The following is a 144,179-nucleotide window of genomic DNA, read 5'->3' on the forward strand; positions in this document are numbered from 1 at the left end:
ATTACAACTGAAGCACTAGCAGGTAAGTGGAGTAAACTGCCTCTCTCCCCCTCTACTGATAAAATGTTGCTATTCAGTTGATGAGAAATCCAGTATTACTGAAACAAACCCAAGCAATCTCTGTATTTCATGCAACTGCTCAGTAATAGCTCCGTATTCATTGCACAAAGAAGCCTATAGGGCTGTACTTACAGTTCCATTCCACTAATGGTCCAACTTTCTTCTGATGCAAGAAGCAGAACAGAATCATAGGGTTGGAAGGGACTTCCAGGGTCATCTAGTACAACCCCCTGCACAGTGCAGGAAATTCACAACTACCCCCCCCCCACACACACACACACAGTGACCCTTGCTCCATGCCCAGGAGAGGGCAAAACACCATCAGGATCCCTAGCCAAAATGGCCTGGAGAAAATTGCTTTCTAGCCCCACAATGGCAATCAGCATTAACCCTGGGCAGGTAAGAAGAGGCTATGAGAACTAAGTACTGAACCCTTCCTGCCCTACCTGTCATGATCTGCCTAAGATACAATCCTTTGTTTGATAGGATACAACCCTTTGAATGATAGGATATAACCCTTCGTTTGGAAGAGACCCCTTGGGTGCCTTTTCCCTGCTTTACCTGGACATTGGAAGTGGGCTGGTGTTTGCACAGGGAGGAGATAACGGCTGCCAAATACTTCAAGGGAATGCAGTACTTGACATCACATCATAGCATCAGTCGGTATTTCTGAGGAAGTGGGATGTGAGGGAACCAGTGAAGCCCTGGCAATTGAAATTGCCTATGGAATTAAGGGAGCAGAAAGAGTTGCTGCCAAACACTGAGGTGGGCATGAATTATGCATCTCTTATTTAAAGAGAGGTCAGCCTCATCAATAATGGACGGGAGGCTTTCTACTCAGCTTTGCCTTCAGCACACATCTCCCAACACCAGCAAACTCATGAAATCTGCATGGGGCTTCCTAAAGGTGTTTAAGAGCTGGCAGAGATGGAAGCTGCAGAAACGGTAGGCAACCCAACCGAGCTGCAGCCATGCCCTGTCTCTGTTTACGCAGCGCTGAATGAGGGCAATATTAACATATACACACCTGAGGAGATGCTTCCTGGCACAAGCCCATATAGGCACGCATGCCTGTTATGCCTCTTGCTTTCAGTCTGCAGGATTAGCACTGCCTTTGTGTATAGTTGTGTACAGTGCTACCTGCTGCTTAACACTAAACTACTTGTGTGTTTATAATCCAGCACACTCTTCCAAGCCAAAAGAAGTAGCCAGGGTTATTCTTTTTTCCAGATTTAGGAGGCTGATGGGGGGGCAGGTTTGTGTTGTCCTAATCTTCAGCAGCAAAAACACATGAAGAAAAGGATAGTGGCTGATCCAGCAAAGCAAAGCATGAAGCCTTCCTCCAGCCTAAGGAGCTGCCCTCCAACTTACGGTTCTTCCTTCCATGGAGGTGCCACTTTGGCTAGAGGAAGGCTCCACAGGGTGGAGGAACTTCCTATGGAGGAAGGCTCCATAGGGTGAAGGAACAAGCGAGTTGCCAACTCTGGCTTGGGAAATTCCTGGAGATTTGGGTGCAGTGCTTGGGGAGGGTGGAGTTTAGGGAAGGAAGGAGCTCAGCAGGAATGTGATGCCATAGAGTTCACCTTCTGAAGCTGCCATTTTCTCCAGGGGAATGCATATTTGTTGCCTGGAGATGAGTAGTAATTTCAGAAGAACTCAACACCCCAACTTGAGTCTGATAACTCTAATGGTATGGCAACAGGGCTGGCCCGGCTGTGTGTGTGACCATACCTGAATCCTGGTGTGTGGTCCTGGCAATCCAACTGGAACCGGGGCTTTGAGCCAGAATCTGGGATAAACTAGCCCTAGGTTCTGAAGTGCAGCTAAAGAAGGCAGTGCTCTGTTGACCAGGCAAGGGCGAAAGGCCAGATAATTACACTAGGCCTGGCCAGCCCAGAGACCGTTACTTACTGCCTGCCAGTCAAGGGGGCAGATATTGCACACGCTTTCTTAGCTGTGCCTGAAGATGTCTCTGAGGCTTGAGCACCTATAGTTCTCAACATCTTGGTGAGATAAATGTTAGCCTGGTCCAAATCCCAGAACGCCTCATCCCCCAGGACCTCATTTCCATCCTCTTGAAGCAGCACAATTGCACAAGGAATTTAAAAAAAATACTTTCAATCAGGTTGAAAACAAATTTGCCTCATATATGACCGTATACTATATTATTCTGATTCAGAAAAACAAGAGTTTGGTGACTCCTTAAGGAATATCCTTTTTTAGCCTAAGTTCTGGTAGACTAGATCCCACTTCCTCAGATATGCAAGGTGGCAGATAAATATGATATAAAAGAGGAAATTGTTATAATTGGTGATCTGTTAGGAAGACTAGACAAAAACAGGCAAGTGTGAGGGTAGGCCAGAAGGTAGGGCAGAGCAGCTCAGTCAACATATAATCTGCTGACCCAAGTTAGTACACATGAAATTGAATAGTCAGTCATGAGCTTATAAGACTTGTGTTTGGCAGACCTCAGTGCCCTCCCACCATCTCAGACCATTTCCTTGTCTCAGGCTTCAGTGGTCTATGAGTCATCTCCCTGACTGTTTATATGAACTGCAATCATTATTGCAGAAAAGAATAAGCATAAGAGGCATTTGTAGTGTTAATGGGCATTTGTGGCCAATGCAGAATTACATGTGGACAGCAGATAAATTTAAAGCAAGAGCCTGGTGTGTGATGTTGCCCTCAGACTTACGTCTGATCAATCCTTGTACATTGCAAGGATGTACATCTAAAGCCACTTTCTGCCTATTTTTTTTTTAAGCTTTCAGAAGTGGTCTTCCACCTGTGGCATGAACATGACAAAATCATTTTAAACCTTCCTGCTTGTTTCTAAATGTTGGCTGCATTCAGACATCATGCTAAATTGAAATTAAATTCTGATTTGCTATATTGGGTATGAACAAAAGAGGTTGAATCTTGGCTTAGAATCCTGGCTTGTGAAGGGAAAACAAACTCCAGTTTACCCAGCAATTTGGACATCACGGGAAACTGGAGTTTGTTTGCTCACTCTGTGCTAGAAGGGAGGCAGGGGAGGGCATGCAGGCATGACAAACAAGCTGTGTTTGTGTCCTGTGCAGCAAATTGGAATTTAATTCCAGCTCAGTGTGATGCCTGAATGCAGCCACCGAATGAACCAGTGAATGAAACCAGTTTTGTGCTATTTATTTTGATGAGGGTGACAAAACTATATTAAGCAATTCATCAAAAACCTACTTTCTTTTTCTCTCCCTACCCTAGCACCTGGCATTTTTGCTCTGCTTCCAAGGATGTAAGACATCCAGAAAGGCTGGACACCAGTGTATCCCTGGATTGCAGCTCCTGCTCCATAATTCACATTAAAGGTGAGCCAAGGAAATTTTGTATTTCAATTTATAAACTGCCCATCCTCAGGGATTCTGGGCAGTGAACAACAGTTAAAATCAACAATAACAAGAAAACAATATCAGAGTTTTAAATCAGAGGAAGGCCCCCCGCAGGTGAAGAAACTACCATTGTTAGTGGAATAGATCCACATAATCCAACCCCTGATTTATTATGCATAGCTGCAGGGCTTTTTTTCAGCTGGAACGCAGGGGAACAGAGTTCCGGAACCTCTTGAAAATGGTCACATGGCTGGTGGCCCCGCCCCCTGATCTCCAGACAGAGGGGAGTTGAGATTGCCCGGCAATCTGGAGATCAGGGGGCGGGGCCACCAGCCATGTGACCATTTTCTCTGAGGGCAACCCACTGAGTTCCACCACCTCTTTTCCCAGAAAAAAAGCCCTGCATAGCTGGATATTAAGGGGTAGGATTAGGAAAGCAGATGAAAAGCAAGTGCATTCTGCTCCTCCCTGTTCAGTTGTCTGCCTGGAAACTGATCCATTAAACCACTCACTAAACATCGTACCCCATGAAAGAGGAAGCAGTAGGTGTGACAAAAACTTTGACTTGCCTATCGTTAATAACAAAACAGGCACAAGACTATTTTTTCTCCATGTCGCTAGTTCTGTACAATCCAGTCAAAGACAAGGTTTCTGCACAGAATCACAAACTCACAAGGGCGCGCGTACCATGTCATCCCCGGCTTATTCATTTCATTAATTAAAACAGGTAAATCCCACCTTTCACTACAGCGCCAAGGCGGCCTTCAAACATTAATAAGCACTACAGAGATATAATGGTCAAGACAATAAAATCAAATGAAGCTATGAGCAACTCAAATCAGAAGGAGTGACTGTGCATGATAAAACATCAGACTCTCAGGCAGGTATCAAATGCTCTTTGGAATAGAATTGCCTTTGCCTGTTTTCTGAAGGCCAATTAAAGAAGGAGCCAGGAAAACCTCCCTGGGGATGGTGTGCCTCCTTTCTGCCAGATAAAATGTAATTGTCCTCTAATCTGAATTCATCCTTCGAATATCAGCTCCTCCTCGGAGTCTCTAGAAGTTAAATCTTGGTGCAGCAGAATGGATGTGTCTTGTCTGTGGGCACATGCAGGTCCTGTGTGCTTATAAACATTAAGGCATTGTGTCATGTTCAGCTTGTCATTTCACATGTTACAGCAAGTGAGGTATATTTTCAACTAGCCACCAAGCCTATTGTGCGAAAAAATACAATGCGCTCTAGAAAACTGATTCAGCTGGCCCTCTCCCAGTGGCATGTGGGCGCTTTGCAGCGGCCTGGAGGCCAAAATGGGAAGGCACTGAGGGGAGGCGCGAGGAGGAGTGCTTAAGCCATCGATTCTGTGGGCCCCTTCTTGATGGCAAGCAGGTGCTTCACAACAGCCTTGAGGCTAGAGTCATCGGCAATGTGCCTGTGCAAGGATAAAAAGTGAGTTGTTGCCAATACGGTTTGCCTTTTATATAGTAGGATTGTTAATTACGTATCCTAAAGTTATTCTGATTTCCCAATTCTGTCTTTATAAAAAGAACCATCACCTTCTTGGCTTCTAAATCAAGGGGTGGGGAACACCATATCACACATCACATGGAGTACCGTATTTAGCGAAGATGGGGGTTCACAAGGGAATTCTTGGCTTAAGAATCAGAATTTTATGAGCAATTCCCTGTTTTTGCCTGTGAAATGTAAAAAAGCAATATGTTATCACAATTAACGGTTCTAAAATATCCTGATCAGTTGCAGTTTGTCAAATGGGAGGCTGTGCTTTGTATGTTTGCTGGCTGTTTGTATCCCCTACTCTGAGATTTAAAGCACGATCCTATACATTTCTACTCAAACTGAGTTCAATAAGACTTCTAGTACAATCCTATGCAGAGTTCCTCCAATCCACTGATGGAGCTTAGAGTGGCTTAATGTTGCATAGGATTCCACTGATACTTTTTAGTAAGGGGTTAGAATTGTAGCTTTATCTCCTAAAGTTTAGAGGAAGGGGCTGAAACCTGAAGGACGGCTGCTGTAAAACACACACTGCATTCACACTAACAAAAATCTTGAAAGATTCCTAGTGCCAGGTACTGTTCATTTTGTAACTGTAAAGCAGTACATAGTTCTGTTCTCTGCAACTTTGCCTTCTAACCAAGGACTTGCTTTAATCTACTGGCTTGTGTCACTGAAAACAACTCATACGCACAATTATCGTGTTGGCTGCAGGAGCATTTAAGGTAAAGAAAGGGAATCTGTTTTAAGGCTGAATCTGAAACTTTTAATTATGAAGCTCAGCTGTATATGTCTCTATATAAAAGAGAAGCAGAAGATTGATGGGTGAAATTAAATGGAGACATGCATAATTGGAAATCGGCTCAAGAATCTTACATGCAGCATATTGAAGGCATCCATCATGCGGCCAGCGAAGATTGTTAGAGGCATTTAGAAAAGAAAGCTGCTGCGAGTACTAGCAAAATAGGAGGTTGGAGACAGGGAAACTTGGAACGGTGCGGGGAGAGATGAAATCAGACATGAATGGGTGATGATGGCTCAGTTCTGGTTCTTCGAGTTTGCACAGTCTCTCTCAGTGTTGTGCTTTGCATTATATAAAATAAAAGGAAAATGAATTGGGGAATTACACTGTAGAACTGCTAGTCAAGCCTCTGTGGTCTGTACACACCAAAGGACAGAGCCAGTTGTCCAACCCAGTCACCCAAGCAACAGCTTGGGGGTGGCATGAGAAGGCTGCATCACAGGGGTTAAGCGCCTTGCTGACCACGAGCAGCACAAGAGGATATTGTGGGCTGGATCCAGCGCAAAATTTCTGCTTGTGCTACAGCTCTTGCACAAGCAGAACTGCAAGCAAAAGGCTGCGGTACCCACTTGCACAAAGTCAAACTTGTATCCTCACTTGTGTTTCTGCTTGTACCACCAGTTTCTGGGCACTACGGTATATAGAGAAGGAAGTGCTTGGTGTTGCATGAGATCTTGTGCAAGCAGAAGTCTCCGTTTCTGTTTGCACATTGCTGGGTCCAAGGCAATGGGTGTGCCTTGCTGAGGATAACAAAGTACCTTGAAACAACCCAACAAAAAAGTGTGGTATGTAACATTTTAGCACATGCAGTATATAGTTATTTTACATTCCACTAAGCAAAGTTTGAAATCTTCCCCCAGACTGAGGAGTCTTCCCTCAACTCACACAGCTCTTCTTCAACAGAGGAGCCCCTCAAGTTGAAGAAAGGTGCCGTAGGCTGAAGGAACTTCCTCCAGACTTTTAAGTAGGAGGTTGGCCATTTATTCTTAGGACCTTTTCAATAGCCAACTCGGTTTTGCCTCTTCATACACTGAAAAAGGAAGCTGTTACCAGTCCTGGCTCCTGGTTTTCAAATGTTTTTCATGTTCAACCTTTACATTTTCTTGGTTGGTTCTTGGTTGGTTTCTTGGTTGGTCTAATGAAAAAAGAGAGGACAGGCCCCTTTTGAGCAATGAAAAGGCTTTGTGGAGATTGCGGGACCTTCTTGGACAAAAGCCATATGAAACAGGTGCTACAGTTTGGAATAGATGCAGAGGAGTTAGCCGTGTTAGTCTGTGGTAGCAAAATCAAAAAGAGTCCAGTAGCACCTTTAAGACTAACCAATTTTATTGTAGCATAAGCTTTCGAGAATCAAGTTCTCTTCGTCAGATGCCTGATACAGATACTGGCCAAATACAGAAGAGCAGGAGAGAGAAGAGAGGCGGCAATTAGGGGGGGAGGGGGAGGGAGCAATCAAAACATTCCTTTGCTAGTATATGTAAACATCTCCTTTTGGTGTGTGTATCAGTTGGATTCAAAGGAGTTTGCCCTGTTAGTTTGTAGCAGCCAAACAGCTAGACCATCCAATTCCAATGTAGTATGGGCCTTCGACAACCACAGCTCTCCCTGCCAGATGCATCTGACAAAGAGATCTGTGGTTCCCGAAAGCCCACACCAGGTGCCACTGAGCTCCCCCAGACCCCACCTCTGTAAAGGAAATCTGTTACCTGTGGTAATGTGATAACCATTCATAGTCCCTATTCAGTCCCAGCTTGACAGAGTCAAATTTGCATATGAATTTCAGTTCAGCAGCCTCCCGTTGGATTTTGTTTTTGAAAGGTTTCTGTTGAACTACAGTGACCTTTAAGTCTTTGATGGAATGTCCTGGTAGATTGAAGTGTTCTCCCACTGGTTTCTGGACGTTTCCATTTCTAATGTCAGATTTGTGTCCATTTATTCTTTTGCGTAGAGGTTGGCTGGTTTGTCCAATGTACAAAGCAGAAGGACATTGTTGGCACATGAGGGCATATATCAGATTGGAGGATGAGCAGCTGTAAGAGCCAGAGACAGTGTAGTTGATGCCATTGGGTCCTGTAATTGTATTCCCTGGGTAGATATAGGGGCAGAGCTGGCATCTGGGTCTGTTGCAGGGCCTGGTACCTGTGCTGGTGATTCTGCTGGCCGATTCATGATTGCAAGTGAGAAGTCGTTTAAGATTGGGGGGCTGTCTGTAGGCAAGGAAAGGTCTTCCACCCAGGGCTTCTGAGAGAGAGGTATCATTTTCCAGGATGGGTTGTAGCTCACTGATGATACGTTGGATGGGTTTGAGCTGGGAGCTATAGGTGACAACCAGTGATGTTCTGTTGTTAGTTCCTTTAGGTTTGTCCTGGAGTAGGCTGTTTCTGGGTACTAGTCTGGCCCTGTTGATTTGTTTCTTCACTTCATTTGGTGGGTACTGTAGTCCCAAAAATGCTTGTTGTAAATCTCTTAAATGTGAGTCTCGGTCGAGAGCACTGGAGCAGATACGGTTGTAACGTAAGGCTTGGCTGTAGACAATAGACCGAGTGGTATGTTTAGGGTGGTAGCTGGAGGCATGTAGATATGAGTATCGGTCTATTGGTTTCCGGTATAAGGTGGTATTTATTCGTCCATTATGTAGTTGTACAGTGGTGTCCAGGAAGTGTACCTGTTGTGTAGAGTGGTCCAGGCTTAGGTTGATAGTAGGGTGAAAGTTATTGAAGTCTTGATGAAATCTCTCAAGAGCTTCTTTCCCATGGGTCCAAATGATGAAGATGTCATCCAGGAATCTTAAGTATAGTAGTGGTTCCAGTGGATGGGAGCTGAGGAAGCGTTGTTCCAAGTCCGCCATGAATATGTTAGCATATTGTGGTGCCATGCGTGTGCCCATGGGTGTGCTGTGGTTTTGTCCAGGATAATATTCCGTATGGCTTGTAGTCCATCCGCATGTGGGATATTGGTGTATAAAGCCTCCACATCCATGGTTGCTAGGATGGTGTCATCAGGTAGGTTGTCAATGGACTGTATTTTCCTGAGGAAGTCAGTGGTGTCCCGTAAATAGCTGGGTGTGCTGGTGGCATAGGGCCTGACGATAGAGTCCATGTATCCTGAGACTCCTACCGTGATAGTGTCTCTTCCTGAGACGATGGGGCATCCTGTGTTACCCGGTTTATGGATTTTGGGTAGTAGGTAGAATTTTCCTGGCCGTGGTTCCTGGGGTGTGTCTGTATGGATGCATTCTTGTATGTCCACGGGAAGAGTCTTCAATATTTTATTGAGTTCTCTTTTATATTGCTCCGTAGGATCAGCAGGTAGTATTTTATAGAATGTTGTGTTGGAGAGTTGTCTTTCTGCTTCCTGTATATAATTCTCTTTGTCCATGATGACCACTGCTCCGCCTTTGTCGGCTTCCTTGATTACGATGCCAGAATTGTTTTGGAGGCTGTTTATGGCATCTCTTTCTGCATGGCTGAGGTTCTGCTTTAGGTGTTGTTGTTTGTCAATTATTTCAGCCTGGGTGCGACGATGGAAGCATTCAATGTAAAAGTCCAATGAAGAGTTCCGGCCCTCAGGGGGTGTCCATGTGGAATTCTTTTTTCTGGAGTTTTGTAATGATGATTGTGTATTGCTGGGTTGGGAGGGTGATGGCTGCTGTGATGGTGTCTGTTCAGTGCTTCGTTCCTCATTTTGTTCAGCAGAGTAGTTGAAGAATTCTTTCAGTCTTAGGCGTCTGAAATAGGCCTCCAGGTCTCCACAAAGTTGTATGGTTTGTGTGGGTCTGGCTGGGAAAAAAGATAGTCCACGTGAGAGGACAGATTCCTCTGCCGGGGTCAGTTTATGACTGGAGAGATTGATGATGTTGCTGGGTGGATCCAAAGTGTTCTTGTTCTCTGTTGCATGCAGGATTTTTGAGAATTTCTTCTCCTTTTTTTCTGTAGTTCAGTAAATAGTGTACAATAAATAGTTCCTCTGGTTTTGGTAAACATCTGCCAGTTCCTGGTCTGTGCAGAGGGGTTGTTTTTAATGGAAGAGTCTAGTTCAGAGATCTCTTGTTTGATCCATTCTTGCTTGCTGTACATCAGTCCAATGAGGTGAATTAAGAGTTTTCTGGATAAGGTGTTACATAGTTTCTCACTGTAGTCTGTGTGGTAAGTGGATTTCAATGGGTTCTTCACACACAGTCCTTTGGGTAGAATGTCCAGTTTTTTGCATTTAGAAAGGAACATGATGTCTGTTTGTATTTGTGCCAGTTTCTTCATGAGGTTGATGGATTTCCTCTCCATTCGGCTGAATGCGGTGCTTTCCATGGTCATAGATGCAGAGGAGTTAGCCGTGTTAGTCTGTGGTAGCAAAATCAAAAAGAGTCCAGTAGCACCTTTAAGACTAACCAATTTTATTGTAGCATAAGCTTTCGAGAATCAAGTTCTCTTCGTCAGATGCCTGATACAGATACTGGCCAAATACAGAAGAGCAGGAGAGCTCTTCTGTATTTGGCCAGTATCTGTATCAGGCATCTGACGAAGAGAACTTGATTCTCGAAAGCTTATGCTACAATAAAATTGGTTAGTCTTAAAGGTGCTACTGGATTCTTTTTGATTTTACAGTTTGGAATGAAGAAGTAAGAAAGCTGGTAGGATCCAGCCCTTTATGTGTGCACTTAAAAGGACAGCTTTAAAGCAGTTTTTAATGGTCAACGACTGTAATAAAAATTAATTGATTGAATAGAAGGGTCTTAAAGAAATGCAGCGATGCACCTGCAAGGACGCCTACACTTCCCGTCAAACCTTGAGGCAAGGAAACCCAGGTTGAATTGAGGTAACTCGTCACGTCTGTTTCGGCTCTGAGTTCCACCACCTCTTTGCTCAGAAAAAAGCCCTGCATAACACATATTCATGTCAGTGTTTTCAAAGGTCCCAAAGTCAGCAGCATTCGCTTTCTTCCGACTAACCCAAAACTGTTCGAAGGTTATTCTTCACTGTATGAAAGTAATAACTCCAAGAAGCTGCTATTTAACTGGCACTCAGGAAAGTGCCTTAGAAGATGCTCCAAGGCAATCCCAACCACAACCTAACAAAGAATTCAACATGAAGCCCAGCAGTCTCAGGACGGAGTCTCGAGCAGCCTGATATCTGGGTAGGATTGCGGCTTCTGCATTTATCAGTACCAAGAGGCAAGTGTATTTAGATACTGTCAACCTGAGTCCTGGGTTTATTAAAGGGATTAGCAATTCTGGAAGATATCAGAATGCTTCTCAATCACCTGCTTCCAGTTTTGCAGATCTTTGGAGGAAACAGAAAGGGCACAGGTAAAATGGTTGCACAGAATGCTCTTATTGGCATATAATCTGAGACATGGGATATGATTGCAGCAAGATATCAAGGCCTGCTCATTTTAGTCTGTTTGCCGATATATATTTACATATACATAAACATACATATATATATATATGTAAATAATGATCCTTTGTAAATAATGATCCTTTGAAACAGTTGGGACAGGAAATAGTTTATCATCATTATGTGGCATGAATGCATCATCCTGCTTCTTTCCATAATTAATCCAGAAAACTGTTTTGAACACAACTGTCTTCTCTGCATCACTATTAACTGTTTTGCCCTCTGCTTCTGGTAATGAAACTCAGTATTTCATTGTTCAGATGTCTTTTGTTCCTGGTATATTTAAACATACACAATCATTTCCCTCGTAGTCTTGCCAGCTGTGGACTTTTCCCTGTTGTCTTTTATTTCTTTAATCATCTTCTACACTTCCCGGTGCCTAATTTACATCAATTGTTTTATAACCTTCTGTTTCTGTTCTCTCATTGTCTTCAGTATACTTACTATCTCAGCTGCTGTAACATAGCGGTTAAGTGGTTGGGTTGTGGACCAGCACTCTGCTGGTTTGAAATCCCACTACTGTCGTGAACTTCGCAGGTGGCCGTGGGGAAGACACTCTTTTCAGCCCAGCTCTCAGCTGTATTGTGAGCATAATAATAATACTGGCTTTGTTCACTGCTCTGAGTGGGGCACTAATCTGGTTAGAAGAGTGATATATAAAAGCAGTCGTCGTCATCATCATTAATATCTCCTAACAGAATGTTTCAGGTTTGCAGTCTACCACGTTTTATCTCCATCTCTTCTGATATTTGTCTGTTCCGTTTACCAGTTCTTTAAAACTCACACTCTGAAAATGGTCTTGCTGCCATTCTGAACATGTCCCATCTTTTTTACATGATCAGGTAAAAATATAGCATTTATAATTAATTGGAGGTCTGCTGGCGATAGTTAGTTTTGATTAAATGTCATTGCGAACATTGCCAGGGAGGTGAGGGGGGTGCTAATGAAAAATCAGCAAGAAGACCAGTGGCACAAATGTAAGATAATGTGGACTGGATTCAGAGTGAACAATGGAGGAGTCAGCTGTGTGACACTGCAGCACAAAAGGCCAACACTATTCTAAATCATAAAAAATTGTCTTGCATCTTATGACATCATTCTGCATGCACAAGATCAATGTTTTTCAAGGCATTGCTACACATACTGAAATGCTAGCGGTAAAGGAAGTGAGTACCAAAATAGGCCCTATTCTTCTAGAAGCATTTGCCATATTGGAAGAGGTTTAGAGCTCAATAGAAATGAGTCATGAAGAAAGGCTTGAAAGATCTACATACCTTTAGCCAAAAAGATGTACGGAATACAGAGACAGATTGGTCAAAAGATGATACAACCCCCTTGCTTGGATTTGGGGTAGGTTGCTGAACCGGTGAGGTATGCTTTTGGAGTAATGGGGATGCTAAGAAAGTATCTGATAAGCAGACAACTGGGCAGCATCAGCATTTTCCAGTTGAAATACCCTAGTTGGAATTTCTTATCAAGTATGCTTGTGGTCATACGTTCCTTCCAATCACGTGGGAAATCGTACGGTGTGGTTAACAAGGGTTTCCCCCCCCCTCTTTTTGGATCCTCAGAGGACGCACAGCCGCTACTTGACACATAGGAATGTGGAAGAAGGCCTACAAGGAAGTGCCAAGCGTATGCACTCATCCCCTGAGAAGACTGTCAGAGGACACAAAAACACAGCAGATACCAGGGAGGCCAGGGGGCTAAAAATTAGGCAGATTCTCTTCACCACAAGACATTGGTATCAAGGCATGTCCTTTGTTGTGACAGATCACTGGTGAGTTAGTACAACATAGTTGATCAAGTTGCTGTCTGTCTTTACTAACAATTGCATACAGACATGCACAAAGATGTGTTTGATTTGATTGTTGGTTTTATGTCTTTTTTGTGAGTTTTTAGCTTTGATTTAACTAATGAAGTGTTGTTGTTGTTGGTGGTGGTGGTTTTAATCATTTTAAAACGTGGCTTTATTATTTATTTTAATTTGTTAGCTGCGTTGGGGGAATATAAACTTTGTTAAAGGGAGAGGAAGGCTCAGCAGAATTGCCACCAGGGTTTGGAAGGAGGGAGACAGATCTCCTGTATATGTTCACATTTGCAGAATGGGCAGAAACATAAAGTAGGTGAGCTTTTTTTTAGACTGGAGGTTCAGTAAAAACTACACCAGATGAATTTTTGTTATCTTGTGCGCATGTTAAAGAACACTGTAAGCTTTCAGATGAAAAGAAAAATCCAGAGTAGTACAACTGCTAAAAAAATAATTAATACTGGCTGTGCCACAGGCTCTGCTCTCCTGGTGGAGTAAAATGTTGGCTTGATTTAAATATTGGAAATAAACTGGAATTGTGGCCATTGAGAGAAAGCAGCCAGGGGCACAAAATTCTGGAATTCCAGAACAAATAGGCCCCAAGTACCTCTCAGGCACAGTAGTAATACTCTTGCTAAAATCAAGTATCTTGATATGTTCTTTTGAAGGTGAAGGGGAGAACCTTTGTCTCAAGGCCTGCCGCAGCTCATGGCAGCTTGGGATTAGTTTGTTCATGACAGACATGAGCTGGTTATTTATCAGCTACAATTGCTCCCTCCTTCCCCTCACACATAGTGCTAAAACTGAAGGTATCACTCTTAAACTAACCTGTTAGTCATGATTTTCAAATGCAGGCATCTGTAATTCCAGTAACTAGGATGATTAATCACAGTTTAAACTCCAATAACCACATGAGGGCTAATTCACACGTTACACAGGTGTGATTCAGATTGGCATGCATGAAGTCTTCTCAGCTGTGTTTTCCTGACCTAAACCTACTGTACAGAGGGGCTACACATGTTTCCTCAACAGGACAAATAGTCTTGGGGTGCTATTTCAGTTCAGAAAAAAAGGCACAGGGAAGCCTTAAGCTCTCTTTACCTGTGTGCCACAGTTCCGGTCCAAGCTGGGGGCCCCCCATACAAGAGAATAAACTTCTAGACATGGGACTCCCAGAGGATGTCTTGTTGACACGACACATGGAAGACTTGAGGACTTTGTAATGTGTGAATGAATAAGTTCATTAAAGCACCTCCATTGGGACATTCACAACTAATGACTTCAGCCTGAATGTGCTGTGTGGAGCAGGAAGGAAGAAAGGCTCAGCTTTGAACCAGGTGAACACAAATAAATAAATAAATCATGAATACACTCTGATTTGTTTGTGCCTCATTGTCATGGCAGAACATTTTCAGCAGACCCAAAGACAAAGACTCAGTTCTTTGAGGCTGCTTTGCTGAAAATAGTCTCTGTATAACACTGAGTAACTCATTCAATTCGGATTTTTCAATTATGCCATTACTTCATGGCATTTGTTGTTTGGGTAGGGGGAATAAACCAGCACCCTGAAATCCCAAATGTTCATATTTTTATGGTCTGGCTGGATTTTAATAGCATGATAATGCTTTTTATACTGTTTGACGATTTTATCGTGTTTTATTTTGTCAGCCGATTCAAAAAACTAAAATGCCATGTCCATGTAGCGTTTTATTGAGTCTACAGTCTTTATGCCTAACTAAAGCAACCACGGTCAATGAGAATCCACAAGGAATTGGTTTCAGGCTTTTTACCTTTGAGCGAATGAAATATATTAAGAGCTTGTTACTTCACAGAAAACGAAGGGCTGTCAAATGCCAGTGACCAAATGCTCTGAAACTGTATGATTCCCCCTTGTTGTTTGTTTGGCCTGTGTCACGTGTATAAACCATTTCCTGCTTTGTTCCGGAAGGTAGGGAAATGCCCGGCCACTGGAAGTTCTCTGCAGCATGCTGAGGAGACGTAACCTGCTCACCACACTCCTGATTGTTTTGCCATGGGGCCTTCTCCTCACTTTGTGGCATCAATACCCAACTACCCGCTACCTCAGCCTTCTGAGAAGTAAGTGCAGAAAGCAGGCCTTGCGAAAAGCATCCACAGTCTCTTTCCAAGAGTGTTGTTGTTGGGAAGACGAAGTACAATAATACAAGATGAACGATGGCAATGATTGTGGTGGAATAATTACTGACTTCATTCTTATCCTAGTCTTTTCCAAGTTGCTCAGGATGACATATTATGGTCCTATTTTCTCTTTACAGCAACCTTGTGAGTTAGGTGAGGTTGAAAGAATAATTTGCTTAAGGACAATATATAAATGGAATAGATAGGTAAGGAATAGAATAAGATAAGGGTTGGAAAGCTGTTGGAAGTCTGAAAAAAGGGGGGAGGGAAAGGGGGGGAAATTGATATTTAGGTGCTTAACAAAAATGTTATTTGTAATATGTACTCACCTAATAAAAAACTTTTTTTAAAAAAAAGAATAATTTGCTTAAGGTAACTCAGGCAGGAATCCTAAAAACAGTTCCCAGGGACTTAGCCTATTGGGGCTTATTTCTGAGAATATTTCTTATTGTTATTCTGTGCTGTTACTCCACTGTTGCTCTAGCAGTGCAGTCCTATGCAGAATTACTCTGGTCTCAGACTGGAATACCTGTACATTGGACTGCACTATGAAAAACATAGAGGTCTGCCAGATTGCAACCAGAGTAACACTTTTTAGTTTTATCGTTTTCTCAGCATGGGGAGACATAACTGTCACCACAACCCTGTTTCTTGCAAGATCCCCTCCACTTCCCATACTCGGCACACACTGTTTAAAGCCTGTTGAGCTTTATGAAGAAAATAGGCAAGGAATGCTGAAGCAGTAATGTCTCTCCTGCTGTAGCAGGACAATTAAAAGTAACAAAAAACATTTTGTGAGGTTGCAACCTGACACCTGAAGTTCCAAAAACCATCAGTGATGCCTTTGCTTGGAATGCAAGCATTGTCTGCTCATAATGGCTCCCTCCAATCCAAAACAAGCATTACAACCCAACAGTTTTTCTCTGCCTCAGATTTTAATCTCAGGCAGAGAATGGCTCCTGCCTTCACCTCTAATTCCTCCCCTCTCTGACCTACTTGCCTGGTAGCTGCTGCTACCATCTGTGGGCCACTGTAGTAGTAGGTAGGTGAGTGGGGTCTTCCTGCCCTCCCCCGAGTCCTTTGCATCTCAGGAACCAGGAAGCCTGGGATGTGTAGCTCCGGAGGCATGAGACTTCAGAGCCCTGGAAGCCATGTTTTCCAGACATCCTGTCAGCTACAGTGCTAACAAAGCAGGGTGGCAGGAAAGGGGAGGCAAGGGGAGGGAGGCATAGAGTAATCTCCTCCCTGTCTCTGTACAGCAGCCAAAGCCCGGTGAGTGTGTTTGGTGATGGATGGGGATGCTGGAGACTTAGAGAGGAATGGGATAGTGAATCGGAAGCCCTGCAGGTTCTAGTTTGATTATATAATTCCATCTGCAATTACACTCCCAGTTTTAGCTCCCAGAATACCTACTGGGTGTCCAAAGTTCAGGATCAGGCTTTTAAAAAGAAAACGGTTTTCTGATTGTTCAGCCCAGTTGTTCAGTTTACTGGGCACAATTCTGAATTGGGCCCAGTGGAGTTTGCCTGTCACTTAAATAATTCCTTCCACAAACCCAGGCATATGGCTTTCTCTCCTTGACTTTGAAGAGAACACTCGGAACGCCCTCAACAAGGGAAATTGACATATCAAATACATTCATCCAAAGCTCTCTCATGAAGTTTGCATCTCAAATACATTCATCCAAAGCTCTCTCATGAAGTTTGCATCTCTTCTTAACAACAATATTCCTTGAGAAAGGATTATTGCAAGCATCTCTTCCATCAACCTTGGAATTCCCACAGTCTTAATTAACTCAGTCTTTCTCTGAGGCTTATTTAAAGCTGATCAAACTTTAAACAGCCATAGGGGGAGAGAATTAGATCACAAAGAGGAATGGGACGAAGTCTGGATGTAAACCGACAGGGTGATGGGTATCAAATTGTCTCATGGTGTAATGCTTTATTCTCTAATAGCTTTCTTCCTTTTGCCATAGAGGAAACAGATGAAAATGTGACTGCCAAATCACTCTTCAATAGTACATCCCTTGTGAGAGAAGAAGGGTCATCATGTGTTCGACAGCCAGCCATGGGGACAGTTGCCAAAATAATCCGGAGCTATGTGTACTCCAGGCCTCCCCCCTGGTCAGACACATTGCCTGCCATCTTTGTGATCACGCCCACCTACACCCGACCAGTGCAGAAGGCAGAGCTTACCCGGCTGGCCAACACTTTCCTCCATGTGCAGAACCTGCATTGGGTAGTGGTGGAGGACTCACCTCGAAGGACCAACCTAGTATCCAATCTGCTGGAGAAGGCGGCCATCAATTTTACTCATCTGAACGTTGAGACTCCAAAGAGTCTAAAAGTAGGCCTGTCCTGGATCCCGTCTCACACTCCAAGGGGCACATTGCAAAGGAATCTTGGACTGCATTGGCTGAGGGAAAACTTCCGCAACACACCACCACCAGAAGGTGTTGTATACTTTGCTGATGATGATAACACCTATAGCCTAGAGCTCTTTGAGGAGGTAAGAGAGACCTGGGCTCACAGTTGTTGCATCTTGTTGGTCTGTGATGTAGGAAAATTGGTGGATGCTTTAAAGGAGAGTCCGATCAGTTTATGGAGATTAGGTCCATCAGTGGCTGTTCATTATGAGGATGGATCCTCATGTTCAGAGGTAGTCGAATATCAGTTCCTGAGGGTGCACTAAAGGGCAGGATCCTTGGGCCTCTGTGCCTCTGATTTTGGTCCTTCCAGGCCATCTGGCTGGCTCTGGTTGGAAATAGGATGCTGGACTAGGGGACCTTTGTTTGATCCAACAGGGGTCTTCTTAAGGTCTTTGGTACACAGCTCATTATTGGAGTAGGCAAATAAAGATACCAATCATCTATATGACAAAGGAGATTTTAAATGAACATTTTATAATAAGATTCGAATCAAGTAGTAACCAACAAGATTTTCAGAATATAAGCTTTTGAGAGTCAAAGGACACGCTTCTCAAAAGCGTATACTCTGGAAATCTTGTTGATTTTTAAGATGCTACAGGACTCAAATCTTGCTGTTCTATTGTAGGCCAATGTGGTGACCCACCTGAAACTATTTTATAATAAAGAGAGAATTGATAATATTTAAAAGATAGCCGATTTTTAAAGTTTGAGAGTGATGATTGTAGTTAGATTAATGGTTCTTAAGCAGTGAGATGAACCTTCTAAGAGAAGCATGTGGGAATTTTGGATTGTCTCCCAGACCCCTGCCAATGAGGGCTTTTATTAGACCAGGGAAACAATACTACAGTTCAATAGATAGTGACAGGGAAAAGACAAGATCCTAAAAATAGTCTATATAGAAGAACAGCAGAAGGATTTGAAAATTTAGGAGAAAGTAGGAGAAGATCAGTCCATGCGATGGCCATTCTGGAGAATGCTAAAAACCAGGCTTGGGAAACTGATACCAAGGGGGCAGGTGGAGGAAGCTGAAGGGAGGCTTAGAGTGCACAGCCAAGGGACTAGAGATGCTTTATTTTCTTTCTAACAATTAGATGCGCTACACAAAGAAGGTCTCTGTATGGCCAGTTGCCTTTGTTGGTGGCCTCAGGTTTGAGTCCCCAAAAGTGAGCCCAGCAGGAAAAGTGGTCGGCTGGAAAACTGTCTTTGATCCTAACCGGCCTTTTGCCATTGACATGGCCGGTTTTGCCATCAGTATCAAATTAATCTTGGAGAAACCTCACGCCAGTTTCAAGCTGGATGGAGTGAAAGGAGGCTACCAAGAAACCAGTTTATTGAAGGATCTGGTGACCATGGATGGATTGGAGCCCAAAGCTGCCAACTGCACAAAGGTATTAGTAAAACCATATATTCTACTTCTAGCTACTCCTCTGCATTACCTATCTTGTGTGTTTTATATAGACAAATGCAAGGATATGATCGTCTGTCTCTGGAATCTTTGCATCCAAAATTGCATCTCATCTTGATACTTCAGCCCAGAGCAGTAGTTGATCGGCTGCTGACTGCAGTGGAATGTGCTAGTAAAAAGCCCTGAAATCATCTTTAAAGAAAGGGTACCAATAGACTTTCTCCCCTTATCTTCATTTTTGCGAATCTGACTTTTGGATTATGACAGCTGACAGAGACCCAAAAGTTCATCCATTGCAGCCCACAGGTTAAAAGCAGGACCAACTTTGTAACATTTTAGCAGCCTCTATAATCCAGACCAAAGTGTGAATCAAGTAGAGAATAGGCACTCTGGAAAAAAAATAGCTGCAGTGCAGATTGCTCTAAATGGCTCGAGCAAGCGAGCCAAGACACGTGCAACAGGGAAAAGAGAACCAAAAAAGGAGAGCAAGTAACCAAGGGGTTCAGCGAAGGGTACAACTTAATTTGATCTGTGTGGAAACTCATGGCCCCATTGATGGAACAAAATGAAACAGAAGTTAAAGACTAACACAACATTTGTTTTAGCATGAGATTTCATGAGTCAAAACTTACTATCTCATATGAAATTTATAAGGAAAATCACAGGAGGGGGAAGGAAAAGGAAGAGTTAGAGCAGAGAAACCTGTCATAAATCTTTCAGGCGTGATTCCTTCTGTAAGGTATTGGAACTGATTCGTTTGTGAGGTATACGTTGGTGTAGATAGTCTGGTAAGTAGATCTACGTCTATGGGGATCAGACAGGTGCTAAGTGTGAACAAAAGACGTCCACTGAGTCTTCTAAATTAAATTTAGAGATGGAAGGAAAAGAATCAGTAATCTTCTACTCAGCCAGTTATCTGTTCCTATGGCAGCCCCTGAGGGGCATTTCACTTTATTCAGAGGTGAACCAGTGTTTGCCTCTGGATGTGCAGTCAGTGGGGTGGTGCAGCCAATTACAGCTCTCTGTTGACTGTTCTTGTGTGATGCACACGTTTCAAACAACTATTTGTCATGGATGTTTTAAAACATTTGTCATATCTACACTTTGTATTTTTGGATACATGCTTTTTTTTTTTTTTTTAAAAGCATAAACCAAAACAATTCAGTGCCTGAAATGTCTTGGGGAATCAGAAAATGGGGGCGGGGAGGAAATCAAGTTCATATCAAGTATATCATAAGAATATGGTGGAAAACTGTGTATTATTAAGTGTTTACAGGCTGGAGGCCTGTGAAAGTCACAGAAAGGAGAGAGGAACAGTTTGGAAATCCTACCCTGCCTCCCAAAATATTCTCCTTGAGGATTCTGTACCCTCTTTGAAGCTTATCAGATTAATTTCTCCTCTCTCCTTTATCCTTTAACATTCCATGCCTCGTGGAGCATAGCTAGTTCTTTTTGGGTCTTTTTCTTTTGTTTTCAAAAGACTTATTTGTTTTTTTTAAACATGTACTTATTTTAAATATTAAATATATAAATACATATTTATATATTGCTTCTTTAATGTTTGCTTTAAAGTAAATAAATATTTTTCTTCATGCCCACCTCCATATCTGTGGAAATCTTCAGTTTGTCTTTTTATGTGTGGTCCAGTTTTGATGCTTTTATTATCATAGTGGGGGTCCAACCATTCTATTTCCAGAAAGAGTGATAAGGTTGTGGGGCCTGTGAGGAATTTTGGCAAGGGGGACCTGGAAATCTCCACCCCCAAAATCACCCCCTCCAGAATTCTCCATAAGTTACCAGAAGCTGGAGCAGCAAAAGTTCTCCTCCCTTCCCCCTTTTTCCCTTTCGTGCTCAGGTACACTCAATGTACCATCCTTTCTGGAGTATATGTCCTCAGGACATTTTAAAGTTTTTTCTCCTCCCTTTAGTTTAATTTTCAAAATCATACTTGCTTCTATACCTGGGAAGTCCATAAATATGTAGATCCTCCTGCTTTGTCTGTGAGTGGCCTGGTTTTTGCTACTTTCATTACCTGCACAGGGGCCAGCCACGCTACTATTCATGCAGAGATGATTGTTTAATGTTTTTCACAATGTTTTGTCGCATTTATGAAGTCATTTAAAAAGTAGAATCAAAAGGTGTATGGTTGTATAAACATGCCCTTCTGCTAAGGAGTCTCACGTTGCCATTGATCTGTGCGTATTTCAAAGGTCCTTTCACTCAGGCCCGTAATACATTTCACAGTCTCTACAGATTGCTGTCACGTACGTTTGCCGGTGCCTTCAGGCTCCACTATGTGATTCTAATACGGTACGGATTTCTTTTTGGTAGGTCTTGGTCTGGCATACAAGGACTGAAAGGCCAACCCTGGTTAATGAAGGCAAACGTGGATTCACAGACCCAAGAGTAGAAGTGTAGAGAATTCATCCTATGCTGTGAGTATATGTTTTGCTGATCTCTCTCGTACTCTTGTAAATAGCTGTAAAGGTAAAGGTAGTCCCCTGTGCAAGCACCGAGTCATTACTGACCCATGGGGGGATGTTGCATCACGACATTTTCTTGGCAGACTTTTTACAGGGTGGTTTGCCATTGCCTTCCCGAGTCATCTGCACTTTACCCCCAGGAAACTGGGTACTCATTTTACCTACTACACATTTCTTAAATTTGGGATGCAAACATTGAACCTTGGGGCAAGCTTTATTAAATGAATATAAACACATAAGTAGGGCATTGCAAGGTCAGCCCAAAGGCCAGTCTAATCCAATAGCATCCTGCTTCCACAGTGGACAGGTAGATGCTTCCAGGCAACCCAAATACAGAGCATGCAAGTGAAACAGCTCTCCTGTTTGTCCCCTAGCAACTAGTATTCAAAGACACACTGCCTCTGTCCATGGAAGATGCATTTAGCTGTCACTGTTAATTGCTGTTGGTAGACTTTCCAGTACTTTGTCTCTTCCTTTTTTTATAGCCATCTAAATGAGTGGTCACCTCTGTATCTTACAGCCATGAAATCTGTTAGTTAATTGTATATTGTATGAAGATTTTTCCCCTCTTTCCTGTGTCCTGAATTGATTCTCCATCAATTTCAAGGGCAACCCCGAGTTCTAATATTATGAGAGAGGAGAAAATTTCTATCCATTTTCTCACCAGGCGTAATTTTATAATCCAATTTTTATTTCTGTCATCAGTCATCTTTTTTCTAAACTAAAAGGCCTGAAACACTTTAGCTTTTACTCACAGAGTTTTGTTTTTTTAAAAAACCAGTTCATTATCTTTTTGGCCTGCTTGACTCATACATTTTGAACCTCTGAGCCTTGTTAGATTAAGCACTCTGTCTTGTCTCTCTGGTTCATTTGGATGCATTAACTCAGGCCAGGCCACATACAGTTTTCCTGTCCCTGGCCCAAGGATGTACATCAGCGCTGGTGCTGTCCTAAACAGAATTACACAGTTCTAAGTCTATTGAAATTAATGTACTGTAAGGCTGCAGCCCTAAGGACACTTTCCTGGGAGTAAGCCCCATTAAATAACACGGGACTTACTTCTGCACAGACCTGTTTAAGGACTGCTCCCTGATTGGCTTAATGGGTAATCCTGCACCAAGAATCTGCCTGTAATACTATATGAGTGACACCAACATGGCTTCTTGAATCTTATCTTCAGTAATGATAGGAGTGGTTCAGCTTAACCAACACTAGTGAATGAAGCACAGCAATAGCCCATGTACCAGTTTGCAGTTCCCATCTAAATGCTTCCAGTTGTATTGTGTTGTGTGTACAGAAACAGGCTAACAGAGAAACAGAGCTGCTGCAGCATAGTGGTTAAGTGGTTGGGTTACGAATCAGCACGGTGGTGGTCTTAATCCCTCTACTGGCATGACCTCAGTAGGTGGCCTTGGGTCAGCCATTCCTCTTACTCACAGCTCCTCGCCTGAATTGTGAGGACAATAACAACATTGAGTTTGTTCTCCGCTCTGAGCAAGGCGCCCATCTATCTATAAGAACAGTATACAAGCACAGTTGTTGTTGTTACTATCATTAACTGCCCCCTTTATTTGCATGAAAGAATGAAAATAGACTGGTACATTATTGAAAGTGAGGGTCAGATTAGACATGGTAAACACAAGGCTCCTGCTGAAAATGACAGCCACGTGTTTAGAGTCATTCCTTCTACAACATAAAGACCATCTGAAACCAAGGCATTCATTGTTTCCTGTGCCCACATTCCATTAGCTGCTGCTGATAGGGGAGTGGGGCAAAAACACACAACTCTATGAGATTAGGACATAACTAAATTCTGCTAGATGTTTTGGAGAGAGAAGATAAACTAAGTACATTATTTCCTATTTTTGGTAGCAGCTGCATGGTAAGATGTAGCATCTTGTTGGTTCCCAACTGAACTCAATTTCTTCACTTCATATGGTATGACACCCATTATATTAGCTACCCAATGTACCTGTATCAAGGGACAGTGGTGGGCTAGATGGCCATCGCTAGAATTCTACACATTTTCTTCTTTAGCCCGTGTTTCTTAAACTCTGTAAAATTGTGGTGTTCTAGTTTGTTTCCTGTAGACTGCCATATTTTCTTCATTTTAGGACTAAACTGCACGTGATGACAGCATTCACTGCTCAGGTTTGTTTTGGTTTTTTAAAGCTACAGTACAGACTTTGTTATCCAGCACTCACTGGGAATGCGGGTTTAATCAAATGTGCCAAAGAAATCCACAGTGACCAAACCTTTCCCCATTGGGAATGTCACAGTCACAGCCCCCTTGCTAGGGAATGTGTAAACCCTTGCCCTTCCCTCCAACCACAGAGCCATGGCTTCCAACAGCTGGAGGCAGGCTAATGAGGAAGGAGGCACCGAAGGATGATATCAGCAGGCAAGCCGAGCTGTCAGAAGCCAAGCAATGGCTAGAGGGATCAAGTTGACCAGCTGGAGGAGGAGGAATGGGGTATGCGTGTGCCTGAAGATGCAGGAGCATCTTATCCTGAGTTATTCATTTGTTCAATATCTAGTTGAAGTGACAGACAGTGTTGTGTGGTAGTTAGAGTATCAGTCCAGAACCTGGGAGACCCAGGTTTCCATCCCTGCTCTACCATGGAAGCATAGTGAGTGACTTTAGGCCAGTCACACAGCCTAATCTACCTCACAAGTTTGGTGTGAAGACAAAATGGGAGATAGGAGAACAACAAACTGCTTTGGGTCCAAGGTAGGGTCTGATGAAGTAAATATATAAATGAATAAGTGAATTTGATGGTTTCAGTATATATTTTTTGTTAAAGAGTTTCCGTCAAGAATGCTGAATCATCTCCATGTGAATTGCTGTGCAAAATACCCCAGGGTTCAGTACTGTCCCCAATGCTATTTAATATTTCTGTAAAACTACTGGATAAGCACATCCAGACTTTGGCATTGGGCATCATCAGTATACTGATGACACAGCTCTGTTTTTCACTAACTGAGCAGCCAGAAGTAGACATGGGCATGATCGGAATTACGGTCTGAAAATTGCCCCGATTTTGGCGTTTGCGCCATCGGGACCGGGCTGATCGGTTCCGTCCACGGCTCCCGGTTCAGCGGTCGGGTGGGGTACTGTATCGGGTCTCAATCGGATCAATCGGTTTACATTCGGGATTGCAGTCTGCAGACAGTCTGGTGCCAGCCATCTGTTCCCGAGGGAACGGAGCCCCGTGGAAATGGAGCCTGGGGAATGCCGGAGCTGTTTGCCCTCCTTCTGTCGCCCTGGAAACGCGAATGGAAGCCCAGCTTTCCTTGATCAGCAGGGCTTCCTTCCAACCACGGAGCAGCCAGAAAAGCGCGCGCCCGTCTTGTCCATTTGGGAGAAGAGAGGGGAGAGCGGGGGAAGGGGGTGTTCTTCTGTAGCCATGGGCACTCAAATCTCATCCCTGCAAAGCCTGAGAGGCAGCTCTTACGGCCAAACACAGCCCTCCTGCGTAGCAGACCCAGGCTTTATAAATAGCCATGTGCTGCGCAACAAAGTTTCACTTTCCGCTTGCGGGTGGAGTGGGACAGAAGCGAGCTCTCGCTTGCCACTTTTGGAGAGAGAAAGCGCGCGCGAGAGAGAGAGAGAGAGGGAGCTTTAGCTTTGGGCTACCAGAGCTATCTCCTCTGGTTCCAGGGCTGCCGCCTAGCTCTGGGGCCAAGCTCGGTGGGCACCTCGGCTGAGGGCTCAGGTCTGGGGGGGAGTGTTGCAGCTGGGGTTGGGCTCTATTCCTATTTTCTCTCTCTGCTTCCAGGGCTGCTGTCTAGCTCTGGGGCCACACAGTATTACACGCTCTAGTGCCTGGTCACTCTGGTCTGGGGGAGTGTTGGTGGTGGGGCGCCCTCCCGCGTCGGCCTTCCCGATTCCCGATTCTGTATCGGAAACGGGACTTGATCGGCAAGGTTCGGGTACCTGGGTTCGGCGCCGCCACAGAATCACGATCAGCTAAATCGGGATTATTTTTTGGATCATGCCCATGTCTAGCCAGAAGCATCCGTCTGTCCTGAATTGGTAGCCGGATATGGTGGTCAAGTGGATAAAGGAGAATAAGTTAAAATTGAATCCAGACAAAATGGAAGTGATGCTGGTATGGAATGAATATATTCTGTAAGGGGTTGCCTTCCTGGGGAAGGATGGTGTTCGGGTGTCTCTTTCTGATCTGGAGATCCTTTTGGACCCAGTCTTGCTGTTAGAAAAGTAGGTTGGTGGTGTTGCCCTTCTTGTGTTTCCTTGTAGATTGTTCTTCCTTCTAGACTCAACAAACTTGGCCACCCTGTCGTCAAACAACTTCCATGCTGGATTGCTGTAACACACTTTATGTGGGGCTGCCCTTAAAGACAAGTTGGAAGCTTCAACTGTTGCAGAATCTAGCTGGTGTTTGGCAGCATATTCTCAAACAGCCAGTTCTTGAACAGCTACATTGACTGCCACTGGGTTTCAGTTAAAGGTGGTTTGTACTTTAACATCCCTTCCCAGCCTGTGAGCCACATGCATGAAGGACAATCTCTTGCCATAGGAATCCACACCCCCTGCCTTATGAGTAGCTCCATCTCTTCTCCAGCTTTGCACAGTAACAGCAAGGGTGGAAGGAGCTACATAAAGCCGCTTCACTGCAGTCCATTTGCAAGTCTTGTAAGACTGTGCTGTTGTATGGCTGTTTAAAGGTGTTTATGTTTAATCATTGTTGACCTTCACAGTTCATTATGTCATGTGTGATTTTCTAAGGTTGTTGACCAATGCGCTTCTATAGTGCTTTTTAAACTTACTGTAATCTGCTGTGAACCGTGGAGATGTGGGGATGTGCTGTTTTTAGATTTTGAAATTATCCTATTATTAGTAATATTAGTAAGGGGGGAAGGGATGAATTCCTCACTGCATAAGCAATGATGCAGCCCTGTTGAAAAACAGCTACTTGCTCCTCATTGTGATGCCTTGCAATTTCAGAAACATTTTCATATTTTTAAACATCAGTTTCTTCCTGTGTGCTGCTCTTCGCTGGCCCTTGAGTGAGCGCCTCATCCTCCTGAGAACAAACAGGCTAGCTACCTGCTAGCTACAGGATAAATACAGGAAAGATATTTCCACACACCCTGTCCTTGATTACATTTTGAGAGAACAGAAACAAGGGAACAAGTGCCGTTTTAGCAATCAAGAGCAAGACGCTCCACAGACAGAACCATCTGTACAGAGTTAGAAGTCTTTGTTTTGCACGGATAGCCCATTTAGGGAGAGGGTATGTGTGTTTGATTCTCTGCCTCCTGGCCCCCCCAAAATACACAGATTGTGAGATGTCGTGGAAAAATTTGGTTTAGCCTAATAACTGTCTGCATCTCTCTAGAGAGACCCGTGTCACACTTTGGGAACCTTGGGGCTAAAAGGGCCATTTGCAAGATGTTCTTTAGCTACAGAATTAAAAATATTCTTTTGTATTTTTCCAGAGGAGTTAGCCGTGTTAGTCTGTAGTAGCAAAATCAAAAAGAGTCCAGTAGCACCTTTAAGACTAACCAATTTTATTATAGCATAAGCTTTCGAGAATCAAGTTCTCTTCGTCAGATGCCTGATCAAAACTGGGCAGATACAGAAGAGAAATTCCCGTCAGAAGAATCAAACATGAATGCAGTTGCTATATGATTATATGAGCAAAAAAGGAGTGGGGGGGAAATGTTTCTCCCCTGTTAAATAGTAGAGTCCAGTAGCACCGTTAAAACTAACCAACTTTATTGTAGCATAAGCTTTCGAGAGCCACAGCTCTCTTCGTCAGATGCATCTGACAAAGAGAGCTGTGGCTCTCGAAAGCTTATGCTACAATAAAGTTGGTTAGTCTTAATGGTGCTACTGGACTCTGTACTATTTTGCTACTACAGACTAACATGGCGAACTCCTTTGGATCTCTCCCGTTGTAGATTACTTGATGAAAAATGCTTGTTTCTCCTTTATAGGAGGCAAGTGTTGGGGAGCTGCCTCAGAGTAAACTGTGACTACACTGACTATCTTCTGCCTCTGTTCTGGGATAGCACATTTATTGGACACACTGCATAAATAACTATCCTTAAGCATGGAAGTGAAACATGGCTGTTTTCCAGGGCAGAGGCAGTTCTCAAACACTCCCATTCTGTTCAGCCTTGAAGAAACCATATTATTAAAAGCATTGGCTGTTTTCCATTCTTTTTATAATAGTTTCTTCTCAGTTCATTCCAAACAAAAAGAATGAAGAACTTTGTTTCTACACTGCTAAGTTCTTGTTCAGTGGTCACAATTAGAGATGGGCACGAACCAGGGGGAAACCGAACCATGTGGTTCGTGGTTCGTCAAATTTCATGAACGATGAACTTTCACGAACCCACCCCTGGTTTGCGAACCGGTTCATTTGGTTCATGAAAACGTCCCATCACGGTCAGAAAACCATCACTTCCGGGCCAGCAGAAGGTCCATCCCCCAGTGCCTAGGAAACTGATAGATTGGCACCAGGCTGCTGGCAGTCACAAACCAAAAAATGAACCAAATAAACCAGCCTAAAGTTTATGGTGGTTTGTCAGAAATGGGATCTGACGAACCATGGTTTGCGAACCACGAACCGGCCTGGTTCGTGCTTAATTTTGGTTTGTATTTCGGTTCATGCCCATCTCTAGTCACAATTCAATCATCAATATATCTGATTCACAACATGGCCAAATATGTGAATATCTAAATCCAGAGACTAAAGCCATGAACAGACAGCTTTCTACAAACCTGAACAATGCTCAAGGTTTGCAGAAAAATCTTAAATCTTAAAAAAGAACATTTGGGGGGGTTTGAAAAACCATAAAATAATAGAAGCAGCACCTGTAGCTTTAAGAAATTAATGCCCTCACTGGTTGTTGCTAAACAACCACAACAGTATTGCCAACGTTTAAGCCCTGGTTTTGTCAGTTAAAGGCAGGAGGAGAAGTCAGGGCCCATTCCAGGGCTGTTTTGGCCTTTGAGGGAGGACTCACTGGGGCCAGGCCCAATTGCTTGCTCTGACAGCAGCCACCCATAAAAGCCATTGTAGAGAAAGGTGGAGTATAAATGAAATAATAAATATTGGAGATGAGGGGGAAATAAAAGCAGGTGAGTGGGAGGGAAGAAGGAAGGGAGGGAGGTGGCTGGCTGGGAAAGTTGACAATATGAGAATTGCCAGGAGGAGAGAAAGATGAAATGGTGTATGGAGGGGGATCAAGAGGAAAGTGAGGTACCCTCCACTAGTTCTTGCAGGTTCCCCACTATGTAACTGGGCCATAGTTTTCCTCAGTAGAGGCTGCCAGGAGAAAGAGGGAAAGCTGAAGACTGGCAGATAAAGTCAGGTTGGCTGGTGTATGGGAAGGAGAGAAGGAAGCAGGAAAAGCAGAGTAGCTATGGGGGCTTTCAGTGAAGAGAAAAAGTAGCAGGGGAGGGGGAAATGAGAAGCCCCCAGCAGATCCTTTCAGGTCCCTTGCTTGTATATATCTAATTCTCAACATGGCTCCTTCTGTGCTTACTTAAATCCAGAGAAAGAAGCCATGAACAGACAAGACAGATCTTTTCCCAAACCTGAGAAAAGCTCCAGGTTTATAGAAAAAATCTGATTTTTTTTAATGGAGGTTAATTACCCCCAGTAATAGAAGCAGCACCTGCATCCTTTAAGAAATGGATGCTCTCAGAGGCCGTTGTTGAGGTTGCTAGGCAACCACAACAGTGTTGCCAGAATTCAAATATTGAGTTCTGTCATTAAAAGGCATGAGGGAGGAGGTAGTTCCTTTCCAGGTTTATCTTGGCTTCTCCTCTTCCCCCTCCCCATCCCACCCTGGGGGGAGGACTTGCCAGGGCCAGAGCCAGCAGCAACAGCCAGGCAACTTGCTACCATGCAATTCATGTGACCACAAGGTGTGGCTGTGACTACTGAACTATATATTGCCACCTAACTTGCATGGGCCCAGTGATAGTCACTTCACAAATTGTGTGACTCAGCTTGGCCCAGTAGTGTCCACCACATAACTCACCTGAGCAACTTGCTACTGCTCAACTTTTGTAATTTGGCCAGACTTTTCCCAGAGGGAGGCAAAGATGGGAGCCAGTGTGGTGTAGTAGTCTAAGTATTCAAGTAGAGGTTCAAATCCCCACTCTGCCATGGAAGTTTGCTGGATGATTGTGAGCTATTCACTCTACCTAATCTACCACAAAGGGTTGTTGTGAGGATAAAATGCAGGAGAAGAGACGTATATAAGCTGCTTTGGGTTCCCAATTGGAAGATAGGTGTGCTATAAATTAAGTAAATCAATAAAGCTGAAGACTGGTGGGCCGGGGGTGGGGGACAGATAGAAGGAAGCTTGTTTGGTGAGTGGGAAGGAGAGCATGAAGCAGGGAAATGGGAGGGGATATGGGGGCTGCCAGAAGGAGAAAGAAAAGAAAGGGGGCAGAGGGATAGAGGAGGAAATGAAATGACCCCTCGCAAGTCTTTGCAGATTCCTTGCTTGTACATACCCTTAATTCTGCATTGTATTGTGACAAGCCTAAGGCACCGGACATGACTCCTGCACAAGCACCACTGAACTCTTAGAGGCAAGCTACAAGTGACGCCTTACACAGGTTGGACACTTGTCAGCTTCCCTCAAGTTTTGATGGGAAATGTAGGCGTCCTGGTTTTACAGCTTGGCTCTCCATTACAGCTGCAAGACCAGGATGCCTACATTTCCCATCAAAACTTGATGGAAGCTGACAAGCATCCAACCTGTGTCAGGTGTCACTTGTAGCTTGGCTCTTATTCAGTTCTTTTTGCTTCCTGCAATGCTTTTATCAGAGCCTGTATGGCACTGTGTTAGACTTAGCCTGGGTTTAAATCCCCACTCAGCTACAAATCTCAGAGCCTTCAAAGGCCTCATGTTTGTTGAGTGACAATGCAAGTACTTTGAAGCAGATATGTAATGGGAGTTTTAGATCTCCCAGACTCACACATGTGCTTGTCTCTTTCAGCCCTCCTCTGTTTTCTTTACCATAAAGCACTCCATGGAACCAGGATTGGCTCTGTTTGCAAAATCATGTGCTTAAGCAGCTGCTTGTGAGTTTCACAGTGGAGCCAATAATGGCACAATGGAGTCAATAGTGGGGGCCCTTAGTTACTGGGGGTATTTTCTTCTCAGTTGCGCCACAGGTATCGTTTGAGGCTAAAAGGGGAAATACATATGTTGCCCTGAGCTCCTTAGGGAAAGTGCAAGAAATGTAATAAATGAAAACATTCCCTTGGGATTGTGCCTGCTGTCATGCTGAGAGACCTAAGTTTAGATGAGATCAGTTTTCCCCCTATGGTGTGGTACTCTGCTTTCGTGAATTCTTATAGTAGTCAGTTTCAAAGTCATGATGTTCCGTTTGCTGGATCATAGTTCCAACTTCATAATGCTGTACTTAGAACAACTAATAACACCGTTCACTGTGTATATGTCCAATATACTATAGAATGCATGAGGATACCATTAGAATCCCCTCTGCACTAAATCGAAGAAAATCTTGGGGTGGATACAAAGCATCAGCAGTGGAGTGAAGGTGGTAGTGCCTCTCCCTTCCTGCTGCAGACCACAGAGCCCCACCCCATTCTGTTCCTGGGGGAGGTTGAGAAACCCTCACCTCCATTCCTAGTGGGAGTGCCACTTGGCTGCAGTAACAGCTGTTGCATTGGTGGAAACAGTATCTGTAGACCCAGTCCAGTTTGACAGCTCAGAAATGTCTTGATGTGGAATGCATCTACTGCTACTGGCTAAGAGCATCCCCGTGAAACTCATTCCAAGGTGTGTTTGAACACAGCTTTCTTGAATAACACCCCTCCCATCCACAAATCCAGTATGAGAGATTAGTTTTGAAACTGAGCAGGTGAAGTTGGTTTCCCTTGCGAGAGCCTAAGCAAATCTAAGCAAGATCCTCGTTATAGTTCAGTTGACAGGGGGTCCCATGGCATGGGGGCATGCCCATTTATGTTCATTCCAATGTCCCTTTTTGTGTTTATTTTGCAGATGGCACCATCTCAACATCTCTGTCATGCACAGCACATTAATGCAACTATCAAGATAACTTCCTAGTTGTGTCCATATCTACCAGCTTCCAAGTTCCCAAGAGCCATAAAAGAGACAAAGTCAATATGGTACCTGAGTCCATTGCTAACTTTCTACTCTGACCATTCACTATCATTCATTAAGGAGAAAATATCTTCTGGTTTCTGTATTTATTTATTTGTTGGAAGGTACTTTTCACAAGCTAAAAATACACCCTCTCGGGCAGTGGCAGAAGAGCCAGGTTTCCACAGTGAACAGAATTCTCTTTGATAATCCTACATCCCTGAATAACATATGCAGCCCTGTTTTGCAAAGCACTGAAACGTCCTTTTTAAAAAAATTACCCCAGCCATGAAAATTCATTTTTGAGGGGCTGTCTTGCAGTATGAACAGTGAGATATTCCATCGTCATCGGGAGGAAGAGATGCTCTCAGAACTGTTAAAAAAACTCATGCAGTCTAAGGGATTCTTCGGCCAGAAGTTATGCAGTCAGCCAGTACTTGGCAGTACTAAAACGTACATTTCAACTGCACCTCATTCTTTGGATATGTGAAGACCAACATCAGCTCCTTTTTAAAATCGAAGAATTCCAAACAAGGTTCCAGAAATCTCCAGTGACTTATATTGGAAGACAAACTTGAGCTAGAAACTGGAGTCGCTTGACTTAAGGGCTTCATGTTTGAAATTCAGTGGTATCAAATCTTGATGTGCTGTATTCTTCAGGGTAAACCTTCCTCCCCCGCATTAAGTGGTAGAGGTAACCATTTCAACAAATACAATATGCTTCTTAGCTTTTCTTAATGTACTGAGGAGACAACTTTGGTAATAGCAAGACTGTGGGCTTTGTGGAGGCATCTGGTTGACCACTGTCTGGAAACAAGATACTGAATTAGATGAACCTTTAGTCTGGCCCAGCAGAGTTCTAAGGGCCTTGTATGCCTCTTGCTCATTCTGGAACTGCTCGTGCTCTTGCATGATCAGTTTCCATTCATGACCCATCCGGACTGCTATGAACTCTGGCAAACCAACATGTTTGGAATGAGCAGTGTTCAGCAATACTGAGTCACAGACTTCAGGTTTCACAATAGCCCATGTGAGAATGTCAAAAATGCACAAAACAGCATCACCCAGAAATAAAACCTGAGTGACTTGATAAAGGAACCAGGATGGCTACTAAAAGCCCTAATGACTGAAACTGGAGCAATAGTCAGTCTTGTGGGCATTTAGAAAGAGCATTCACACTACTAGCGACCAGCTGCATTTGTACTTGAGAAAAAATGGTTAGGATATCAGCAAGGCTTAGGACCAGACTGGATTCAAGAAAAAACAATGAATTTCTGAGCCAAATCCTAAAAAAGTGTGGTGGCTTGAAAGCACAAGTGTCTTTTTCTGTAATGGGCTGCAATCACACAACAAAGAGCACATCCCATGTTTCCATATATGTTGGAAAGTCTTACAAATGATGAAACTTAAAGGAGCCTTTATTATTATTTTTAAGCAACTGAGCCACTCCTGCAAGTAATTCTGAAATGGCAGGACACCTGTTTGTTTTGTTGACTTATTTATAACTGTGTCTGAACTGCCTATTCCATTTATATTAACCTGGTTCATCAGGCCTATGGTGGAGAATTTCCCCCCCTTCTTCTGAATCTCAGTAGGGAATAACATATTTCATACTCACTGCTGAAATGCCATATATATTTCATGCACGCTGCATTACAAAAAAAAACAAAAAACCTGGTGTCTTAAATTAGCAAAATAATTAGAAGCACAGTAATGAGGGAAGTTTTAAATCTAAAAGAGAAAGAGACTATGTGGGTGTTCAGGTTGGCAGGAAGGGTTTAACAAGTTTTTCAGTTCTCTTACCAGATGCTTCTCTGAAGTAAACCAAGGAGGTCATTTCATTATAGCATATATCACCAACACATTCCTGAGAAAATTCTGACGGAAATTATCCATTACATTTTATCATGCCTTATCCTCACAGCAACTCTATGAGGAAGGTTAGAATGATTCGCCCAAGGTCACCAAATATGCTTCTTGGCTGAACAGGGATTTGAACTTGGGCCTCCACAGCCTAGACTGAAACACTAACCACTACTATGTATTAGCAGGGCTTTTTTTCAGCAGGAACGCGGTGGAACGGAGTTCTGGAACCTCTTGAAAATGGTCACATGGCTGGTAGCCCCGCCCCCTGACCGCCAGACAGAGGGGGGTTTAGATTGCCCTCTGTGCGCGGAGGGCAATCTAAACTCCCCACTGTCTGGAGATCAGGGGGCGGGCCCACCAGCCATGTGACCATTTTCTCTGAGGGCAACCAACTGAGTTCCACCACCTCTTTTCCCAGGAAAAAAGCCCTGTATATTAGTATTGTTAAATTAGTTATGGAATAGTAACTAGGCCTCTGCACTTTCCCAATAGTATCACTACCAAATATCCTTCACTCATTTTAGTGGGAGCAATGAGGATAAAATGATAGCAGGAAATATTTGAATGGAACTGCTACCCTAAGGAGAGGGATTTCTATACCTTTAAAAGCAGCATGACATGCAGAAATTCAAGGGTGAAGGTTTTTTTCCCCCTCCCTCAAGCCTGGAGATGCTGTAATGAAAAATAGCTTGATTTGTCAAGTTTCTGCCTCGTCATGCAGTTGCCCTGCCAGGAAAAAAAAGTGGCAGCACTAATTGGAAAGAAAGGATTTATGGCTTAAGAGAAGTTAGGGGAAAGGTACCAAGGAACAGAAAAATAAAACAAGTAGAGAATCAAAGCAGTGTCCTTTGAGTGGTTCAATTTGGCCTGTGTAAGATAATTTTGAACTCTCAGCACCACATATGCCATAAACGTACACTAAATCACTCCCAAAATTCAGTGAGAGGGGGATTTTCCAAACTTTATCTAAGTTTTGCTGCCTCAGAAAGCCCTTTCCAGATCAAAGAACATACATGGAACTTTACATTCCTTTCTTTAGAAGTAAAAGAGGCAGCTGTGATGGACAGGACCCAGGGTTGCATGCAGATAACATCATTAACTTTTAGTTGTGATGTGTGAAAGAAAACAGTCCCTGCAAATCAGAGTTAGTTTGTTGACTGAAAACTGAGATTTCAAGTTAGGATTTGTAGTCAGTTTGTTAACTAGAGTTTGAATTAACAGTGGTTTGCTGATATATCTGAATTCACAAACAACAGTTTATTGCCGTGCTACTCCTCATGGCTGCCCAACCAGAGATGGTTGTATATTGTATATTAATATTGTATGCATTTTTAGCCTTCCCTTTCACCATTGGTCTCTCCGCCACCTAGGGTTGCCAACTCATGTTTGGGAAATACCTGGAGATTTGGGAGTATAATTACATAGAGTCCGCTCTCAGCAGGGTATAATTCCGTAGAGTCCACCTTCCAAAGTTCTCCAGGAGAACTGATCTCTTTCGGCTGGAGATCTGTTGTCATTCCAGGAGATCTCCAGTCCCTACCTGGAGGCTGGCAACCCTACCACCACCCCTCACAACCAACACCATGAGGTATGTTAGACTGAGAGAGAGAGACTGGCTCAAGGTCATCCAGCAAACTTCATGGCAGAATAGAGATTTGAGCCAATGTGCTGTAGTGGTTTCAGATACTCTAACCACTACATATATTGCCTTTCCCTGCTGGCAGACGAGACAAGTAGCAAACAGATGGGAGTTTATGTACAAACCAGTGTTTGATACTTGTGTCTGTATTCATTATTCCAACAAACTGCAATTAAACTAAGATCAGGAACAAACAATTTGGTGTCTTGCTCTCATGTGTCCTTCACTCCTCCTCTCTCTCTCCTCTCTTTATGTGCAGAGCTTGAATCAAAACTTCCTGATCTGGTGACGCTGCAAGTTGCTATAGCATCTGAATGCAGATTTTTGGTTCAATCAAGTTCCATTTCACCATGATGTCTGAAGTTGGGCACCGCTGCAAATTGGAGTTTGCTTCCACCCAACTGGAGTTATAAACTGGGATTTAATTGATGAAGGGTGAACAAACACCAGTTTGCCAAGGTACCCACCTTCAGACATCACGGTGAAATGGTACTTGGTCAAACCAATCAGGGCTGTATGCGGAGGAAGGTACAAGGATAAGGGGAGCATGCAAGCACTGTGGCAAGATGCTTTTGTGCCTGATCTCAGTTTGCAATACTATGTTTAGTGGACTAATTTGAGTTTGTTGCATGACTCATGCCTTAAATAAACCACAGTTTAGCATTAAGTGTAAATGTAACTAGGTTGTGCTACACAATAGACAGAAGCCAGGGAAGAAATCACCACAGCTGCCTCTTTTCTTACTGCAGCAGGAAATATACGCCTACAAATATATTCTCCAGGGCTGGATGCCATGAGGACTTTGTGAACCTAGTGCTCAGGTGCATGAGAACCTAATTCAAATTGGGACCACGGTGCACATAAAGGAGGCACTAAAGCCTCCCCTACTTTCCATTGCCATTTCCTGGTCTGAAACAGCCCTAGGGAGCCCCTACTTGCCCCACCAGGGAAACTCGTATAGTCAGCAGTTCAGGTATATTTTTTCAACAGGCAAATAGCAGCTCTCAAGTTCCATTTAAGATCAGAAAAATGGCACATGGTGAGAGAGGCTTAAGCCCCTTGTCTCCATGCATCACATTCCTGATCTGAATTGACTGCATTGCACCTGGGAATTAAATTTCCAGCAGAGCATTTTGAAAACACATCTGTTAAAGGCCACATAAAGACTTTGGGAACTTTGTAACTTTGTGGATTGCCCCCTGTATCCCTATACTAATTCTTCCAATTGTACAAAGTGTGTTACTTGCACCACTTACCCAATTATTATCTCACCATATGGTACATTCATGGACTCGGATTGAATTCATACGTAAACAAGTCTTGCTACAACCAGTGCTCAGTAGCTGGATTCCCTTTATTTTTACCGTTAATTAATTTATCCCATACTGCAAATCCTGCTGAAGAGTATAACTATCGTTATCTCAGTGTAATCAAGTACAACAACTTCAGCAAAGCTGCTACATTCTAGGTATGGTTTCTAATTTTTTTTTGGCAGGCCCCTTGAGAAATTCAGCTGGTGAAATTCTTTCCTGTATGCAGAAGCCGGGGTTCCAAATGTTATTTAATTAAAGATGGCTTGGCTTTTTAACTCGGTGTACTTAGCGAGTACTGTACTTAGCAAGGCTGTACTGTACTTAGCACTGAACTTAGCAAGGCTTACTTCTGCGTAGGTGTGTTTATTTTCTTTGCCTGCTTTGCCTGGCGTGGTTCTAAAGCGATGGGGAAAATGTCATCATCCACCTAACTTCTGTCATGTGTCCAAAGTCTATTAGGATGATCCGGATTACTTCTATTAGAATGTAATTATTATTCTCTATTAGGATAAGACATGATCAGGATCCCAGCTAGCTAAAAAAATGAAACCTTAAAAAAAACCCAAGATAATTAAAAAGCCAGCTCTAACATCTACCATCATTAACCGTGGCCGTTTCCACACACATTGAATAATGCACTTTCAATGCACTTTAGTTATCCTTTAGAAGTGGATTTTTTGTTCCACAAATGGAAAATCAGTTATAAATGTTCACTAAAGCGTATTGAAAGTGGATTATCCAACGTGTGGGGAAGCAGCCCATGACTACCCTTCTTTCCTCGACTACATGCAAGTTGCAGGTGGGAACAGCCGGCCAGTCTACTGAAAGCTTCTTCAGTATGGAGCTGAAAGCATCCTAAAAGCTCCATCTTCCCTTGGCAGCCCAAACTTTTTCCATTACTCTGCAGAGCAGCAACAATTGTAACCTTACTTCAGTGATAAGCAAGTCTGAGAAGTATTCTTTCATGATTGATTTGCAATTTGCAAATCAGTAAGTAAAAGCCTTCTTCGTTTCTAGAAAGAGTTTTGGGCTGTTGCCCTCTAGGGATTCGTAGTTATCTTTGGCTGAAACAGCCTCCTACAAAGGAGAATACGGCCCCTCCCTCTCAAGAGCTACTTGATTATCTAGAACAGTGGTAATCATTTCATGGCTCATGGATGATGACATTTGCAGTCACCATCAACCAAAGATATTACTCATTCTTCCAGTGCACTTTGGTCCTCTGCTGGTTTTTCCCTGTGGTTTCAACTCTAGCTTGTTGCTGATCTTATGTTACTTCCAGCAAAACTATGTTTACTTCTGGTCACACTATTGAAGACATAAAGCAAACCCTCGGACCTAATAATTAGCTCTGACTTCGATGGCCCATGCTAGCCCAATACCATCAGACCTCGGAATCTAAGCAGAGTTGACCCTGATTAGTACTTGGATAGAGACCACCATGGAAGTCCAGGGTCGCAACACAGAGACACACAATGGCAAACCACCTCGATTTGTTTTTGGTCTTGAAAACCCAAACAGGGTTGGCGTAAGTTAGCTGTGACTTGACAACACTTTGCACACACCAAAATTACAATAAGAGCTGGTGATAGCACATGAAAGACCTACCTGTGGCTCATGAGACATGGAATGAGCACCATTAATCTAGAGCCCACCAAAATAGCAAAGCAGACTACAAAATGCTGATAAACCTGTATGACAAGCTCTTGAGATAGAGAGACAAGGAAGTCCTGCAGGCAGGGGAACAGGTTCTTGGAGGCCAAATTTTGAACCACGTTTGTAGGGGCTCATGTCTTGAGGATGTAGCTTTTTATGCTCCCTGCAGTAGGGACCGTACCTCTCAAATATCCCTCTTTAAACACTGCCTGGTCTGTACATGATGAGAGGCCTGCTTTTACAAACTGAACTGCATAGCTGAGAGAGACTGTGGCCTCATTGTCCCCCTCTTTCGGGGAGTTGCTTGTGAAGTAAGCAGGAGAGGCAGTGACAGCACAGTCTGAAGAGAGGCTCTGATACCGGAATATCAGATGTCAGTGGAAGGGCCGTTGCAGCACAGTTTCCTGTGGGAGAAATGGCTGCCTTCAAAAGAGTGTGCAGGAAAAAAAAAATGCAGCACAGAGGCTCCACAGCATCTCCTTGGAGCCATTGCTTCAGTCCTTGAATCTCATGAATACTATTAACCACCTGCACTGTAAAAACAACAAAAAAAAGTTAGAGAATGTTAATGAAGTCGTGTTTAATGCTTATTTATGACTGTGGGTGCTTTGCTATTATTAAACAGCACATGAAGATACCTGGTGTCTTGCAATTAAGCAGTGTTCCCCCAGAGAAAAGGGTCCCTGCTTCCTACAGGAGAACATATTGTTATGCACGCCACACTTCTGAGTGATGTCCAGGGGACAGCCTACTAACTTTAGTTTCCTTTGGGTGGCAGAGAATGCTCAACCCCATCTGTTCCAACTGCAAGCTTGGTGCACTTTCTCTTCCGCCAGAAGAGTCTTATCTTCTCAGGTTGTGAAGGGTACTGCATTCTAAAAGCTAAAGGCAAATTCCTAACTATCACATGAATACATGAGTCTACCATTGGACTATCAAGATCAATATTCTCTACTCTGTGAAAGTGGCTCTCCTGGGTCTTAGGGCCAAACTAAACATGATGGCAAACTTGAGGCCACCACCAGTTAATCATCACCATTTAAAAATAATTTTAAAATGCCGAAAGGGCCCTGTGTGTGGAGCACTTCCCCCCCTGCACATCTTTTCAAGTGCAAAAACAACCACGGGGTGGTGGTGGCCCCCTCACCACTGTTTTGGCACTTGAAAAGGTGCAAGGGGAACAGCGTTCTGTGCTGTGAGTCTGATCAAGAGTGGGCTCTCGTGGCATTCCAAAATCACTTTAAAATGCCGATGGTGAGCCTGTGGCAACCAGAGAATTCGCCATCAGATTTAGTTTGGCCCTCAGGTAGATGTCTTCACATCACCTACTAATGTCCTTTTAACTGGCGATGCCAAGGGTTGAATATGAGGCATTCCACATGCAAAATTGATGCTCTAGCATTAAGTCATGGCCCCATCTCTTGTAATGGCCCCTTTTATGAAACATTGCTCAAGTGTTTTGAGTTATGAGCCAGCCAAAAGCTTAACAAAAGAATGATTAGTAACTGCCACTTACAGCACTTGCTACAACCACAATGCAACCTTTTAAAATTGTTGAGATGGAAAACAGAGAATTTATTAAATTAATGTATCAGCCCACAGTTATATGCCTTTTCAGTATCTTGGATAAACTGCTTGAATGTTCTTTAAACTTGCATAACTATACTTTCATTTGCTCAGCTCAGGGGATCAGGAATCTGACCCCATCCACTATGGCCTTCACTAACTGAAGAATTGGTCTGGGGAACCTAATTCTGTAGCTAAGCAAAAATGGTTGGACCAGATTAGTATTTGGTGTGGGTCACATGTAACCTGCTCTGAGTTTCCCAATGGAAGAATAGAATGAGAACAAGATTATGTATCTCTACCATGAACAACCAAACAAGCCATTGCTTTTGCCATACTGGAATGGTATATGTTGGATTAAATTTAGGCTTCTTCTATTCCACTAGAGGCACAGGCAGGTCACAGGAGAGTTTTGATGCATTTATTACTTTGCATATAGTCATGGAGAGGCTATGCCCTGAGAGTTGCAGGAAAAAATAAAGGCAAAGGAAACAAAAGCAGGTTCCTAACTCTGTAAAATAGAAAAGCAATAAGGGCTGCCTGAAAATGCTAAGAAATAATGTATTGCACCACAAACAAATTCACATTGCAACATAGATAAATAATCTTCTTGTAAAGCTGTTACAAAAGTGTGCATATTCATGGCAAAGGAGGTAAAAATGGAACCCAATTCCAAGCATGCATACATTTATGGATTCAAAGCCTAATCTTGAATAGCAAATTCAATTCTTGCTCTGCCAGTCTTATCCACAAAAATATCAGAATTGAAATAGATGGTGCTACAGTGACAATGGATGTTCACAGACACCTCTGAAGCCAGAATATATTACCGGGCAGCCATTCCTGCAAACTCATTATCACATAATCACAGGTGAAAAGAATGTTTTAAGAAAACCATTTCAAATAGCTCATTTGTTCCAAAAGTCATAAGTGTTATAGAAGGGAAGAGGGAGAACAATTCTTACTAGAGAACAGACGGCTACCGAGATAATGGTCATGAGAAATCAATGGCCAGATGTTTTGTCCTAATTAATCTTGAACAGCCTAATTTCGGGAACCATAGGGAGCATAAAAGAAACGAAAGGCAATACTCCTTCAAAAAGCAAACTGGCTGTTGTCTATTGGGAGGACTATAAACTGGGCCTACCCACACACAAGATGGGGTGTTCTGTATACTTCAAATTGCAAAAGGCAATTTATAAATTTTAAAAAAGACACTCCCCTCCCTCAAAAGTTTAATGATTGGTTTGGGGAACCTAAACTTGTATCTAAGGGAAAGAGGCTGGACCAGGCCAGTGCTTGGAGATATGAAATGTTCACATGACGTTGCCATAGTATAGACCAGGCATCCCCAACATGGTGCCCATTGACACTTTTCCTGGGACCCACCAAGAGTTTTTAGAAAGTGGGTGGGGCTAGGTAGAGCACTTCTCCCCCCCCCCCCGCAGCTTCTGATTGGCCAGTGGAGATCTGATTGGCTATGCACATTTAAATAGTGTTGGTTTGGTAGCAACTGCCACACACTGTTGGTTTTCTTCTACTCGTTCCTATTTCCCAGTGTATTTTTTAAAAATTAACCGTCTTCTCCCTTGCACTTGGGCTTCCTCTGTGTGCAGCTCCATCTCCCATGGCAGCCATTTTGTGGTTGCACTCACTACCCTGCCTCAGAATTCCAAAGGTGCCCACAGTCTCAAAAAGATTGGAGATCTGTGGTATAAACCACCAGTTCTATCAAGGTCAGTACTGTCTACTTTGACTGCCAGTAGCTCTCCAGGGTCTCAGGTAGTTCCTTTCTTACCAGATTCCTTTTAACAGGCAATGTCAGGGATTGAAGCTGGGATCTACTACATGGCAGGCAGGTATTCTGCCACTGAAGTACAGCCACTTCCCTTCCACCCAGTTTGAGGAAAGAAAACAGAATTGTCCGGATGATGTCTGTAGCAGCTTATAGTATACTGGAATGGGTGGGTGACATTAGGGTTGGGGTATGCAAAACATGGGACCTACATTCACCAACCTCAATTACCCCTTCCATCATGAAACACAGGGAGGAAGAGGGAAGTATATCCCCTACCCATTCCATACTGTTCATTTTTGGGCCAGCTAAGCAACTCCCAGCTTCCTTAGCCCCAAAACTGAGTAGTAAGAGTACCTGTAGCACTCAACTGCCAAGACATAGGGATACACAAGAGGCCTCAGAGCTAAGCAGTCTTGTGCTATTGCATTATGGAGAGGAAAATCAAAAAGAGTCCAGTAGCACCTTTAAGACTAACCAACTTTATTGTAGCATAAGCTTTCGAGAATCACAGTTCTCTTTGTCAGATGCATGGAGGGCAAGAAGAAACTGGTCAGATATATAGGTGGAGAGGGGAGGAAGGAGTAGATGCAAACAGTAGCTTCTGATATGGAGATCAGTTTGCTTCTGTTAAGGAAGTCAGTTACTTCTGATAATGAGATAACCATTCATAGTCTCTATTCAATCCCAGCCAGACTGAGTCACATTTACATATGAATTCCAATTCAGCAGCTTCCCGTTGGATTTTGTTTTTGAAAGGTTTCTGTTGAACTACAGTGCCCTTTAAGTCCTTGATGGAATGTCCTGGTAGATTGATGTGATCTCATTGGGTCCAACAAACTTTTCTGCTAGTGAAAAAGGAAGGAGTAGCCCGTTGATCAGCAAAACAAGGCTATGCCAGGGAACATGGGACCTACATGGACGAAAGCCATGCGTGACGATGGCTTAGTAAGGAGGGGAATGAGGAGAAACTGAATGAAAAAGCTCTTTGGATCGAATCCCGGCATAGCGCTAAACAAGTGCAACGAAGGCATCTTTCTGGTGTGATTTCTGACGTGTGGAAACGAGTGTATAAGACAGATATTATACCTCCTGTTCAGTGTATATGAATGACCTTGCAGTTTTGGGTCATGGCCATGGACATGCTCTGGTGTTCCTCTCTGCTCTTCCCCCTCTTGCAGCTTTCCCTGATACATCATACTTTGAAGTTATGTGGTATACAGTTGTCCTTTAATCCTCTCTTTGCTGGCCATAATTCTTATGATAATGGTAATAGCTAGCTACAAGTGATGTCTGAGTGTCTGCACAACCATCAGTACCATTGATATTCAGCTACTTCACACATATGGCAAATCTGAGTGTGGTGTAGTGGTTAGAAGTCAAATTAAGACCTAGGAGATCTGGGATCAGCTTTCCACTCTGCCAGTGGCTGACATCGAACTACTCACTTTCTGTTAGCGTAACCTACTTCACATGGTGGTTGTGAGAATCAAATGGAAGAGTGAAGAAGTATGTACACTCAGGGCTTTTTTTCAGCTGGAACGCAGTGGGACAGAATTCCAGAACCTCTTGAAAATGGTCACATGGCTGGTGGCCCCGCCCCCTGATCTCCAGACAGAGGGGAGTTTAGACAGAGGGAACAGACTCCCCTCTGTCTGGAGATCAGGGGGCAGGGCCACCAGCCATGTGACCATTTTCTCCGAGAGCAACCCACTGAGTTCCACCACCTCTTTTCCCAGAAAAAAGCCCTGTGTACACTGTTATGCACTTCTTGAAGGAAGAATGGGATATAAACATATGGGTAAATAGGCTTGTACCACTTCAGAATGCAGGTGGGAAGGAATTACCTGATTCATATACAGATCAAGAGATTTATTAGTATTCTTTGCATTTGCAGGAATCCTTTTTTATGGGGAAACATCCAACCAGTCATTCCCTCCACTGTGCAGTTTGAAATACTACAGTCCAGGATCAATTTCATTGGCTTACATTATTCATTTAAGCATTCCTCTCTATTGGGGATTCGATACGGCTTATGAAGAAGCACAACAATATAATTTCAATGAAGAGAACCACTGGTGCAGCCCACTAGCTGTGAGCTATGAGCTAAGGGCTAAGAGCCCTTTGGCTTTTGCCAAAAATTTCATGTCTCTTGCAATGACCAGGCTTTAATACTTATGAATTGTTCAGAAACTTGGTCTTCCCTCTCCCTGCCAGAAGAGCCTCTTCCCAAGTTGAGGCATAGACCTCTGTAACAAAGGAGGGGACAGAAGGACAGCTCAGAGCTCACTCATCTGGCACTGACATTCTCAGACTTCCTCCCTTATGTAGATGTCTCACATAGTTTCTCATTAGGCCTAGTTTTTTATGTCACCCATCAATGGTTTTTGTAAGAGGTCAGTGGGAAAAAGGAGGCTGAGAGTCCTGCTTAAGGAAGGCACATTGCACTAGGATGGTATGGGGAGACAGAGGGTCTTTCCAGATGGTTGTGTTAGCATGCACAGATTTTACTCAGCCTTCAGTATGTCTTTCTTTAGGACATTCATTCTGTTACAGAAATATTGTTATGCCCTCTAGCTGGAACATAAGAGCAGAATATTGCGCCAGATGCTGGATGGCGGTTCCCATCCATGCAGTGCTTAAAATAAAATCATTCTGTTTACCACTGCCTGAAAAAACTTACTTATTCCAAATGTGGAATTGCATGGCTCAATAGACTGAAGCAAGTCCCTGTTTTCACATCTGCAAAATGCTCAGACAGGTGAGAACACCTTAATATTCTTACTGGGAACTAGCAGGGATATTGAAGCAGGGGGAAAACCCAGTTTTTTCATTGTGTTGCAAACTCTCATTTACCTCACTATATCCTTTTGATATAATTCTCATTGTGACCATTTATGTAAGCTAAACTGTCTCTGATCCTCGGAAAGCTGCAATGCTAGTTTTTCCACCAGAGATCTTTCCTAAGTATAACTGCTCTCTGTTGCATTGCAGTTTGCTCCATGGAATCTGCTTCCTATGCTTCACTAAGAGGAACAAGAATTCCCTGTAGACAGATAACTGCATGCTGTTGACAGGTTGGCTCGTGACTGATCTGGATGAATACTGGTGAAAAGAATCCTGTCACCGAGATTTTATTTTTCACAACAGAACTCAGCAATCAAATTTAAGGGATAGGACAAACTCTCCTTGTTGCAACCTAACGAAAATGAATGTTCCCAGGGATATTGATTTGCAATGCAAACAGACTGGTACAGTGTGAATGGTAATTAAGAAGCTGAGGCTAGTTTATTAAGAATTCTGGGGCTTGTTTAAAAGTCTAATGTAGAGACAATCCTAAATGGTTACATCTTTCTAAGACCATTAGTGTTGCCAACTCTGGGATAGGAAATTTCTGGAGATTTAGGGGTGGAACCTGGGGAGGGCAGGGTTTGGTGAGTGGAGGGACCTCAGCAGGATATAATGCCATACAGTCCACCTTCCAAAGCAGCCATTTTCCCCAGGGGAACTAGTCTCTGTAGTCTAGCAGGATTTGAGTCCAGTGGCACCTTGGAGACCTACAAGATTTTAGTCTCTTAAGATGCCACTGGACTCAAATCTTGCTAGTCTTGCTGACCCATTGAAACTATCTCCAAGTCTGGAGGTCTCTTGTAATTCCAAGAGTTCTCCAGGCTCCACTTAGAGGTTTTCAGCTCTAAAGCCTATTAGTGTCACTTAATTTAGACGGGTGTAACTGTTAAGGATTACATTGGGACTCTGATACAAGGCCTTCAAAAGGATACCATGCCATACATCTTTAGTTGTTAAGTGGTGTGAAGCACTTTTTTATTTCTCACATCCAGTTTAAGTCTGATTCAAACTGCATTTCAAGGACATGTGTATGAAGTGGGGAAGAGTGAGCCAACACCTCTCTGAAATATCTATGATCCTTTGCAAAAACTTAATTTCAAGCTCTGTTGAAGATTGTTTAGTTGCATTTTTTTAAAAAAATGCATTGGTTTAATTTCTGAGGCTGCTGTGTTAAAATGCGAAAGACAGACCTTTGGCTGCGAAGATAGCTGCATGCATGATACTTAAATATTCAGTCGAGCATTGTTTGAGGGTTTTTCCCCCTCCAGCACTGCAGCTGAGCTCAGATGGTGTTCAATGCACCAAGCATAGCTCTGGCATGCTTCAGTGGAGACTGTTAATGTTTTTTAAAAGCAATCAAGCCAACTTTTAATTTAAGAAGACCAAAGTTTACAATGCCAACAAAAATCTATGTTTAAAATGGAAATCAGTGACCTTGGTAATAACCCGAGTTTGGTTTGACAACTTTTTTTTTTAATTAGAATTTCAAATGATGGGAAGGATGCAAGCTCAATGGAAATCTAGAATGAAACATTTTGCTTTTTTTCTACCATCAGGATAAATTAAGGACTTCTCTTCAAAGAATGCTCAGTGAATACTTCTCTAATGGAATGCATGTGTGCACAGCTAGGGTTGCCAGCTCCAAGTTGGGAAATTCCTGGAGATCTGGGGGGTGAAACCTGGAGAAACCTGGAGAAAGTGGGGTTTGGGTAGAGAAAGGACCTTGGCATGGCATAATTCCATAGTGTGCACCCCCCAAAGTAGTCATTCTCTCCAGGTGAACTGATGTCTGTGGCCTGGAGACCAGTTGTAATTCCGGGAGATCTCCAGCCACTACCTGTAGGCTGGCAACCCTAGTGCACACACAAACACACATATGCTACTACTCACCAATTTATTCAACAATGTCCAAAATTTAAATTACAGGACTGTGAATTATCATGAATGACAAACAGAACCAGCACTATATATTCATAATCCCTATGTAACAATATCCTATCCTTTCAATTCTTGTCCAAGATGTTCATATTCAATATGGTGCAAATCCATACACCAGAATCCAAATCCATACACCTGAAGGGTGCTCAGTAGGGATGCCAACCTCCAGGTGGTGGCTGGAGATCTCCCGGAATTACAAATGATCTCCAGGTGACAGAGATCAGTTCACCTAGAGAAATTGGCTGCTTTGGAGGGTGGAATCTATGGCATACCATTCTGAGGCCCCTCTTCAAGCTCCACTGTTACCTAAATTGGCCTCCTTGCAAGTAAGAGAATTTGTGGGGGAATGAGCAAGCAAGGAAGACAGCTATGCAAGAGGCCAGTGACCACGAGATCTTGTTCACCAATAATTTATGGAGTCCTTTCCTAAGGATACACACACGAAGCCGGTGTTCTTAATTAAAGGATGTTTTATTTGAGGGGCAAAGGCATACACACAAGATTGTAAACAAACACAAGAGGCCTAGGAAAAGCAGTGGTGAAGGTGGAATAGGTATGAGAGACTGCAAAGCAATAATTACCTATACGGAGAGCAGGGAAGTCCGCAGAGGGAGAGCTTCAAACGCCAGTGTTCTCGGCCAAGAGAGCAAGAGGCTTAGGGCAAACCTCAGGGGAGCAGCACTTCAGATCCAATAAGTATGCACGGAGAGAGACTTGGGGAAGCGACCCTAAGGAAGCAGCCAGGAAGCATGCATGATTTGAATAGGGCCAGGGCACTATAGAGTAAAATGTACCCTGAGGTGGGATGGCCCACCTAGCTGTTGGAACAAAGACTCCAATGGTCAGTTCCTGGGAGTAACAAAAGGTTTGATTACCTTGATTGGTAGCTGCCAGGGTGTGTGAAAGAGAACGCAAAATTTGTTCTAGTGCTGCACAAAAGGGCATTTTGTTAATGAAGTCCACCGGAGCTAAGTTGATGGATTTAGTTGGAGAATGTACCTTCCCAGGAACGAACTGTAAATACTTATGAATGTCATTTGATTAGCTCCTCAATCAAGGACAGGAGATCTCATCACAAAGGAGGGAAAGAAATTTGTTAAGTGGGGAAGACTCTGTGAGACCTTTGTCGCATTGGATTTCTTAGGGGCTGGGGAGCCTACAAATCCAATCACCACTGATCACTCCGCATTCCTATGTGGCATTCCATTCATGCCTGGGTCTCCTGGGCGGGACTCAGCAACTGTTAGCTGGAGGTCCTCTGGCTGCAATACAAGCTGCCAATACAAGTGGCCTGGTGATTTTATATCACAAGTAGCCATGTTAAATGGCTTATTAAAGATGGCGGAGGCCAGGCCGACTGCTTACACCACCCCCAAAATCTCCTGGAATCTCCCAGCCTCGACCAGGCAACCGTAGTGCTCAGACTCTCAAAAGTTTACACCCTGAACATCTTGTTGGCCTCTAAGGTGCCACTGGACTCAAATCCTGCTGTTCTACTGCAAACCAACACGGCTACCCATCTAAAATAACCCAAAGCCACTTAGGGCTTCTGCCAATAATCATCCTCATGGAGCTTACAACTTCAGCCAACAATATATCTAATAGGCAACTTATGGATGCTTAAGAGTGTGTTCTAAACAGAGCCTTTTGTTCCCACTCCAAAACATGACCCAGTATAAGCAACAGTAGCTCATTTTAAAAAATGAATCAGAACCCTTAGATTGTAACACTTCTACCCTAGGCCAGAATCACATATTTCTGATCAAAATCAGATTTTGCTTCATCAGGTCGTGCGCCTAGCCTTCAGCTGTTTCAGGAATTAGTTTTAAAAGACTACGGAACTGGAATGAAATTTCCCTTTTATATAAAACAATAAAATGCCAATCAGCGTGCAAATGGCAACTTGTAGAGCGTCATAGGCAAAAGTAGATGGATCTCTGCTCCTCAAACGTTTACAATATCCAATATGAAGAGAGACAGTAAAGTCACACACACCTGTGTCTTAGTAGCTCTTGCTGACATAGCTTTGGCCAAAACTTACTTCATCTTCATAGCACAGGAGCTAAAGAGAGTTGCTAGAGGTCGTCTGTGTCCTGGAAATTGCATCATCCTTTACTTTATAGACCTGAGCATAAATGTGTGTATGCTTTGACAAACCATTGTTCTCCAGTGGTGCTACATCTATGATTTTTGTGCCCTATTGTGGTGGTGGGGAGGATTAGAAAGAACAGGAATTTTTAAAGTGTGAGTCAACTTTAAAAATGTTAATATCATGTTGTATATTTTATTCACTCCTAAGGAGATTCATTTTTGGAATGCTTTAAAAAAGAAGAGTTCAGACTAACAATATTTCTGTACACAAAAAACACTGATAAGAATACAATTTTCCATAAATGACAGTTTCTATCTCTAATACATAAGAACACATTTACCATACAAACAGTTTATACGTTTTAGGAAGAATTCAGGGAGTTGATTCTGAAGCATGACAACAATTTGCTTAGAAAATGTAGAGATATCACAGTAAGAAAAAGCAAGAGGCAATTTACTACAGTGTAGACTGCCTTTTGGTATCAATGCAGCTTTTTAGGGAAGGGTAGAAATAGATAGATATTTTTAGGAAGTATTGACCCTTTCAGATGTTACATTACTGTGTATTACTAATACAGGTTTGCGTGTTACTCATAATGCTCTCCCAGTATGTGAAGTCACCATTTTGTCGCAATAGGGAAATGTGTGCATTTGCAAATTTTGGTATATGCAAATGAAATATTGCATTTTCAGAAAATTATTGGGTCACACATTCTGAAGCTGGAAAATATGTGCACTTCCCTACACAGACAAAATGGAAACTGCACATATCAGGAACATTGTGGGTAGCCTGCACTTCCAGTACACATTGCTGGATTTTCCCCAGCGTAACTTCTGAAAAGGCCTTTTATTCTTTACTTATGTAAGCCAGGATCCACAGAACCATGTGATAGTTCTACACTCCCAACATGCCTTTGGACTTGCATTTCAGGAACAATTTCTTCAAATCACATTGCAAATGTTTTTTGAAACTGGGGGCTTTCTAGCGTATTCTGTGATATGGCATGGTGGTTTGCCGTTTGATTAAAAAAAGATGCTAAAAATTCCACTAGGCACACTGAAACTAATTTTTATTTGCATAATGTTTTGCCATTTTCTTGTATATCATCATCAAAGCCTTGAGATTGGTCACTATTATTTCTACTTTACAAGCTGACCAGCGGAGATTGCCAACTTTCTTGTGAAAGATCTCCTGTGCCATCAACTGTCAGAAAATCCACAGGTGAAGATACAAACCTGCCGAGTTTCTGCTGCAGGCAAGGGAACCCTGTAAGAAAATATGGTGTTTTAAAAATCAGCATCTTTCCTAAGACCATACGATATACCAGTATCCCAACAATATACCAACAGCAAGCACAGGATTCTCGATTTAAGATTACTCTTCTGTCCACTGGACAAAACTGTAACTATCTTAGTATGGGATTTGGAAAGAGTTAGTTTTCTCAGAGGGTGTATGCGGGTGTATCTAATGGAGCCTGCATTTTCTGAACTAAGGGACATCCCATAGATTAGAGATATCTGACAACCATAACAGATTTCATCCATTTCTCTGTTCCACACTGGAGCAATTGGGCCGTTTGTTTTATGATATGTTGATCCAGCGAATAATTAGTTCAATTTCCAATAACGTATACACATGGGCTAAGATGGAAGCCAGCTGAGCTGACTCTTATTGGCAGATAGTTTCTGGGGTCCAATAAAAAGGGTTATTGCTTGCAACAAATACTTTAGTTTGCGTCTCTCTTTGATTAAGTGATCCAAAGCTAGATCGTATAATGTAGAAGAGCATCTTGAGGGCTGTATGATGTCTAGACTGCTGATTAAACTTGGGCTATTTGGAAATTACTCTTAATTTAATAAAGTCAGTTATTAGGATTCACAAGAGGTTGTATTTTATTACACTGTGAACAGTTGCAGGTACACCCATGATGGACTAAAGGCCAAATTACACATTTGGGTTTTTAACAAGTTTGGTCTGGCTTTTAAAAAACTAAAGTGTAGGCTAAATGGGCTCAGAATACTGCCACGGGGACAGGGGGAAGAGCTGCTGCCTCTCTTGAGTCATTTTCTCCCATAGAAACAGCGCTCGGGTGTAGGGGGAGAGATTATTTCCCCATTTTTGCTGCTCCACATGCAGAGAATACACCATCACTGGCGTCCTAGCTGACTGCTTATGTGTGCCTAATGGATGGGCCAACCCTGTCTGCAGGATGAAATGAGAGCCTCGGTTTTTCCATGCGTATTCTCTGTGAGCCATACTACAAGTGACGTCTTACACAGGTTGGACACTAGTCGGCTTCCCTCAAGTTTTGATGGGAAATGTAGGCGCCCTGGTTTTACAGCTTGGCTCTCCATTACAGCTGCAAGACCAGGATGCCTACATTTCCCATCAAAACCTGAGGGAAGCCGACTAGTGTCCAACCTGTGTAAGACGTCACTTGTAGTTTGGCTCTGTGTCTGTGCAGTCAGACATGTGTCTGTGAGTTCCCCACTGAGCATTCAGTTCCCTGGCATGTGGAGTCCACTTTGGATTGGGATAATTGTACATAGGGAGATTTATGCCTCCCCCTTGGGAGGGTAACTATTTAGCCTTTTGTGGGCTGCAGATGTACTGATGGAGTACACAAAAGATTCCCCAGTGAAGCAAACAGCCCTTTTCTGGGGGCATTTCATGGCATGGGGGGATGCTTAAGGACCTTCTTCCAAATAGAAAGACACACACAGAGAATTAAACATTTTCATCGTAGTACTGATTTTTATGATACGTTGCCCTACTACAAGGTTGAATCTCACTACGACAGTCCAGCATATATACTTTAGTTTTACAACGCGCTGCGCTTTTTTAGTTTCTATTTTAAACACGACTTTCTACCTCAAGGGATTTCCCGCCCCTCCTTTCTATTAGTAAGCAAAAAAGAAATCGCTAACGGTGCAATCCTATGCATTCTTATTCCGATTTAAGCCAAATGAAATCAATGGGGGCTTAGATTGGAATAACTCGGCGTGGAAATCCGCCACGTTCCACGCCTCTCCACGCGGAGACGAACATTCCGCTCCCGCTTCTCCCGGCATGTCCTGGGATGGCGCATTGCATCCTGGGAGCTGTAGTGCCAAAGTAGAGCCTACTGAGCGGGGAGGGGGCGGCGATTTGACGGAAGTTTTCTGCACGCGCTCGGCCTCCCGCCCTTGTGAGGCAGGCAGGTGAGCAATTCCGATTTCTTGGTACAGGTTAGCTGGTCAGGCTTGAGGAGGGAAGCTGTTGTGTCTGAGGAAAAGAGGGAGTTCGCGGTTCCCATCTGTGAACGCCGCTTGGGAAGGAAGAAGCTAAGAGAACTGGTGTCTGCCTGCCCCTTTTCTAGTCACTGGGGCAGGCAGGACGAGGAGGTCGGCATGTCGCCTTTTGAGGGGCTGACGGTCGGGTGGATCGTTGCTTCCTCTTTTTGAAGTGGTAACATGTTGAGGCTAGAACCCTTAATAGGACAGCGTAGTGGTTGGGAGGCTTGGGTTCAAATGTCAGCTTGCTATGAATCAACCTCCCTTGGGCCAGTCGTTCTCTCAACCTAAAGCTACCTGTCTGGGTGGTTATGAGGATGAATTGGGGGAAAGGTACGTGTACCCCAGCATCACTGGGTTCCTTGCAATAGGGGTGCAGTAAAAATATGCAACCAGATAAATGATTGTAGAGACCCTTAGATGTAATCCTAATAGATTAAATATAATCTTAACAGATTGCAATGGGTTTAGATTTCAATGGGTTTAGGATGGAGTCACTGTTTATGTAGGTTATGTTTTCTTGTAATCTGTGCAACAGTCCAGTAAACTAAGTCTTGATGATGCTCCCTCCATATTGCAAGTAGTCTGAGTTCCTGCCATATGAGTTCATAGCATGATTTGAACTACTTTGAGTCCTAGTTTGGTGCTATAGTCATTGCATTATCACAGTTCTGGGAAGCAACTCCCAATCAAAATGTGTGTCCGTCCCCCCATCCTTTTCCAGAATATATGAGGAGAGGAGGGCCATCTTACCATTAGCAGTTGTGCATAAGAATTGACTACCAAAAAGTAAGAGATACTGGGTTTTCAAGCTTCCTTACCATCAGTCCTGCATGTGTGAGTCAGACTTTGGTTTTCAGTGAAGTCTTGGAGGCTTTATTATGTTTGTTCCAGGCTTTACTCCGAATACTGAAAATTGCCCTTGGGAATTTATCCTTAGAAATATCCATGTGTCTTGATCAGCAGTACTGAGAAACTTCCCTGCTTTCTGAAGCTTAGAGAAAACTGCTGTAGAAACCCTAGTACAGGGAATCTAATTTGTGTTTCAGAGTAAAGGCATTTTATTTTAGTCTCCACATTCTAAAAAAATTATGCAGAGAGGATCACCGGTTAGCACCATATCAAACCACATCCAGCCTTTTCAGTCTAGGGAAAAGGATAGCTATAGAATACTGAACCAACATCAAATGCACCATCCTTGGGGTTATATCTAAATAGTTTAAATGGCTATGTCATCAACCTTCCTTATGTTTATTTGGAAAAGTTCATGCTGATGCAGTGGAGGACTAAGGTGGTAGAACAGTACTGTAAAAAGGCAATATGTAATCATTTTTAAAAATTAATTTGTCTCTTTACGTAATAATTTATTTCTTCAAATAACTAGGGATTATTCAGTAATGGTAGCTTTATTTCATCTTGACTGCAAAAATCTGAACCTGTGCCACAGTTTAGCAAAAACCAGTGTGGTGTAATAGTTAGATTATGAGGCTAGGACCTGGGAGACCCAGATTCAAATCTCCACCCTGAAATTTACTGGACCATTCACTTTTCTCTCAGGATAACCTGCTTCACAGGATTGTTAGGATAAAATGGAAGTAGGGAGAGCCATGGGTGTTGCTCCCTGCTGCTCAGATGAAGAGCAGGATAATGTAATGGATTGATGGCCTTCAAATATCAAAATCTAAGCATCTTGAAAAATGCCTTTTTCCATGGAAAAGAAATAGTTTGCATTAATTAATGGTGGCAAAAGATATACAGCTTAGCCACGTGGCTGCTGTAATCCAACCACAATGGTAGGCAGTAAGTAAATGTATGTATATTAAATGTGGAAGTGAAAGAGATTCACAATCCCACCACCTAGGATATAAGGAGCTGTTATACCAAGTCAGTCTTTTGGTGCATGTCGCTCCATAATTTCTGCTATATACTCTGCGTTTTGTTTAGTACTGTTTACTTGGATTAGAATTGGCTCTGCAGGACCTCAGGAGATGTATTTCTGAGACATGTTACCTGAGATTCTTTAACTGGAGAAGCAGAGATTAAAGCTGGGATTTTACTTAGAAGAAGTGACAACCAATGTCTGAGTTATAATATTATGCCTAGGAATAATTTAAATGCTGTTGTTTCTAATCAGAATTTTACGCTGTTGTATTTTCACAAATTTGTATTTCTTTTCTCATTTGCATTCCAGATTGAATAATGGAAGAGTGGATAAAGATGCACGGGAGATGGCTAAAATCTAAAACATTTGAATAATATGCAGGCCACATAAAATAAGAATGTAAGGTGCTTTAAAAAGATGCTACGTACCTTATTTGCCTGCCCAACAATAATACTTACTTTAATACTTACTCCCCATTTAAAATATTAATGTATACTGAAGAATTAAATTTCAAGCACAGCTAAATCTAGTGCAAGGCCCTTGGAGGAAAAATGTCCTTTTCTCGAGTTGAAAATCCTTGTTTTCTTCTTTTCTTGGTCATCTTTCAAGCAATATTCATTTTGATATTATATCGAGGTGGAGCTTCGAGTGTATTTCGGGGTTTTTTAGATGTTCCTCAACCATTGGACTACTCAAAAACAGAGGATGTGTATACAAATCTCAGCTTGTTTATTCATGCTCCTGATAAGGAAACTATGCCATACTGTACACCACAGTCACCAATATTTGGTATGTATACAATGAAACAAGATGTTTTTGTCCTCGTCCTGGCTCTCACAAATTGATCTGGTCCAATCCAGCTTTGATTAACATATGTAAGTCATGTACTGATCTGGTAATTGTATCCTGAGACAGATTTAACTTGAGTTGCCAGACCTTTGCAAGCTTTCTTCTTCATAATTTTGTATGTATTACATATTGAAACGATAGGAAATCTTTCTGTCTATTGCAAACTGGATACATACATGCCCTCTTCTTGATTTGAGTCAAAAGACAACATAACAAATAGTTGTTATGTTGGCTCATGTTGTTTTGCCCTTGGCTGGCAGATGGTAACGGTTATTACTTGTTTCATGTAGAGTTATTTTGTTGTGTATCTTGGGAACTTCAGCTACTGCAGGGATCTTTGGTTTGAAAGTGATAAAGTTCCAATGAATTCAAAAATTATTTTCAGGATGAAGAATTAATAGTGAATACATAGTAGATAGAGATTTGTTTGAGATAGGATTATCAGATGTTAACCAAACTAGAAGTATCATCAAAATATGATTAAATTGGCCTGTTTAGTAAGGGTATTATAATAACACTGCTTTTATGATAGTCTAACTGTGCTTAAAGTGCAGTTCAGATAGGCATGAAAAAATACTACTTCAGAATTTGGACTGTTAGTAGAATGTGGAATAAAGTCAGGCAATTAGATTAGGAGCATTTTTTTTTGTAGTCTCAGTGGCACAAAAGCAGTTCAAGGCAGATAGGCACAGTTTGCAATGCCTGATCTTGTGTGACAGGTTTAGCAAGTGCTTCCTTCTCCAAGCTGATTTCCAAATTGCATGTCATAGAAGTTGTCAGGTGTTCTGACTTTATGCGCAACCTAGTCCTTGCCAAAATTTTCCTGTGGTTTCCTGGGTCTTTGGAGAATAACTTGGTGTAGTTCGGTACAACAAACGTGTTCTTCTGACCTCGTGTAGCTTGGAGATCAAAAAGTTACCTCATGAGCAAAGCTAAATTTTAAATTCTAATCTGATCTGGCAGATGTTGAATGCACACACACACACACACACACACACACGAGCTTTTACAGATGGACCTTTGAGACTCATTCTACATCAGTCTGACAACAGATAATTCAGTTTTTTGCTTCTGTTGTTGATGTTGAAGAAGCCTTGTGTTTTGCAGGTAGACTTTTTTCCTGGTATTTGCATTCCCTTATGTATTAAATTTACACGAGTTGCTGCTTTTTTCTGCAGGAAGTTGCATTTCCCATATCAATTAACTCTCATAATTCAGTACACTGACCTCGCTGTCCTGGGATGTAGCACTAACTTGTGCTACCAATTAGCATCCAGTGGTCTTTAACAAGCCATCATGTGGCATTTTATAATTTTTGAGAGGACTACTTTTTCAGCAGTTACTTCTGGGTAGTTTCAAGTGGGGCTGTAGTAGCAGAAGAATTAGTATTAGTCTGTAGTAGCAGAATTAGTATTAGTCTGTAGTATTAGAATTAGTATTAGTCTGTAGTAGCAGAAGAAAATTTGAGTCCAGTCTTTAAAGACCAACAAAATTTTCTAGGTTATAAGCTTTCATGAGTCAAAACTCACTTATGCAGGTATTTACTTCTGTGTAGCTGCATGACTTTGTATTTGTTCTCCCATTATTTATTTCAATTTTGGCTTTTCATAATGGTTTCCAAACATACTAATATTAACATGGATCCCAAGGGCTCTTTGCTCAAGAAAAAGGCCCTTCTAATCATGAAAGGGGGAAGTCACTGATTTGTGCTGATTCTTTTCCTCCACTCGTATGTTACATCCCACACTGTTGCAGAGATTTCCTGACTCTCAGGAGAGGTGCGGGTGTGGGGAGGTGCACAAAGGACTTCAGTGGAAATGAAAGATGAAGGAAAGCCTTGATGTGTAAGCAAAAGTACACTTTGGTTTGTCTGGATCCAGACTGTTGTTCTTATTAGGTAAAGGTAGTCCCCTATGCAAGCACTGAGTCATTATTAACCCATGGGGGGATGTCGCATTGCGATGATTTCTTGCCAGACTTTTTGTTATGGGGTGGTTTGCCATTGCCTTCCCCAGTCATCTACACTTTACCCCCAGGAAACTGGGTACTCATTTTACTGACCTCAGAAGGATGGAAGACTGAGAGCGGAACTACAAGTGACAAAAGGCACAGGTTGGACACTTGTCAGCTTCCCTCAAGTTTTGATGGGAAATGTAGGCAGCTTGGCGGAATGTTGGACAAGTGACAGTTGAGAAGTCCATTGGACAGCAGTCAGAGAGCCAAGCTGCAAGACTAGGATGCCTACATTTCCCATCAAAACTTGAGGGAGGCTGACAAGTGTCCAACCTGTGCCTTTTGTCACTTGTAGTTCCACTCTGAGTCAACCTTGAGCTGGCTACCTGAACCCAGCTTCTGCCAGGATCGAACTCAGGTGAGCAGAGCTTGGGCTGCACTACTGCAGCTTGCTGCGCCATGGGGCTCTTTTAGTTGTTGTTATTACTTCAGGATATAATACCCAATGATTAGTCAAGGTGTGTTTTACTGTAATTCTTGGAATAATGGACAGTGTCTTGATGATGCCATCAAGAGATGTTCTGTGAACTCTGATGAAGAGTTATGGAGAATATGAAAGCTTGCACGCTGTGTAGTGATACTTGGGTCCTAATAAAATAATACAAAGCTTTTGAGGGGGATTTTTCCAAGGGCTATCACAGCTACCTAATATGTCTGTTTAGGGAAATGCTGAAGCTACCTGTCAAAGAGAAGCTCTTCAACTGGTGGAAAATGATCTGGGATGAGACTTTGCTTAGGTGGCTTCCCTGTCCTCAAATAACTAGGAAATATTACTCAGGTTGACTCTATACATGAATTATAGTGTAAATACTTACATTAAAATGTTTATGGTCAGCATTCTGAGTGACTAAAACATTGTCTTAAAAAGTATTTCATTCTAAGAAATATTTTATAGAATTTTTTTTAGTGGTCCCCCAAAGGTCTCTGGGGAATTTTTTTTCTGGGCATAACATTTCTAGGTTGTGTAATTGATCATAACATAAATGCGTGCATGTTAAGTGATATGACGTTAAGGTCTCTATGGAATTTGTCAAATTATTTCATTAGAGTATTTTGAAGTTTTAACTTCAGACAGTGGAACTGATTTTCAAGTCAAATTTTAAATGTTATTTTAGATGTGGTTTTGCTTTATTGAACAGTATTGTTGACTTTGGTCAGCACATAACCCTTTATTTCATATTCAGAAAGTGAAGGTGGGTTTTTCCCCCTCCCTACTCCCTTTATAGCAGTTTTTAAATTCTCCCTTGTCTCGAGTTTCTTCTTTGAACTTTGTGCTATTATAGTTTGCTCTGATTGGTAGTGTCATTATTTTTCAGACCATTCTAACAAATAATGTGACTCAAACAGTGTCTTGCAAAGAGTTGTAATGCCACTCCACTATGAACTGCAAATGTTACATTGTCACTTTACAAGGAAAATGAGAGCATGTTGTGAGTTCTTCTCCTACAGTGGCAATCATTGGACTTGCTTAAGTACTGGAGCCACGCTTTGCTCCATACAGGAATCAAGCATGTTGACAGTTCTCTCATTTGCAATGCATTTGCTCAATGGCCCATTGTATTTTATCCCACTTTCCAGTCAAAAAATTTGTTCCCAGATTGGCTTGTTGTAATTCACTGCTAATAAAAATATAATTTAATGATGTTTTGGGTCCCTGCAAACTACTTGTAATGCTCTTGTTGTACTACTGAAATGTCATCTTCAGCTACAATCTGGCATAGCTATTGGTTACTCTCACATAAGCAAGATCAGGATAGCAAAGAATTGGTCAATGTAAGCTTTGTACCAAGCCTATGGCATCCAGGCTTCTACTTATTGTGAAAATGGAACTGGTTTAATTTAAAAATGTTAATTGAAGATCTGTGACCTCACAGACCCTGGGAAGCTGTATTGTACACTTAATAGCTCTTGCTATTCAAAGCAATCTTAGGACTGTTTTCTTCAAGGAACATTTTTTCTCCTTGAAAAAATATATATTAAAAAAACCTGTTGGAATTGAAAATGCGCATGGATTTGATAACTTCTTGCTGGTTCCTGCTCTGTAACCTTTCCAGCAATTCCACATGATTTTTTCCAATGTTTCTCACTTGTATTCGTCTATGTGGACTCTTCCTCAGAGGGAAGATATTTATGTCCAAGAGCCACCTACCAGCTTGAGAGAAAAGTGTTGAATGTAAACAGTGACTCCAAACTTGTTCATTGTGCAACTTTTCATGGTTGCCTTTTTTTTGTTTGTTCTCTCCCCCACCACCTCCGCCATCTTTTCATGCAGTTGGACCCTTAACAATCACCTTTAATACACTACCCAGTGAAAGAACAATCATCAGCAAAAATCCTTATGTCCAGTTAGGCGGGCTCTACAGCCCTCCCCATTGCCTGGCTCGTTACAAAACAGCAGTGATTATACCACACAGGAATCGTGAAAAACAGCTGCGCCACTTGCTCTATTACCTTCATCCCTTCCTCCAACGTCAGCAGCTTCACTACCGTATCTACTTGATTCACCAGGTAAACCAAGACCAGAGGCACTTTGCTTTGTCTCCTACTGAGGAGTGTAGATGGCTTTTGAATAAAACATGCCATCCCAAATGTCTTTTGAAATACAGTGGCGGGGGCTGGGGAATAGGCACATCATTTTTGCGTGTTTACATGAGAGAGTTCAGGAGTTTTTATAAAGGCAAAAGCAGCTTTACTTGGCACTTCTGCAGAGTGGAAAGATGAAATGTCAGAGATAATGCAGATTTCCAGATTGCATGTGTTTTATCATTGAATTGTATGTGCTACTTTTGCCAGGCAAGGAAAAATGCTATGATTGCAGGGTAGTCCAAACTTTTAACATGGATCTTTCGGTGAAATTGTATTCTCCACCCAAGTTATCTGTTTCAGTTCTTTTTGTTTCCCTTTCAAAACATCTATCATAAATGGACTGATGCCAGTTGGAAGGATGCTCTGCCCTTAATATCGTTAAAAAACAGTGTTTGGTGTGAATATATGTAATTGAAATTGAGGGTCATATGTTACCAGTAATTGAAACTGAGGGTCATATGTTAGATTAGTCGTCCCTAGCAACAGAAGCCCAATTTCATGATGTTAGACATCTCCTGAAGGGCCTGAAATTTTAGTAAAGTACTGGATTAAGAGCTGTTTTTAGCCTCAGTTTGCTTCCACCAAACTTTATTCTTTGGCCTTCTTCAGGTTTTTCTTTCCCATTCCATTGCTGACTCTGTGCACTTCTATCAGCTTTCTTGTCTCTGGGTTTCCTGGCCCTAAGACTCTCTCTGTCCCAGGCTCTCTTCCCAGTACTCTGCCTTTTCCTGTGTGAGATAGCCATGCATTGAGGTATTCCCCTTCCCTCACAGAAGCTGGACTGCAAACTGTTTAATTCCCTCAGCAACTGCCCTCATCCATGCTGTTGCACCAGGTCAGCCAATCATGCCACAGGGTGTCACCGCCACATGCACAATGCAACATGGATTTCACAAGCAGGTATTTTCCCCCTGATCGTTTCATTGTTGTGTTGAGTAACATTCTCTTTCCAGGCTAGAAATGGTCCATTTAACCAAGCAAAGCTCCTTAATGTTGGCGTCCATGAGGCCATGAAGGATGACGACTGGGACTGTCTGCTTCTTCATAATGTGAACCTCATTCCAGAGAATGATTATAATCTTTATGTCTGTGATGAATACTACCCCAAACACATGTCCAGTGCCATAGACAAGTTACAATACAGGTAATCCATTTCATTAACAATTCTCAGTAATGAGAGTAAATATATTTAGTATAAGGCAATGCCCTAGCAAGGCTTGGGGTACTAAGACCTGTTTAGTCAGCAATTTCTGAATCTGCGTCCAAGACACTAAGAATAATAGATACAAGTTTTTATATGCCCTCTCATTTTTTTCATTGATGCCTGGAATTTCCCCTTTTATTTTAAATCCTTCTTTTACCAACATGAAGAGACGCAAGTCCATACTCTGAAACGATGTAATGAGGGGTGAGGGAAAATGTAAATCACTACCAGACAGGAAAAATATAAATACAGTTATTTGCTGGTAAATAGAATAAAGGCACTTGTGACAAGCTCAAATGCCTCTCAGTCTGTCACTTGAACCTTGCACATTAGCCAGACAGCTGAAAGGTGGGAGCAGGTTTATTACAGAATTGTTAAGTAGAATGCTCTCTCTCCATTTTTGCTTATATCTCTGTGACTGAAGCATCACAGAACACAGGTGTTCTGTAGAAAAGTTGTAGCATGGCAGTCTACAGTTTGGCCATCTTCATTGAGTTGTCTTTGGTAGCTGGAGCTTTGCCTCTCCAAAGATGTGTTTGTTTTCATAGTGTTCCTTGGAACAAGCTACACAGTTCTCTTAAACTAAAGATCATATTCTTATTTCAAGCAGCTACAAAAACAGCCAATTGACTTTATTCATGCTATAATTAAGAACATTTTCCTTCATTTGAAGTGAATATTCATCTCTCATAGGGACAGTAGGTGAAATGGCTGCCAGTTGCTAAATGCTGCTTCTGATAGATAACCCATATCTTATCTTGTGGGGCTAGGTGGTATTTCTGAGTTCTTTGGGTTGAAATGTTGTTGATTTAATTGGTAAAAATGTAGAACTAATGAGCACCACTGAAGGTCTCTGAATGTATTATGGAAAATTGAACCTACTAAACATTTTGTCCCACGTCTTTATTTTGGTACTTGAGTAACACTCTTGATATGCCCACATAATACATAAGTGGCAAAATACATGTGTGTTGATGCAACCGGGTTTTGCACACTGATGCTTAACTACAGTTCATTTCCATAGGACCTTTCCACTATAAGGGTTTCAAGGATCAGTCTTAGCACTGGCATGTAAGGTCTGCATGTAAGCCTGGAACTTGATTTTCTGTAGCTAATATTATATACACCCCACTCTGATGTATGAGAATCCTTTCTATTCTTATATAATAGCAAGCAATACATTTGCATGAATGGAAGAATTGCGGTATGCTGATAATCCATATAGGACTTTTTTTAAGGCAGTACTATCTGTTATACAGCCCTTTGCATGCCAAATCCATGTAAATATTCTTAATCAGTGCAATACAAGGTTGTTTGTAAACTGCCTGAGATAAGGTTTGTTCTTGTTACCTGTAGTTTGCCATATTGGTCTTTCTTTGGTGGTGTGTCTGCCTTGACCCCAGAGCATTACATGAAGATGAATGGGTTTCCAAATACCTATTGGGACCGTGGTGGTGAGCACGATGACATTGCTGAAAGGTACTATTGGGCGAACAAGGCCCTTGAAAAACGTCAGCCTATACTTTATTCAGATTCATATATAATTGCTAGTTGCAAACACAGTGTTTGTCTGCCTTAAAAGAAGGCAGGGACAGCTGTCATTTTGTTTCTTATGCTAATTTAGAGAGGAATTTGAACTCCTGCTGGTCAGCAGTTGTTGAGGAAGGGCACACTTAGACATCTGAGATCTTATTTTGTATATCATTAAACTTTTCTAAAAAACAGCAAATAGCTCCAGGTAGACAGTTTACATTGGAAACTCTCCTCATCTAGCACTGTGGTACTGTCCCAAACATTGCTGCTATTTAGAGAAGATTAATGAGACTGGAGATTCAGTCATAGTTCTTGTGCAACATAAGTTTATCTTGATCCAAGAAGTGTGAGAGAGAGGTCAGCAGCCTGTACCTTACCATTCCATTAAGCAGAGTTTGAAGCCTTTTCAACTTAAGTGCTCTTTTCGATTGTTTCTTTACAGCAGGATACCAGCCGTTGATGTATAATACTGCATAATACTGCAGTGAGTTCTGAAGGTTGTCCAGTCTTTCCTAGCTTGATTTGGCGTCTCCTATCCTCCAAGGACACTTTGTCCAACTCAAGTGGCTGTTCCTCTGACAGAAGAGCAACTGAAGTTGAAGGAATGCTCCTTAGGCTGGAGGAAAACTTCAGACTTCGCTCAGTGGAGTGGTAAAATCCACCCCATTAATCAAGATTATCCAATTTCTAAGTAAACAGCCTGGCATAAACTAAGGGAAGAATTTCTGTCAGGTGTAGAAAAATAATAATTGGTTCTCTTTACCTTTTTCTCCCTCTTCTCACACCCCAGTTCATATAATTAACACAGGTTTGGCGGTAGGAAATATGTGGGCTAATAACTTCTGTGGACTGATGTATAAGGCTACACCTGGAGAAGGAGCTGTGTATGCCCAAGTGCCCAACAGCAGAATGTTGTAGTAAATGTGGTTTGAAGACTATTCAAAGCCATGGTTCTTGTTACTTTACCAAGAGTCCCCTCCCCACTCTACAACTCTTTTTCATGCTAGATGCATACTAATTTTGTGCCATTGAGTGGTCCATTCTTGCTTAGCTATTCAGTGGTATCCGAGGAAATTCAGTATGTAATCAGCTGGAGACTTTTAAGGTTGAGGTGGCAGCTAGTAGTCTTGAGTCTGCTTTTAAGAGGCCTTCCACTGTCTTCTGTGGGGCCAAAGCCTAAAGTACAAGGATCAGCCACCCAAACCAGAGCCGCAGTCCAGTAAATGGAACTTCGGACTCTGTTACTTTTAAAGCAAACAACATTCCATTCACTGTTGGTGGTGTTTGAAGCAAAGAATCAAAAGCAGCTTGTAATAAATAAATAGCAGGAGGCAGTTGTTTTGAAATACAAGATCACACCAAAGGGACTTGGGATTCAGGCTTGAGTAAGAAGATACCGGGTGATTGTATGAAGGCATGGTTTCTTTCTGGGTATTTAATTAAAGATTAGCTAGTTGCTAGTTTGATTAAAAACAACCATAATTTGTGCTGAGGCTGATTCACTATTGTCACAGTAATCAAATTCTTGAAAGAACTGAACAAAATCCTTGCATGTTTCCCTTTATTGGAAGTTGTTGACAGATTATAAAAATATAAACGGAATGTTCAAAGAAAGAACCCCACCAAGCACTGTGTTCCGGAGCTGGGAAAGTTGGATGCAAGAGCATGATGAAACAGAAAATGGATGTTACTGTATGCTGCTTTTGAAAAGGACATTAACTCTTTAAGTCAGGAAACACTGTTTGTGTCACTTACCAAAGCAGAAGCATGGTCTCTGTGCAGTGCCCCCATATGTAGCTGTGCAGAGGTATGCAAGCAACCCCAGAAAGTACTAGAGTTCAGACTAAAGAACTGGCAGTCAAATCCCCTCCCTTCCCCCAAGAGAAAATTGCATCTCTGCATTTGTATTTGTGGGGGGGGGGGTCCATTCTCTTCTGACCGCATCATCTTCTTTGGAGAAAGGGGAACTAAAGGCAAAGCTTTCTTCTCCTTTAGCTTTAACCTCCTCTTTAAGCAGGTGTTAGTGTATTTTAATGGATTTCAGCCCCTTTTTTCCCTTCATGTATTTTCTTTCCCCTTAATTCAGCCTTTCATTAAACAGTACTGTAGGAGTGGGGGATAAATTCTCAGCCTTAGACAGGCAGTCTTGGCTTACTGTGGTTGGGTGAGGTCCTTAAAACCGATTCCTGCTCTCCTCACTGTGCTAGGTTCACAAGACAGCTGGGGGAAAAAGCAGAGTTTGCTGTTTGTACACTTTACTTTGGAAAAACTCCCAGTGCTGATAGCCTCTGTGGGATTCAACTCTGCTTTGCAATACCATCACCATCAGGAGCTGGGGCTCTCTTAACAGCTTCAGTTTCCTCTTTTCAGGGTACATCCCGAAGCCCCGATCTATAGTTGCATAAATCTATGTATCTGTCCTGAGTGTCCTCGTAGTGGATCATGCACTGTAGGGGCCCTGAACAATGAGAGGCTGTTACACTGATGGCTGAAAAAGAGAGAAATAGAAAAGTTATCTGTGGTATTGGAACCTTCTCCTTTGCCATTCCTGATGTGTGTTTTTGATCTGTTACCATTATAGGTTGAACTGATTAGGGAGCATTTTTGTGGAGTTTTCTTGCCTGCTTAGTTGCTGCAGCTCAGTTCTCGTGTCTTGTGTATTGATGTTCTTTGATGAGGAGATATAGCATTGGTTGAACCGTCATTTCACTCCCCCATAGACTTCTGGGGGAACTCTACAAGTCATCCCTTTGATCAGCAAGATACTACCCATGCCTCTTGTATACAGAGCAGAAGTATGAGGACGTGGGTTTCTGTATTATCTTCCTTGCAAAATTACCACCTTGCCAGCTTTCTGCCTACATCTTCAAGAAGATGGGTAAAAGATGCTTCGCACTTTAGCTGTGATAAGGACTCTAACATGAAGGACTGTAGAAATTATGAGAATTTATTTGCTGCAATGGCCCACCAAAAGGATGCAGAAGTTCTCATAGATGCCTTACTCGGTGCATGGTATCAGCTGTCACCATGTGTTAGACTAGCTCTTCCCCATGTTCTCCATGCCTATTCCTTGAAAGCCATGGCATCCCTTTTCTGTGTTCCTGAAAGGTGGTCCTCTCCAAGAAAGGTGTAGAACAGCAAGATGACCAGCTGCATCCATGGTCTTCTCTACCTACACCCTTCACACTACAGCGTGCAAAGTATAGTCAGGCTGTACTGAGCACCTTTTTTTTTTAACAATATGATTCCAGCACCCAGTTCTAGGTATGTCACTACCCTAATTTTCCATATGTGGGACAGCACAAAGAAGAAAATAGGTTTTTTATCTGTGGTTCTTCAAATGGTTATGTGTACTGTTGCACAACCTGCTGGCTTAGCTCTTCTTACTCCACTCATCAGAGTACTACTTGTGGTGGTCCAAAGAAAACTAAACAGAGAGGCACTTGTTATTCACCTCAAGGTGTGCACAAAGATGCAGCGTGCTCTCCAGGTGGAGAGGATTTGGTCATCAAAAATTTGGCTAAAGCTATAACCTTCTGAAGCTGCCTGTGTACCTGCACAGAACTCTGTGTGACTGCATAGAGGCCCACTTGAAAAATGTCAGTAACACATAAGGAGCCTCATTTTCTCCAGGAGCAGCAAAGGATCATTGATAGGCTGCAGTAAAACCTCTTTCTTCCTTTTTAAAGAAAAATGTGATCTAGTATGCTAAGCAAATTGCATGCCCATATAGTTATCTCCATGCTATTGTCAATGCTAGACTTTGATCAGGAATTCCTCCTAACTATAGCTGCATTTTCAGTGACCGAGTATCTATCATAAAGCCATTCTTAATGGCTTAGGGGGTCCCCTCACAAACAAAATGCTAAGCATGTCTTAACTAAAGTAAGCCATTTTCATAGGCTAACACTTTGGATAAAGATGAAGCTAATTTCAGAAGACACAACAACATTAAACATAGCAGCAACATGAAACATAAGTTTGGAATTGAGTTTAGGTGGGTTGATCTTAAATTCTGAGATCTAAAGGGATATATTTCCACCTGAAACTAGGAAAATACATTAAATAGTAGCCCTGTTGCCTCAAACACAGGTTCTGTCTCTAGTCCAGTATTCTGTTTTCCACAATGGCCAGCCAGATGCTTCAAATAAGTCAGCTCAACTTTAAGCTAGTATTCTTCGAACTTAATTATAAAAATATTAATGGGTAGTTTTGTGTTTACATCAATTATGTTATTTTGTATTGGCCTCAAAATCACACGTTTTTCAACAACAATAAAGCATATGCATCCGTAGAGCTCTGTCCCTTCATATTTCTAGAAGCTTATAAAGTTTTTGTTCTCCTAAGATGTTCAACTGGCCAAGAAAATTGCTTGCATGTTAGGATATTGATTTAGAGCTCACTTAAAAAGAAAAGATTCCATGAGGGACTGCTTTGGTTTCATGATAAACCACCTCTTTGGCAGGATAATTTTTCTTGCGCTGCTCCTTACTCTTCACCTCTTTGAAATAATGATTTTCAAGGGAGTGCATTTGAAACTTCAAGGAGTTGGCTTTCTCATGCATGACTGAGAAGTACGGTGGGGGTGCTGAAGATGAAGATAATAGCCCTTGGCATATCCCATGATACCCTGTGCAGCGAGAGGGTTCTTGAAGTAAGTCTCAGCTTCTCCTGTTGGGCCAGATGCAGCACAGTGGCAAAGGTTCACACCGCAGTACACTGCAGGCAGCTACTGAAAGCTCATTCTGGGTTTCATGCTGTCGAGAAGATTTAGACTTGAAGGAGGGAAAAGGTGTTCTCTTGTGCTGCCTTCTGAAGCATGCCAGGACGGGGAGCCTTCACCACATGGCTTTCCTAGCCTAATAATTATCCCCTAACCCAGAAGAAAGCAAATTATGCAAACCTGAAGTGACTCCTTCACTGTGCAGTATAACTCTGACCTTTTCAGCTGGGGGAGAGGCTGTCTGCAGTCCCCCCCGTTTTTCAGCTGTACTGAAAGCAGTCTTGCTATGCTATGTCCGCTTTCATGTTGAGAAATGCTTCTATGCAATCCCTATACTAACCCCCCCGCCCATTTCTTCATATCAAAAGAATTCGATTAGCAGGAATGAAAATAGTCCGGACCCCACTGCATCTTGGCCGTTACAGGATGATGAACCATGGACAAATTTCTGGCTTTGCTGAGACTGTTAAAAGGTATGAGGTTTTTTTTCCCTTGCGTGGCCACATTCACTTAATTATTCTCTGTTCTTTCCATTAGACAGGGCTGATCATACACATGACAACTACATCGTATTTTTTCATACAGTTGTCTTTAAACCAAAATGTGTGCATTTCACATTATGCAGGGGTGCAGCAGTTCCTACTCAATATCTTTCCAGCAGGAGAGAGAAGGCTTTCAAAACCACTCTTAGCTAGCTTCTGGCTATAAGGTCCATATGTGGACGCCTTAAGCCTACCACTTGACTTTCCTGGGAAAACCTCTGTGTGTGCCTGACAGCTAGCACAAAAATTTTCCTAAGTGAGACTTTTTGGAACATTGGTGTATTTCTTTTTTCAGGCTCTGTGTTGCTAAACCTCTCTTCTATCCATGTGGAACACCCCAATCTGTATTTGATTTTCAGTTTTACATAGTTTAAATTGGCTTGTAGGAAATAAGACTAAGATTGATATTTGTGTTTTTTTTCCACTCAGACCTGCTGTATTGCATACAAGAACAACCTGGAAAGATGACGGAATGAATTCTCTAGAGTTCAAATTACTGGCCAAGAAGCTGCATCCTCTTTATACTAACATTACTGTGGACATTGGGGACCCACCAATGCTACCTCCACTGAGCAAAACACAGGAGAGCAACATTTGAGATTGTGATGATATCTGGCTATTGGGCAATGCTGGACTTCCCTGAGAACACAGGGTTGTGAAAATATATTTCTTTACTCCGAACTTCTGTTTACAAGAAAGAAATGTGGTATATTAGCTTTATTGTGAAACACATTTGAGCATTGTTAAGTGCAAAGTCTACTGAGCCCTGCACTCTTTCCTCACTACTTGCACAGCTCTTCTCAAAGAGCAAATGGTAGACCATATAACCAGCTACACTGTGACGTGGATACGTTCAGATTATTGTATCCTTTATGCAACTACCTGTTTTGAGTATAAAGTACACTTAAATGTTTGAACTAGTTTAGGAACAGTTTGTTTTAGAGAAGGCTCGCCTGTTAGACAGCCTCTTTTCCTGCACACCTTGCTGCTAAGGCTTTAAGACCACAGTTAATATGTTCAAAAAGTGTTACATTTATTTAAAAACTCAATGAGATCAAACTCAAGCATGATTGCCAATACATACTGCTTTATGAAAAAAGTGAGAAGCAATATTTTTGTAATGTTCCTAAAAGTTATTTGCACTGTTTCTTTTCATGCTTCAGCAGACTTGATCTGTCCCTAACACCCGACTACCTCTACAAAGCAACTGCCTTCCGAGGCCCAGCTCACACATACTACAGTCATCATGGGAGCGCAACTGAAACTTCCTGTGACAAGCTATCTGGCCACAATGCATGACACCATTTACCAGGGGACCTTCTTCCCGCATAATTCTGTAATTTAGCACTACTCTATCACCAACTGCTGGAGATTTTTGTAAACACCTATAAGATGGTGCATTTTTGTGTTGTAGCTTTATATGAACATTTAGATAAATGTCGGGTTTTTTACTGGGATTTCTTAGAGGACATTGGAAAGGTGGGCAATACGGTATGTGAAGAATTAACTTACTGCCCACTGTAAGCAGTAGAAGACTGAAAAGGTTATGGTTCAATCTAAAGCAGGAGTTGACCAGAGCATTTGGTGTCACTGAGAATGCATTATATGAAATGCAGTATTCTAAAAACCATTTCCACATGCAAGCACTTCTATTTGAAGTAAACAGTATACCTTTTCTTCCTTTTAAGACTGGTCTTAAAATGCCACGTCAAATATGTAACATTTCAACAATGTTTCACTGTATTTACTTGTACTTGTCTTCCAGACTTGTTCTCTGTATTACAGTAAAAATTATGTTGCCTATTCCTTGTTAGATATAAAGTTTGGTTTTTATAATATATTAAACACAATCCAGCTATAATACAGAGTAAGAATTTCTGGGACAGGTTTTAAATAAATACTTTTTCCAACTTGTCATGGATTTATTTGTTTGTTACAGTTGCAAGCAGAATAAAATTAAATGTGGGAAACTAAAATTGTAAAGTTGGAAGTAGTCTTTTGTCCACAGCTGTTTAAGAATGGCACTAGGCGGCAAGATAGTTCCACAGCACAGCAATTCAAACTGCTGTGACCCTGGTCAAGTGCTCATGTGGATCTGACAGGTTTCAAAACAGTATTTAAAACAGCCACTTACTCTTCAGTACATTCGCCAGAAGTGTAGCTTGTTTCAAAAGACGGGGCAAGTATAGTATAAGCAGGTAGTAATAATCGTCACTTAATGATTTCTGTTCAAGTGTCAAGGGCACTTCTCCCGCCATGCAGTGATTGCCACCATTTGTGTAGGCTGTACAATGCAGAAACAGCTACACTTCGTCCTTTGTAATGGGAATATGCACATCTACCTCTTCCCTTACTAAGACGTGAACAACGCAATTCTAATGCTAGAGTTAACTCTAGATCTATTTCACTGGGCATACTCTGGAAGTGGCTCTCAACCAGACATCTTGAAATGTGTAAGAACTGAGCATCTACATTAAGAACCCCTTTCTGTTGAATATATTCCTGATTAAAACAAAACACTGTGTTCATTTTTCCCAGGAAATGCTCCACAACAAAACAGGTGACACTTCTAAGTGTTGCAAGTCAGTGGAGATACCATTATCTCTTTTCCCCCATTATGTAACATTACTGCACTTACCGATATTTCTTCTGAGTGCAAAGTATCTACTATGCAAAAGGAGGGAGGGTTGTGCACGAACACAGGAACATCAGTATTTGCACAATTCCCTCTTATCTCCTTATATAAACGTGAAATCTACACATAGATACTGTTAGTAGAAATTAACTACAGTATTAAATGGGCTTCTCTCAAATTCTTTAAGCTGAAAAAGTAATTGGAAACCATAAATAAAACAATAAGGATACTATATTTTATTTGAGGGAGTTAAAATCTCCCACATTCATGTAGTGGCTGTTACAAGATGGCATTCTGTATTTTTCCCTCAGGCAGTAATCAGTACTTGTTCAATTGGCTGCAGAAAACACAGTTTTCAACATGGTTTACCTATTTTTTTTTTTAAAAAAAGAGGTGGTGCTGTGGGTGAAAAAGCCCTCTGTGCACCACAGAAGGATGCACTGAGTTGTCTCTATTCCAGTTCCTATTTTTAAAAAGGTAGAAATTCAGTATCAGCTAACTTGTATTCCCTCCAGGGGAAGGGGCAATGTTTTGTCCAAGAAAAAGACGGTTCCTTCTCCCAAGTCAACCTTCACCAATGTTGTCCTGAAGTCCAAGATGAAGCTGACTGCAAAACTACCCAAGATGAGGCCATCATTGTGCCTCTGTGGTGTAGTTGCTGCTGGGAAACCTCTAATGAAGCATCTTTAAAAGCAGCTGCAGTTCTATTGATTTGGAAGTTCTTTTCCATTCCCACCACATTCATCATTGCAAGAGAATCTGTTATGAGGTCTTGATTGGCATGCCAAAATCCACAGTGATGTTGGTATATAAAGGATTGTATTCCACTGAGAGTAGATTATATGAACAGGAGTTTAGACCATCTGTTTTCCATACTCGAGACACCTGACGCAAGAGATTCATCCTGAGCAAATTAAAAAAAAGAGAAAAAAAATTTAGACAAAAATGTTAGAGCTGCGAAAGCAGAGGAAATCCAAATTCTAGCAGCTGAATGTATATTAAACTGCAACTTGAAAGGCAATTGACTCCTCTAGTGAGTACATGCTTTCTTGTCTGGTTTAGGTCTAGCATGGTTTAGAATCTGCTCATGCCTGTGGTTACTGGCCATGCTCTTCTTTGACTACACATCACATCCCTCCTGTTCTCCATTCCACATATTTAATCAATTAAAAAGAGCAGGGGGGGTCATGGTTTGGTGCTGGAGCACATGTAGAAGGTCCCAGGTTCAATCCCTGATATCTCCAATAGGAAGATCTAAAGTAGAGAGGACTGACTGGAAGAGACTTGAGACTGAAGACGCATAATCCTGTACTGCTATATAGTTCCAGTTAGAGCAAACAATACTAGAGACCAGTAGTCTGATTTCTTCACAAGGCCGTGCCTTGCCTAACCCACCTCTGTCCATTTGCCTCATTGCCTCGGTCTCTTGTGTGGAAGATCATGGTGTACTTGGCTACATTAGGGGATGGCCGTATCACTTTCCATCTCTGTATTTCAACCCTGAAAACAAAACTGCAGTAAGCAAGCCTGTGAGCATGCCACAGAGATACCGGGAAGGAAAAAAAAAACCCTTATGAACTCGGAATTGAACCATGTGATAGTATAAAAATATATTCAGTAAAACGATAACGACTCCAGCTCACTCATGTCCCCTCCACAGCAACAAATGCACGGCTTGTTACTATCTTCTGATGAAGGATGAGTAAGTATAGTCACACAAGGAATCTTTGTAGAGAGGCTTTCCAATGTCACCTCTGCTCTTTTTCATACAGGTACATCAACTTTGATACTATCCTTTGATGTCTGAGGGCCAAATGTTTGCACCCTGTTGATTCAGTAAGCGCTGCCAATTTGGCTATGCCAGCATCACACTGACATAAAGGCAAGTTACAGGAGGAGGGCTGACTAATGCCAGTTCAATTCTTTCTAACCAGATTTCCTGCTATGAAAGCCCCAAGCACTAAATCATGCTACACCTAAAATCAATTAGGAACTACCATCAGTCCTGCTCCATATTTACAGCTGACTACATATCAGAACTCTATGCATAAGCACGCACTGTTAAGAATCCACCCCTTTAAATCTAATTGTGAATAAAAGAACTTAGTTTGGGGGGAGGAGTGGTCACAGAAACGGGAGGTGCTTGAATGGGGCTGGGTTCCCAGCTGTGGTACCCTCTCTGGGCAACAGACAAACCTGTATCACCTCACATTCTTTCTCTTCCACCTGCTTCTATTAACCCCCAGAGATACTTAATGCCACCAACATTGTTTGGAGATTTTCCTGTAATGTGGGGAGGTCATAGGTTACCTCCCTGCCTCTAATTCCCTGGTCAGTGTTTCCTTTCTTGAGTGGTAGAGAGGAGCTGCCTAGACATGCAAAAGTCAGAAATCTAAAAACCCAGCAGAGTTTAAAAACTTTGAAATCATTGCATGCAGCAGGAATCAAAAGGTGAGAATAGTGGTTAATAACCAGAAGTTTTCAAAACAATTAACAATTAAGCTTTGGTCACAGAATAATATCCTCCTGGGCTAAAAGTGCAGAAAAATGGGGAATAAAACAATTAAGTCCTTAATGCAACTACTTTAAAATAGTTTCAAGTGTTGGTCTGAGCAAAAAAGCAAAATTTGAATCCAGAGGCACCTTAAAGACTAGCAAGATTTTCCAGGGTATGAGCTTCCAAGAGTCAACCTGCTTCTGCCAAATACAAAGGTGCCTCTGGACTCAAACACGTTTCTGGTTTGCCTATTTTCCCTCATCCAGATCCTGCATCAAATGAATAGACCCACGTTCCCCATGTGAGAGTACACTTTCCCATCCACAGCAACTACTTTGCTGAACAACTCTTGGAAATGCACACTGAGTTTTTAGGGAGGAGCCATTTATAAATTTTCCCCAGGTCCCTGCCCTTTTTACTAGAGATGAGTCCAATTTCCCCTTAGAATGGACAAGGGCCATTCTGAATTTCCCTTGGGATATTTAGACAGGAACAGAACTAAACCCTCCTCCCCCTATAGAAAAACTCCATTAAGCCCCTGGCCCCTTATTAAGGAGTCCAAATGCCAAAGATCAACTTGAGGAAGGAAAGGCCAAGGGCTTGTAGCAGAACAGTCCTACTAACTGTGAGCACTGCCCATCTTGCCCTCTAAGGGGTCTGGGGATTATCTAGTGGCAGTCCAGGTCTTCACCTGGCACATGCCACCTACCCGGTGCCCCTACAACCTTCAGAAGGGCTTTTGCTCCTTATCTCTGGTATTTGCTGCCACCACTTGGCTTTTGTAGGAATTGCCCCCAGGGAAGGTCAAGACTCCCTGCTCCCCTGTGCAGGCTTGCCACTCTGAAGCCTTGCCTCATGCCTGGTCTGCTGCCACCCAGTTCCTGGTTACCACACGGACTACTTGCTGTACTTGTGTACCACTGGGAGGTCAGCAAATTGCCAACAGACCACCCCCTCCCTGTGGCACCCATTTTAAACAGCATGGTCGAGCAGTGGAAATCTATGAGGTATGGAGAACAGCCACCAGCATTTAAGTAAGTAAAAGAGGGGGAAATGTTCACACTCATACTTTTAAACACAGCAACAGGTTTGAGCAAGGGAACCCAAAAGAAGTGTGTAAAAATACAATCCCTGTCTCACACTCTGTACATGCCCTTGTTTTCACAAGGCGGGCTCTCTAACATGGAAGGTTCCAGCTTGTTGAGAAGTTCCCATACCTCTGCAGTCCTGGATCAGGCCTCCATCCCCCATGTGTAGAGTTTCCGGGTCCCCTGGTAGGGGACGGGGGACCACCCAACCACTGCCCCCTCATCTGGCCAGCGAGGGGGGGGGAGGAGTTGGGGGAATAGGCCTCCCAGGCTGAATCGAGCCCATTTGGGGCCTAAACTGACCTGCTGCAAAGCGTAAGAGAGCGCCTGGGCCCTGCGCAATGACATCACTTTCTGGAAGTGACGACATTGCGCTGCTACAGGAGCGTGCATGTGCGAAGGCTTCAAAAAAGTCCTTGCAGAGTATAAGGAGAGAGGTAGTCCTGCAAATACGAGGGACCAAGGCCATAAAAGGCTTTGTACATGAAGGCCAAATCCTTGAATTGAGCCCAGTAACTGATAGGTAGCCAATGGAGTGACTGCAAAATGGAAGTAATATGCATGCTCCGCTGAGCTGCAGGATTCTGCATTAACAGGAATTGACTTTGAGGGGATACCTACGTAGATAAATTACAGGAGTCTATTATCGATGAAATCAGTCAAAGAGAGCCTCCTTTCTGTGCCAGGATATTTCATCTCACTTTGCCAATCCACTGGCATTTTAGACCTCCAAATCTGTGCCCCCCACCTCAGCTTTAAGCAGAAAGTGTTAATTGACCACTCTGCCAGTGCAGGCATCTGCATGTCTCAAGCCCTGGGCTGGGTGCAGCTTGGAAAGCATTTGGCTTCTCCTTCCCCCTCCTACTTGTTCTCAGCTAAGAGACGCTTTTTAAACCAGCGGTGAAGATTTTAAAGCAAATAAAACATTATTTTGACAGGGCCCAAAAATCCTGGCAAAAAAGAGAAAACGATCTCATAGCCCAGGGTTCATGGGTTAAGGGGGCTAATACATATTATCTCAAGCACGAACTCTGAAATGTTGAAAACTGGGAAAACTGGAAACAGATCACCTTACCAAGTCATAGCTATGTAGTCCCTCTTCAAAATATTCCAGAGGCTTCACTCATCCCAACACAGTACTTCCAATCCTAGAAGGTCACCTAGACCATCAGAAGAATAAGGGATTCCTTTCCCAAATTGCATGTAAGCGTGCAAAGTCTAATGGATGCAATAAGGATCACATGACCACCTTCTTGTTAGCACAAATACTCAAACTACAGAAATGGTACCATAGCCCTTTTCTGTCATAACAGTTTTGGCATCTTCATCACCTCCCAGAAAAGCATGCTACGCGCAAAGTTCTGGATATATGCTGTCGCTATTCTGTGTAAATAGGGCAAAACACAGCTTCGGTACACACAATAGGAAATGTCGATTTTTAAAAGTACATGCATTTCCACTTAACAAAGCTAGAAAAATACACATGCTGCCCTATTCACACTAAATGGTGGACGCATTGAGAGTAGCATACGTAGGATGCTTTCTCAGTATGTGATGTAGAATCACTATAATCTTAATGACTGAAAAGTGCTCTAAGAGGCATGCTATTGCAAAGATACAATGCAATCAGCCTAGCCAGAATACACCCATAGAAAATATGTTAAAAGGATAACCAGAGCCGAGGAAGGACCATGACAGAAGACTGCTGAACTTAAAAGGCAAGTTTTTATTCTAGCATCAGTTTTTGTGGTCTAGAGCCTATTCTGCCAGATGCAAACTCACAACAAAGGCAGCTCTAGTTCTCAGAAGCTTCTACTAGCCAGAAAACTTGTTTTCTTCAAGGCGACATGAAACTCCTATTTGGTTTTGCTACAACACACTAGCACGGCTACTACTAGGGTTGCCAAGCAGTGCCAGCAGGAGGGTCATGATGCCAGCTGTGGTATCACATCACTTCTGGTTAAAAAACAAACAAAAACCAACAAGAGGTGACTGGGGTAGCTCTAGAAAATGCCAGAAACTCTATGTTAAAACTTAGAACTACCCTATGTCACTTCTGTTTTTAAAATCAGCAGTGATGTGACACTATATGCACTATATTTTTCTCCCACTGATAATGGAAGGGGGGCAGGGGAATCCCCCACTCCCTCAGGGGCGATGGGACCCCTAGCTCAGGAATAAAGTATTGATTTAGATATAGACCCTGTTTTTCTCCCCAGTGGGAACCCAAAGCAGTTCACAGCATTGCTCACCCCTCCTCCATTTTATCCTCACAACAACCGCACTGTGAGGTAGGTTACACTGAAAGTATGTGCCTGATCTAAGGTCATCAACTAAGTTTCCACGGCAGAGGGTTGTCAGAAAGCAGCCCGAGGTTTCATTCTGATTAGAATGATCAAGGAATGAGATCCCTATATTATCTGTACCTTAAAGCTTTTTACATTTAGAAGAGGACACTAAAGGACAATTTTCCAAAGAGACAAAAATGCAAAATGAAAGGACAGTGGCTTCCCCTGCCAGATTGTCAGTGGAAACTGCTACCCTCTTCTGGATGCAATGAAGAAGGCAGCACTGAGCAGGATCTTTCAGCAAAGTCTGCGTCACAAAGCGGAATGATCTATTATGAACAGAAATATATAATAGACCCCACCCCATGGCCGCTGCTTCTTGGGAAAGGCACTTAGGAGTGTGCATCAACATTTTCCCAAACCCATCCCACTGCTATAATACTCTCGTGCAGTGGCTCTCAACCTCTGGTATTAACAGAAACAAAAACCCCACTTTTTCCAAGAACAACGTTTATATGTTGACACGCATTCTGTTAGCATGGCAGGTAAGAGTTGGCAGGTCACACTTGCAGGTGGATTAGGAGACTGAGGGAGAGCAAATTCATTGTTATGAAAACCCCATGTCTCACCTAAACTGCTTCTGCATACCACAGGTTGAGAACCAATACTCTAGTGCACAGAGAAGTTGATGGGGAGTAGAATCAGGACAGACAAAAGTGTACTTCACACAGCATGTAATTTAACTTAAGGAACACCCTGACTTAAGGAAAAATATACTGACAGCCACTAGATTAGATGCCTTTAAAAGGGGGTTAAAAAGTGCATGAAGGATAAACCTATGAATATCAATATCAATGGCTATTAGAGTTCAGAGGCAACCTCTCTGAATACTGGCTGCAGGGCAAGGGAGAAGGCACGGGCCCTCCCTTGGGGCAGTGGACAAGATCTGGCTGGCCACTGAGAAATAGAAGATTGGGCCAGTTCAAATTTCCTCCTCACAAAATTCCTTAGAAACATATGAACAGAACTTGTGAATAGAAGGGGGGGAGGGGGAGTTGTGACAAGGCAAAGAGAGGAATTGTTAACTACACAGGTACACACCCCTTCTATTTCTTAATTTCTCTGTTCTTCTAGAACCTGTTTCCCTCCCAAGCAGCAGCAGTGGAGAGGAGGGAGTCATTACACATATGGGAGTATGACGGTCAGTATGTAGTAGTAGTTAAGAGTGTCGGACTAAGATCTGGGAGATCCAGGTTTGAATCCCTATTGTGCCATGGAAGTCTGCTGGGGGACCTTGGGCCAGTCACACACACACAGCCTACCCTACCTCACAGGGCTCTTATGATGATAAAAAAGGAGAGAAGATCAATGTAAGCTGCTTTGAATCCCCACTGGGGAGAACGGCAGGGTGTAAGTGAAGTAAAATATATAAATACAGCATGTCATTCTGTACTCACTGAACAACACTGCCCTTCAGATCACATGATTACTGAAAAATTATCGTTCCCACTATGCTATGCAAAACTTTGCTTCCATTCTATCTTGACTCTGTGGAACTTGCTAGGATTTTCTGTCAGTAAAGATTTGACCAAGCTCAGGATCGGACTGACTCTCAGAGAGGAAAGGTGTTTTATGTGTGGGACTATAACAATAACAATAACAACATTCGATTTATATACTGCCCTTCAGGACAACTTAATGCCCACTCAGAGCAGTTTACAAAGTATGCTATTATTACCCCACAACAAACACCCTGTGAGGTGGGTGGGGCTAAGAAAGCTCCTAGAAGCTGTGACTAGCCCAAGGTCACCCAGCTGGCTTCAAGGGGAGGAGTGGGGAATCAAACCCGGCTCTCCAGATTAGGGTCCCGCGCTCTAAGCGGAGGTAATCTGTGCTGCCAGGACTCAGTCCCCTGGGACAGGACAATCTGCACTGGCTTACAAAAATTAAGGACCATTTCACGGAGCTCCTTCATCAGACAGTTAATTAAGAGCACCATCTATGATGCTGGAAATCAGCATGTACTTTGTGAACTGATACTGTCTTTGTTTGCAAATGAACAAACTTTAGTAAAGAGCACCAGGAGGAACAGAAGCCAGAAATCTAAACAGATGCCAAAATCATCAAACTGCCAAATAACGAAATTTAAAAATCACAGCTTTTTAAGCAGTTGCTTAGCAGGAGAAGATGCAAAGACCACTTGTAATAGCTGAGTAAGAAGCCACAGTATTCCCTTGAAAAGATCCAGCTGCAAAAACAAAGAAGGTGGTAAAAAGCGGGCAGGGTTAGCTTTGGGGGAAAGACTAGGACACGGCAGTATGATTCATTTTCAAAATTTTCTGCAGCATGAGGCAGCTGGCTGGTTAAGCAGACAGCCACAAATTAAAGGCAAGGGACCATTCAGCAAACATCATGGCACCCTGGTGTCATCAACTCATCTCCCCAACATGCCCCTTGCTTGTAGCCAGTCAGAAAGAACAATGCTATCTTTGGGTTTCATCAACTCTGCAGTATTTACGTTCTGGCAAATGGCAACTGTGTTGATTTACAGGGAGGAGAGCAAACAGAATGGACAAGTTCTCCAGGGGTGCAATAAATACTTCCTGTAAGGAAAAAGGATACAGCCGATTAAATCGCCAGCTCAGTTGGCAAGCAAATTCCCTGAATGGAAGAGGAACAGCAGGCAATCCAGAAATCTGACTTGAAGAAACTGGATTATAATACTCATATAATACGTGAGTCCTACTATTTTAATGTAAAACTTACCAGAACATTGACTTTTAAAAAATCTAGTGAAGAGCTATGTGGAACTTCCCCAAACTACAAAGTTCTGTGGTTTTCACTATCACCAATTAAAAGTTACTTTTTCCAAAGTAATAATGGGGCACTAATAATAAATAACAACAACTGCACCTACATACTGCTTTTCTAGATGGACTAGTGCCCCACTCAGAGCAGTGAACAAAAGTCAGTGTTCTTATTCTTATTCTATAAAACACATATGCTGCAAAAGTTTTATCCTGTGCAAGGGAGTCATCCTAGCTTCAAGAGAGTATCTATGAGTAGGGGTGTGCAGTCAGATACTACTGATCCAATAAGATATCTCAAGTATTGGATCAGCGATATCCAATACACTCCAGCCTTCCCAATGCAATTGCCAACTCTGATATTACCACTGCTAATGATATAGAAATCAGGAATCCTGCTGAGGAGGCAGGAACAGGCTGGGAGCAGGGAGTCCTCCCCAGCTGCCCAGCAGCACATCTACCTATTAACTTTAAAGGGCCATTATTTTCAATGAGGAGTCCAGGTCTACCACCTAGAGGAAATAATTGCCCTTTCTCTGTCTCTCAACCCTCCTCTCTCTCTTTTAATTTCACACGAAAGAGTCAGGATCAGGAATGACATGATTAGTTTTAATAAAATATTAGGAGTATTATTCCAATATTTCTGGAACAATACAACTGATGCACACCCCCATCTATGACTTCAACGCTCCACTTACCTGTACCACTTTGAATGCCCTACCCATTTTAGATCTCCGCCTGATTTAATTTCTTTAGTGGCTGCATGCTCACCAAGTCAAGCACACGAGGTCATAACTGGTATAAATTTAAATGCTGATTTGCATTCCAATATCAAAGCTACTTCCTTCTATTATGTCAGGATATTGCTCAATGTGACCTGCACTTCTGAAGTATTAAGAAAGAACAGTATTAATGGGAATATCCCCAAGAAAAAAAAATCTAGACTCAAAGAAGGAAATCTTAATGGTTTATTCGCGGAAATATCTTGACCTTCAGACAAAGTACAAGAAGTTCCCCCTTGTAGGCTCTAAGGTTAAATGAGAAGCCACAAGACTAACCATCTCACCTAAACCCTCCATTTCAAGCTTCAAACAGTCTATTCCACTTCACCATTCCTCTCAAGCCACCCCTGAGACATTACAGAAGCAGCCACCCACGCTCCCTTAGGCATTTAATTACCTGAGCCGGAGGTCGTCGTCTTCTCCTCCCCAGCCCCAGTAGTTGTTAGAAAAGCCATTCACTTTGGAGAACTGCTCCCTTGTTAAAGCAGTTACACCTCCAAAGTATCCTTGGTAACGCAACCTGAGAACACATTGGGGGGCAGGGGGTAGGGGGGTTTTAAAAGTGAGAAAAACCCGGATACACATTATTTATATCAGAGAAACAGTTTATTGTTTGATTGAACTCCAAATGTGCCATAAGAAAAAAAGAGAAAAATACTCGTACGAATCTGCTTTCCATTGCTCTTTATCAGGAAGATCCATTTGGTACCAGCTCCGGCAGCCCAAAGACATCACTTTGAGCAGAACGCACATCACACAACCCCTCCCTGGCCATATGCACTATTTTAAAACTCCAGGCCAAAAAGTCACTTTCCTGATGCTTTAAAATCCAGAGTTGTGTTTTTAGACTGTGCAACAACCAAGTACGGGCCTCCCAAAATGAAATGGTTTAAAACTAGGACAGGTGCTAGCCTGGCCCAAAACTTGATCCTTGAATCCCAAAGAAGCCCAGTCTGATGACTCCGAGTTTGGCCTGCTAAAGGCTGCGCTACGATGGACAAAAAGAATCTTTCGTAAGGGGAAGCAGCCTAACCATGAAATGTGGTGAAGGCCAGGCAAAAATGATAATTCAACACTACTTAGTGACAAAAGAAAGGTGGCATATCTTGGCCATAAGCAAAGCTGAAGAGCCACGAAGTTGCTTATATAAGTCAACAACTTTGAACACACCTCTGCATGGTGATGGAGATGAGATGGACAACTGAAAGGGTGCTTTTGCTGAAAGCAAAGGACAAGAAAAGTTGCTTCCGTGGTCATATTGAACTCCAAAAGAAAATAATTGGGTTATACATTTGAATAACTGGATAAGGAAAAACTTGTCATTTCCCCTAAGTATGGGAGCAGCTGCCTCTGATCAATGAAAAATGTATAAAAGGCTAAATCAGATCAGGATCAGACTTTTTTCTCAGCCTTTCTAAAACTTTCCACACACACACTTTTTAAGCTGGTTGTAGTGCCCTCGTGCTTTGCTTCTTTCTTCCTTTTTTATCCTTTCTTATAGTTCTATTGTTTTCCTTCTTTTTGATTTTTTCTTTTTAAAGATGCCATCTAAATACTAAGAAAAGATAACTATGCAAACTGCTTTAGAGATATAGGGTAACTTAAAAGGCTTAGCTTCACTTTTAAGTAGATTGGATGGATGTAGTTGGGAGTTTAGGCTATTGCATATTTTCTTGTTATGTAATCAATTATGATTGGTTCTTTTAATCTTTTATTTCATTTCATTTTACTGGCGTTTTTCATTTATATTTCACATCTGTGGCTTTTAACTGCTGGGCCTGAAATGCATCAGAAATTTGCACATTTTTCTATCGTGCTTAATAAATTTCAATTTATTTTGATCAACTAATGACTGTGTGTGTTCCACACGGGTCAGAGCTGGCCCACTGAGCCAAAAGCAACAAGCAAGCACAGAAACCTCCTTTTCTTATCGGAGGCTGGAATATCACTGCGAATAGCAAATGCTGGCTTCCAGGACAACCACAGGAAGGAAACCTCCACCTGGAAGCATTTTAAGGCTTCAAATGGGAACCCTGTTTAAGCAGCAATAGGCACTTGGTAGCATAATGGACATTTCCCGTTTGGAGAGGATCACCAGCCGAATCCACGCCTTTCAAAGTTTCAGCCCTCTTCAGAGATATTCAGGAGGGGCACCATCAGCATCACACAGCTGCATCATCCATACGTTTCCTGCCATTTTCTGCAAGTCAAGCCATTTATAAACTCAGCCACGTAAGTACCATATCACGGCAAAGTGTGGGAGGGAGGCCCCTTGCTTGGCCCTAACCTGACCTTGGGACAATCCAGTTACCATCCTCAGCATGACCGTAACAAGGTGTCCTGGAATTATCCCACCTGCAGCTTCAGAGTAATAAATGAAAAGTACAAATGTGTGCTGCACAAATAAAAGGCGCTTCCAATCTGCTCTTTCATCACATAAAGGCCCATAAACTTGGTCTAAAGTACATTATATCCGCAAAACGTGAGGAATAAAGGGCAAGGGTGGCTGAGCTGATCAACAAAGAATAAGTTTAGACAATATCTGGTGAAGCTATTCTGCCATCTAGCATACACCTCTGCGTATCCCACTCTGATTGGCAGCAGCTCTCAAGGATCTCAGGTAGAGAAAAATCTTTCCTTAACACTTTCTACTCAGCTCCTTTTTTAACGGGAGATGCTAGGGACTGAAACTGAAATTTTCTGTCAACAAAGCAGGTTCTCTACTCTCCTGTGCCACAGCTCTTCATTGAAACAAACCATGTCCATGCCCAGGGGACACAGCTTGGAGAGATTTTTATTAACCCAATGGAAAAAGCATCATAAATTTACAATACAGGCAACAAAACATGCAGTTCAACCTCGGCCAAAGTCTCCCTCTTGGGGGAAAAAGATATAACAAGCATACATCGCCTTTTGTATTGGGTCAATTGTACAGGGAGCTTAAAATGGCAGCCCCCATTGCAACTGCACAGCTGCACAAGCCACTTGGCATGGAGGAAGAGAACAGGACAGTGGAAAGAGCTACGGTCTTGCTCATGCTTCCACGGTTGTACAACTACATCCTGTAACCTGGCTGGGAATTCTGACATTGGGCAGAAGCACCAATAAAAGAATACTTGAAGGGGAAGGATCCTTGGATCAAAGGTAGAGCATCTGCTTCACATGCAGTAGGTCCCAGGTTCAGTTAAAAGAATCGGGCAGACAGTGACGTTAAAGACTTCCATCTAGGCATGCCAACTTCTGTCGGGGAAATCCCTGGAGATTTGGTGACTGAACCTGGGGGTGGCGGGGGAGGAATCTCAGCAAAGTACAGTGCTGTAGAGTTCACCTTCCAAAGCAGCCATTTCCTCCAATCTCCATAGTCGGGAGATTAGTCAGAATTTCAGATCTCCAGGTTCCCCCTGGAGACTGGCAAACCCACCTCTGCCTGAGACCTTGTAGCACTGCTGCCAGTCAGAAAATACATACTGGCCTTTCCAGACCAGTGGTCTGATTCAGCACAAGGTATCTGAGCATTCGGTTTTCTCGGGGGGAAGCAGCGCAAGGTAAAACCTGTTTGACCACAAGTCAGAAAATGGGAAAATCCATTCTGAACCACCACACTCCTGGCTTTGTCTAAAGCTGGTTACATTCATACTAAACGTCAGCTTCCCATTAGAGAAAACATCTCTGAAAGAGTTTTGTCTGCATAGATTTCAACTATTATCGTTTTAACTGGATCCAGCTGCAGCTGAAAGTGCCCCTCCCTCGGGCTTCCAAGTACCAGTGAAGGGGCCAGAGGGCAAGCAAGGGTCCGCTGACTGCTCCACCCCCACACCTGCAGCCAGCTTGGCTTAGGAGTCCTCTCTCCGGGAAATATTTATATAACATTTTTATGTCATTTCTTTTAGTTTATATTTCTGTGAGTTGCTTTGAGAGATGGGATGAAAATAAGTGGGATGAAAATGACTAGATTTTAGCAAAAGATACTAATACAAAAGAAAGAAAAACAGGACAGCACAGCATAAAGCTTAATAATTGCATGTAAACTGACTCTGCTTCGGGAGATGCCAAAGCTTTCTTCCACCCCTTCCTTGCCTACCTGTACCCCGTGCTGTTTCTGCCGACCACCAGGTGCTTTGGCTGACTGCCACACGTGTAAATGTTGTAGTCATTCTCTGGCACCAGATCCACATCATGGAATATGAAGCAATCCCAGCTCTCCTCCTTCAAGGCTTCCAAGTAGCCTACATTCAGCAGTTTTGCTCTGTTAAACTTGGCATTGCCAGCCTATAAACAAACAACAACAAAAAAAAAGGGAACCGATTCACAGAACGCCTGTCAGAGAAGTCATTTGCCAAGATTCTGTCCCCATCAAACATATTTACTGGATCCTTCTCACCTCACAGCAATTGTATCCAGAAACAGCAACTGAAGAAACAGGACCTGTTGGGTGATTTAATGAGGCAGGATATACATGTCTTAACTGGATAAATCATTTTTAAAAGCTTGGGAACAGATCCAGCTCCAGTCTCAGGCAACTGGACACACAAATCAACTTTGTGAAACTCCGGTAAGGATGTGCGCTGCCATGCACATAACTATAAGTGTGCTGAAGTGTGAAAGGAGCTGGGCAAGCAGGTGCACACTGGCCACAGGTGTTGACGGCTATTTCTGTAAACAGGTGGCCCTGGCTCGGACAGAGCATTGATCACTTAGATTTGGGACTCTCTGACCCTATTAAGATTTACTTCATTTTGAATGATTCCTCTCCAGATATAATTGAGAAGGTGGCTATATTTCTGCAACGCACAATTAAGCTGCACTCTGATAAGATATAAAGAGTTATCCTGATGGTATATTTATTTAATTATAATCATTATAATGCAGTTTGTATGCCATGCTTCATTTTATCCATTCTTATGCCAATAAAGGATTGATTGTTTGTCTGATTGATTAGATCTCTCAGGACTTGCCCATCTCTGCCAACTGGTGTAACCAAAGCCAGGCACCCAAAAGAAGGCATGAGATTTGATCTTTTGGGAAGGGGAAGGGGTAACGGTAAGGTTTAGAGGTAAGGTTAAGGGGTAAGGGTAAAGGGTAAGGGTAACGGCAAGCTTGTTCCTCACCCTAGGTTAAAGGTAAGGGGTAAGGGCAAGCGTAAGCACTAAGGGATAAGAGTAAGGGTAAGGCTCAAAATAAAGACACAAATCTTTTTCACCGTATCCAATATTAAGGATTGTGTATACGGAAGGGGAGACTCTCTCAATCTCATGATCAACAGTATAATAACTCCAACATCAGCATTCAGTTTCCAAAATATACAGGAAGATAGTATCTTTCCTTTCATTATAATCCATCACGTAACTTGCATTTTTTAAAACAATAAAAACAGAGAGGCCTATTATATGTACATTTCTAATACACTTAACTATATTGTTTATTCTTCTGCAAGTCATTCTAATGAAAACAATGAAAGAGTTCTCTTTTTAAAAACTTGTGACCATGCATTCAACCCAATTGCCCACTTCAAAAGCCTGGCAACTCTGAGAATGCTGATAAAAACACGCGTTCTCGAAAGCATTCAGAACATGTCCTGACCAGCAATCGTCAGGCCAAGCAGGAAATGAATAAAAGATTAAAAGTCTTCCTGAAAAAAGAAGTCACATCCGCTGCTTGTTATGAAGCTGAATTTATAAAACCAAATACAGAGAAACAAAAATTACTGCCAGGCCATTCACTGCTTGTGTTTCAAACTAGTCAGCGTGTATATATTGTTACTGGGACAGCAGGTGCAGAAGAAGAGAGAAAATGGTCAATTCAGAATCAAAGCTGAGGTTACAACTGACATAGTGTCAGCTCGTCAGTGGAAATGAAGGTTCCATTCTTCTTTAGCTCGGTTGCTGCACAAAATAGGTGGAGGTGCCTCTGAACCACCACTCGAATGCTACCCAATGCTACCCCCTCCTATCAGCCCTGCCTCAGCTGGGGAGATGCCCTCCCATCCGGCATCTCCCCAGCTGTCTTTCCCCTTCAACCTGTGAAGCTGCTTTAGACTAAGTGGTCCATTTAGCTTAGTAGTCTGGCTGGCAGCAACCCTGAAGGATCCCAGACAGAGAAGCATCTTCAGATCCTCTAACAGAAGATTCGATCGTGGGACCTTCTGCATGTCTGGCAAGTGAGGAAGGGACCATGGCTCTGCCCCTGGTACCTCCAGTTGAAAGGAACAGGCAGCAGGTGGTATGAAAGAGCTCTAGCTGAGACCATGGAGAGCTGCTGCCAGCCAGAGGAGACAGTACTATCTTCGACAGACCAACTCAATATAACACAGTTTCACGTGTTGTTCTATCATTGCCTGCATCTGTAACTCTGGTCTTCATTGGAGGTCTCCCATCCAATTACTAACCGAGGCCAACCCTGCTTAGCTTCTGATACCTGATGAGATCAGGCTTATCTGGGCTATCTAGGTCAGGGCTGCCGTACAGCGTAACAATCCAAGAATATTCTTTATTTCAGATGTTGAGACCTACAGCTCTGTTCAGAATGGTCTGAATGTAAATCCTTGACTGCCAGAGAGATTGGAAAGGGTTGGTTTTCTACTTGTTTAAATAAGTGAAACCAACAATTTTGTGTCATTCTGCCCTGCCTCCCATTTGTGCCCACAAAATTCACTTGAATTGTCAGACTCTGGGGGAATTCCAAGCGATGTCTGTGATAATGAAATGTAAAGCAAAAGAAGAACCTCCAGGCCTTGCAGTCTCTCCGTCTCATCAACCTGAAGTGACCCTCCAGCCCACTCAAATAAATCCACAGCACAGACTGAAAAAGCACACAGACCTCCCAGCCGTGTTTATTCAACTGGAATATCTAACTCCTGATTTTGTTCTCATGCTCAAAATATAAGGCAAGTCTGGCAGGATCAGACCATCGTCCATCTAGTGCACCATCCTGTTTCTCACAGCAATTGGCCAGTTATTTCCTGAAGGCTCTCAAGCAGACCATGCAGGCAACAGACCTCCCCCACTGCCCATCCACCAGCAACTGGAATTCAGATGTATGTCGCCTCTGAGCCTGAAAGTCCCATTTACCTGTCAAGGCCCATGTCCACAGGTAATCACTGAGGCAGAACGCTTAACACGGAACTGTTCAGGATGGCATTTTTAATGAAGGGAGTACTGATGGGGAAAAGCAGAATTCTGCAGGAAGGGCACTGTCTATAAATGTACAGGCTTCTAATTTTAATTGCCTGTGACAAATGTTAAGCAGCTTTCCTTCCCTCCCCATTTATACTTCATTGATTATTAGATGCATTATGCGGACTTTTAAAAAATCACTGTTCCCTGATTGTGCTATCCAGTTTTTTCAATCACTTTTCTCCAATTGTGAAATCCAGTTTCCAAAAGGGAAAGGAGAGAGTATAAAATATATTAATTAATAAATCGGTAACAAAATGCTGATATTGAAAGACTAGAACTTATTATGAAAGTTATCTTTTTGTCCTTCTCTCTGGACTAAAGAATTCTTGAACGTAGGAAGCTGGCACTCTAGTTCACCACTGCCTCTCTGTCTGGCAGCAGCTATTCTGGGCCTCAGGCACAGAAAAGCCTCTCTCAACACCTGCTTCCTGAGATCCTTTCTCTGGAGTTGCCAGAAATGAAACTGGGGCCATTAGCATACAAAGCAAGCGGCTCTGCCACTGAGCAAGGGTCTCGTCTTATGTTCTCCTCAACAAATAAAGCCTCCTTTAGAGAGAGAAGAGAGGATTTCACCGTATAAGGCCACAAGAAGAAGAGACCAACACAAACCAAGCCCCAAGTTTGAGCAAGGCACATGTTTCAAGGCCATGAAGCTTTGAAAATAACCATGCTTTAGCAACAGCGCATAAAGTTAATTTTCCATTAGCTAGCTTAATTCATTTGATCTGCTTTAAGATTTGCAGCAGAAGACATAAGAAACTCATTCACACCAATTCTCACAAGGACTCTTAAGCGCTGGTAGCACACCAAGATAGATTAGTATTGGAGTTGGTCAAAGAGATCCAGGGCTTGCCTTTGGCAGCGTGCAGCTCTCCCACTGAACACACAGGCACAATAGTCACAAGATGTCGCCAGACATACCGACAGGGCAGCAAGTGTATTTTCTATATGGACTCACTTGGTGAATCACAAAGATGCCATAGTCTAGCTGCTGCCGTTGCAGGAATGGGTGAAGGTGCTCCAGCAGGTAAAGCAGGTGCTTCTCTCGATTACGGTGTGGAATCAAGATGGCCACTCGCTGCTGGGCTAAGCAGTCTTCTGGGCGATAGCGTCCCTTTGCCACCCGAGGATTCTCCTTCTGCACCTCTTCCAGGGTAAGAGAAGCTCTGAAGGTTAGCTTGCTGGGCCCCCCTATTGGAGAAGGCAAGTGCTCAGTTTCATTTCTACAATCTGGACTTCTTTAAACTTTAAACTATCAGTTTAAATTAAAGATAGTGGTACTAAGCAGCTATTGTGGGATTGCAGGGCGGGGTGGGGGGTGGGGATGTTATATCATGAAGTTTTATCTATAAACTTCACAACATCTAACAAAACCATTTGGGTACAGAACACAGGTAAGCAATCAGATTTGCTGTAAGTGTAGAGAAGGACATTTTTACAAACTGAAGTATAATGGAACAGTCCAGGAGGAGGCCTTTTTAAAGAAACAGGATCGTTGTCCATTGCAATGCTCATTGTATGTTTGGGGAAGAGAAAAATTAAGCTAGCAGGACTTGTGTCTCCCCACACCCCCCATCACCAGAGCCTCATCTCCTCCACCAGTCAAATTTGACTCAGAGGCTACCCAGAACTACCAACTGATAGCACCGTCTTAACAACAGGATTCAGTCATAACAACAAACTGGTAAGTGCATAACTCAAGAGGCAACGCTGGTAACAGGAGTAAACCCCAGGAATGCTTGAAGCAAAAGTAACAATAATTATGGCCAAATTCTTACATTACCAGCATAGTGCTGCTTTCTCAAGGCTTTGAATCTTCCAGCAATGCTAAAATAATGGAAGTACATGAAATAGTTGGGCTCATGGGTGGCAGGAAGCTTCTGCATGAGTGCTATGGCCCCCAGGGAGATGCAGCAATAATACAGGATCTGGCCAATCCATGCAATTCTGCTACTCGATCATTACCAGGACAGTGCATGGTCCAGTCTTCGGGAATGGATTCCCATGCCAGACAAGGAACACAGATCAGTTTCTAAAAGGGTGCTAAAGACAGGCATTGCCCTCTATCTTTCCTAGGGTCACCATCATTTCAGGGGAAGATCAGTGCGACCACAGTCATCAGTGAAACAAGAAGCAGCTGCAAGATGTTTGCTCCCCATGCTTCCTGCCAAAAAGAACAGTCAAGATGCTCTGGGCCTGCAGAGGGGAGGGGAAGCCCGCTACGCCTGTTTCTGCCACCAGCCTGAAGAGTTGTTAAGTAATTTTGTGTTTATGTCAATGGGTTTAATCTGCTGCTTGTAAGCTACCTCGAGGATCATTTGATCAAAAATGGGGTATATATCTTTAAAACAAATACAAAAAAAAAAAGAACCGTATTCAAACACATGAGGACAACACCAAGAAGCAAAACCAGGAAGGAGAAAATCTCATTTTCAAATTCTGAAGGCGTTTCAGGCCCACAATAAAATCAGATTCAATACAAGCCACAGGTAATGTACTATGCAGCCTTCTTACCCTTGGACCTCTAAAACCAAGCAAAACAAGGTATTCTATTCTCAACTAAAATAACTGGGTCACTTACGTAGGTAGGGAGACAGAGCAGGGCAAACGGACTTCCCCGTGGGCAGTTCCACAGTCGACAGCTTCACAGCAGGCCTCGTTTGCCTGTCCAGAGTTTCCTTTTGCTCCTTGGTACTGGTGGTTGGTTTCCTGAAGCTTTCAGCTGCACTTTTTGCTCGTGGTGTTTCGTGCACAGCATCGACCAGGTAAGAAGTGGCCCAGCCCACCAGCAAAATGCACGCGGTGAAGAGCATCAACAGCTTGAGCTTGTAAGAGACGTGAAAGCAGGCAGAGCTCACGCCCATGGCCCTTCTGGGGTTACAAGCTTCTCCCTTGGCACTGACCCCAACGTTCCCCTGGCACAGCCCACTTCGGTGAAAGTAGGAAAGTCAAAACAACACGCAGAGTACTGTGGTGCCACATCCTGGCAAGGCTCCTCCAGCTTCTGAACACATGGCTTTCTAGCTCAACGAGAAACAGAAAGCAGACATTACAAAGGTTCAAAGACTGGGGGAGGCGGGATTACATTCTACTAATCTGCACTGAGACCCCTCACCTCAAGATAATCCATCAAGCAGTGAAGAGCAAGATTCGGATCCTGTAGCACCTTAGAGGACCCAAATCTTGCTCTTCTATTACAGACCAACACAGCTACTCACCTGAAACCACCAAGCACCCAAGAATAGCGTTGCATAAATGCTGCAAGGAGATATGGCGCACGAGAGAGTCAGGCACTGGTCCTTGTGCTGCTCACTGTCAAGATGTTATTTCTTACCACACCAGTCTACCTTCTGCTTTGTGAATTAAGCTCAGTGGCGAACAGTCAGAGGGCAGCTATCTTCTCTGGTGTCTCCTTAACAGGGTCTGTGTGGTTAACAAATGTGGTGGGAGGGCACTTCTTAAATATTTGCAGCACAAATCCAGACTTCTTACTGCACTCTTGATGCAACATAGCCTCTGCTAATCTGAAGGGCAGAAATGTATTCAATAAAGGAAGGCTGGCATTTTTCAAAATTACAACCTGAAGGCTTTACAGATGAGCATAAAGGTACAGCCAGATGAAACACCAGCAGAACTATGATGGTCTAGCTGATTAACTATAAAGCAAGAAAGACCAAGGCATAATTTAAAGGGAGGCATAAGAAGGTTGGAGAGAAAGCCATGCACATGTGGTATAGAAACATGTACGTTTCTATACCACAAACCACTTTTGTCCGAGCAAGGGATCATTAAAAGTCCCACTAGAAAACAAAACACACACAAAAGCCATTTTGAGAAGAGTGAGCAATGGGAAGGCTTTACCATTCATACTGCCTTTTAAATCAGCTACTTCCACTAATCTATAGGGAACTGGGAACCTACTAACAACAAACTGCCCAACCTTGTCTATTACTGTATTGATGCTAATCTGTGCATTGACACAGAAATAAAACTAGTCTTAACAATCCAGCTTTGCAAATTTAAAGATTAGGATTTTGCATGTTGCACAATTGATGAAAATATATTTTTACTGGCTCTAACAGAGCTGAATGTTTATTAGACACAAACAGACTTAAATCCAGACTCTAACAGTTAAAAAAAGCCAACCTGAGTAACAAGGCAAGCAACTCTAACATGCTAAAAATAATCAGATTTGGGGGTGGGGGTGGGGGTGGGGGGTGGGAAGCAAAGCCCAAATAAATTTGCTCAGAGGACTACATTGCCTAGAGTTCTCCAATGCATCTAACATACAATCATGCAAACCTACGCTTGAGACATCATCAGAATTACCCCACTGCTCTGGCTAACCGTCAGAGATGCAAGAGAAAAGTGGAACCATGCTCAACTGCCACATGATCAGACTGTGTTCAGTTAGATGTTCTTTTTTTTCAAGAATACTTTTTATTTTATTGATAAGATTAAAAGCCCAATAAAAAGGGCAGAAAAAGGGAAAGAAACAAAAAAGGAATAAAAAGGAAAAAGAGAAGAACAATTAAAGAAAAAAACCAACGAAAAATAATACACACTTCATTTTCCATTTTTCTCTACGCCTGCCATATCATTACAAACATTATACTTGTAGTTTTGATACATTCAATATTTACCTTTTATAATACTGCCCCCCTTCTGTTTATTTTTCCCAAATTTATCTTCTTAATAATCAAATCCACAAATCATCAGTTCATTTTTTCTCATCTCACGTAGAAAGTCAATAAGGAGTTTCCAATTAACCATAAAGGTAGACGATATTTTATCTCTGATCAGAGCTGCAAGTTAAGCCATCTCTGCTAACTCCGTCATTTTCACAATCCAGTCATCCATTGAAGGTAATATTGCACTTTTCCATTTTTGCACATATAAAAAGCTTAGCCGCCATTGTCATATATAGAAACAGGATATCATGTTTATTTTCCAACTGTCTGTCCATTAGGCTTCTGGTTTAAATTGTATATTGAGCTTCAACATTTTTTGTATTGCCATGAGTTTGTGACCAAATTTTTTTTGCTTTAGGACAAGTCCACTAACGGTGATAAAATGTTCCTTCATGTTGCTTACATTTCCAACATTTGTTTGACATACCTTTACTCATTTTTGCTAATTTATCAGGGGACATATACCACTGATACATCATTTTATAAAAATGTTCTTTAAGTGTGGAAATCAAAGTGAATTTGAGCCCCTTTACCCATATATTTTCCCACTGGTCCATTTGTATATTACACCCAAAATTTTTAGCTCGTTTTACCCTACAATCTTTCACATATTCTTCTTCCGTTTCAAATTTCAACAAAAGTTTGTACATTTTGGAAATAACGTGATCATCGTTTGTACAAAGCTCTTTTTATCTGATTTAAACCTTTCTAGTAATTGTGCATAGCAAAACCACTGACATTTTAACGTTTAGCTATTAGATCTTTCCCTGTCTTCAATTTACAATCTCCTTATGAGAATTTGAATAGATCTCCGTAAGTTAACTATCCCTGTTTAGTTGTCATTTCCTGTGTTGAAATCCAAAGCAGTGTCTTCTGTGACAGTCCTGGTTTATATTTGTTCCAAATTCTAAAGATGGCTCACTTAAGATGATTTTTGAAGTTCATGTTGACCTCTATTACAGATTACAGCTGGTACAAAATGCAGCGGCAAGCGTTATTATGATAGTGCCAAATGGGGCACATATAACACAATTATGCAAGCTGCATTTGTTGCCTGTGGAGTACCAGATCAGATTCAAGGTTTTGGTACTAACCTATAAGGCCCTATGCAGACTGGGACCAGCGTATCTACAGGACCGTCTCTCCCCATATATTCCCTGGAGGACTCTCCGATCATGAGATGAACAGTTGGTGGTGGTCCCTGGCCCCAAGGAGGCCCACTTAGCCTCGACCACAGCCAGGGCCTTTTTGGCCCTGGCTCCCACCTGGTGGAATGCTCTGTCTACTGAGACCAGGGCCCAGCAAGACCTACTATCTTTTGCCAGGCCTGTAAGACAGAGCTGTTCTGCCAGGCACATGGCTGAGGTCTGGGCCTCCGCCGGCCTGAAACAACAAAGGGTGTATAAAATCTAACCCTCCCTGCGAAGGCTGTCCACAATCCTGTTTTAATTTGTAAGGCTGACTGTATACTAGAAATATGTTTTTATTTTAATGATGTTTTTAAATGTTTTATGGAAATGGAATTTTATTGTATTTTAATGGGTTGTGATCCGCCCTGAGCCCACTCACGGGGAGGGCGGAATAGAAATGTGAAACAAACAAACAAACAAACAAACAAACAAACAAACAAACAAACAAACAAATTTACTTTATCATACCACAAATAAGCATGGCATCCAAATCTCAGGTCATGACCTTCCAAAGTCAAGAAGAGCCTATCTTCTAAGAAAGACGGGACTGGGGGGAGGCACACAGAATGGCAGCAGCTCCATGCCTTGTATTAGGTCTACTCAGATCCTGGCCTTCTGGCCAAAGTGACTTCATGCTGTATTCTAAGTGACTGCAATAAGTAATGAACAGAAATGATCAACGTCCAAGCTCTGACCCTATCATGAGTGGGTTATATGCTAGTGAAGTAAAAGATCGTCTTCGTCCTTCTGTGCAGCCCCACATTGGGACTGCGCAGGCGCAGGCCAGCCGCGGAAAAGATTTTTCTAGCTCTAAGAGATGTGAGGGGGACGTTCGGATCCACCGCGCATGCGCGCTGGTGTTCCCGCCAATTTTGAATGTATATATATCCGAACGTCCCCGGCATTCCCTCAGTTCCTTTTTCGCCGCCGTCGAAAAGGTTCTTATTGTCTAGCGTTCGTTTCACAGCGTCTCTTCGGAGTTTTGGATCGTTTCTTCTGCTGGTCGGTATTTTCCCCTTGTCTTCTGTCGGGAGATACCGTTCATTATGTCGCAGACATCTTTGTTTAAAAAGTGTCATAAATGCGGCACTAAGATGACCCATTCGGACGGCCATGAGCTCTGCCTCATCTGCCTGGGCGAGGGGCATGTTGTCGAGCGCTGCTCCATTTGTATGTCCTTCACTCCGAAGGCAAGGAGTGATCGGAAGGCCAGGCTCCGTGCCTTCTTGTGGGATGCCAACCTTCTCCCCCCCAAGCCATCGGGCTCTTCGGGAGATAGGCCGCGCTCCGCCGCTCCGTCACCGGCGCCGTCTCGTAAGTCGCCAGAGCCGCTCCCCTCGGAACCGACGGGGCAACCCGTTCCGGAGGCCCGACCTGATTCCGGTTCCGGGGATCGTCCTTCGAGCCGGAAGGCCAAGAAGCGTTCCGCGCCCAAGCCGAAGTCCTCCTCCAAGCCTTCGGTTCCGGAGGCTGTTTCGGAGCCCCCGTCCAAGAAGGCCAAGGCGAAGTCGAGGGCCAAGGGCCGTGCGTTGTCCCCGGCTCCGACTGTGCTGCCTGGTTCTCCGGCCGAACCAGTCCTGATACCCGACGATGTGGTGAGTCTCCACACCCCGTCGCCTCCTTGCACGCCTCCTCCGTCGGTTCCCGAGGAATTCATGCCGTTTCCGCCTTTCCCGGAACCGTTCCAATCTTTTGAGCGCTCCCTGCCGTCCGCCCCGGCGCCTTCAGAGGCCTCCGTTCCACTGCCGTCTACCTCGTCGGTTCCGATGCCTCTTCGCTGGCCTGCCCCGGTGCCTGCTCCTCTGCCCCCTTGCCAGCCGGTCGCGGGGGTTGGGAACATGACCTCCTGGCAGGATTTTGTGGCGTGGTTCCAGCAGTCGCTGCCCTTCCTGCAACATCCGTCGGTTCCGATGGTCTCCGTTCCGGCTCAGCCAGTCGGGCTCCCAGCACCCGCTCCTCCACCTCCGGGCTTGCCTCTGCGACCGCCGGTTCCTGCAACTTATCCGTCGGCCCCGACCGCTCACCGGTCTTCGGTTCCGACGCAAACCTCGCCGGAGTTTTCGGATTCCGAGGATGAGGAAGGTCTGGCGTCCCCGTCGGAGTGCTCTTCAGACGCGGCCTCGGATCCTTCCCCGGATGACACCGTGGGTGGGCCCCGCTCATCGTCCCCGAATGACGATTACAGGCTGTTCTCCGAACAAATGGTGCGGATGGCCGCCGCGCTGGAGATAGACGTCTCCTCCACGACCTCCAAGCCCAAGAGTAAGCTGCTGGAGGCGCTGTATTCCGGGTCCCCCGCGTCGGTGGCGTTTCCCCCTGTGGAGGATTTTGTTGATAACGCTCTCGCGCTCTGGCAGACGCCGGCGTCCCTGTCCGCGACGGCAAAGAAGGTAGAACGGTACTACCGTTTAAAGCAAGATGATTGCCCGTACCTCTTCAATCACCCGAAACCCTCGTCGATCGTGGCTGAGGAGGGTCAGGCTCGGTTCCGTTCCGGTTCCTCGTCGGCCCCGGCGGACCGAGAGGGCAGAAAGCTGGATGGCGTAGGCAGGAAACTCTACTCATCCGCGTCTCTGGGATTCCGTATTGCCAACTTCCAGGCCATAATGGGATCCTATAATCTATTCCTGTGGAAGAGGCTGTCCTCTTACCTCTCCGACCTCCCGGAGGATCGCCGCCACCTGGTTAAGGCCCTCCAAGCCGAGGCCGTGAAGCTGTCAAAACAGCAAATGACAGCTGGCAAGGACGCCGCCGACTCTGCAGCGCGAGCGATGGCAACTTCGGTGGTCCTGCGTCGGCACGCCTGGCTCCGGTCCACGGCCCTGCCTCCAGAGAAGAAGGCGAAGGTGGAGGACTTCCCGTTCGAGGGGCCCCAGCTCTTCTCGGAGAAGACGGATGAGTCCCTCTCCCTGATGAAGAAGAATCAGCAGACGGCCAAATCCCTCGGGGTCGCCCCCTCAGCCCAGTCGTCGGGTCCGAGGTATCGCTCTGGTCGGTTCCGATCCTACCAGACCCCTTACCAGCCTTACCAGCAGCGTCAAGGGCGCTTCTTCTCAGGCCAGTCCTACGGTCACCGATCCTACTCTGCCCAGCAGCGTCACCCTTCCAGGCGCTCCGGCCGGTCCAAGGGCAGGCAACAGCCCTCTTCACCCAAGCCTTCGACCTCGGCGCAGAAGCCCTCGGTCTTCTGACTGCGCCTGAACGCTCCCTCGTTGGCCTCCGAGGGTGCTTCCTCTGCTGCCCAGTTTCTGGACAGGCTTCGACCTTTTTTGCCCTGTTGGCAACGTGTTACTTCTGACGCTTGGGTCCTGTCCATTGTGGCCCATGGTTACAAGTTAATGTTTACGGATGCACCCCCTCTCTCTCTCCCTCCCCGTTGTTCTCCATGTTGTGATGTTGTGTTACACAATAATGTTATGGAGTTGGTTACCAAAGGTGCTGTCCGGGTGGTCAATGTCTCTACTTCCCCATGGGGATTTTACTCCAGATACTTCCTTGTGGATAAGAAGGGTGGAGGTTCCCGGCCTATCTTGGACCTTCGAGGCCTCAACGGTTATTTGAAGCCTGAGAAGTTTCGCATGCTGACCCTGGCGCGAGTCATGGAACTCCTGGAAGTGGGCGTCTGGCTGGCCATTCTAGACCTGAAGGATGCCTACTTCCACATTTCTATATTTGAGGGCCACAGGAAATACCTGCGGTTTGTGTATGGGAATTCTGTGTATGAATATACAGTGTTGCCCTTCGGGCTAGCCTCTGCACCCAGAGTGTTCACAAAGTGCATGGCCACCGTAGTGGCATACCTGCGGTCCCAGGGTTGCTTTATCTACCCGTACCTGGATGACTGGCTCCTGGTGGGACCCTCGCCTGACTCTCTCCAGGCCCATATTGCCCTCGCTTTGTCCGTGCTGGCTAGATTGGGCTTGGTGGTTAATGGGGATAAGTCTATCCTGACCCCAGGCATGGCCATTAGGTTTATTGGGGTCCATTTCAATTCCCTGCTGGGTAGAGCCTACCTGCCCCCAGACCGGTTGGCCAGGCTTTCCGCTTTGGCCCGGCATTTTATACATTGCCGGTATCAGACTGCCCTTTTGGTTCAGACTCTGTTGGGCCTTATGGCCTCCTCCACAGGAGTGGTTTTCTTTGCGCGCCTGCGTATGAGGCCGCTGCAAAACTGGTTTGTCCGGAGGTACAACCCCCTCACCATGGGTCAGCACCAGAGGTTTTCCATCCCCAGGGTGGTGCTGCGCTCTCTGGCCTGGTGGACTGTCCCTGGAAACCTGTCTGAAGGTTGTCCTTTCGGCCCCTTCCTAGCTGAGGTCACAGTTTATACCGATGCCTCCAACTTGGGATGGGGGGGGCGCTGTGGACAGCTCTCGGCTCAGGGCATCTGGTCCCCATCTGAGGCATCCATGCATATCAACCTTCTTGAGCTTAGGGCGATCCGTTACTCCCTCGCTTCTTTTGCAGATGCCATTCGGAACAGGAGGGTTCAGGTCCTGTCGGACAATACCACGGCCTGCTACTACCTCAACAAGCAGGGAGGAACGGTCTCGCTCAAGCTCTGCAAGGAGGCAACGACTCTATGGAATTGGGCCATGGTCAACAACGTCCTTCCCAGAGCCGTGCACATTGCCGGGGATCTCAACACCTCGGCGGATGCGCTGAGCAGGGTGTTTTTGCCTCAGCACGAGTGGTCCCTGAACAGGGTTTACCTCGACCAGGTTTTCCGCACATGGGGCACGCCTTGGGTCGACCTCTTCGCCACTGCCCGCAACAAACAGGCCCCGCTGTTCTGCTCCCGGGCCGGCATTGGCCGCCACTCCCTGGGGGATGCCTTCCAAATACCTTGGTCCCCAGGGCTCTTTTATGCCTTCCCGCCCTTCCCGCTCCTGTACAAGGTTCTTTCCAGGGTCAGGGCCTTCCGAACCCACTGTATCCTCGTTGCCCCTCGGTGGCCTCGCCAGGATTGGTTCCCCCTTTTACTTTCCCTGTCCCAGGGGCGATGCCTCCCCCTGCCTCACGCCCCGGACCTCTTAACCAGGGACGGGGTGTGGCATCACGATGTGGCTGTACTGAATCTGACTGCCTGGCTTCTGGGCACCCGGGAGTGAGCCTCTCTTCTGGAGTGCTTGGGGTGATCTTGAATGCCCGGAAACCGTCTACCAGGTTGTCCTATCAGAGGAAGTGGTCACGTTTTTCCCGGTGGTTGGCCCTGAAAGGGGTTTCTCCCTTTAGTTGCCCGCTTCCTGTCATCCTGGACTACCTCCTGGAACTCTGCTCCCAGGGCCTTGCGTTTTCCAGTGTTAAGGTCCACATGGCTGCAATCTCTGCCTTCCATGAGCAGATTGATGGGAAGACAGTTTTTACTCACTGGCTTTCCAAGCAGTTCCTGAAGGGCCTGTTCAAGACCTTCCCTCCTAGGGCCCATCCCATTCCGCAATGGAGTCTCTCCCTGGTTCTCTCCCGGCTGATGCTCCAGCCCTTTGAGCCTCTATCTTCTTGTCCCCTACCTTTGCTCACTCAGAAGGTGGCTTTCCTGGTGGCAATCACGTCCTCTAGGCGTGTTGGGGAGCTGTCTGCCCTGCGGTGTGACCCTCCCTTCCTGCAGTTTTTCCCTGGTACTGTCATGCTCCACACTAGCATGGAGTTTCTGCCCAAGGTAGTCTCAAGGTTTCACCTACAGCAAAAGGTGTTCCTCCCTTCCTTTTTTCCAACACCCTCATCCCCAGGGGAACGAGCACTACACACGTTGGATGTAAAGCGTGCTTTATTGTTTTATTTGCACCGCACCAAATGTTTCAGGAAGTCTCCTGCCCTGTTTGTGTGTTATTCTGGCCCTCGCAAGGGCTCACCTGCTTCTGCCCAGTCCATCTCTCGCTGGATTGTGTCTACGATTAAACTTTGCTATCAGCATGCTGGAGTCCGGTGTCCCTTGTTGGTTACCGCTCATTCCACTCGAGCGCAAGCTGCTTCTGCTGCCTTCCTGCGCGGAGTGCCGCTCCGGGACGTCTGCCAAGCTGCGACATGGTCCACTGCAGACACTTTCATCAAGCACTATTCTGTGGATGTGCATGCACGACGTGACTCGGCTGTGGGCACAGCTGTCCTGCAGTCCTTGTTCAAGTAGACACTCACACCCGCCCCCATTGGTGAGATGCTAGTTACTCTCCCAATGTGGGGCTGCACAGAAGGACGAAGACGATAAACAGGGTTTCTCACCTGTAACTGTTGATCGTCGAGTCTCTTCTGTGCAGACACACATTCCCTCCCGCCTGCCCCGCTGTGAGTGCTTGGTTTCTTCCATTGTTTCTCCGGCGGCTCAGGTGAACTGAGGGAATGCCGGGGACGTTCGGATATATATGCATTCAAAATTGGCGGGAACACCAGCGCGCATGCGCGGTGGATCCGAACGTCCCCCTCACATCTCTTAGAGCTAGAAAAATCTTTTCCGCGGCTGGCCTGCGCCTGCGCAGTCCCAATGTGTGTCTGCACAGAAGAGACTCGACGATCAACAGTTACAGGTGAGAAACCCTGTTTTTCTCATGTACTTGTTAAGTCTTGTAGGAGTAGCCAAAGGAATTCTCAATCCACAGCTGCCCATCTCTCATGTAATGAAGGTTCAGAGAAGGTGCAGTGCAGAGCAAGTTGGATGTGTGTACAGACGTGCAGGACTTCCTGAGCAGAGGAGGGAGGTAGCTTCTCAAGTGCACGGACATCCAAAAGATAAAGGCTTGGATCATATGAATGAGTTCCATGCATGCTATAGTCTCTGTCACAAAGTATGCTTCCTCCTCCAGTAAAACTTTCATTTGTGTAAGATCAATGGTATTCAATGGGCCCTTGTGTAAACAAAAGTTTTAGTGGAAGAGGAAGCACCCTCTGCTACAGACTATCATCAAGCACGCATGGAACTCAATCACAGGACGCAAGCCGCAGGTTCCAAATGTCCCACAACCACTGCCATTGGACAGTCCCAGTTCTGCTCAATTCACTTGCTGAGATCCAAAGCCTTCTCTCATTGTCCCCACCATCATTTAGGACAAGTCCACCAAAGGTGTGTTTAAATTTCAGATTTTTCTGCAAACCTGGTTTTTTTTCTCAGGATTGCAGAAATACCTGTCTTGAATGTTCACGGCTCCAGCCTCCAGAATTCCATATCCACAGATCTAGCCACTGCTGAGAATCAGAAACATTAATATGTGCTATAACAAAGGGGTTGGATCCCAACTATACATTTTTGCAGGTTCAAGGGCTTTTGCTTCTGGAGCTCAATTTTGCTGCCTCCCCCTCCCACAGCAGTCTGAAATGTCCTCCCAAATCTTGTTCTGAGGAGAAAGAGGACACTGAAGAACAGGATTTCAGGGAGCATTTTACATTTCCACACAAGGGGGGAGGCAGGAAAATTGTGCTCCCTGAGCAGACGCCCTTGTTCCCATCGAAGTACTACCCAGGATCCAAGCTGGGAACTTGTTTTATAGCCATTAGAACACTGTCCCTCCAAATGACAGGCACAACTTTATACTATTAACGTGACTAAACATACAGAAAAAACCACCCTCCATGGCAGGCTTTATCATGTAGAAGTTAACACACAACAAGGAAGTTAAAAGATTAGAACAGCAGGACTACTGGCAGACTTCCATTCTTGTAATCAAAGAAACTCAACATATCACACTGATTAAAGGTTTGTAGTACTGAGCTCGTGTCCTCAGGAGATATGGTATTGGCCTAGAATACCTAGATAGCACCGAGATGGTTATTTAAAACTCCAGATCCAGTAGCCAAAAGGAGGTCTCAAAAATGAATTCAGCAAAAAAAAAAAAAAGATGGTCGTCAACGAATATGCTCTTTGCCAAAAGAGACATTTGAACAGACAAGTTAAAACAACACACTGAAGGCTTTAAATCCTTTGGCATTTTGGAGATGCCAAAACTAGTTCAGTTCTTTGTTCAACTTGTGGCAAAGGCACTACTCTGGTTCCTGTACACTCTTTAATAAAAATGTTCAAGCAAGATCATCCAACAATTATTACCAAGTACAAAGAGGCAGAGGATTGACATTAAAAGGTCTACTGATATTCTCACAAACAAATTTTGAAATCATTATTGCTTTAAGCTCAGTCCTGCCATTATTTAAAGAGCTAAAGTGAGCATACAACCAGGTGTGCCCTCTGCTGTGAACAAGTATTGAAATCAACTGTAGTAGATGGAGAAGACTCACTTTCCCAAGATGTATTAGAATAGGAACAGAACAAATGCCAAACTAGTGCTCCAAATTCAAGTATGCTCTTCAGAAATAGTGAAACACAGTTTAAGAAATATGGCCAAGTCAGGTATTCTTTTCTTATATGTGAATGCAGCAGCAAGACTATTATATGCACAGTATTGGAAGAATTCAGCGGCAATGCCTGACAAGTGGCAGTGGTTTTCATGGCAAGATATTAACAGAGGTGGTTTGCCATTGCCTGCTTCTGCAACTCTGGTCTTCATTGGAGGTCTCCTATCCAATCAGTAACCAAGACCAACCCTGCTTAGCTTCTGAGCTCTGACGAGATCAGGCTCACCAGGGCTAAACAGAAGGTAAGGATAAATATATTACCAAAGGAGTCTTTTTTAAAAAGTGGTCACCGAGTTAAAGAAAGTGTTCTTTTCTCAAGCAAACATGTTGAGTTTCAAAACAGATTTAGTGAACCAATAATTCCGTAAATAGCATTGATCTGCATACTTTGTAATCTCTGGAATGCTATGTAAATTGCTTTATATGGTTTTTTCTTTTAATGATTTAATCCCACGGTGTGTTTGTACATAAACTGTAGTTAAATAGTAAACAATTATCTGATCAAAGATTTGCTCTCATGAGAAAGCCAGTAAGGAAAACTCAAATGTAGTAGGCGTAGTACAAAGGAAACAGTATACCACTCAGATTCTAATCAGTGGGACTTTAGCATGTTTACCTTTCTCCAGATTATAATTAGCATCTACTTAAAACATCTATTGTAAAATACAGGACTGCCCTTGAAGCCAATTTGAAAAACCAACTAGTGCAAACTGTAACAGCTCTTACTAACTGGGGCTGGCTGCCTGGTGTATATTGCACCTATTATGAGGTCTCTGCACTGACTGGTTGGTTATTTCCAAGTTCAATGCAATGTGCTTTAGCTTTAATGTCCTTCTTGGTCTGGGATCCACATACTCTGCTACTATCAACCCATCAGCTTCTCTGACCAATACTTATTGGTTATTCCGTCCTGAAAAGGAGTTAGGATGGTAATTGCTAGATCTAGTGTTTTTCAGTAGCTGCTCCTAGTCCACAAAACAGCCTTCCTGAAGTTTTTAGGAAGGCTTCCTCTGTGTCACGCTCCTTCACGTTATGTAACAAAGAATTCTTCAGGAGGGCTTTGAATGCTGCCACCTAATTTTGAATTATATGTTATTTTTTATGGATTTAATTGTATTTCATTTTGATTTTGCATATTGTTTTATTGTTGGTATTGTCTGCGGGGAGTGGCCATGGCTCAGTAGTAGAGCATCTGCCTGGCAAGCAAAAATCCCCAGGGTTCAATCCCCAGCATCTGCAGTTGAAAGTATCAGGTAGAAGGTGATGTGAAGGATCTCTAACTGAGACCCTGGAAAGCCACTGCCAGTCTAAGTAGGCAATACTGACCTTGATGGACCAGTTCAGTATAAGGCAGCTTCATGTGTTCCTCATGATCATCACTGTAACCTGCCTCGAGTCCAGCCTTGGAGAAATGTGGGCCAAAAATGCTCTAAATAAATACAAAAATAATTTCAATTCAATTTATACACAAACTGTTTCATGCTGGTATTTGTTCCTATTTCAGTATCTTTTAAAATGAGTAAAATAATGCATATATACATTTAAAGTAAATATGTTTCATCAGGAGAAAGTAGCAGTAGAAGTTCCTCTGCATCTCAAGACCTTTCGTGTGTTTTGTTCTGTTGGTTTCTATGTGAAGCGCGCCAGTGGTTCAGAATGGGTGTGCCATTCAGAGGCTACATCCCCAACCTGACCGAAAAGTCCCAAAAGACGCTTGGTAAAGAAGCCAGCACTCCTCACTCACGCAACGCCTGCTACAACGAACATTGCTGCAGCTACCTTGAATAAGGCAGAATGCGCATCAGCCGTTTCCCCAGTCTGGGCTGCAAGAATAACCTAAGCCAGAGCCTACCAGCGGTAATGATCACGACAAGCATGGGCTCACTGTCTGCTCCTGCACTACTTGCACCATGACCAGCAGGCAATGAGCTCAGGAGCTCCTGTGCAGGGGCCTCTCGAGATGAACGGCTTATGGGTCCAAGCCAAGCAGGCCCTGCAGTGTTCCCTGTGCCAAAAGGGATCAGTTTGCTTTGGTCTTGGTACCTAACAGACCACTAGGACAGGGCTCATCAAAAACCATCCTGGTAAGTTAGAGGGCCGCTCCACACCTGGTTCCTCTAGAGTGGAGTTCTTGCATAGCAGTCCTCATAGCTGTAGCCCATGGAATCTGGCTAAGCTTTGTCTCTTTCTTCTCCATCAGTAGCTAGAGTTGCACAGTAGTTAAGAGTGTTGGGTTAGGATCTGGGAGACACAGGTTCAAATCTCCACTATTCTATGGAAGCTCACTGCCATTCTTGGGCCAGTTACTCCCTTTCAACCTAACTTACTTCACAGGGTGGTTGTTGTGAAGATAAAAAGGAGGAGGGGAGAATGACATTGTAAACCACTTCAGGTTCTAACTGGGAGAAAGGGACAGTATAAATATCTAAATAAATAATTAAAAATCTCTTGTTGGCTCCACCTGCAGTTCCTCTTATCCAATATAACCCTTCTTTTGTAGGAATATTCCATGATCCACAGCTGTGCTCAAACAACAGATTAATCTTTTTGCACTGACCTTAATATCAAACTACAGCATGGGAGTCTGACTGTAGACTGTCGGCCAATTCATGAACACAAGCCAGATAAGTTCTGCCCCCATATGATCTCTGCTGATCATCCCCAAATATGGAGTAGTGAACAAAATGTGTATAGTGATACAAATGACAGCTATACCCATTACCACAGCAGTTGGGAGAACGTGTGGATGTTTCCAAAAACCCATGTCTCCCACTGTCAGCTAAACCCATCCACAGCTCAAGATTACGCAGACATTTTGCATGCAATTCCATACCTTGGCCCTGTTGGGAGGAATGGCATGGAGGAACAACTGGCATGTATGAACTGGTCTTGGGACTAAAGCAATGACTCTGAATGACACTCATCTTATTTGTTATTAATTTAAAATATCTACATCCCATACTCTGCAGAATCTGGCCTGATGCAGGTCAGTACTATAAAGTAACAATACATTTCAAAACAGCAGTGAAAAATCAACATAAAAGTAAGCAACATAAAAGTGGGGAGACAGTAAAGCAAGAGGACAGAATTGAGTTAAAAGCTGAGTAAATGCATTTTGGCCTGGTGACTCAAAAAAGCCAGTAAAGTAGGCAGCAGGTGGGCTCCCAGTAGAAGGCTATTCCACATGTAGTACCGCTACAGAGAAGGCCCCATCCCTAGTTAATTCCTGCTTCACTTCCATGGGCAGGAGGGAGGGGCACGAATAGTGCTTGAGATTAGGGCCTTAATTGGTAAGCTGGACAGTATGGGAGGATACCTTTGGGTATCGTGGTCCCAAACTGTTTAGTGCCTTATAAGATACAAGCCAGCACTTTCAATTGGGCAAGGTGACAGGTAACCAGCACTGATCTTTTAGCACCATATCCTCTGTATCCGACCCCCAATAGCAACCCATCAACTGCATTCTGGACTATTTGAAGTTTCTACACAGTATGCAAAACCTGCTCCATATAAACTACACAGCAGTACTCGAACTTGGATGGGATCATAGCACGGATCATAGTGGCTAGACTCTAATTCCAAAGGGACAGCCATAACCAGCATTTCGATGGAAACTGATAAAAGGAGAGCTGGACCTTCAAATGTAGGCAGGATCCAGCAGCACCTAAGCTACGAATCTGCTCTTTCAGGACAAATGCAACTCGCTCCTCATGCCTTGAGCAGGTATAACACTGACCACCACAAGCTCAGTCTTGCTGAACGGAGCTTCAGTTTATTGGTCCCATTACCTACTCCAAGCATTTGTTCAGGACTTCCACAGACTCAGCTGTCTGGAAGAAATGCACTTCCCCACCTCCGAGGGGCCCAAGTTTAATATCCTAACTCAGCTATGAAGCTTTCTGCCCACTTCACAAGATTGTTGTGAGAATAAAAAAGGAGGAGTGGAGAACCACATATGCTGCTTAGAGAGGGATAAAAGGATTCATATAGTTGCTAACAGATTGTTTAAATTGTTAGAGCAACTAATTACTATGCATGCAATTCAGCAATCAGAAACCCAGAAACCTGATTTAAAGCATGTTGATTTAAATAAATTCACCTTTGCTAAATGGCTCAGCATTACATCATGGGATATTATCCTAAGATGACAAAGAAACATTAGAATGAGGCATATCACACCACACTACCTTCAGTACAACTTGAGGGCATGAGGAAGTGTAGTTCTATACCTCAATGAAAAAACAGCAGCAAGAAAATATCTATACAGGAGGTAATAAGCTCACTAAAAGCCAAACACAAAAAGCAATCAAAGGCATGAGATCTTCAGTTTCTGTCTTCTCAGCAATGCACTAAGCCAGGAGAAAGGAAGTTTGAACCTTTGAGAACTACTTCTATGCCACAGGTCCCCAACATGGTACCTGTGGGTACCATGGCACCCACCAAATATTTTTAGAAAGTGGGTGAAGCACTTGCCCATCAGGAATTCTGACTGGCCACTGGCTATCTGACTGGCTGGGAAGATTAAAATAAAGTTTCAGCAAAAGCTGCCAGCACCATGTTGGTTTTATTCGCTCTCACTCTTTCCCAATGTATTTTTAAAAATGACTCCCTCTTGTTCCCTGCACTTGGGCTACCTCTGTGTGGATGGCTGCCCTGTGTCAGAATTCCAAAAGGTGCCCACAGGCTCAAAAAGGTTGTGAACCCCTGATCTGTACTATATTGCTTCAAATATGTATTAATAATAATAATACTCTATTTATATACAGCCCTTCAGGACAACCTAATGCCCACTCAGAGCAGTTTACAAAGTATATCATTATTATCCCCACAACAAACACCCCACTGAGAGAGTTCCAGAGAACTGTGACTAGCCTAAGGTCACCCAGCTGGCTTCAAGTAGAGTGAGGAATCAAACCCAGCTCTCCAGATTAGAGTCCCACACTCTTAACCACTACACCAAACTGGCTCTTAGATAGAAACAGATGTTAGATAAATGGATGAGGCACCAGGAAAAGAACCAGAATGTTAAATAAACTGAAATGGAACTCTCAAGTGTTAAAAAATTATTAAATATCCAATGATTTATAAAATTTAGAAGAACACATCATCGCAACCACTGTCCAGAGAGATGCACAGTATAACATTTGATTTATATACTTCCCTTCAGGACAACTTAATGCCCACTCAGAGCAGTTTACAAAGTATGTTACTATTATCCCCACAACAAAACACCCTGTGAGGTGGGTGGGGCTGAGAGATCTCCAGAGAGCTGTGACTGACCCAAGGTCACCCAGCTGGCTTCAAGTGGAGGAGTGAGAAATCAAACCCAGTTCTCCATATTAGAGTCCTGATGCTCTTAACCACTACACCAAACTGCTTGCTTTTACAGAAAGTGCATGCAGGCAATTATAAAGTAGGATATTAGTTTTATGCATGTGGTTACTAAAACGTTGTACGGGTTCCAAAGATCAGAATTAAAAAACTGATAAAGCACTATTGTAATTTATTTCACAACACATTCAAGTACCTATAAATATTTATGATAGTGATAAAGTTACAGAGCAGTAGTATAAAACTCGTGAGTCAGAAGAACCTCAAGTGGGTCACCAGGCACCACCTGCTGAGCCTCACGCCCCTATAAAGGACCTGTTGCTGAGGCCCATGCGTAGACAGCAAGGGAGTTGCGCTCCCTGCCTCACTTTGCATGCATACTGAGAGCAACAGCAGGACAACAATGCAGAGTCACTGAACAGTGCTTAAGATTTCTTTTTAACACTGACATGTTCAGAGTCTCTGGCTTCTCCTCTTCATACAACTGCCACTTGAGTCCATTTCCTCCGCCGCCGCCACCCCATCGTGTTAATCATGGATTTTTTTGAAGATGGCAGTCATTTATTTCTTCTCATTTTTCTATGAAAGTATTTTATGTATCAAGAAATATCATGAGTAAAAGATTTCAAGTGCTCTGCTGGTCTACCCTTTGACAGAAACAAACAACGATTGATATTTCACCCCGTGAGAATTAAATGAGCCATAAAAACATGCTGTGATTAAGCATTCAGAAATGAGTAAACGTTGTTTTAACACAGCTCAAGCAGGAGAGACTACAACAGTCAACTGGTTACTCATACAGAAAAGATTTTCAGAATCATCAAATTTCCTGCTCAATCACTTTCAGCAAGACTCGGTTTTCTTTGCAACAGGACACTGGCCCCCTTTCAATGAGCCATCCATCTTTTCAGAGCTTATCTAAAGAGGTCCTTGGGGTATGATGATAAGGTATTATAGTTGACCCCACACTGAAAGATGCAAGATACAAATAGGAAACAAGATAACAGAGGAAATACTTCAGAAAAACATTAGAAGGGTCAGGAAAGCACAGCCTGCAGAGTCAACCCTTGCACTTACCAAATGGTAACAACTTTATTCCTGCAGCCAGTATGGCCAGATAAAAGGGAACTTGAAAAAACCATCAATAATAGCGTGCTGCTTATATACTGCTCTTATAGGCAGATTTGTGCACCACTCAAAGGGGTGAACAAAGTTAGTGTTGCTATCATCCCCACAACGCAGCTGGGGGGCAGATTCTGAGAGGAGTGGCTTAACAAAGACCAACTGCTGAGCTGTTGACAGTAGTAGGATTCAAACCAACAGACTGCTGAGTCGCAACCCAACTACTTAACCACTATGCTACAGCAGCTCTCACAGGTGACTTGAAAACACTGGCACAGATAATCAGAACCAGAAGGAACAGCAGAGGCTGGAGTTCAGTGGATGCTTTTAATTAGCTTCTATCCAGGCTTTCAGTATAACATGCACGAAGTAGCTCTGAATCGCACAAAAGTCATCCAGTGGCTTCTGTGGCTGCCCTTATCTGCTAGGCTGAAACCCTTTCCATGCCCCCTAATGAGCATTCTAGCAAGCATCTGTGCAGAACTGTACTAGAAAAGAGGCATTCTAGACCCAGAGGCAGCTTCTCTACTTGTTCCTTTTTTTCTTCTTGCTTGAGCCAGAGACGGAAAGCGCGCATTAAGACTTACTTGATCTCGCCACTGCTCTCTTTCCTGCAGAGAAGCTGTTTTGTTCTTATCGCAGCTGAGAGGGCTCCCGTGCCAAGCAGCAAGCGCTCTTCAGTCATGAAACCCCACACCATAAAGAACTCTCTGTTGCCTTGCACAGATTCAGGAGGAGGAGGAGTCTGCTCAAAACTGCAGGAACCACTGGAAAGCAAAGTCAACAGTTTCAGCCTTTGCCTATTGAAAGCCGCTCCCCTCAGACTTTCCCTTATGTACTTCATTTTCCCCACCCCTTTTCCTTTTTAGCAAGAGATGGAAAGAAGCCTCGCCGGGGGAACTTAGAGATCGGGAGGGGGGGGTCATTCTCCAGATGTCCACGCAAGTCAGAAAAGATAACACCATCTGCCAAACATACAAGTATACCCACATTTTCCCCTTCCCTCCATGGTTCAGTCCCTGGGAAAAGTCTTCAAGGTACAACATATATCCTCTATATACTGTTCTGCTTGCCAACATAACCAATTCATCTTCCATACAGAGGGCCTGCTATGTCACAGTGCAGAAAAGAGGCTCCCCTAACATACAATATTTTGAATGATGACTTTTCATTTGGCTGGGGGTCAAATCTTTTCTGCCAATTGCATGTCTGATATTGGGTGGTTAGCTCAAAATGAAAGAAAGAAGCATCGTAACACTCTTTTTGCATAAATTTACAAGCAAGTACGGAAGTGAAATATGTACCAAAAAATCAAAACAAAAAGGAGAAGTTAGAGGTTTTATATATAATTCTTATAAAGGGGAACCAAAATATTTTTTAAAATGCATAATTGATTGGCTCACTCTTATGTGGCAGGACAGGTGCTACATCATCAAACAGGCCTACTGTAGGATACAGGCAGCCACAGGAGGCTCACGCCTCTTTTACTGCACGTGCGACTTTTGGTCTGGAACAATAAGTAATATATCTCAAAGCAACAGACTAAACTAGAAGGAAGCTGGTAAATTAAAAAGAAGCATTGCACAATAAATTTTGGTTAATACTAGATTTGTTTAACCCATTACAAACATTTATATGACGTCTGACAGGTACACACCTAAAGTTTGCTTATGATGCAACCTCTCTGGTCCATATTTAAATAAGCCAGGAACTCTGACGTAGGGGGAAAGGTCTGGCATGTCATTTGAAACAGGGGAAGGATCCAAGCAGAAAGGATGCACAAAGTAATTCCTGTACCAGGAATATGCTGCATAGTAGTATAAAAGCATCTCCATTCTGCTTCTTCTGAAAGGGCTGTGTCCAAGACCTTTACAGTGAAAGACAGGGACAATGTCCTAGAGCAAGGGTGTCAAACATACAACAACAACATCTGATTTATATACTGCCCTTCAAGGCAACTTAACACTCACTCAGAGAGGTTTACAAAGTGTGTTGTTATTCTTACGACAATCACCCTGTGAGGTGGGTAGGGCTAAGAGAACTCTAAGAAGCCGAAACTGACCCAAGGTCACCCAGCTGGCTTCAAGCGGAGGAGTGAGGAATCAAAGTTGGTTCTCTAGAGTCCTCCACTCTTAACCACTACATAGGCAAGATATTTACAGTTAAAGACAGGGAAAACATCCTAGAGCAAGGGTGTCATGGCCCGCAGGCTCTTTTCTAGCCTCCTTGGATAACCTTTGGATTCATACCTCACTATGGATGCTAATTTCGGCTCTAATCAAGTTGAATTGTTTGTTTACATCCTGATGCCCTCCCTTGTAACACCTCACCCAACTTTACCTGGGAAACAAAGGCTCAGGGATCTCCATTCCTACTTTATCTGAAGAAGGGAGCTCTGACTCTTGAAAGCTTTCACTCTGAAGATTTTGTTGGTCTCTAAGGTGCCACTGGACTCAAATCCTGCTGTTGTTTAGCTCTGGCTATACTATGGTGATCCAGGACAAGATTGTATTTATGGATTATTCCCGCCACGAGGAAGTATTACCCCATTTACCTTAAATAAGCATGTTCACATTTTGAGTAAAAAATATTATCATTAATTGGGTTTGTCTGTGAGTCTCTCTATACAAGACTTCTGACTTGTGTTCTTCATTTGTTGGGAGACACAATGTTAGCTGGGAAGGGAAGTTTTAAAATGACAGAGCCAGAGGAGGTTGCTCTAAAGGGGACAGATTCTCTCACATCCCTCCGCCACCTCTGGACTGCCAGACTGTCTCCTCTTCCAGAGGAGGGTTCCCAGGTGCCTGCCAATGGTGGGCAAACTCCCAGGGATTTACCCGCTCATCAGCTGATCGCCCAGCAATCAGCGGGAGGTAGCAAGCCCCCCGGAGGTTGCCCACCATCGGCAGGCACCCAGGGAGCACATGCTGTGCGCATGCTCCCTGGGGGTGTGGCGACATCACTTCCAGAAGTAACATTGTCGCACTGGCTGCGGGAGTGTTCCTGTGCTTCATTTGCGGCCAATTTGGGCCCCAAATGGGCCAAAGAAGGACCTTGCGCCTATGAGGTAAGTGCCAGGTTCCCTACCGTCCCAGTGGGAGGGGACAGGGACCCAGAAACCCTATTCCAAAGCCTTTGCCCTGCCAAGGCTCGGTTAATTCAAAGTTTTAAGCAGCAAAGGTGACAGGGCAAAGGCTCCAGAAGGGGAAACTGTCTGGCATGCCAAAGGTGGCAGACAGCTGTAAGAGAATCTGTCCCCCCTCAGGAGTGATCTCCACCAGCTCTGTCTTTTAAAACTATGCTTCCCAGCTAATATTGTGTCTCCCAGGACTTGATGAACATGTGCCCAGGCCAGGCATCTCATGTAGAGAGAGACTGTGTCCTTTATAAAGTTTATATCTCCAGAACCTGGCATTAAATTTTATGGTACACATGGCACAGCCCAACAAAGTGATATTTATGTCAGATCTAGCCCTCATAACAAATGAGTTTGAGACCCCTGTCTTAGAGCATGCACATTTGCCACAAAACTAGTTTATACCACAAAAAGATTTCATTATCTATCTGGAAACTACCAAGGTACGCATAAATAACAAGAATTTCAATTAGTTCAATGCAGTTTTCCTACCCTACACAGAGCATGCTGACCAATCTAATCAACCTAATCAAGTTTAAAATACACACATTTATTTAAGTGAAGTATGCACACTTTTCACAGAATAAGCACCCCAATTAGCAAATCCACAGTCTACTTCTGGTAAACTCTCTACTTGAGGTAATCCAGATATTGCTGAAGCTGGCAGCCCTTGCTGAAGAGACTGGATAACACTGCCTCTCCATCATGTCTGTTGCAAGTTTTTTTTATCATTTAGGATTTAAATAAACCGCTGAGCTCTGTTTACATTGTTGTTTGTCTAAAACAATATTTCAATAGCTCAGCCAGGGACATCCCAGGCTACAGGTGCAGCACAGCCAGGGGCCTCCCCCCCCCCCAGGTTCGCCCACACCCAAAGAACGCCACAGACAACGCCAGAGACTGGAACCATCTCCTGAGCCAACACCAGCTGCTGGAGAGCGACAATGAGTAGCATCAAGATGGAGCCCCAGCAGCTGGCCGAAAACCATGCCTGGCTATAAAAGCCAGTCAGGAGCGACTGCCAGGTGTGGAAGCAATGTGTCGATTACCTGCAACCACTTCCTGGTACCTTGCGTCTTGCTCTTGCCTTGATACTCTCGTGCCCTGACCTACGGACTGGACTTGGCTTGGCTTCTGGATCCTGGACACACCCCTGGCGTTTACCTTGTGCTCTGACTGTGGACTGGACCTGGCTTGTGACTCTTGGACATTCCTTGGCTTCATGTTAGTACCTGGGCTACCAGCTTGGGCGGACCCAGCCCATGACAGCTCCAAAGCTTCAGCTGTATAAAAACCCATATATAATAAAATGAACTAAGCAGACAATTAAAGATGACTAATTAAACAATAACCTTCATTCTTTAATCTCTATGCAGATGTTCAAAGTCTCCTAGCAGCTATGCCAGCGGCAGCAATTGTCTGAAGTGCAATGGCTGTAATCCTAACCACACTGATTTGGGAACAACTCAAAGCAAAATCAAGCCCTCTTCTTAATACAGTCTGGTTCCTTACAAGTCTGTTCATACAACCACTCATTAGCTTTTGATCACATTTTTTAATAAGCTCCAGTGGCAAACTTTCTAAGGAACAGGACTTTGAACAAGGTAGCCTCTTGGCAGAAAAGAGTTGTAACTACAGTGGCAGAAATCACACAGTCAGTACTACTGGGCAAGTAGTAGTCATGTCAGCTTTCACCACCTACTCTTAGGAAGAAACTCCTGCTGAGAGAGGGGTGGGAGTAACCCTTCCTTAGGATGCTTCCTCTATTTCCCAGAGGCAATAAAAGGAGAGAGCTAGCCGTGGGAATGAACGCATGTCAGCATGCTGCCATTCAAGATGGTATGTGAGAAAGCAGGGATATGATATGCTGTGTAGTTGTAGGACAGAGCACACATACTCTTAACGAGGATTTATCTTTTAAATGGCCATAATTGGAAATTTGACCCCAGGCCACAAGATTTCCACTGCCAGCCTCTAGATTTTAAAACTACAAACTTTCTTTCCCCATTTGTCTTTCCCTTATTCCACATTAAACTTCTGTAGCATCCCCCTTGAATTTAATAAAATAACATTTCCAGTAGCATGACACTTTTAAAGCACTGGTCAGAATGGTTTGCAATCATGTCTACAATCCTTAACTGGATCAGAAAGTTATCTATGGTACCAGCAAAGCAATCGATATATCTAATTTGCAGAAAAATCTGAAATCTAAAAAAAGACCCATGGGGGGTTAACCCCCTCCCGAATAATAGACACAGTGCAGGTAGCTTTTTAAAAAGAATGCCCTTAGTGACCACTGCTATGCAACCACAAAGCCTTCAAGTCCCAGTTTCTGTCAGGAACAAGTGGGACAGGAGGCAGGGCCTTTTCCAGGGCTGTTTTGGTCTTTGAGGGCAATCTCATGGGGGTCAGGCAGCATCAGGCGACTAGTGGGACTCACCCAGGCCTGGCTGCTTGCTACTGTTCAACAGCAACCATACCACAAAAGCCAACGTGTTGTAGCAGTTAAGAGTTTCAGAGTAGGATCTGGGAGACCCAAGTTCAAATCACCACGAAAGCTCGCTGGTGACCTTGGGCCAGTCACACATTTTCAACCTAACTTCTCTCAAAGAGCTGTTGTAAGGATAAAATGGAAGTGAGCAGGAGGATGTAAGCTGCTTTATGTTCCCATGGGGGAGGAGGGGGGGTATAAATGAAATAATAAGTAGAGGTGAGAGGAGTGGATAAAAGGTAGGTTGATTAGTGGGTAGGAAGGAGAAAAGGAAGCAGGAAATGGTGAGGATAGGAGGGTTGCCTGGAGGAGGAAAACAGGAAACAGTGTGAGGAGGGGGATACAGGTGACCACTCAACTAGGCCAAAGTCTTCCTGGGTACAGGCTGCCAGGGGGAGGAAAGGAAGGCAGGCTGAAGAGAAGGGGACAGATAGAGGTAGGCTAGCTGTGGGTGGGGGGCAAGGAGAGAAGGAAGCAGGAAAAGGAAAGAGGCTTTCAAGGAAAGGGAAAGAGAAAATAGAGGGGGAGGGGAAATGAGATGCCCTCAGCAAGTCCTTGCAGGTCCCCTGCTTGTAGCTATATATTTTCTGTATTTCTTTGAAAGAAAAGGTGAAGGGACTATGAAGAAGCGATAAAAGCCCAGATGTAAAGAGAGCGAAATAGTAAATGTAAATATAAAAGATTATAATGTTTAAACAAATTTGATTGCAATCAAGTTGGGGACCAAAAGCGTGTCCTGGGTTTGGCATGGTTGAAGATCCCTTTCTAGAGTGAAGTAAAAAAAAACCCCTCTGATATGAAATTTAATAAAACGTTAAAAATGGCATACGACCATGCTAGTCTGGCCCATAACAAAACCAAACCAAACAATAGCGTAACTGAGAAACAGTGAAGTATAGGGATTCAAGTGTTTGACTGGGATCTTGGAAACCCTGGTTTGAATCCCACTCTGCCTTGAATGCTTGCTTGGTGACCTTGGACTGGTCATCCTAACCTACCTCACAGAGGTATGAAGATAAAATGGAGCAGAGGAGAATTATGAAAAATGCTTTAGGTACCCTTTGGAGAGAAAGGCAGGATATTAATGAAATAAATAAATTATTTAAATAAATAAGTACTTTTGCATTAGGACAGGCTAAAATAGCAATAGTTATTTACAGCTGTATATTCAGAACAAAAAAAATAGAGGGAGTGGGGGGGAGTTTTTATTACTTCATTTTTCTTGTTGAGTTGGGGTTAGCGGTTTATGTCATTCTTGTCAGCAAGTGACTGCCCCAAGGTCACTCAGCAAGCTTCCATGGCAGAACAGGGATTTGAACTCCCAGTCTCCCAGATCCTAGCAGACAATCTGACCACTATACCACACACACACTGGCTCTCTACATGTACATTTTACTTCTGAGTAAATAAGATTATCTGCATCTGGGAAAGGGCTGCGGCTCAGTAGTTGAGCATGTCCAGTTAAGGATCAACTTACTGGTGATATGAAAGACCAATTGAGATCCAGAAGATCCACTAGCAGTCTGAGTAAACAAGACTTACTATGATGGACTAAGGGTCTGAGTCAGTATAAGGCAGCTTCATGTGTTCGCCTCTGGCTAAATGGGGAAGGAAAATAAAATGAGGAAAATAAAATTAATAGCTAATCACCTTGCGCAGTGTTCTGCAGTCAAGGAGTCAGAAAGGGGTATTTTTCCATTACACTTTGTGTATTAGACCATGTGCAATGATTTCTCATGAACTCCTATATTTCCAATTATATGTATGAAAAAGCAATCTTCCAACGCATGCTGCATTTTTCCAATTTAAACCTGAACATATGCAGTAGACCTTTAACTCTTGCTTGTATTGTCCCCTTGAATCTTTTTGTCCCCTACTGAAACTAAAAATAGTGGTCATGACTGAAGTTTCACCGTACTTGGTAACTAGAAACAACTGCTTATACCAGAATAAAAGCTGACACCTCACCGTAGATGTGTACAGCAGACCTACAACTTTTCTGCCAGAAAAAGTTTCCATCAGTGAGACCAGCATGAAACGGAATAAGTAAGGTTTAGTTTCTTCTGGATGAAAGAACAAAGTGGAACCTTATGGGGCCTTTGTAGTACCTGATTTATTTGTAAATGCACAAGCATAGCACAATGGAAGAAATAGACTCCTATCACAGACTGCGCTATTCTTAATGCTAATTCAGACCTCACACAGCAAAAGAATGGACCTCGAAAGCCAATCAGGCTGCTTCCAGTTCTGTTAATTCTAGATTTAAAACTTTTTAGCACATTTCGCCCTTCTGTCTCCAAATGCAAACTGTAAAACTGATTATCGCTATCTCTGTCCCTCTTCCAGATTCTGAAGAGGATGAGATTCCCTAGGCGAGAAAGAGATGGTAGCCATTAGGAATATTAAAGCCAATGCAGAGGTCTCAAATTTGGAGTGATTTGATCATCTTGCCCTTCCTCTGTGCGCACACTTGACAGCAGTACTCTCTGGCCCAGATGTAGTTTCCGAACCACTTGTCAAAGGCAGCACTACACAAAGCATTCTAAATAAAATGTGGAAATCACCGGAGCATGTGTAACCACAGTTCTTGAAGGAAAGGTGCAGGGAACCAAAACACATGACTTCATAGGTATCAGACACACCTTTGTTTTACTGTATAGTCTGAAAAATTTGTCCCTTACTTCTAAAGGTCACTCATCACTGGCATCCCTCCCTTTAACATTAGTAGGTCCACAACATTCCAGAAAGCATAGCTCACCTGCATTCCTTGAATTTTCTCCAGGTATCTTTAAATAGATACTCTGTTCCACTTTATACCAGGCTACACCAGATCAAGTTCAGAAGGAAAAGAATTGCTTAAGTCTTTTCCCTCTCTGTCTAGTACATTTTTATACCACCCTTCCTCCAAGATTCTCAAGCTGTATACATGATTCTCCCTTCCTTATTTTAGCCTCACAACACCTCTATGAGGTAGGTAAAGTGGAGAGCTAGAGTGTGACCGAGTCCAAGATCACTCATCAAACTGTCATATCAGAGTAGGGAGTTGAACCTGAATATCCACACCACATTCTAATGTAATATGCTAACCCCTACTACTCCACACTGACCTTCATGCATTTAAAAGCACTGGCAATAATCAGTATTCTCAACAGGATGGTTGCTTTTTTATCATGCTGTTTATTACTAAAACCATTTTATAATTATCTCAGAAAATAGCACAAGACTCCAAAGAAAAGGAGAAATAATTCTACCATTAAGGAAAATGGTTCTCTCAAGTTCCATAAGATCTAGATACACATTACAATAGTTTATTAAGTCCACCTTTGCGCAAACGAGGTCAAAACGTTCCTGCCCATCACAGCATGGACCTTTCCCCATTATCACCCATTGATATCAAAGACAGGTTGTTCTGTATATTAGCAACAGGCTCTCCGGAGTTGGGGTTTCGGACTTGGATGATTTCCTATCTCTGCTGATCTCGACGAGCTACTTAGCTTTGTGGCACACCCACAGCCAGCCCAGAAGCACAACCTGCACTATTTACAGCTCAATCCTAGTCAGAAGCAACATCCGCTGTGTAGGGCAGGCAGCGCTGACGCCTAGGAAAGCGTGGCCCATGATTCCAGCCTGAGACAACCCCAGCCGCCCACTCCCGCCCGCATTTTCCTGAGAGTAAGCACCACTGGACTCACAGAGACTTGCTTCTGAACAAGCATGCATTGGTGCCGGCTGCACAGAAGGACATCGTCGCCGTCCCGGGAAGAGGAGGCCATGCACGCCGCTGCAGCAGCCCAAAGCTTCCAGCTCAACTCACAACAATTACCAGTTCTCGTCGGCGCGCTCCGTCCCTGCACTTTTGCCGCCCCAACCGAAGTTCCTCTTCCCGTTACTTCTCTAGCTGCTCAGGACTTCGGGTATCAACCCAAATCCCCCGCCAACCAGAGAGACGAGAAGGGGCCGATCGCCTCCCACAACCATAGAGTTTCCTCTCCGGCATGATAGAGCGTCATCTACGGCCGCGCCACGGTTGCCTAGATACGAGGCCTAGTAACCCGCGATAACCTTTCTTACGCCAGGGCATCCAAAATGATCGCCCAGCTTTGCCGCTGTAGTTCCAGCTCTTCTTTTGTACAATTGTATAGAAAATCCCACGTAAACCAAGTCATATCCCCCCTCCCCCGGGCCCCGTTCTGAGTTCAGAACCTCTAACACGGATTAGGAACTCCGTTTGTCTTGAACCAAACGATAAGACTGTCATTGCTGGAGGGGGCAACCTTTTTATTATTTTCCAATAAAATTATTACTGATACTGCTTAGTACATGTTTTCCTGCAGTAACAAAACAGTAAAATTCGTGATCTATGATTAGCGTGCTATATAATATGTTCCATTTCAATGTTGTATCATCGTTGTCCAGATTTTCAGTTAAAATGTTTAAAGATACTGCTTTCATTTATTTCTTTGCAGTAACAAACTAGAAAATTTCATCCTGTCTGGACTGGAATGCATTAGTGTTATTTCACCAACACCATAAAAAATTATAGGTCATCCTTGCTCCCTCCCACTAATAAGTAATTTTTTTCCCATTTCACTGCTTACCTCAAATACTTACTTTTTTTTCACTGCCATTAATAATTTCAAAATCCTTAAATTTGATACACAAATAATGGATTTAATACACTTCCTTGATCTAAGGGTAGTGGAGGGGGGGACCTGGCACTCACCTTCATGTCACCACTAGAGTGCTTCTTGCATGTGAGAGTGTGCGCATGTTTCTCTGGGGCCCACTGTGAAGCCCTGGATGCCTGTTCCCCTGCCTTTCCCCTCCACCAGCCCAGTGAGTGGTGGCGGGGGGTAGAGGGTGGGAGCAGGGGATTCCCTGCCCCCACTGGGGGACCTGGGATCCTTAGTTTGGACCTCTGCTACCTTTGTAACTTTGGCTGGGAATCAACATAGCAGACACCCAGATACAGTCTGGTAAGACTTGAAGCTTTGTTCCCTAGCTTCTGGCTAGGACTTAGGGCCAAGCTACACATGACGAATGACACTTGAACGGCAAGTGTATTTCTCCCTGTTCACTTGCCCTCCACTCAATCCACTTGCTGTTCAAGTGTCATTCGTCATGTGTAGCTTGGCCCTTAGTAGGAGAACCGGTGGCAGCTATTGAATCTGGGCAGAGGTGGACCTTTGTGAAGGCCCCAGTGACCTGTGAACCCTTTGAATTCTTGACATCACTGGTTGCCACCTATATCTTACAACTTAAAATACTTCAATGAAAGATCAGTGATTTGTAATCCATCCTGACAAATGATGTCTCTCTTTCACAGGCTTGGATGGCAAACTTTTCCTTGCCTACAGACAGCATGCCAACCTAAAACACATTCCCACTAACAACTATAGATTACCTAATAAAATACAAACCCTTGGACCAAACCTAGATGCCAAATATATCCCTTCAAATACTCTGGGAATATTATTAAAGAGTCTAATAACTGCATCCGAAGGAATCATCAACTTGCTCTTCCTCTATAATATATGCCATTATATTTCCACAATGTCCTTCTGCTCTCTGCGTTGGACAAATAAGACAGTCCCTACGCAAAAGAATAAATGGGCATAAATCTGACATTAAAAATCACAATGTTCAGAAACCAGCAGGGGAACATTTTAACTTCCAAGAATACTGTGGGTGACTTAAAAGTTATTGTTCTCCTTCTAAAGAACTTAACAGGCAGAATTAGAATCCATTCACAAATTCAAGACAATGTACCTCCCGGGTCTTAACAGGGGCCTTGGATTCATAACTCACTATCGGTGCAAATAGCTCATGTATTCCACACCTCCTGCTGTTGGTCGATGTTGAGGTTAACTGAAGTTGAGGTGAACCTGGTTGAGGTGGACTGATTTCTCTTTTATTGGGTCTTGTTTTATACCAGCTTCTCTTTAAAACATATTCTCCTGCCACTACTGCTAAATATTTAACTGTGCCAATGGACATACACTGTAATAAAAGTTGAAATAGATTTTGTTAATCTTTAAGGTACTACTCAGCTTCTGTGTAATTTTGCTGCAACATAACACACCTACTCCTCTGGAATAAATAAGAGAATTACTAAATTCCCACAGTTCAAGTAAACTCAACATATCTGAATCAGGTAGGATTGCCAGTCACCCAGTGGGTCAGGGGATCCCCCCACTCCCAGCCTCAGCCCCCCGCCACCACTGATTTGCCTGGCGGGGGGGGGGAGTGGGGAAACAGGCTTCCCAGGGCGAACTCCCAGTGCACTGCAACGATGCCACTCCCAGGAGTGACAGACCTTGGGAGTGCTCCCATGCTTTGCACTGGGTTGATTCTTAAAGAATTGCCCTGTTTGGGGCCCAAATCAACATGGCATAAAGTGCAGGAGCACTCCCAGAGCCTTAGCAATTATGTCACTCCGGAAGTGATGTTGCACCACGCTGGAAGCATACCCTGAGGGGCTTGTTCTCCCACCTTTCCCACTGTCGGCCAGGTGAGTGGTGGCAGGGGGTGAAGGCTGGGAGCAGAGGATTCCCTGCTCCCATCAGGTGACCGGCAACCCTAGATTCTTATCTCATTGCTTCTTTCTACTCTAATCAAGCTGCATTCTGCCATCTTTACATCTTGATGCCCTTCTTTGCTTCACCCTTGTCATGATCCTGGGCCTGTAGGAAGCCTGAGGCCTTAGAGCAGGGGTCCTCAAACTTTTTAAACAGGGGGCCAGTTCACTGTCCCTCAGACTGTTGGAGGGCTGGACTAAAAAAAAACTATGAACAAATTCCTATGCACACTGCACATATCTTATTTTCTCACTTCTCCAACCAAACCATCATATTTATCTTTATGTTGAGTTTGATAGTGTCGACGCAAATTGTATTCTTTGAACACAGACACTATATTCTGGCATATCAAACACACAGCTCTTTCCTTGTACTGCATGAAAAAGTAATCATAAGTCCACTGTTCTTTGAATATCCTACACTCCGAGTCAATTTTTCTCTTTCTTGATATCATTGTTTCCTAGGGGTTCCAAATTGCTATTAGTAAAATACCAATATATATATACAGCCCTACAAAAACAATATACCACAATATACCAAAAACAATATACAGAGCCGGTTCCTCCACCACCTTTCCAGTTCACACTACCCTGCGCAAACCGCACTGCGATCTGTGAACTCGCACAGGAATCTGATCACATGGGTGAGAAGACCCATGCAATCAGATTCCACTGCAGGAAAAAAGAAGGCACGTATGCCTTTTTTCTTCCGAATCTAATGCGAGTTCAGCCATACAAGCATATGGCTGAACTCGCACTGCGCAGAGATTGCAACAGTGTGAACCGGGGCTTACACAGCACACAACAGTCATACACAACTAAATAGCAATCAGAATATAAATGTACTTACTGTCAATTAAATTGGGTTTCCTACTCCTTGGCTGTCTGCAGAGCCGGATTATTGTTGGTCCCTAAGGTGCCACTGCATTCAAATCCTGCTGTTTTACTATAGACCAACGTGGCTACCCATTTGAAACAAATAAGTAGATTCCTACAATACCAAACCAGATACTACAATATAGACCTTGAACTCGCCCTAGATTACAACAACTGGGTTACATATAAAACATTTCCATCAAATCATTACAAATATACAAATACAAATGGAACCAGTACTAACTTTTTTTTACTATACCTTTACTTTTTACTAAATCACAACATAACAAAGTAGATAAGTTGACTACAGATAAACAGGTATATCACACAAGATTCAGTGAGACAAGTAGACTATAAATAAATATATTTAGACTATAAATATACTATAAATATATTGATTTATATTTATAATATAAATATACTTATACATATACTTGTGTGTATGTGTGTATTATGTACTAACACGTCGCCTCTGTCCTATGGCGACCCTATGAATGAAAGACCTCCAAAACATCCTATCATTAACAGATTTACTCAGATCCTGCAAACTGGAGGATGTGACTTCTTTTATTCAGTTAAGCCATCTTGTTTTAGGTCTTCCTCTTTTCCTACTGCCTTCTACTTTTCCTAGCATTATTGACTTTTCCAGAGAATATTGTCTTCTCATGATGTGGCCAAAGTAAGATAGCCTCAGTTTTGTCATTTTAGCATCTAGGGAGAAGTCAGGCTTAAACTATAAATATACTTTGCAGAAAAAAATGTTTAGCAGTTCATGAAATCAATAAATGTACCTCAACAATTGGCCAAACCTATAAGAAAGAGAATTTAGTAGACTGTATCATAATCAAGTAGTTTGGTGGGATAAACTGACTAAGGGTGTGCAATCTGGGATTTGTAATCTGTCTTTATAGCCGGATTTATGCCAGTCTGACATAATCCAGCTGTGCCAGGTCACATAAAGAATTCTAGATTTGAACAGGGAAACTGGACTCTGCTGGGACAGATTATTTGGTTACAAGCAGCTGCAGGCAACCATAGCAGAGACAGAGAAGCAGAGGGCATCTGCATGAACTGGAGGCAAGCTTCGTACTGCAGCAGCAGCATGACACGAGACTGGCAGGGGACAGGAGGTAGCAGGCAGATCCCCATTCTATCCCTCCACCCCTGCCCGATCTCCAAAGAACCCTTCAAGCCACTGCTAGATGCCTTTTAAACACTGTGGTTCTGGCGAGCCTCGCCTCCCCCTTGCTTCAGCTCAGGTTGGGAAGCATTCTCTTCTTTCACGTTAGGGTTCTCTGGTTGGACATTGGAATCCTCTGGTTGGTGTTGCCAAGTAGGCCCCCTCCCCTGCTTTAAAGCCCGCCATGGACTGTGTTAAAGTTTCCTGCATTGCTGTTTTACTGCTACACCAAAGACTGCCTCGCACGTGTGTGTGTTAAATACACGTGTCAGTTTCCTGCCTGCTGTTTAATTGTCTTGCTGCTGCAATAGACTGTGTAGTTTACTGACTCCATGCTTGGATAACTGCACAAAGGACTCTCTTTCTGGGCAGCCCTGCCCTGCCCTGTATCTGGATTTCCCAGTGTGTGTGTTTGGACTCTGTTACAAGTGTGCCCCGTGCCTGCATTGCCATCTGCCACGGACCGTGCCTGTTCCCTGCTTTGGACTGTGTTTTAAGTGCTGTTTCCCTTGCCTCCATGGAAGCCTGCCTCATATGGGCCCAAGCCGCTGCTAGCAGCCGGGCGCCTGCCGGGGAAACCTCCAGCGAGCCTGGCCAGGCGCTCCCTGGTCAGTTCCCGCCTGGAGCCTCCCGCGGGTTGGTCGCCAAGCTTGCCCTCGCTACCGGGCAGCCTGCTATCCAGCCCCAGCCATGCCCAGCCAGCATCCATGTTCTTAGGCAGCCAGAAGACCCAGAGGAAGAGACTGCTTTGAGAAGCCATTTCGGCGAAGCGGGCACACCACGTCCGCAGCGAGAGTACCTCGCCCCGCTCTGCATATCTTCGGAGCCGCCCAGGAGAAGGAACTAAGTGCCGACCATCCCAAGCACTTAGAGAATGCATCTCAAAGAAACCTCCGCATTCCAGAGCTGATGACATCAGGACAAGCCCTGTCCGCTGGAACATCCTTTCAGCCCACTTGGATTTCCCCCCTCCCTCTTTTGTCCCCTCTTCCTGAGGTGTCACTTATCACAATCTGATTACTAAAGTGGCCCATCCAAGCCATTCAGCGACCCATTAGTACCTTTGTTTTAATCTGTGAGAACCACCAAGTACAGCACCAGCCCCAGGGTACGTTTTGGGGTATTTAAGCCGGTCTCCCAGACCGCATGGTGCGCGTGCCATCCTATCCAGAACCCCTCGCTGTCCGTCTGTGGTCCCAGTGCTGGCATTGGGCCACTCCTCGCTGTCGTGTCTCTGCTTCGCTCCAGGATAAGTGAGTATTCCCCCTATCATCGTGGGGAACCAGCTAATGCGAACGTCTCTGTATTTCATACTCTGTGTTTCCTAGATCTTGTGTGTTTCTTATATGCTTGTGCAAGTTCAGGCTTACGCCACATTGTTAGACAATACACGTGTTTGGAACCTAATTTGTAGTCTGCCTCTTATTCACTAGAGTGTCTGGAATCGGGACCTCCGTAGACATAGGTTAAGATCCGCGCTAATTTTAAAGTTACAGACTGCTATAGCTAATTCCCCATTTTAATAAAGAGCAGTTCTGGTAACACTGGACATTGGGATTCTATGGTTGGACATTGGTACCCCCTCCTTCACTTTGGTTCTGTTGGGATTTCCTGATTCTGCTTGCATGGGAATGAGATTTGCATTTGGGGTCAGCCTTTGAACAGAGGTTGCCTTTGCTTAAGATATCCTTTTGCCTGGAAAGCCTTAGAAATGTTTCCCCCATAGGAAACAATGGAGAATGGCTGGAGGCAGCTTGTTCATGGGCCCATAGAACTGGACCCTGGGGTCCAATCTTCCTGAAACTTGGGGGTCTTTAGTGGACAGGAAGGAGTAGGTTCCCTGAAAATTTGGTGGAGTTACTTGAAAAATGACCCACATCCCAGCCCCCTGGATAGTTTTCCCTGTTATTCCCCATAGGGAATAATGACCAGATAAATTCAGGATTTTCTAATCAGGTAAGAGAATCTGACCCAGATTCTTTTGGGTGTGCGCACACCCCTAAAGTTAACTACAAATAAACAGGTGTATCATGCAAGATTCAGTGAGACAAGCAGATAATAAATATACTTAGCATTGATCCAGATTTTCAACAATTTGCTCAATCTATAACCAAGAGATTTTACTGGACCAGAACAAAATTAATTAGTTCAGTGAGATGACTACAAATAACTAATATTTTATAACTTCTTCCATTAGATTGTGCAGCTTTCTCTGATGATTAATTTTTCAAAAACTCATCTTTTGCTTCTAAATAAGTAAAAGGCATTTTTCAAAACACAATGTTCACTTCTTACTGATTCTACACTCAATCTGTTACGGTCATCAGTTCATAGATTAACCATTATGATAACAATTCTTTCCACACCTGCATTTGACACTAGAATTGGAAAAGAATACTGAACTAGTTTTAACAAATGTCTAGCAGTGGGTTCCGCATTGAAAAAATATTTCCATTCCTCTAGAGATGTTGCTTCAAGTGCAATGGACATCATGTCCAAGACACTGAGTTCCTCATACAGAGATTGCAAGGGGGGTGGTAATCTTTTTTTCATGGTGACAACATCCAGTTCAACCAAAGAAGCAGCAGTTGTGTGGTTAGCTGAACTCAAAGCACTTAGAGCATGATATGGAGAATTTTCAAAACGGAACCACTTCTCCAAATATTTGAGGGTTCTTGTGTATACATTCAGTGCTTCAGAGGTAATTTTTTTTTACTTTGTGAACTAGGTAAGTAGTTTTTCCAAACTGTGAATTTAACTTCCATATGGAAGAACTGATCAGAAGTTTTGTTTTTCAAGGAATTTCAGAGCTTTTCCACGATCAAATAAATATCACAAGAAAGTGTTGATCTGTTTTCCAGTGTAAGAAATATATCTTAGAATAGTGGCATGAAAAATGAGAGAAGTAGTTTATTGTTCATCACTTGCCATTTTGTCTTCCTGATCAGAAATAATATTCCATATTGCCACATGACACTTCTCAGAGTTGAGTGAAAGAAAATAATCTTTTAGCTGTGTCTAATTCAACAGCAATTGCTTGTCTGCTTTAAACAAAGTAAGCCCTCAAGTTGGAACGTACCCCATGACTTCTTGGAACTGGATCTTGCAAAATTCAAAAAATTCTTTCAATTCTTCTTATTTTTTAGCCAAGTTTGAAAGTTCTTCAAACACTTTTAAAACTGAGAGCTGAACCACACGATACGAATTACACGTGAATGACACGAAAACGCACTTACACGTGTTCCAATGTTGTTCTCAACTACACGCGCCGGGAATGGAGGACCTCCATTGAACCCGTGTTCACGGTGGCATGGGTTTTCTCCGCGTTCCTCCAAGACGTGGGAAGGATATCCCATCATGCACCTGCACTCTGCGTATAGACGTAAGTGCCATCTACCCACAGTTCTGAGAGTACGGTGGAGTGAGCTGCAGATAGGAAGCGGAAGATCCAGGAAAAAAGGACACTTTGCATTGTCGACTTACTGGTTGCGACCGCGAACACGCGCCGTCGCAGCCACACTGGAGCATAACATTAAGAATCCGTGCCTGGACCAGGACATGTGCTCATCAAGAGAATGCTGGACATGGGCATTTGGGGTAAGATAGGACTCCTGACACTCGCTCAGTCTCGTGTAATTCATATCATGTGGTTCGACTCTAAGTTTCCAATGTTAAAAGACAGAACTTTCAAAGCATGTTTTGCACAGATATGCTAAACATGATAATAACAGTGAGCAGCAATAATATTTTCATTCTCTTGATCAGCTAACCTTAGGAAAATAGAATGGTTAACACAATAATCCACTGAAGCATGGTCTACTCCATATGCTGGAACATTTGCCCATGACAGTCCTTTTTCACTCAACACACAACACAGGGGATCTTTTATTGACTGTGAATCTTAAAATGCCTCCTTGATTAGATAAATACTGTACTGTTCCAGCAGTAAGTTGAATATATTACTCAGTTAATCAATATGTACTAGACTAGAATGCATGCCTATAGTTTTAAGAGAAGTGCATCTTGGGAGTTGTAGTGCCTTACCCAGAGGTTCAATTCCTGGGGCATTCAGAGCCTGCCAAAACTTGTTAGGGCCATTTCCTTCTTTGTTCAGTCACACCTCACCAGGGAGAGGAGCAAGTCATCTCTTTTTTTCACCACATTCACAGGGGTCTACAAAGCTCCACCAAGCGCCTTTATGCATGAAAAATGCACTGTCTCCTTTTGTTATTTAGAAGAACTGTGAGTAGAGATTCCTTACATGTATGAAGATGTGGAATAAAAACCATTTAAGTTTGTAACCCGTGCGTTGCATTGACACTTGACGACGAAAGGTTGGGATTCCCTCCTCACATCGGAACAAATACTGTCCAGTCACAGGCAAGAATTTGTGGTTAGATGCATCTGTGGCAACAGAAAAAGGCATGCCATTCTTTAAGTCATTTAAAAGCAGCTTGATAGAGAAAGAACATTAACAACAGCAAATGCTTTTGTGTGTCCAGCTGTCGTTTTCTTGACAGTTTTGGAGTCATAGAATACTTGCTTCATAACTTTGATGCCACAGTCTTGAGCAAGAAAAGAAATGTTATGCTTCACTCCATGATAAATGTGAGCTAGCTCAGCAACAGTCATGTATTCACCTAGTGGTTTTTGATGACAAAGAAGGAGTACACTCTCTGAGAAACAGCAGCAGCTTGCACAATTTTCAGATGTTTATGAGAGACATCATGTTTACAAGAGACAGGATGTTAATGCCATCTACAGTAAAAGATGCATTGCACACCTACATTTGGCTTTAGTCTTGTTGTTAGGATCCCTGAAAAAAACCATAAAATCTCTTTCCCCCAGTTTGAATTGTACAGGCGTCTTCTTTTCTTTAGAGTCGTTGCACTTGAGGTTGAAGGTTTTGGTATCTCTTCAGTTTCTGAATCTGAGTATGGATATCAGGTCCTAAATTAACCCCCCACCCCACCCCCAAATCCTCACTCACTATAGGGAGGAGGAGAGATTCTGCACTCTTTACCCATGAGCTTCTTATGCTGGTAGAACCAGAAACGTGTTTTATTGGTCAATTCAATGTGTGTGTTATGTGCCATCAAGTTGTCCCCGACCTATGGTGACCCTATGAATGAAAGACCTCCAAAAATCCTATCATTACCAGAATTGTTCAGATCTTGCAAACTGGAGGGCATGGCTTCTTTTATTAAGTCAAGCCATCTCATTTTGAATCTTCCTCTTTTCCTATTGCCTTCAACTTATGAACATGATTTACACTGGAAAACTCAAGATCAAGGTCTCTAAGCAATACACCACACATAGCCTAAGCAATTGCCTAGGCAAGAATTACCTGAAATGAGTGGATGAAGAAGCTCTGGTTGTATTTCACCTCGAAATGATGCCAATTATAACTGACAGGACAGAAGCACTTCTAGCCTAAAACAGAAAATGCCTTTCCTGATTATATTCTTTCAAGAACAGACATGGGCAACAAAAGTATAGCATTAAAAAAATGATCTATAGCCACTGAAACTGACACCCCATCCCCTGCCTTCAGCCAGCTTTTCAGATTGATTCAATGCATTATGGGAGAAGAGGGCTTAAGCTAGTAGTTGTGCTACTAGGGTGACGCTAGGGCATTGTGGTTCAGTAGTAGAGCATCTGCTTTGCGTTCATAAGTCCCAGGTTCAATCCCTGGCATCTGTAGTTAAAAGGATCAGGTAGTAGGTGATGTGAATTGACAATACTAACCTTAATAGAGGAATAATCTGACTCAGTGTAAACCCATGTTCATATGAATGTGCAGCTGTGCATCTTCTTGTTGCTGTCCCAGTGCCTAAATTACCTTTGCAATGCAAAAACCCAGATTCTTCAAATGTTATTTCTCTCACCCAGATCTGAAACTTCATGCAGAGAAACCAGTTCCTTGCACTTGAGTCTTTCTGCACCCCCACGTGCGCTCTGGCATGTCTTTCCTCTGCTGAGGGAATACAGGCTACCAGCTAGCTTTGCTGGTGCTGCACTGACAACAGCAATACCCTAGCTTCCAGGTTTTTGAACTGAGCTATCAGTGTCTTCATTTTAAAACATAAATACAAGAGATCCATGTTAAGTCATTGTGATAACAATCAAAAATCAAACAATATATATGTTAATAGAATAATACAATGTAAACCAGATTGGAAAGCCTGTTGTGATGTCCAGAAATCTAGAAGTCCATAAGTCTCTTTTAAGTAGATTTGTTTTATAAATGTGGTTCCCATTCACATTATTTTATTTAAATTTTTTAAATATCTCAGTGTAAACTTAGTGACTTAATAATATGCTTTTGAATGGTTTTTAGCATGACCACATCCCACATTTATTTGCAATGGAAGCAAAGATTTACTGACATGAAGCTAGAAAAGAGCCAGCAGCACAGACAGGGACGGTGGAAAGTATCCCCTCTGTGAAAAAACAAAGCAGGGGAGGGGGGTTAACTGCTTCTCTGACTTACCAGAGCCTTTGTGGGGTAGAAGTTAGAATCTCGGACTAGGATCAAGGAGATCCAGGTTCAAATACTTTTTCTGCCACAAAAGGTTGCTAGCTGACTTTGGCCCAGTCACCCACTTTCAGCCAGAGACCCACCTCACAGGGCATTTGTGAGGATAAGTGGCGGGGAGAACAATGTAAGCTGCTTTGAGTTCTGATTGGGGAGAAAGGCAGCACAGATAGGGAGGGCCGACAATAACCCATCCTTTACAGAACAAAGGGAGTTTAACAATCACCACGAACTGTCAGAGCCAGTGTGGTTTAGAGAGCAGAGTGCCTGACTAGGATCTAGGAGGTTCAGATTCAAATCCCAGTATGGCTTAGAAGAGAGAGCAATAAATATAACTTAAGGTCTTACAAAACATTTACTGACTACCACATATTTGATCAAGTTGCACCAATAAAATTATAAATGAAGGGATCAGGGTTGCGTAATTGCTTGGTATTGGTATTGGGGAGAAAGGCAGAAAATAACATTTGTTATAAATCTAATTCTGCCTACAGTTTGCCAGGAAAGGATGATCTCTAAGGCTGTTGCTTCATCTAGTATTGCAAAGACAAAAATGCAACCACTCCAAGTTACAATCAGTTACAAAGATACCTGTAAAAAATACTGCAATTAAAGTGCTCAGTGCTATTCACATCATAAAAATGCAATAAATCTCAATATAATTGACCCTCTATGCAATAAATCTCAATATAAACGATCCTCTATACGGTAGGCGGAGCAACCTAATGCCAAATACAAAGTTAATCACAGTATCAGAAATCCAGTACAATTAAAATGCTACAGTAATAAATATTCAGGAAAGTTCAAGACAATTGGTACCCCTGAAATATAATGTCTAGAGGCAAGTAGTATCTCTCTTAAGAGATCAAAGTGCTCATGTGCAATAATTCTTCAAGTGACGTTATTCACAGTTAATATGTTGCTGTTTCTTTGTTTTTCAGGTTTCCAGTTCCTGGACAGATGAAAGGAAAGTCTTCAAGTCCAAAACTCTGGTCCTCAAAGGGGGGAGAAATATTTCAAGGTGACCCTAGTCCCAACAGTCTGCTAGCTTTAATAATTCTTGTTTCGACTTTCCCAAGGAGATTGCACATATTCCAAATTTCATGCCAACCTTGGTGCTTCCTGTTCGGAGAAAGAATGGTAGAGGGAACACCCTGCATTAAACTAAACAATTATGCATTGGCATGAATTTTGGAGGGTACAGGGACCTGGCAACCCTAAATATGGAAGTCCAATGATGGAGGATGACTCTTTGCAGACAATCCATGCACCAGCTATGAAAGACTCACTACAACTGTGCCCAGCTCTGTGCAATATGTGCAATCTCCTTTCTCAAGGAGATTGCATATATTCCAAAATTCATGCCAACCTTGGTGCTTCCCGTTCAGAGAAAGAATGGCAGAGGGAACACCCTGCATTAAACAAAACGTTGGCATGAATTTTGGAGAGTACAGGGACCTGGCAACCCTAAATATGGATGTCCCATGATGGAGGATGACTCTCTGCAGACAGAGAGTCATCCTCTGCAGACAAGCCATGCACCGACTGCTAAAGACTCACTACAACTGTGCCCAGCCCTGCTTGCACCACATAACTAAATACAGCCTGGCCAACAATACACAGCGTGGCCTGGCCCAGCACTGTATACCTGGCCCTGGCCCAGCTGCAGGTAGGATTCCCTGTAATCCAGTATTTTGCTAACCAGCACCTGAAGTGCCAGAAAGAGGAAATGGGGGGAGGGAATTAGTTGCCCTAGTGCACTGATACACTGGAAGTGACATCACAAGACACTCTTAAGATTTGTAAAAACTCTATGACAAATCCTAGAGTGTCCTGTGATGACACTTCCAGTTTTCACCATAAGTGACGTCAGCACACCAGCATCACACCAGTGCTCTAGTCCCCACCCCTTAAAATCTTCCTGGGTTGCTGGCTACAGCCTGGAAATCCTACCTCCAGTGTCATGTAACTGTGTACAGCCCTGGGCCTGGACTGGCCATAGAGTTGCCAGATCCCTTTAATATTAGTACACGTTGTAGTCTTCATTGTGTTTTTCCACAAGTGTTCCCATGCCTCCATTGTTATTTCTTTGTTAAAATTTATGGCCCACTTCACCATTTGTACTTTAACTATTTCATCTTCAGTGTACCATTTCAACAGTACTTGATATACCTTGGAAATTTCCTTCTTATCCTCTTTTAAAAGTGTCTGCTCTAGTTCCGAATTCTCTGTTCTTATGCCTCCCTTTGCACAGTCCGAATTGTAAAGATCTCTGATCTGCCTATACTGAAACCAATCATAGTTAGGTGATAACTCGTCCTGTGTCTTTATTTTAAGTTTGGAAGATTCTATTCGGGTTATCTCCTTATATGTTAAACACTGTTGCTCAGTATCGACAGCTCTCGGATCTATTACTTCATATGGAACCACCCACATGGGGGTTCCTTCTTGTAAAAAGTCTCTGTACTTCTTCCAAGTTGCAAATAGGCTTTTCCGTATGTAATGATGTAAGAACATAGAGTTCACTTTTACTTTATCGTACCATAGGTATGCATGCCATCCGAATATTTTTTTATATCCCTCTAGGGCCAATAATTTCTTATTCTTCAACGTCATCCAGTCTTTCAGCCACACTAGGCAGATTGCATCATAGTAAAGTCTTAGATTGGGCAGTTGCATTCCGCCTCTTTCCTTTGCATCTTGTAGAACTTTCATTTTCACTCGAGGCTTCTTGCCTGCCCAAACAAAGTCTGATATTTTCCTCTGCCATTTTTCAAACTGTTTAGAGTCTCGGATAATTGGTATTGTCTGTAACAAAAACATTACTCTTGGTAACACGTTCATCTTAACTGCTGCAATCCTTCCCAACCATGACAAATTCAATCTATTCTATTTAATCAAATCTTGCTCAATCTGAGTCCATAATTTTTCATAGTTATTTTTGAATAGATCTATATTCTTTGCAGTCAGTTCAACTCCCAAATATTTCACCTTAGTTGTTACTTCACAGTCCGTTATTTCCGTTAACAGTTGTTGTTTTTGCTTAGTCATATTTTTGCATAGTATCTTTGACTTCTTTTTGTTAATATAGAACCCTACCAAATCTCCGAACTCCTTGATCTTCTCTATCACTTTTGGCATGTTCTCCATTGGGTCTTCCACAATTAACATTATATCGTCCGCAAATGCTCTGACCTTATAAGAAAAGTCTTTTATTTTTATTCCGCGGATTTCTTCATCTTGTCGTATTTGTATCATCAATATCTCCAATACCAAAATGAATAACAGCGGAGACAACGGGCAACCTTGTCTTGTTCCTTTACTTATAGTCAGTTTCTTAGTAGTCTCATCATTCACCACAATTGCTGCATTCTGGTCTCTGTAGATTTCTTTAACTGCTCTTATAAATCTTTCTCCCATTTGTAGCTTTTCCATAGTGGCAAACATAAAGTCCCAGTTCAAATTGTCAAACGCTTTTTCAGCATCAACAAAGAAGAAACCAACCTCTTTGTCACAACGCTTGTCATAATACTCAATAGCATTGATCACTGTCCTTAAATTGTCTCTGATTTGTCTACCAGGTAAAAAACCTGCTTGTTCCTCCTCAATAACTTCCGAAAGCCACCCCTTCACTCTCTCTGCCAATATCTTCGCAAAGATTTTATAGTCATTATTAAGTAAGGATATAGGTCTGTAATTTTTCACATTAGTCAGATCTTGGCCCTCCTTGGGGATCAATGAAATGTTAGCCTCCTTCCAGGTATCTGGAATCCGTTGATCCTTTAATACTCCATTGATCACTTCTTTTAGGAATGGTACCAGTTCATTGGCCATTGTCTTATAAAATTTGGCTGTAAGTCCATCTGGCCCTGGCGCCTTTCCCAAATTTGTTGATTGTATTGCCATTTTTATTTCCTCATCCGTTACTTCATTGTTCAGTCTGTCTCTCCATGCTTCCGAGATTACTGGGAGCTTCATTTTCTCCAAATATATAGCTATTGATTTTTTATTCACCTCTTTCTTATTATACAATTTAGCATAGAATTTATAGAAGGCTCTACTAATGGATGTCTGTTCCAAATATGTTTTGTTATCTTCACATATTTTATTTATTATTTTCTTCTCCTTTCTCTTTTTCAATTGCCATGCCAAATATTTCCCAGGTTTGTTTGCACCTTCAAACCCTTTTTGGTTCAGTCTTTTAAGATTCCACTCAAACTCTTTGTTATTCATTGCTGTCAGCTGCTCTTGTAATATTTTAATGTCCTGATAAATTTTCTTTTTCCCTGGTCTCTTCTTTAATTGTATTTCTTTGGCTTTTATTTTCTCCATAATCTCCTGTCTCTTCTCCTCCTTCTTTTTTCTGGCTCTTCCGTTTAAGTCCATTAGTATGCCCCTAATTACCGCCTTGTAAGTGTCCCAAACCTTGTTGGTTGGTACTTCTTTATTCATGTTGTATTGTATGAAGAACTTTGTCTCTTTTCTCAGCATCTCCATATTCTCTCCCTCTTGAAGTAAGTCCTCGTTTATTCTCCATCCTTTCCTTTTGCTCCTTCTCCCAAACTTCCACATAATTGGATTATGATCCGAGCCTACCATCGGCATTATTTCCACTTCCTTAGTCCATAACGCTAAGTCTTTTGTGGCCCAGATCATATCAATTCTCGATAGTGTAAAGTGTCTTGCAGAATAGAACGTAAATTGTCTGCTTTTCGGGTTTTGTCTTCTCCATACGTCTTCTAAGGTTTCCTGTTGTATCAATTCAAAAAACAGCTTTGGTAACAGTCCTCTCTTCTTTTGTGCAGTTGATGATTTTTTGTCTAATTCCAAATTTGTCACTCCATTGAAGTCTCCAGCAAGTATTATCTGATCATATGAAAGTTCATCTAGTTGCTTCCTTAAATCCTCAAAGAAGCTTTCTTTTGCTCCATTAGGTGCATAAATTCCAACTACCAGCACTCTATTTGAGTTCCATACGCATTCCACTGCTATAAATCTGGCTTCCACATCTTTCATTACAAACTTTGGCTGCAGCTCCTCTTTAATGTAAAGCACTACTCCTCTTTTTTTCTTATTAGAGGCCGCTGCAAAATCATTGCCCAATTTTTTTGATTTAAGATACTTTACATCTTGTTTTCGAATGTGGGTCTCTTGCAAACATACAATATCACATTTTTGTTTTAATAGCCAGTGAAAAATGCTTTTTCTCTTATTCGGTGAATTAAGTCCATTTACATTCCAAGATAAAACTTTACACTCCATAATCATATTCTTGTTGCTGGTAAGTCCTTTTCATTGTCTCTTATAAATCGCTCCATCTCTCGTTCAGATCTGATGCGTTTTTTGGCCCCTCCAAATTCAAAGGACACTCCTTCTGGTAATTCCCATCTGTATCTGATTTTCATGTCCTTCAAAATCTGAATTAGCGCCTTATATTTTTTCCGATCCAATAACACCGATCTGGGTAATTCCTTCATAATGATAATCGTCTTGCCGTCAATCTCCAATGGATCTTGAAACTGTTTAGTCACAATCTTCTCTTTCATATTTCGGGTCGTAAATTGCACAATCACATCTCTTGGTAATTTCCTCTGGGTCGCAATTCTTGAGTTTACACGATATACCACGTCCAGGATAGCCACAACTTCCTCCTCCTCCTTCCCCAGGTATTCAGCTAACACCTCAGTCATCTGTTCTTGCACTGTTTTTCCTTCCACTTCCGGCAAGCCGCGAAATCTTAGCTGCTTCTCCATGTGTTTACTTTCCGCAACCGCCATTCTCCCCCTCATCAGCCTCATCTCTGTTTGTTGCGTGTCAGCTAGATTCTCCACCGCGCCTTCTACTACTTTAACTCTCTGCTGCGTTCCTTGCAGTTCATTTTGCATTGTTTCCATACCTTTCTTTACTTCTGACAGCTCACTTTTCACTGTTTGTTTAACCTCTTTAATCAACTCCGGTTTCATGTCCTTAAGTTCTTTAATCACTTCTAAGAGTTTTTTGTCTAAGTTCTCTATTGCCGATTGCCACTCTTTTTTCGACATCGTGGGGCTTGCCTTAGCTCGCTCCCACGAGTCTGCCCTCTTCCTTAGCTCCGTGGCGTGCAATTTAGTGTCTTTTTAGTTTTTAATTTAAATGTCCCGGTCTTTTTGCAAAGAAAAAACTTTTTAAAAAGTCCAAAATGTCGGGCGTCTTTTCTCTATGGTTCTTCTATGGTTTTTGTAATCCAAAATGGCTTACTTCCTCTTCCGCTGAAGCCGCGGCTTTTCCCCTTTCAAAGATGGCGATTCCCTTCTTCCTGCCCTCCGGCAGGGGCCGCTTCTCTCCAGCAACTCTATTGTTATTATGTACTTCCTGTCTCCCGACTTCCCGCAGTAGCTCTCGCGATGGTGAAACTTTCTCACAGCTCCATAACCGCAAGTATTCAAAACAATAGTCCGAATTCTTTAATAACTTCTTTAAACTTAATCTTTTTTCTATTTCGACTCTTGCCGAGTCTTCTCCTCGTTATAATTGGCCTGTTGCAGTTTTAAAGTCTACTTTTAATCTTCTTTACTTTTAACAATCTGTCCCGTATCAGAAGATAGTGATCTTTACCTTCCCATTCACTTTCCGTGGGTTGTAATCGCTGTTTCAATCTTCGTTTCTCCTCCACTCCTCTTCCCCCTGTTGAAGCTTGGGTACGTAGGTCTTATGCCAACCGCATTGGCCCCGATACTGCCGCAGAGATCACAGCCGACCTGTCACAGGGTGGGACCTCAAGGGTCGTGAGGGGGCCCGTCGCGTAGAGCCCCCCCTCGCCCGAGATCAACGCGCCCTGAGGTCTTGAGCGTTCCTTGCCTGCTCTCCGCCTGAGAGCAGTCGGCCGCGGGCTATTTTGCCCCCGCCGGCCACTTAAAACGGCAGTCCGGTCAGCTCCGCAGTTGGAGCTGCGTCAGACCTCCATGAATCCCAAACCGGAAATTTACAAAATGATTTATCGTTGGTACATGACACCAAAGAAGATTGCGCTAGGGAATTCGAACACTTCTAATAAATGCTGGAAATGTAAAAAACATGAGGGCTCTCTGTACCATATGTGGTGGACGTGTGAGGTAGCTAGGCAGTACTGGGGAGAAATAATAAAAGTAATAAGTGAGATTCTACAATTTCAAATCAATAAGAACCCAGAACTCCTGCTACTGAACTTGGGAATGGAGAACATTCCAGCCAAATATAGAACATTGCTATTTTACATGACAGCAGCGGCCAGACTTTTGTATGCGCAAAAATGGAAAGTACAAGAAGTGCCAACTATTGAGGACTGGACTTACAAATTGCTGTATATGGCCGAAATGGACAAAATGACAAGAAAACTGAGAAATCTGGACTCAGGACAGTTTAACACAGATTGGGAGAAGCTGAAGCAATACGTGTTGAAGAAATGGGAGGTGGGAGGAGAACTGTGGCAGTTTGAGAACTATTGAAATATGATAAAATGTAGAAGGGGGTGACTTTACCGGAGGGTAGAGAGAGAAATGAAAATGTCTAAGCAGTTATCTTGTTAGATTGTTATATATAGAAAAATATATAGAATATGGATAGAAAATAACTAACTATAAGGACCGACTAATTAATGTTGTTTCTGGTATAAACGTGTAGCATGTTAAACTGAATAAGTCTACCTGAAGAAATATATGGATCAGATTGATTGATAATTTTTGATAATAGTTATATAGATGTATAATTAATGAAAGAGGGAATTAATAATACAATTAAATATAACTAAAGTAGAATGAAGACAAGATATGTAGAAAAAGTAATATACAGAATATAAGTTAAATTGGTTGACTTATATGAATGTATGGATTATATGGTTTATATGGTATATGGTTTATAGAAATATTTGAAACCAGGAAACTATGAAATTATGAAAAAAGGGACAAATTGTTTGTCTAATGGAAGAAGGGACTTAAAGATAGGGTATAGAGTGTCAAAAATAGTTAAAGAATTATTGCTTAGATTAAAGGGAAAGTATATGTTTGTTAGACAGATGAATTTAAAATGAGTAAGGGAAAAGGGACAAAGGGTTGGAAAACTGTTGGAAGTCTACAAAAAAGGGGGGAAAGGGAGGGGGTTAAAAATTGGGAAATGGGAAATGATTGTAATGTGAAATTAAATGATTCTAATTCCAATAAAAATTTCATTAAAAAAAAAAGAGTTGCCAGATCCCAGTGGGGGCAGGGGACTCCCCGCACTGCTTCTCTTTTATGCCCCAAAGTGATATCGTCACATTACCAGTGAAGCTCCAGTTTTTCGGCAAAAACCATAGTGGAGTGATGATGTCGCTATTGGAAGTGATGTCATCATGTTGCCGGGTGAAATTCTGGTATTCAGGCAAAAACCATGGAGTTTTTGCCCAAATACCAGAGCAGATCAGGCTCATGATGACATCACTACCAGATTAGGCAATGTAATGACATCACTACCAGAAGTTACATCATTATATCACCATAGATGCAGAGGAGTTAGCTGTGTTAGTCTGTAGTAGCAAAATCAAAAAGAGTCCAGTAGCACCTTTAAGACTAACCAACTTTATTGTAGCATAAGCTTTCGAGAATCACAGTTCTCTTCATCAGATGCATGGAGGGCAAGAAGAAACTGGTCAGATATATAAGTGGAGAGGGGAGGGAGGAGTAGATGCAAAGAGCTGCTTCTGATATGGAGATCAGTTTGCTTCTGTTAAGGTTTTCTTAACAGAAGCAAACTGATCTCCATATCAGAAGCAGCTGATTATATCACCATAGCATGCTACCCGCAACCTCCTCTGCCCCTTCTGGTTACAAAGGGCAACCTGGCTACCCTACTCCCTGTCCCAGCAGCTGGTATCACAACACTGCGCCTGGGCCAGAGGCCAGCTTAGGGATAACAGGCTGTTGCTGGAAACTGATAGGCATTGAAGCAGCAGGGATGGGGGGCATCAGTGATGTTGTGATCTCACTTCTACAGAAAACATGGAAGTGATGTCAGTTCTCCCTATTGCTGACTAATGTTGCTTCACAGTAGTTCCCAGACATGGCAATTCTTTTTTTTCTTTTTTCTTTTTAAAAGGATTGTCTCCTGCTGGCCGGTGGCGTGCCAGTGGGCAGTGGCTGCTGGGGGCGGGAGATCTCTTGCCCCCATGGGCATTTGGCAACCGTAGACCAGCACTGAGCAATCCTGCCCAGGGGCCAGCAGTGTACAATGAGGCTGTCTTTCCCTAAGGAGAGGCTGCCAGGGGAGGGAAGAAGGGAAAGCTGAAAACAGAGGGGCAGATGGAGGCAGGATATCTAGAGAGTGGAAAGGACACAAGAAAGCAAGAAAAGGAGAGAGGCTATGGGGTCTTTCAGAGAAGGGAAAAAGGAAATAGTGGGTTAGTGAAAAATGAGATCCAACCCAGAAGTCCTTGCATTTCCCTACTTTTAGAATTATATTACTATCTCCAGCATTTTCCCCAACAACATGCAACAGTTTGCTACCATCTTGTGGTCATCCTTTCACCATATCAAAATGTTACCAAACTATCAACTAATTTTGTCTCCAGCAGAGGATTTTTCATTGCAATATGTAGGACTGACTCAAGCAAATAGAATATAAAGTTATGCTATATTCAAAGGATCCTATTAAAGAACCTCAGACTGTAAAAACCACTCTTTACCATTCAAACTATTCAGTAGACTCTGCAGGTTCATTGCCAGATAAAAATAAATACCCAGTGGCTACATGATTTAAAGGCCTGATTCTACATCAGATAAATTGTTAAAATGTTTCTACATCAGATAAATTGTTAAGTGTTTGAATTTATTTTTACCACAATAATTCCTACATATACTATTTTTGAAAAATCAAACACTAGGTGGTGCTAATTAATTGACTTCTGTAACATCTGCTCTCCTAGGCTCCCATTTGCCTTGCAATGCCAATGCAGTTCACATGACACTACATTTTTAAGCAAATGTGAAAGGCCCTGTAGTGAAACCTCTGCAGGAATGCAAAGAGGAGCTTAAAACATTTTAATAGGGTTAAAGGACCTTCTCAGAGGGTCTTCTTAGATATCTATTACTATCACATATCCAGGGCTTTTTTTCTGGGAAAAGAAGTGGTGGAACTCAGTGGTGGAACTCAGGACTGCACAATGACGTCACTTTGGGTCAGCTGGAACAAGAGGGGAGTTTTTTAAAGTTTAAATTGCCCTCGGCAAAAATGGTCACATGGCTGGTGGCCCCGCCTCCCACCAGTGGCACAGATGGTAATCTAAACCCTCTATCTGGAGATCAGGGGGAGGGGCCACCGGCCATGTGACCATTTTCAAGAGGTGTCGGAACTCCGTTCCACCATGTTCCAACTGAAAAAAAGCCCTGCACGTATCTACTATTCAGTGGGATGTACTCTGAGCAAAGTGTCCTTAGGATTGCAGCTGAAATTGTGATTAAACTGATTCTTTGTATTGTCGAAGGCTTTCACGGCCGGAGAACGATGGTTGTTGTGGGTTTTCCGGGCTGTATTGCCATGGTCTTGGCATTGTAGTTCCTGACGTTTCGCCAGCAGCTGTGGCTGGCATCTTCAGAGGTGTAGCACCAAAAGACAGAGATCTCTCAGTGTCCTGAGAGATCAGTGTCCTGACACTGAGAGATCTCTGTCTTTTGGTGCTACACCTCTGAAGATGCCAGCCACAGCTGCTGGCGAAACGTCAGGAACTACAATGGCAAGACCACGGCAATACAGCCCGGAAAACCCACAACAACCAAACTGATTCTTCTTCTGTTCTGTTCCATGTGTTGTCTCTCTAATGATCAGGGCTTTTTTTCAGGGGGAATGCAGGGGAACAGAGTTCCAGAACCTCTTGAAAATGGTCACATGGCTGGTGGCCCCGCCCCCTGATCTCCAGACAGGGGAGTTCAAAATGAGGGCAATCTGAACTCCCCTCTGTCTGGAGATCAGGGGGCGGGGCCACCAGCCATGTGACCATTTTCTCCGAGGGCAACCCACTGAGCTCCACCACCTCTTTTCCCAGAAAAAAAGCTCTGCTAATGATATCTCACTAAAGAGTGGTAAGCAGAACAAGGAAAACGCCCGGCTAGTCAAGACCACAAACAAACAACAATTCCGGGAATCAGCAATTAATAACAATTCATTTTCTTTTATGGTGCAAAAGTGCAATTGTGCAAAGTGCAAAGATGATGTACAATAAATATAATAAATACAGTAAGATCTTTTGATTCTTATGTCCGAATAATCATACAATAATAGCGATGTCCAAAGGGAAATAACATGAAAACCCACAGTGGGGATTAAACAAAGAGTCACAATACTGGATGGGCGGTGACCCCAGTCCAAATTGAAGTAAAATCCAAATGTGCCGACGGGATTATGCGAGCATCTTATACAATTCCCGTTTCGTATAGGTCATACTTCTTCCTGGGCACAGTTAATTCTGGATGGTCACCATTTAGATAGATACACCGATGTGACTACTCATAATATTCTTCCCAACTTCAATACATCACGAACATGAATAATGACATGTCTTTGTTTAATCCCCACTGTGGGTTTTCATGTTATTTCCCTTTGGACATCGCTATTATTGTATGATTATTCGGACATAAGAAACAAAAGATCTTACTGTATTTATTATATTTATTGTACATCATCTTTGCACTTTGCACAATTGCACTTTTGCACCATAAAAGAAAATGAATTGTTATTAATTGCTGATTCCCGGAATTGTTGTTTGTTAATGATATCTCACTGGCATGGATGCTGTGAATGAGTTACATGTATGCTAGATAGTCTCTGCCATGGAGCATGCTTCCTCTTCTGCTCACACTTCCATTAGAGCAAGGACCCACTTAAAACCACAGATCTTGTGAAAAACAGATGCTTTAGCAGAAAAGGAAGTGCATTTCACAGCAGAAACTATCTACTATTCACAGAATTCATTCACAAGGTCCAAGCTTTACTTTGTAAGCTCTCCAAAGCTGACTCCTTGTACCCTGTAGAGCACTATATACATGAAGAGTATAGCATAAATAATAAATACTCATTTTCCCACATATATTTGTTTCAGACATAACTTTTTACAAAATACCAATGAAAAGCACAGCATTAAACGAGCAAAACATTCTATGTACTGAAAATCGTTATTATTAAAAATATTTCACAGTGGATTGTAAATATTCTTGTAAGAGTAAGCTGGAGGAAGGGTCGTTTTTATTTAATCTCGTGCAGGAGTTACACAACTGGGTATAATATAATCATAAAGAACTTATTTTTAAAAAATAATTTAAAGAACAAGGTTTTTTTTTAAAAAAATGGCAGAAGCAAAGGGGAGTGCCGTCTGGTTTGGATCCATCACCCCCTTGGACAAATGGAAGAAGAATTTCTTCTACCCCCCACACCATCTACTCATGTGGAGGTGGGGTGGGGACATTCATGATTTCCAGATCCTCCCTTTCAAGCTCTACACCACATCCTGCCCTATCCATAAAGGCGGCTTGGGGGAGGTGCAGGAAGTTGCAGAAGGAAAGAGGAAGTAGAAGGAATTCATTTTGCTAGCGGAGCTCTGTTCATAGTTCTCTGGATCCCACCCAAACGTTTCTAGAATGTTTAGAGTCTCTCATCCTTATTATGTTGGCATTTTGTTTTCATAAGGTTGTAAAATGCTCTGTTATAAATGTGAAAAAAATAGAGCAGATCAGGATGTGGCGTGTTGCTGTTTCACAGTAAACAATGTAATATCATTTCATAATTTTCCCTGACATTTGTTGTCCTGATGTCTTGGTAGACAATGGTTGACATTGCACAGATGTGGAATTTATACGATTACAGACACATTGCTGAACTCTATTTCTTTATAGTCTTCAGATGTTTTGTTAAGTTTGGCTTTTCTCAGTACCTAACAATACTTCCTTTGCTCTGTAATATTTGAAATCATTATAAAAATATATACCAGAGGCAGAGAAAATGGCACAAATCCAGAAAACGCGATTCTCATTTGAGCACTGGAAAGTTTTAACTATGTGTCTATGTGTCTCTCTGTATCCATTATATTTTAATCCTGCCTTTCCTTCAAGGGGATCATGGTGGCATCTAGGAGTCACCTTTCTTTCAACTCTCATAGAGTCATTTCTATTATGACCTGTGGAATGGGCCAAAAAGTGAAACTAGTAAAAAGGAAGAGAGTTGATAGTTCACATCAGAGCAGTAAACCTGGCACAAGGTTCATTATGAAAGCAGAAACAATTAAGCAAATTTTAACTTTGAATATGTAAATTTGCAGAGGTTGGTGAATGTTTCTTTTGCTTATGTACTTGTGTGAATAATATTTGAATTTAAAATACAATTTTCATGTTCACTGTCAATTAATCTGTGCAATTTCTATGTGTTATCATTAACACTTGTTATCCTACAACCCTTTGAAGTAGAGGCAAAGCACTTCTCATAAGCTTTAAATATTCAACATCACAAATATTTCAATTGTCAAAGATGCATACAAAATATATGGCTAATCATAAGGCTAAATAACATGAGCTCTCTGATTTTACTAAAATGGTATCATGTGGAGCCACCCAGCAAGCTCAAATTATCCAAAGTTCCTGATAAAGGTTTTCACATTAGGCATCCTGCAGCACCGTAATGTGAATATGGTTGGCAGGTCCCCAGCATCTCAAACCCTGAGGACTTGGTCATGTCACACTGAACAACAATGCTAATGATAGCACTTTCATGTACCATATTTATTCAAAAGGAAGATGATCCTGAATGCACGACAACCCCCTCAAAAGTATTAAACACAAATACAATAATGTATAATTGGACGTAATTGTAACTTGTATGCAAATATAAGATGACCCTTTCTTTTTTATGACAAACCTGGAAGTGGGGGGAACTGGTCTTGCATTGAGTAAATACTGTACCACTTAGGATTTGTACTACATGGCATCTCTGAGTGTGTGTAGTCACAGTCCTGTGGCTTCAAAGAGGTGAACTATTCTCTCTCTTACTTATGCAACCACCATGTGAAAACTCTTTCCCCCCTTACCATTTTCCTTATTGAAACTAACTGTTGCCCCACTCCCCCAAGATTGCTATTAGCAACAGTATGAGAGAAAGACAGATACAGTACAAGGAGGAGATAGCTTTGGTCAAGGCAATGGAACAGAAAGGAGGAAAAGAAACCCCATTCATCAGTGCTTGAGACCCCAATCCATATCTTCCTCCTGTACAACTGCTTTTTTGGAACAATGTGAGGATGCATGTGCCAACCACATGTATAGCAACTTGAAGAAAGAGTGGGATAGAAATGTGATAAATACCAGTACATTCACCCTGTTAAGGTCACATTAATTTGGGCGCCCTTGTAAAGTGTCATCAGTAAACATGAACAGGGTCTTCTCTGCAGCAGCACTGACTTTCATTACATAATGTCGTCACACAAAGAGGAGGAGAGAACTATGTTGTAAGCTACTTTGGGTCTCCCCTGGGAAGAAATATGGAGTATAAATTTCTAAACAAAGTAAAACAAATTTCATGAGTGTGGGATATTTTTGTTCTGAAAGGAGCCATCATATTGGTCTCTTCACTGGTTTTTGGTGCTATATGTATTAGGATAGGTTTAGAATGCTGTGCATAAGCATAGGATAGGTTTATAGTGCCATGATCTCTTTACCTGGTAGCATACTATTAGCCACCTTAAGTTCTTGGAGGAAAGTGGAGAATAAGTGCTTAATAAATAAATGAGACCACAGTCCAATGGTCTGTGATGAAAATACTATATTTCATGTTCACAAGTCCTTAAACTATAGGAAAGGCAATACTTAGATGTGCAACATAACAGTCTGCAAGACAGGCTGGAATCCATAACCTTTGCTTGTTATTCTTGGCAGTTTTCAGTGCTTTCTCTATGGCTCAGTTTACTGATGTATGAATTGGTTGGAGTATTTTGCCTGACTCATTTTTAGGGTGATGAATTAATAAAATCTCAGCCTGCATCGCTGGAATGCTTCCACCTTAAATTAAGACAAAACCAAATAATATAAAATTCCATATACATGAAGATTTTTTTGCATGCATATTTTTATAAATATAAATGAATGAGATATTGTTGCATTTGTTAATAGTTATGCCTATTATCCAGCTATGCTTCTTTGCTAGTACCAACTAAACTTGTTTACTCTTTAGGTATTCTTTAGACCTTGTTGCCGTTTAAAATCAAACATTATACATGAATGTCTTCTGAAAGTCCCTGGAAATCATACCAGAGGACCAGCTAACAGTCACATGACTGTTGGGAGGTGTTCTTTGGCAGAAGTTTAATGCTGTGTGAAGTTGCTTAGTTTTCAGCTTGTGCTTCAGCTGAACTGAACTGAAATCTTATCCTGAAAGTTAACTTTGTTTTTGGCTATATTGTTGAAGGCTTTCACAGCCAGAGAACATTCGTAGTAGATTTTCCAGGCTGTATGGCCGTGGTCTTGGCATTGTAGTTCCTGACGTTTCACAAGCAGCTGTGACTGGCATCTTCTGAGGTGTAGCACCAAAAGACAGAGATCTCTCAGTGTCAATGTGTGGAGAAGATGTTAGCAGGTAATTTATATCTACTTAGGAAGGTGGGTTTGGGCTGAGTCATCCTATAAGTGTTTCCCAGGGTGTGGAATGCTAATGGGGGGAAGCTTCACTGTATCCTGAGGAGGTTTTTTTGCATATGGATTAGTGGTTGATATGCTAATCTTATCTGCAGGGCTATTGTAAGATGTAGAGTATTTTGTTAGTCTGGTGTTTTTCAGGACTGGAAACCATGCCCTATTCATTCTTAAACTCTCTTCTTTCCTGTTGAAATGGTGCTTATGCTTATGAATTTTAATAGCTTCTCTGTGCAATCTGACAAAGTAGTTGGATGTGTTGTCCAGTATTTTAGTGTCCTGGAATAAGATATCGTGTCCTGTTTGAGTTAGGCTATGTTCAGCTACTGCTGATTTTTCAGGTTGGCCAAGTCTGCAGTGTCTTTCATGTTCTTTTATTCTTGTCTGGATGCTACACTGTGTGGTCTCAATGTAAAATTGTCCACAGCTGCAGTGTACGCGGTATACTCCTGCAGAGGTGAAGGGGTCTCACTCTCTACTGTCTTTTGCTGATTGTAGCATCTATTGTATTTTCCTGGTGGGTCTGAATACTGTTTGTAGGTTGTACTTTTTCATAAGTTTTCCCATCTGATCAGTGATTGTTTTGATATATGGCAAAAACACTTTTCCTGTTGGGGACTATTTTTCCTTAGTTTTTTGATTTATCCTTGGTTTAATTGCTCTTCTGATTTCATTTCTGGAGTAGCCATTTGCTTGAAGTGCATGGTTTAGATGATTAATTTCCTTGTTGAGAAAGTGCGGTTCACATATCCGTCTTGCACGGTGTACTAATGTTTTTATTATGCCTCTTTTCTGTCAAGGGTGGTGATTGGAGCTTTTGTGTAAGTACCGATCCGTGTGAGTTGGTTTCCTGTAGACCTTGTGTCCTAATTGAAAGTTTGCTTTGCGGATGACCAAGGTATCTAGAAATGGGAGTTTACTCTCGA

The 144,179-nt window shown here is 43.0% G+C and overlaps 3 protein-coding genes across 9 annotated transcripts; 2 read left to right on the plus strand and 1 right to left on the minus strand.

The window, feature by feature from the left end:
• The first annotated feature begins 14,927 nt into the window (after positions 1-14,927).
• On the plus strand, positions 14,928-21,350 carry LOC129326092 (galactosylgalactosylxylosylprotein 3-beta-glucuronosyltransferase 1-like). Its single transcript, XM_054974214.1, has 4 exons — positions 14,928-15,039; positions 17,075-17,607; positions 18,619-18,915; positions 21,264-21,350. Exons 1-4 carry the CDS (start codon positions 14,928-14,930, stop codon positions 21,348-21,350), a joined length of 1,029 nt encoding a protein of 342 aa, XP_054830189.1.
• A 30,035-nt stretch (positions 21,351-51,385) lies between these two features.
• Positions 51,386-67,757, plus strand: LOC129325977 (beta-1,4-galactosyltransferase 3-like). Of its 3 annotated transcripts, none has more exons than XM_054974020.1 (7): positions 51,386-51,455; positions 53,719-54,198; positions 58,544-58,779; positions 59,811-60,001; positions 61,418-61,540; positions 66,686-66,790; positions 67,289-67,757. In XM_054974020.1, exons 2-7 carry the CDS (start codon positions 53,961-53,963, stop codon positions 67,455-67,457), a joined length of 1,062 nt encoding a protein of 353 aa, XP_054829995.1. In that variant the 5' UTR covers positions 51,386-51,455; positions 53,719-53,960; the 3' UTR covers positions 67,458-67,757. The 3 variants fall into 3 exon arrangements, with proteins under 3 accessions (XP_054829995.1, XP_054829994.1, XP_054829996.1); XM_054974019.1 differs by lacking the exon at positions 51,386-51,455 and adding an exon at positions 51,495-51,860; XM_054974021.1 differs by lacking the exons at positions 51,386-51,455; positions 61,418-61,540 and adding an exon at positions 51,495-51,860.
• Positions 67,758-69,707: 1,950 nt separating this feature from the next.
• B4GALT4 (beta-1,4-galactosyltransferase 4) lies at positions 69,708-116,391 on the minus strand. Of its 5 annotated transcripts, XM_054974017.1 has the most exons (10): positions 116,253-116,391; positions 107,390-107,569; positions 101,676-101,778; positions 89,350-89,554; positions 88,713-89,151; positions 87,090-87,322; positions 83,038-83,225; positions 79,354-79,476; positions 70,890-70,994; positions 69,708-70,398 (listed from the first exon to the last, which is right to left on the minus strand). In XM_054974017.1, the coding sequence occupies exons 5-10, from the start codon at positions 88,993-88,995 to the stop codon at positions 70,257-70,259; spliced, it is 1,074 nt and encodes a 357-aa protein (XP_054829992.1). In that variant the 5' UTR covers positions 88,996-89,151; positions 89,350-89,554; positions 101,676-101,778; positions 107,390-107,569; positions 116,253-116,391; the 3' UTR covers positions 69,708-70,256. The 5 variants fall into 5 exon arrangements, with proteins under 5 accessions (XP_054829992.1, XP_054829989.1, XP_054829990.1 ...); XM_054974014.1 differs by lacking the exon at positions 89,350-89,554; XM_054974015.1 differs by lacking the exon at positions 89,350-89,554 and having other exon boundaries at positions 116,122-116,391.
• Positions 116,392-144,179: the final 27,788 nt, after the last annotated feature.

This window comes from Eublepharis macularius, chromosome 3, assembly GCF_028583425.1.
Source record: "Eublepharis macularius isolate TG4126 chromosome 3, MPM_Emac_v1.0, whole genome shotgun sequence".
Lineage (NCBI taxonomy): Eukaryota > Metazoa > Chordata > Lepidosauria > Squamata > Eublepharidae > Eublepharis > Eublepharis macularius.

Coding starts and splice junctions, on each gene's coding strand:
- LOC129326092 (XM_054974214.1), top strand. CDS start 14,928: ATGCTGAGGAGACGTAACCTGCTCACCACACTCCTGATTGTTTTGCCA. Junction 15,040..17,074: donor CTACCTCAGCCTTCTGAGAA/GTAAGTGCAGAA, acceptor CTTTTGCCATAG/AGGAAACAGATGAAAATGTG. Junction 17,608..18,618: donor GCCTAGAGCTCTTTGAGGAG/GTAAGAGAGACC, acceptor TCTAACAATTAG/ATGCGCTACACAAAGAAGGT.
- LOC129325977 (XM_054974020.1), top strand. CDS start 53,961: ATGTCCTTTTCTCGAGTTGAAAATCCTTGTTTTCTTCTTTTCTTGGTC. Junction 54,199..58,543: donor ACCACAGTCACCAATATTTG/GTATGTATACAA, acceptor CTTTTCATGCAG/TTGGACCCTTAACAATCACC. Junction 66,791..67,288: donor TTTGCTGAGACTGTTAAAAG/GTATGAGGTTTT, acceptor TTTTCCACTCAG/ACCTGCTGTATTGCATACAA.
- B4GALT4 (XM_054974014.1), bottom strand. CDS start 88,995: ATGGGCGTGAGCTCTGCCTGCTTTCACGTCTCTTACAAGCTCAAGCTG. Junction 87,323..88,712: donor TGCTCTGTCTCCCTACCTAC/GTAAGTGACCCA, acceptor CTTCTCCAATAG/GGGGGCCCAGCAAGCTAACC. Junction 70,995..79,353: donor GACGACGACCTCCGGCTCAG/GTAATTAAATGC, acceptor TTTTGTTTTCAG/GGTTGAAATACAGAGATGGA.